A 144,179-nucleotide genomic window follows, 5' to 3' on the forward strand; every position below is an offset into this window, starting at 1 on the left:
TATTTTCAGAGCAAGGCACACCTATATAAACTGATGTTTACAAAGCAAGTACAGTAAAATTTTAAGTTTTAGGTTCTATGTGAGCTATCTAATCAGTTTATCTCATTAAAGAAAAATCTATTCTACCTTCTTTTTCTTGCTGTAAAGAAACTTGAAACATTCATTTTTATAATACTGTATTGGTGAGTTTCCACAGTTTTTTATTTTATCTTCTCGTATTTATTTACCGAAAGAGAGCGAGCACGCAAGTGAACGAGTGGGGTGAGGGGCACAGGGAATGGAAGAGAGAATCTCAAGCTGACTCCACGCTGAACACAGAGCCTGACTCGGGCTCCATCCCACGACCCTGAGATCATGACCTGAGCCGAAATCAAGAGTCAGACGCTTATCCGACTGAGCCACCCAGGCGCCCCGCCACAGCTCTTAATAGTTGAAACAGAATTCTACAGTCGTGTAAGGTTCTTTTCTCATCGTTCTGCATTTTTCTTTTACCCTACCCCTTCTATCCCCTCCCATATCATCCCACTGCTAGAGAAAGAGGGAGAGAATCATGGTAATAAGGACTGGGTTTATGTGTTCATTCAGTGTATTTTTGGTGAGATTTGTGCTAAACTCTGGAAGGTGCCAAGGATAAAAGAACACATTGAGGATGGGAGTTCAGACAAAACAAGGAACAAGTACACATTGCAGAGTAAGAAGTGCAGCAATGGAAGCACAGAGAAGGCAGAGAGCAGGAGAGGAGGGACAAAGAGCTCCCTGGTGACCTGCTGTGTCTGTCCCAGCCCCGCTAGGTGGCCAGTACAGCACCCCAGGAACACAAGGGCCTGATTTCTGATGGGTGTGAATAGGTACAAGAGTGTAAGTAGTGTGTTCTTGGGAAGCTAACCCATACCCTGTGGCAGAACAAATTTCTCTTTTAAATACAAATTTGACAAGTTGTTTGAATTGGGATAAAACCCAAAAACATGAAACCTAAGTGTGTACAAGTTCCCAGGCTCAATGCTCTCCCCACTCTCATTCCCCAGGTCACCAGCCACCACTAACTTGGTGGGCGTTATTCCAGACACAGATATATCTGTGGTAGGGCAGCTTCTAGAGTGAATGATTAGGGGAAGGTCAAATACTATTCTTACTGCTGAGAATCTTTTGTCCCAGGTTTTGTCTTAAAAAATGTACGGAATTTACATGTTACTTTCTATTTGTAGGGCCTTCATTTTTTCCTTTTTCCAATTCTGGCATAGAAGGGACTTCACAACATTTCAGAATTAGCACTTTAAAAAGTGCAAAGGGTATTTCTGGGACCGAGGGTGGAAGAGCCCAGGAAGGGGGAATGGAGAACCTGGAAGTGAATGAAGATGAGGACATGGATGGGAAGGAGTTTTGGGGGGTGAGGGTGATGGGCTGGAGAGAAGCCAGGCTCTGGAAGGCGGGCAGAAGGCCTTGTCTTTCTCCTTCCTTACCTGGGCTGGCCCGCTTACAGAGCTGAGGGGCAGAAAATGGCAGGAGAGGCTTCGGCGTGGGAAGGGCAGTGGCAGGAGCAGGGAGGGAGGCAGCTGCGATCTCACAGGGGCCGTGTCCCGGGCCGTGGAAGCCGTGCACCGAGCACAGCCTCTACTCATGCCCTTGGTAGGTGGCTTTGGGAACTGCTGTTAGGTTCATGTATTTCCACAGTATCCCATGCCCCTTGTTTACAGCCTATTCTCCACTAGAAGGTGAAATCCTAGAAGATAAACTGTCTTTTGTGTGTGCCTGTCCCTGGGAAAACTAGACTTGAAGTTGAATGACAGAAAACTTCTGAAGAAAATATGTGTCAATCCAAAATGGGTACCTACAAAGAAATGTTTAGAACCCAAACCATGCCTAAGGACCATCTATTCCTTTTATATATATATATTTTTTTAAGATTTTATTTTATTTGAGAGAGAGAGTGAGAGAGCGAGCACGAGGGGGGGGGAGTGGGAGAGGGAGAAGCAGACTCCCTGCTGAGCAGGGAGCCCAATGTGGGACTCAATCCCAGGACCCTGGCATCATGACCTGAGCCGAAGGCAGACGCTTAACAACTGAGCCACCCAGGCGTTCCCCATCTATTCCTTTTTAACAATTGAAAGTATGTAACTAGAGAAAGACAAATTCAGGAAAAATAGGCTTTTGATTAAAGTCTCAATTTTCTTATTAGAGTGTGAACCCAGACATATTATTTACCCTCTCTAGCCTTTCATCTGTAGGATGAATGGACAATATAGCACCTACCTCGCTGGGTTAGTCTGAGGAAGAAATGAAAATCTGCCTTGTACACAGGAAGTATTCACATGGACTAAACATAATGAGGGCTTCTGTTCAAAACTCTGTAGAGCACCTGATTCTTCTCAATCTAAAATGAGGGGTGGGTAACACGCCGCATCGCACAGTGATGGGTCTGTCTCAGCCTCCCTGCTTGGTGCAAACACAAAGATCAGGCTACAAGTCTGAGAGTAGGTCCTGATCACTAGTAACTAACGAGCCTCATGAAGGCTGAGCATCCCACAGGTATACAGACAGACAGTCTGTGGATTTTTACAAAAGAACAGATTAGTTCAGATTTAGGTCTCAATCAGCTGGACCAAAGCAGGCCAATTAAGATGAAAAGAGCGTAAACGTGCTTTGGGTAACCCTCTCGTAACAGCAACTGAGGTACGCTAAATGTGAGCCCTCGGGCATACCTACGGTCTTGCAGGTATTAGGTACAGGAAGGAGGAGAACAGGCCTCTGTTCCCTCTGGAGCCTTGGTTTCCATGACCTGCTCTCAGGGTCCTCCTCCAGAATGGACTCTTAGCCACTTCCGGCCCCCTTCCCAGGCCCTTCTTCTGCCCTCAAGCGCTGCCCCCAACCCCTATTCCTTCTTCCTTGGTCTGCGGCTCCTCACTTTACCACATATCATCCCAGACCAGGCGTTGGGTTCCCTCAAAAGCACCATGTCTGAAACAGAATTCGTCTTTCTCACTAAACTAGCACTTCCGCTCCCACCTTCACCGAGGCAGTGGGTCACCATGGCACATCCTTGCCCCCCACTTTCACATCCACCCTAAGCTCCCTGAGGACCGGGGCTGTGTTTTGTTCACTCCTGCAGCCCCAGCACTAGAACAGCACTTGGTATAAGGCAGGTGCTCAATGAATATTTGTGGGGTGCCCGGGTTGGGGACAATGAGTGCTCTTAAATGTCCGTCAGTAAACACCCACAGCAGCATCTTGCCAATTACCCTCTTTGTGTTCGTTTCTCTCTTTCGGCAACTGCTTCCCCAGCAATACTTCTAATAAAAGAATAGGACACATTACTTTTCACATTTAAATCTTCAGAAATAGTAAGAAGCATAAGTTTGACACAGTTTTTCACATTCTCAAATCTCCTATGAGTCAATAAGCAGAAAAAGGGAACGGAAAGTCAGAACTGGATATAGAATTCAGATTTTTTTTCTTTCAAAGACACATTTTATACAACTTTCAACATTTATACTTTCAAACAAAATGAGCAAAAAATACACCGAGTGCTAAAAAAATCAAAACAGAAGTAATACAATTTTAATTTCAATATTTTAAAATACAGAAATTGGAAAGTAAGAACACTAAATACAACTTTAAACAAGTCACTGTCCTCCTCTATAATAACCAATGTAAGCTACTTAAAGACTTACAAATTTAAAACAGAAACAAAATAAATACTGTACACTTTCCCTGCCTGCAGGCAAAAGATGGGAAATACTGTTATGAATCAAAAAAAAAAAAAACTGCTCTTAAAGCTTCAGCATCCCATTTCCCAGCCACACCCCACTCTGCTGTCACACCGTGTGCTTCCGTATTCAAAGGACACACATGTGCACACATACTGACTGCCTATACAAACAGACAAGACACTACTCCGCAGACACCCCAAACAAGAAAGGGTAACAGTCACCTTGGACCATGGGCATAAAAATCAGTTAAGGAAAGTCAGTCAGGCTAGCAAAACATTACTACAAAACTAGTAAATACCATAGCCAACAACTGTCCCCTTTTCAAATTTCACAGATTTAGAACCCCTAAAACCAATACTACCCCCACATCGCCACCCTCTACACCCCCACCCCCCCAAAAAAAACCTGCTGAAGCACTGGCAAAGTTAGACATTTCACAGTAAATGTGAAAATTCATATTATATAATCTCTTAAAATGAACCTTTTCACCCTCTTTCCACAGCATGAAACTGTTATGGCTTAATTTATATTAAAAGTAGAAAAGTCTTTTCGGAAGGAAATACAGTCTGCAAAGATGCATATGTGTTTCCTGATCAGTGCTATTTCATACCTAACAACTGCATGACTTGCTTTTGCAGTCAGAAGCTGTTTTTTGAAAAAACTGAGGTTATAGCTTTTGATTCAGTCTAACCATAAATGTAAGGCCCTTAGTTTGGTTTAGGTTTCTTTTGCAAGATAAAATAACCTTGGGGTTCACTTAGCAAGTTACACCTCAGGTCCCTGACTATAATGTGGAAGTTATATGTATGCTTTGTAAAAATAAAAGGTTACTTATGAATCTTAGAAGGAAGAAATGATTCTAGGCAAGGAATCAACTCATTATATATCATACTTAATGCTGGTAACTGTTACCAACCAAAATCCACCAAAGAAATGTAAAAGTATGTCTGGGTTACTTTATTCCTGCAAAATATTATATTTTCCAGCACTTATGATCATTGTTTTGGTGAAAAATCTTGGGGAAAAAGAGCTGACATTTAGAAAAGGAAATGGCCAAAATAAAACTGGGTGGAGGCAAGGTTTATCTTTATGATTAAGTTCCCTTTAGGACTGCTTTCTGAAATAAAGAAAAGTGAATTCAGAATGTCACAGGTCTTGCATAGGTAAACTACTTGGAGGTCAAGGGCTACGTGGTAGCCAGGGTTTATTAGTGAAATAGTGCAGAGCAGATAAACTTGGAAGAATCACTGAATACAGTTTCAAAAAGGTTTTAACAAAAAATTTAATTTTGCACTTATTAAGACAAAGCTTTAGGACACCAGAAAGGGCACCAAGGGTGAGTGGGAGAGTCTAAGGGGTAGAATGCAGGCAAGTGAGTATTATTTTCCCTACCCATTATAAAGGGAAGAAATACTATAAAAGAATAAAACCACAGTCATGATAAGCTAATTGCTTTGGAAATAGGCATTTGCTTAACGACCTTACTTTAAAATTTTTGTTTATGTAAGGGTATCAAATATTTGACTTACGGCATGACGTTCAGTGAAAAACAAAACAAAAGGGTTTTTAGTAAGGCTACAGTATTAAAATTACATTACGTTCATCAGCAATGTAGTAAGTATATTATTTGTCCCCCCTTCTTTCCACCTGACTTGTAGTAAGCGTGTGATCATCATCCACCACTGGATGAGCAGAGGATGCACAGTGTCACACAACAGAGGCTGAGGAAGCAAGGTACCTGAGGTCTAAGGGTTCACTGTGACCCCAGGTGAGTCACTGCCCTCCTGGCTTTCATTTGTCTCCTTTATTTACTGGCAACACTCTTTTCCTAGGCTCACAATTTGAAGCTCAACCTTCTCAAGATTGCTTTACATAAAGGCCTAGGATATCTGAAAATGACTGATGATTTTTAGCTTCTCTTTTCGGAGGGAGCAATTAGCTTAATAGTTAATGGGGAAAAATGAGCTTTTGAAAAATTTTCAGATTTACATTATTCATTTCTTAATATGAAATTGCAAAATGCTTACATGCTGCAATAGTTACTTCTGGCAGTAGTCAAGTGGGCCGTACAATTACTCATGCCCTCTTTGGGGAGTAGCCCTATGACTATAGAGAGCATCTCTTGAAAAGGGCAGAATCTTCTCCTTTGAAGATGTCCAGTCAGGTCTCCTGCCCAGCACTACAGTGCTTTCTCCCTCTACCCAACAAGCTGCTGTTAGCCAACCCTGAGCTGTCTTTGTTGGTTCCCATCTTCTGAATACCTTCTATTTTTTCCCTAGCTCCTTGGATAGTTGCTACATCATTTTAATTCCATGACTTATTTGAGCAGAGACCCCAACTTTTATCTAGTGCCTGAAGAGTAGGCAGACTCTGTGGAGCAGTACTGTGCTAATTCCTCTTTGAGCAAAACCTAAAACCATCTTTGAATTCCTTAAAATCATCTTAATGATCACTTGGGGATAAACGTTCTCACTCTTATCCATAAACTATCTCACTTCTTTTTCTTTCACTTCAAAGCATGGATTCTGATTTTAATTCAACACCTTGTTAGCAATTCTTCAGAGGTTTTAGGTAGCATGCTCTGGGCATATATATATTTGATATGAAACAAATTTTATGAGTAATAGTTTTCACTTAAAAAAGCATATAAATGTGCATTGTCAGTTGTAACTTAAATAATGATAAATTATCTGCAAGTATAAAATGTGTTAATAATTAAGGAATGCTTTCCTATGTTTTTCTTAACCACATTTTTATCCAAACTTACAAATGAGAAAACCAAGACTCAGAAAGAGTAAGTGACTTATTTACGGTCACACAGTTGATACATAAATGACAGAACTTGCACAAAAACCCAGGTTCGTGCTCCCTTCCATGCTATATACCACACCTCTCTATTACGAACATTAAACTATTAACTTTTGAAATGTTTCTTAAATTTTAAAAACTAAAAAAATTTACTTCCACTTCTACAGTTGTACATTTCAGTTGAAACTAATAAAGTTATGCTATTTTTCTTAATACGTGGGCCCTCTTTTGCTTAAAGTTTGCTGAGAAATGAAAATAATACTGCTTATTTCTTGGAGAAGATACCTTCAAGAGCAGAGACCCCAACTTCAGCTTTATATTCCCCCACAGTGCTAAGTCGTACTGGGCACACAGACGTTGGATAAATACCTGCTGCCATCATACAGGTCAATACAGTAGAGTTCATTTAAAAGGCAATCATTAGGATTGTTAAAAAATAGATCAGTATTCAAGCTAAGTATTTAAGTCGTGATAACGATGGTCTTGTTTTCTCTTGAGTTTCTATGATGTCAGTCAGATTTTTAATTCTGTATGCTTATGAAATTCAGTGTATTTCTAGGATGCTGCACTACTATAAACTGCCAGTTTTGTACTGTTGACTCCCTTAATCAGTCCTGGAAAGCATATTATGTGACATTATGAGTTACAGTACCGAGGATCCCAGGTTAACAGAAGTCACTTACTTGAATCAATACAGAGAAATCATTATCTACTACTGCCATTAAAATCGCATACGTTAAGTCCAACTGTTTTACCTATTTATTTGCACCTAACTAGCTAAATGCCACCACTGTTGTCTCCTTGTCTAAGCTGCAGTGTCTGTGTGGTAGAAGGGTTTATAAACGAGACTGAGGAAAACATGAAAGGTTGTCTATCACAGCCAAATCCAGACCCTGGCTGCAGTCACCTCAAAGTCCAGCCACTTCCATGACATAAAGAGATGCATCAGAGCCAGTAAGTTTAGAACAAGTTTGACCAGGCAACTCACTGGGCCAGTAGGCTGAATCTTCACCAATTTGGAAAAAGACACATGAATTCTGTTATAGTGCTTAGATTATCTTCCTGCAAGTTTTTTTTAACTTAGCCAGTTCATGGGCTAAACCCGCCAAAAATGAATCCACAGTACCTTCACTTAATACTTACACGTACTGGCTACTTAAAATTAGATTTATTGGCCTAAGTACACAGGGCAGATATTGGTCACCATCTTAATTTATAAAAATAAATTGATTTTAATTTTTATAGCTAAAGAAAAGAAGTCAGGTAATTAGAAATACTTAGAGCTATGAAAAATGTAAAGAAAACAAAAGAACCCAAGATCACGATGTAGCTGGAAGAACAAATTATAATTCTGATTTCTTAAACCAAAACAAAATCATGTGAACTCTAACACTAAAACGGTGTCTACAGAAAACCAAAACATCACAATAATATATTGGAAGGTAGGAAAATCAGTCAAACCCCAACTTTTGACATCTTGAGATCCAATGACCAAATGACTGATTATATCCATCTCTTAACCAGTTTTGGCATAGTGTAGACAGAGTCTAAGTAGGCCCTTTACAGACACTTAGTGTTTCCATAAAAATTCTTTTTCCTGACACCCAGATAAGTCCCAGAATTTGGTCCAGTCACTTGGACCAAAAAGGTTAATCCATAAGCTATTTTGTACTTATTCCATGAGATATTGAAATGGAGACAGAATAAGAAATATTTCTCTTTGAAAATACACATCTGAATGCAACCATGAAAGATGATGGTATAGATTTTTTTTCTTAGAGCTTCAAGTGATACTTAATACAGAAGGGAAAGTCCTGCTACCTTGCTGAGTAAAAAAGAGACAAATCCATAATATGGCCATATTACTTCTCCATAAAAATAAATTTTATCCTATTTGCCTCTATTTTCTTTGTAGAAATTTGTAAAATGTTCTTTTGTCAGAATTGGGGATATCTTCACCCCAGCCCCAGAAATCACTTCTTTTTATGCCATGGGAAGGAAAAGGGAAAATATAAGCTATTGCGAGCAACCGAAAACTGGCATTTAGTAAGAACTGTGCATAAAAGAGAGAAATGATTCCTTAAAGCTCAACCAGATACTTAATCTCAATATGCACTGGTTAAGTTAGGACAGATGGAAGAAACTGCAAGAAGCACCCATTTTACTCCAAATCTGTATCTTAAATAATTCTTTAGAAGGTTAAGAAATAAGAAACTAAACACACATACACCCAAAAGATCTACTCCAACATGCTTGCTTCTATACAACTTAATATAGTATAGTCCTATTATATTACGGATTATGCAGATTTGAATATACTAAGTCAAACCATATCTCATTATTTTCCAACAAGTTAGGTACACAGAATAAAAGCGTCATAAAATATAACCTCTGGGGCAGGTGCTCATCCTGCCCTCCAACACCAGCAGTATGAAGAAGGCCCTCTGTAGTTACAAATGTTTTTGAAAAACTATAAACATGACAATTTAACCAAACTTATAACCCTTTTCCCACAAGTAGGAAAAAGATATTAAAGCTGTTCTCTTTGGGACCCAGATATCATCAGCAAAAATGAAAATGCAAGAAGCCTATTTTTATAGAATTAGAAGAAAACTGCAATGTCAAACGAAAGAGAAATGTGGGATCTTTTATGTAATTCTTACACGTTGGCTATGAAAGTGTTTCCCTGCAAAGAGAAGAGTCTTGTTGCGTCGTCACAAAAGGATGGGGAGTGCAGAGGGAAGGTGGGGATATAAGGTAATCGACCTGGATAACAGTATGCACCTTGGATGTTAGCAAAAGCGAAGCTAATAGCTTATAAAAAACACATGAAATATATAAAATAAAATGATTTTCATATACATCTTAATTTAAAATAATTAATGCATCAAATCCCTGTTTAAGACTTTAACCTGAATATCAAATTTAAGAGTCCAGACTAGTTACTGTTACCGTGGCTCTTCCCCACATGTAACATACACACTATCAAAAATAATTTAAAAACTTTCACATTCTTAAATCTAAATTAGTGAGATAGTTCTCCAGAAATCTTCCAAATAAATAGCTTTAAAAAAGAAAGAATTTAAAAGCTGTTAACTTTAAAAAAAAATCTGTTAAATAAATTATTGATAATTCTTTACCCTACCACTGAAAATAAATCAAGACACTACCAACAACAAAATGAAATTCAAGCCCTGACAAGAGACCTTTTCCAGTTCAAGGTCTCTTTTAAAGGTTCTACCCTCCTTCCTCCTCTCCCCCACCAGGTCCAGACGGTTATTGCTGAGTGGGTGTGGCACAGTGAAAATGCAGCATCGGTTCATTTTGTTCTTCAGGCAGTGCTCTCTACTGTACATGCAAACTGCTCGGGCGGGGGCGCGGCGGGAGCGCCAGGCTCGCGCGCCTCCGAGACCGGTCTGTCTCCAAAGGGAAGAGTGGCCACAACAGCAGCTCGTCACACAAAGAAACGGGCATGGCCATTTCTGTTCAACTTAAGGATCTTCCCAAGACGTTGTTTGGCTGTTGCCATTCCTTTTTTTGGACGTTTACCTGTGAGACAGCAACAACAGCGTAGATAATAGTGAAAATCATTCTTGACAGACAGCACCCGGGAGACTTCAAGGGAGAGCTATGCGGCGAGCAATGCTTTTCGGTGTTCTGAAGGGGCAAAGTCACACTCCTGGAGTTCTACGGTTTCGAACCTCCCATCTCATCACTTGAGAGATAAAGGCCAACCTCCTTCACGTGACTTACCAGGCCGACCCACAGTCTGATCCCTGCCTCTCTCTCTCTTGAGCAGGAGCCCTGACCGTATCTTGCCTCAAATTGTGCTTCGGCCACAAAACTGACTGCACTTTCATAAACAGCCCACGTACTGTTTCTCACGTTGGTACCGTGAGCCATACTACCTCCTTGACCTTCACTGCGGTCTACTCTGGCACTTCCCCAACCCAGCAGAGCTAACCCCTTACCATCCTTATCGGGATTTACCTCCTCCGCCAGGAAGCCACTCCTAATCCTCAGGACAGACCTAGGGAGCCTTCTTCTCTGTTCCCACAGTAACCTGTGCATACCGCCCTCACTGCGCCGTCCAGAGTGCATCAGGCTGGAAGCGGCTTGAGGGGAGGGACCATTACACGTCTATCTGAACTGCCGCTGTCACCGTCATACATGGTCCAAAATACACTCAGCCCACAGACCTGTCAAAGTTACCTTTTGTTGCCTGGTTGCTGATAGGTGGTGGATTTGATGCAGGTCTCTTGGTGGGGTGAAGGGGCACTGAAAAGGAAGTTTCACCAACTGGCCTTTCTGGGCTTATGCTGCCATTATTTATCTGGCACGCCCCCGAAATCAAGCTTGAATTCTGCGTATACTTCCCATTTTGAGGGCTTGAGCCACTGCTGTCCACAGAATTCCTACTTTGTACCTTCTGACTGATTTCTGACGAACCTTCCTTTTTGATGCATTTCTGGCCTCTACTTAGATCCTAAAAAAGGAAGGAAATAAGGCTGGATTTTTAGAGTTCCTTTACGATAAGCAAGATATTTAACCTCTCTATGCAACAGCAAGTCAAGGGAGAGAAGAAATCAACTACTGAACTTTGGTTTTCTTAACATGTAGCAGCCACAGACGACCACCCCTTCAGGATGGTCATGTCATTCCAAAACCTCACAGCACGAAAAGACTCAAGTATGGAAGTTTTACATCATAACTCAAGTCCAGAAGAAAACATTTTTATTTATATATTATATATATATAAACTTTATACATATATATTTAAATGTGTATATTTATATATAACATATATAATATGTAATGTCTATTATTTATTATAATATGGCATTCTGCATGTGCCATGACATGCCATGGAAGGAACACGTGGCTGGGACATGTGGGCCTACCAATTCCTTAGCACGTCACAAATCCCGTCTCTCTCACGATGTAGTGCGCTATCTTTTTTAGAATCTAACTTCTGTTAAGGTTCATCTCCACTGTATTTAAATTGTTTGCTAAAAAAAGCACCTAGGTGCTGAGCCCCAAGCCTGGTTTTCCTCTAACAATTCTTCCTTCAGTCTCTTTACGAGATCACCGAGTGAGCCATCAGGAAAAAACCAACAATGCTACTGACGGGTAGGTCTTAAAACCAATGGAAAGGGTCATGACCAGAATATAAAAAAGGAAAATATAAACGTGAAAAGAGCATACTGCAGATGTGATGTTTCATGAAACTAGCTGTTTATGTGTGTGTGATGTAAAATAAATTCCTAATTCTGTAATGGTCAAATAAGTTTTAAAAACAGCACTACAGGCAAAAGAAATCTGATTTTCTCTAAGGTGATCTTGCTAATCATCTGTCCTCTCCTTCTTTATTTTCAAAGACAATTATAAAAACAACAGCTAGCTTTAAATAATACCTTACTTTTTTAAAAAACGATTTTATTTTTAAGTAATCTCTACACCCAACGTGGGGCTCAAACTTACACCCCTGCAATCAAGAGTTGCATGCTCTACCGACTGAGCCAGCCAGGCACCCCAATAACAGCTTATTTTCAATACTGAATCCTATAATGCTAATAAGTTATAAACGTAATGACCGGTGAGACACTATACAATCATACACTGAATTAAGTGAATTACTGATAGTTAAGGGATTCCTTCCTTGACCTTTGATTCTGGAGCATATTCTTCTATTAAAAGAACTTGTACTTACAAAACGTTACCTTAAAAAATAACTTGGCTCTTTTTCTCATTGTAAAATGTGTGAGTATTTAGAAAATGTAGGTAAGCTACATGAAGAAAATAAAAACCACCCTTGAGGGGTGCCTGAGTGGCTCAGTTGGTTAAGCGTCCGTCTCTTGATCTTGGCTCGATCTCAGGGTCCTGAGTTCAAGCCCCGCATTGGAGCCTACATCCCAGCATGGAGCCTACTTAAACAAACACCTAAGATTCCACTACTCAGTGTATGCTTGGGGTTGGAGAAGTTAGAGGACTCTACTCTGCAGCATGAGAATTTTGATTCTTTGGCTGTCATTTTCCAAAGTTTGTAGCAAAAGGTCATATTGCCTTTCTTGTTTGGTGCTACTGGTAAAGCTGTGGCTTTTCAAAAAGCTATCTGAGGTTCATTTTGTTTGTATAAGCATTAATACGCTAGCATCCCAAGACATCAAGTGTCTTCTCTTAGAGCAAGGGCTCTTAATCTGGAGTTAATGGATGGTCTGGGTTGGTAAGGGTGGGGCACAAAACCATGAGAAAATGCTATGCAAAAATCAGTATTTATGATGAACACTTTCCTGGTAAGAGAGTCAATAACAGTCATCAAATTCTCAAAGAAATTTACTGTCTAAAAATGTTCAAGAAACAATGTCATAGATTAAAAAGAGATCCTCAGGGTACTTTTTTTCCCCCCTTTCCTTCTAGCCAGACATAACCTAGAAGTGTTGGCTGCCAGGAGTTTTTAACTTTCCTTCAATCAACTATTCTTTTCCAAATCGCAGTCTATCCGTGAGCCTTGCATTAGTTGTTACATCAGAATTCCTAAAAACGGACAGCTGTTCAAATGAGCATTTAACTGTAAATTATTTTTTAGCTTTCCATATCTAATGGTTAATTACTGGTTGCAGTAAAAAAAATAGAAAGCAAAAACAGAGTTAATGACAATCCTAAATCTCCTTTTGATGTTTCAAGCCTTGCATATACCTGAAGATGAAATCTGGAAGTTGTATCGAATTGTTTAATCCAGGAAGAGCTCCTCAAATCTTGTTCTTCGGTCTTGACATGGTACCCTAAACAGAAGTTTTAATTAAATTATCTCCACACAAATTTGATCATAACAAGCAAAATTAACCTAATGTTATAACTGAAAGTACATTTAGGTTGACGTTTTATTAAAAAACGAATATGTTAACTCTATTTACTCATACACTTTCCACCACACTGCTTTCCCTCTCAAAAACAAGAGAGTCACCAGCTCACAATCCAGCATGTTAATTCTTTAAATTCTCTCAAAGACTGCCTCTATATGACAGGTTTTGTGCCAGATGCTGAAAGCTCCAGAGTCAAATTCTATGGCCATCTGTTGTAGATGGAAAAGCCAAATGCAATATACTCTCTAAAACCGGTATATTTTTCCATACAGAATGAAGGCATATGCTTGCCTGAACTCTGCAGTACTTTCATAGAAGCCTTCTTTTCAAGTGAGGACCAAAGAAATGACAGGGAGACAGAATGGTGTGGACAGACAAGCCCAGACCTGAATTTGGGTTTTTCCATTACCGATGCATCTTTAGGCAAGTTACTTAACCTCTCTAAACCTCAGTTTCCTCTTACACAATAAGCCAAGATTTTGAGATCAAATAGTCCTGGGTTCCAATTCCAACACCACTGGATAATAATAGCTATGTAAAGATGGGCAAGTTCAATTAACTTCACTAAGTCTTCTTGCCTCTACCTGTAAAAGTCTTACTACATACACCAAAATGTGGTTTCAAGAATTAAGTGAAATGGATGTCAGGTTGCTGGTATACAATTCACACAACTAGGCGGGAATGAACACAATTTCTGCAACAGGCATTTGGTTTTCTTGTGGTACCATCTTCTCCCCCTTCCTCCTCAGACTTTCGGGCAACAAAATTTCCCCCAAAGGCACAGAGAACAAAACACTACATGGCCATCACGGGTACTGTCACTGAGTCTTCTCTTTCCCAATACTTCTTTTTCAAGTAGGAGAATGTCCTCAACCAGAAACGGATCAAAACTTGTTTTCCCTCCTGCGTAAGGAAAGAGGATTGATGGTTCAAGCCTAGCGGACCATGTAAGACGTCTCAACACTCTTTCCACTCGGAACAGCTTATGAAAGGAAACAAGTACTAAGTGTCTCACAATAGCAGTGGTAGGATTATGCTGGTGAACATAATTCTCCAGCCATTAATTTACATTTTGAGTTCTTATAACTTGCATCTTATATTTGTCAATATTATGTATTTTTTGGCCAACACGCTTAACATCATTTCCAACTACAGATGTGCAATTCTTATCCATAATGTCTAACCTCAACTAGGATTACAGAGTTATGAAGTTGGGGGTCCTATGTTACTTTTCAGAGACCGATCATTTACGTTTCTTACCATATTCCACTGGTTTATCACAGCGATACACCTGTCTAGCCTCATGGTTACTGCTGTGGCAGCCGCCGGGATCCTGGAGAGAGTCTCTTTCGCCACTGCAGCCTGTGCTTTGTATCTGCCTCTGTAAACATGTGGAGTAGTGCAACCCTGCCATAGACAACATGCCCTGAATAGCTTCTTCCTCTGTGCTCGTCGAGGTAGGACATTCCCTAAAGAGAAGTTAAGCAAAAGGACAAGAGCTTATTTCTTCATTCGGCATCTTCAGTAACATTTAAAATTAAAAAATGTTTTCATATACGCACAGAGTTTCATATAGTTTAAATCACAATGTAATAAGACTACTAACCATCAGAAAGCTTACCTTTTAATTGGAATTTCACTTCTAGATGGCTTCTGGCCCTTCTGAAGGAAGTTCCTCATCACAGTAGAGTCCTCCTTGAAGTTTGATGTTATTTCTTGTTTCTTTTCATCACCTGAACTTTCAGACTCTTCAGTGGTAAAATTATTTTTCTGAGATAATAAAAATAGTTAAATGGAAGCAAATCTATATAAGAAATCTGATTAAGTCTCTACTAACTAAAAACATTGTATCAGTCTAGGCAAAGTTAGAATCTTAATTATCACGGAATTATTTCTGTATTTCCTATGACAGAGTTAAAATCTCTAGTAATTACAGTATATTATTCCTTAGTAAAAAACATACAGTACAGGTTTTCTTTAAAGTGAAATGAAATATAACCTATGAGAAATATGAGAAATGTAAGAACAGTATCTCCATCCACCCTTTCTAAAACCAGACAAAAGCTATGTTTATCAAATGTAAACAGTCACATGACAGGATGCGTGTGTGTGTGTGTGTGTGTGTGTGTGTGTGTGTGTGTGTGTGTGTGATTACCATTACAGGGAAGACCTTGTGCCACAAAGGTCATAGAGACGGTCTTAGGGAAAAGCGGTCATTCATTTTCCCCCACAGGTAAAGGAAAGGAGGTGTCATCTTTCCATCAAACAATGCACAAGTCACAGGGGTTTGGGCATACCAGTGCATTGCAATCAGGTCCAGAGTCTTCTGAATCAGAAATATCAGAATATTCTGATGATCGATTCCTGAGTTCTGATTTCACACTTGTAAAAAACCCTGCAAAGAGAAAGGAAGAGAGAAAAAGAGAAAGTCAGTGGAAGCTTATGAACAGGGTGGTACCTGAAGTCAGACCAGCTTCCGCGCAGGTCCCGACTGCCCTGGCTCCATCCATTTCCACTGCTTTCATCTTCTTCATTCCTTTCTTCCCCCAAAGACTTTTCTCCCGAATTGACCAAGATACAGATTGCACTGTACTCTTAAAACGTTTGTGGCATTTACTGAACATGATGGTACATTCCTCATTTGCGTGGAAATTTTCTATCTCTTTCCAGAAAAAAACCTCCGATGCTAAAATTGCCTACAAGATGCTTTTCACTTTCCCTCTTGCATTTTTTCTCTCAACAGAAAACAAAAAGATAACTCTTCTAAACCTCAAAAGCACTCAAATAGACAGTGAATTCAACAAGCTTAAAAAGCAGGCTTTCCCACTGCTCTTCTCCCCCACACGGCGCTGCCAACTAACAACTGTTTGATAACTCCATTGATCAGCTGCCTTTCCCCTGGCGTGTGACACATGCAGAGTCACCAACTACAGCCATACCAAATTTACTTAGAATTAGCTGGAACTGAGGTATTCAACACAGATGAAATGTTAATTTTTCTTGTCAAGTTATCAAAGTATTTAACCACTTTTTAAAATAGAAGGAGGGTATAAGGAGGCCCCAAAAAATGCTAAGAAATTAAGACTTCACTCAAAGAAGAACGATCTCAAGAAGGAGGAGGCGTTACTATTTGTCACACTGATGATAACCAATTAGTAAGCAAGCAGAGGTCTTCCTGTCAACAGGCCATCAAACAGAACAATACATGGATTACTAGTAGCTTCAGAGAGCTAATTATATATGACTCCTAATTCTGAAAACCATATACATGTTAGCTAAAATTATATATGACACTGTATTAAAAAAATAAAAAATAAATAAAAAGAAACTGTATTAAACTTCTATCTTATTATTTCGAGTAGAGGCCCATAAGATGCAAAAGCTTTCATGTCACTCTTGTAAAAACTGTCACCCAACAAGGGTGTCACTGACCAGCACATACCCTCGTCACTAAAAACACCTTCCCTGGGCACGATACCTTGATTGGCAGTCACATTCACGTTTCCCTCATGGACACACTACTCAGAAATACTTCAGGTTTCTCCGAAGAGTATTAGGGACACGACAATTTTCAGTCCCACTACAAACTTAAGACCTTTAAGATTAGCACATGACTTTACATATTATCATGTAGGTAATAAGCAGACCTTCAAACGGCCATGAAAACAAACATACTGTTACGTGGCTTTTGAGACTCGTCATTCTCCACCCCTTCTATTCCTGAATTCTCTTCCATCTTCATTTTTGCCTTTTTTGTCCTTCTCTTGTCCTCCTCACTTTCACTATCTGCTGTATAAAGACTTGGATCTGCGAAGGGTTGTCTCTCATCCCTGCACATAGAGGGGAAAATAATCAAGTCACAAAACAGTGCGACATTGCAGCCAAACAGTATGCCCTCCCCCTTAATCTCCAGCTGGAGAGGAGAACTGAGACACTTTCCCTGTATGGGAGTCGGATGTGCACTGGTGGGGACTAGGGGTTAAACAGAGGGAATCCAAGGCAAACTCATCTGTATGACACTTTGCTCTACTTTACGTACTTAATTATCCTTCCATTTGTCAGCAGTAACCGTAGATCATTATCTTTTGCCCTCCATTCAGGTACCGTGGAAGATGGCTGGAGATGCTTGTTAAATTTTCCATTCAGTTTAGAGCTCAAGATGTCCTTAAAGTATAAAAACAGAACTTAACTTACCATCTGCCCTCAGATGTGCCTGCCTGCCTAAAGGAACCCAGGACGGCGCCACCTCCCGCCTCAGCCCTGCAGCCCGAACTGCGCACGGTGCGCCGCCCTGACACTCAGTGGCTCCTGAAACCAAAGCAGGACTATGGTTCCCCTTTCTGTCCAGCCACTAACAATAAAACACATTTTATAAAGCAGAATGTAAAATTTACATCAAGTAAATTCAAAGACACTTCACTCTTGCAGAAAGCTGAAGAGCTAGAGAAGCAGCGCCTTAATGTGTTTGAATTCTCTTTCCCTCACTCCTTCCTGCTGAAGCACCAGCTGCTGGCTCCTTTCCGGTCCTCCTACCCTTGACCTAATAATCCCTCCTTCCCACGAGGCACTGTCAGCAACTCCTGGATCACCACCCTGCTACCACTGGGGACAAAGGCCACCGTGTGACATAAAAGCACAACAGTAGCTGGTTTTTAAAAAAGAGTATTTCCTTCTTGTGGAAATTTCTTTCTTTAATAACAAATAGAACCTTTCATAATAAGCTAAGTCTTCTCCCAGAGGGCTAAGGGTTAAAGAGGTTCAGAACAACAAAGTTTAAAACAATATCAATACAATTATTTAAATGCAAAATCTTTAAGTTATAATTTCTATAGAATTTCTGCAAATATTTTAATTCAGAAATACTTCTATCTTACTCATTTTAAATTATTCCTGTCCTTTACTTAAGATGTGCAATGATGGATGATATGTCTCATCACAAACTCACTACCATGTTTTACAAAGGCCCCGGCCCCTCTTCCCTTTGTCCATTAAGCCAGCATTTCCCAAATTTAAATGGGTTTATTCTAATAGTCTCCCAGTCCGACAGTTGCCCGTGCTGGTACTGCTGGGGGAGGAATAGGCTTTCTGCACTTGCTCTTCCCTCTGTTTCCTCAAAGCTTTGTACCCACTTGACTTCTTCCAGTATTCGTCAGCTCAAATGCCACCACCTGAGAGGCTCTCTGACGGCCCCAGCTAACGTAGCGAGCCACAGCCTAGCCCCTTTACTCTCTCTCCCTCTACTGTTTCAGCTTCCTTCAGAGTACTTATTATCTGAAATTATATTATTTTAGTATATCTCTCATCTCCTATTCTTCCAACTTGAGCTGGAATGGAAGCTACACAATGGCAGAGACTTAAGTTTCACTCTGGTAACTTCCCCAGAGCCTAGAAGAGCATAGGTTATTTCGTAAACACTCAGTAAACATGTCCGGAAAGAAAATGAGATCTACTCAGCCTACTACACTGATGCCTAGAAAGCTGAAGCACATTCCCGGTCATGGACATCAGTACTATTGGCCCCTACAATGCTAAGCAAAGATTAGAAAACAAACATGGCCAGACTATTCTTTTCATTATCCCTTTAAAGAACTTTCAGGAACAACCAAGTCTCTTTCTATAACCATAAAACATAATACTTGCCTCTTCCCATGGACACATCTCTAACCTTCTGAGGACCTCCCTTGTATGGAGCTCTAGGATGTCTAGGTTAGAAGGAGTTCGGACATTATGATCTCGAAGTTTCCTCATCTTTCGTCGGGAATGGTATGGGGAAGTTGCTTCATTTGAGGATCGTGAAACTGGACACACAGTAGGAATTCCCTGAGATTTAACTGGTTTGCCATTTTCCTCCTTTAAGAATTAAATTCAGAGTGTTTTTATGACAAGGACACATATATACCTGACTCAATAATCAGCCATAAAAATATTTTAAAAAACAAAAACCATTCATATAAATAGCAAAGACCAAATCGTAACACTCATAAAATTCAACATCAGCTTTGCTGAGATCTTTATTCCCTTCTCTCCTCCACATAATATACTGTGAACATATTTCTTTGATTTTAAATATCATTTTAAAAGCTGGGTAGTATTCCACCATATAATTTATTGACCTAATACTTACTGGTAGTTATTATAGGCTGCTTCCAGTTCTTTCCTATGATGAACACTCTTTCATATATATACTTGAATAAATCAGTAATTGCTTTTTAAACCAAGGTCACCAATCTCTGTAGTTTTAAAAATTAACTCTATAAATATATCATGAAAAGCAGTGGTATACTCTTCCCCAACCCTGATTCCCATTCTCCAGAGGCAACCACTTGCAAGTTTCCTTTTATTGTAGTGACATATACATAATTTTGTAGCACATATGAGGTAATATATACATAACTTACCATTTTACCATTTTTAAGTGGACAGCTCAGTAGCCTTAAGGACATTTCACACTGTCATGCAACCACACATCACCATCCACCTCCAGAACTTAATATTCCCAAACTTAAACTCAGTGCCCCTTACACAGTAACTCCCATTCCTCCTTACCACCAGCCTCTGGCAACCTTCTACTTTATGAATTTGATGCTTCTAGGAACTTCATATAAGTGGAATCATACAATAGTTGTACCTTTGTGACTGGCTTATTTTGCTTAATGTATCTTTTTTTTTTTAAAGATTTTATTTATTTGACAGAGAGAGATAGCGAGAGCAGGAACACAAGCAGACTCCCCCCACAGCAGGGAACCCAATGCAGGGCTCAATCCCAGGACCCTGGGATCATGACCTGAGCCGAAGGCAGACGCTTAACAACTGAGCCACCCAGGCGCCCCTCACCTAATGTAATATCTTAAAGGTCCATCCATGCTGTAGCATGGGTCAGAATTTCCTTCTTTTTGCAGGCTGAATAATATTCCATGGTGTGTATATTATGTATATGCCACTTCTTGTCCACTCATTCCTCCATCATGGACAATTAGGCTGCTTCCACCTTTGGGCTGCTGTAAGTGCTGCCCCTAGGAACACGTATGAAAGTCCTGCTTTCAAGCCTTTTGGGTATATACCCAGCACCTGCAACTCTTACAGCTGTTTTTGTTGGTGGTAGTGTTACTTGTTCAGTTATTTGCCTCCAAATTTCTAATATGTTTAAACTGTTATTTCTTGGTTTTTCGGCTTTATTTTTTTTTAAGATTTTATTTTTAAGTAATCTCTATACCCAACGTGGGGCTCAAAACCACAACCCTGAGGTCAGGAGTCACATGCTCTACTGACTGAGCCAGCCAGGTGCCCCTTTTAGCTGTAGATGTTACTGAATTCCTACTACTCAAGATGAAGTCTCAATCCTTGCACACTTCTAAATGTACACATACTTCCTGTTCCTTCAGTAAACTGGACTTGGTAAAAAGTATTTACAACCCAGTGCCACACAGTATATTATTACATTTCCTTTTTTTTTTTTTTTTTTTTACATCTTTGACTTTCCCTTGAGTTTATAATTGTCTCACTCTATAGCTGCTTTGTTTTCTATGTATCTATCACTAGTTGATCCCAAAATTCTTTACTGGAAGAATGCAAACATTTAAACACATTAGGTAATCTATAAATTTTGTATTTTTCTTCGGAGACATCCCTCCTGGACAGGAATGCCAGCTAAAGTACAAGATGCCCAGTTCAATTTGAATTTCAGATAAACAACAAATATGGAGCCCTTCATCCTCCTGAATCCAACCCGGACTGGCTGCTCTCCCGGCCTACACAGGTCATCAAAAATCCCTCCTGCCCTGCTTGCACTCCACCACTTAAAACTGCAACCCCCACCACCATCTCTGGCTGTCACTCCCTATCTTTTCCCCCTTCTATATCTTTCTTCATAGCATTTGTCAATTCCTGATACATTAAAATATTTATGGCTAGTCTCTTCCTACTCAGCTCCATGAAGGCAGAGCCTCTGTTTTCTTCCCTGCTCTCTGCCCATCTGGGTATTCCATATTTGTTGGAAGAATTCCAGAGCTCCTTTTTTGGCTTATTTCCTCTCTTTTGGAACAGCACCCCCTCTAAGAGTTTCCTGAGAAGGGGTCCATGGGAGGTAAATTTTTTGAGATCTTGCCTCTTTGACATCTTTTTTTAAGATTTCATTTATTTATTTGAGAGAGAGCAAGAGAGCACAAGCAGGGAGGGAGGCAGGCAGAGGGAGAAGCAGGTTCCCTGCTGAGCAAGGAGTCCTATGTGCGGCTTGATCCCTGATCCCAGGATATACTCTGTTACATGCATTCTAAAATGTAACCACTATGTGCCTTGGCATAGGTCTTTTCTCACTCACTGTACTTGGGCATTCTGTAGGGAAGATGTGTCCTTGAATTCTAAAACATCATCTTTGACTATTCCTCTAATTATCTTCTCCTTGTTTTCTATGTTCTATCTGGACCTCCTATTATTTTGATGGTGACTATGTAAAATGACCTTCTAATTTTTCTGTCCTATTTTAGTCCTTTTTTTTTTTTTAACTTTATGAGAGATTTTCCCAACTTTATCTTCCAATGATTTTACTAAATTTTTTTTAAGACAGAAAGGAGTTTCTTGGGTGTTTTTTTTTAAATTAAGATTTTATTTATTTATTTGTCAGAGAGAGAGAGCACAAGCTGGGGGGGGGGGGATAGGAGCAGAGGTAGAGGGAGAAGCAGGCTCCCCACTGAACAAGGAGCCTGATGTGGACTCGATCCCAGGACCCTGGGATCATGACCTGAGCCGAAGGCAGATGCTTAACCAACTGAGCCACCCAGGCTTCCCTATATTTTGTTTCTATTATATTTCTAATTTCCAAGAACCCCTTTTCTTTCTTCTTTTAATGTTCCTTTGTTATAGCCATCTGTTCTTTTTTCATGGAAGCAATATTTATGTACTCTTTTCTCTCAAGGATATAAATTATTAATATTTGGGTTTTGGGCTAAAGAACTTATTTATTTCCTTCAAATACATTTTTTTTCTTTTTCTCCTTTATTTTTGGTCGTCGTCTTCAAAACTCTTCCTGGCACTCCATGCATATTAAAAGAGAAAGCAATAAAAGCTAATTGATTTCAAGAAATGGTATGTTTATCTAGAGAACTAGATAAACATATGGGAGGAAAATAATGCCTTAAATTTACCTTATGCTACACACAAAAATTCACGATTAGCTATTTACCCAATTGTAAAACAGGCTTCCAGAAAAAAAAAAAGTATCTTCAACCCTTGGGGTGGGCAAAGATTTCTTAGAGAGGACACTAAAAAAAACTAACTATAAATAAGAAACTATAAATAAGAAAACTAATTTACAAATTGATCTTCTATAAATAAGAAAACTAATTTACAAATTGATCTTCTTCAAAATTAAAAATTTCTGTTCGGAAAAAGACACCATTAAGATAATGAAAAGATAAGCCACAGGCTGTGGTTTGTAAATATTCACTATATTCATCATACATGAATGCATGCATGCCAAATGACAAAGAACTTGTGTCTAAGATATATAATGAACTCCTACAAATCAATAAAAACAACATAATTTCTTAAATGGTCAAAAACTTCAAAGAGGTACCTCATAAAAAAAGATATCAAAAACTAATGATGTAATGTATGGTGATTAACATAACATAATAAAAAAAAAGAAAAGATACACAAATAACCAATGCACAAGAAAAGGTGCTCAACATCATTAGTCTTTAGGAAAATGCAAATTAACACCACAATGAAAGACTATTTCATACTCTCTAGAAAAGCAAAAATTAAAAGACGGAAAACACCAAACACTAGCAAGAATATAGAATGACAACTCCTACACGTTGGTGGTGACAGCAACACAACCATTTTGGAAAACTGTTTGGCAGATTCTTATAAAGTGGAAATTCACTTATGACTTGATAACTCTACTCTCAGGTACTTACCCCCCGAAACATGAAAACATGTATTTGCCACAAAAGACATACAAGGTTGTTTATAAGTTTTATTCATACTAGCCCTATCTGTATATGACCCAAATATCCATCGAAAGAAGAAGGGAAAACAAATCACGGTTTATTCATTCAATGGAATACCACTCAGCAACAAAAAAAGAACTCCTGGCAGATGCAACAACATGGATGAGTCTCAAAAGCATTATGCTGAAAGAAGCCAGACACAAAAATAGGATATACTGTATGATTGCCTTTATTTGAAATTAAAAAACAGGCAAACTAATCTGCGATGAGAGCCACACAGGTCTGAATGGTGGTAGCTTATGGTAGTCAGACTGACTAGAAGGGGGAGAAAAGACTTTCTGGGATGACAAAAATGATTTATAGGTCTCAATGGCAGTATTCATTACACAAGTGTCTACTGAGTTTTCATCAAAACTCAAACTGTACTTTTATGATCTGTGCATTTCACTGCATGCAAAAAGAAAAAAGCTAACTGGGAGCTCTGTGTGAGTAGGGCTTGGGTTCATTGTAGGAAGCTGCCTGGGTTGTTCCATCGGAAGGTTTCAAATGGTCACTATCAGTGGATCTTCTTGGCCTGGGAGGTATAGGCCAGGCTGCTAGTGTTTGGAGAGTCAAGTGGAAAAAGAACCATTCACTATGTAGACTGTCACTTAATCCTCTTGTTTTCAGTATGGTACCCATGTCCCTCAGCTGGGTTCAGTGTCCCGAAGTCCAGTCTCAAGTTCAATCTCTCAAACAACTAAACCTCTAGAGTTTTCAGCATGTGTTAAGATAGGGATTTGGAAATCAATTCATTTCTTAAATGGACCTATAATCAATCCTGTTCTCAATCCCACCTCCACTCATATTCAGAGAGTCCTAGTATCCCTAATTCCTGGCTTTTTGTAGGTTCTCCTGTACAAGTAAGACTTGCCTCTGGGCTTTTCCCTCTGCCCACACAATTCTGGCTCTCTAGCCAGCTAAACCAGTGATCACTTGTATATTTGCTTTCCAGCTTCCAAAACTGGCTGGAGTTCATCTCGATTATTCTCTATGTCTTCAGGAATATCTTTTTTATTCTTTTTTTTTTAAGATTTTATTTATTTATTTGATACAGAGGGAGTGAGCAAGCACAAGCAGGGGGAATGGCGGGCAGAGGGAGAGAGGGAAGCAGACGCCCCACTAAGCAGGGAGCCCGATGTGGGGCTCGATCCCAGGACCCTGGGATCATGACCTGAGCCAAAGGGAGACGCTTAATGTCTGAGCCACCCAGGTGCCCCAAGGAATATCTTCTTTATTCTTTTACTATCCTTTTAGTTCAGGTATGGTCAATCTACCAAGTTTAATTAGAATCCTCTTATTTTATTAAAGGGAAAATGCTCAATTAAGGGATATGCCATTTAGAAAGCACAAACTAATTTATACTTCCTAACCAGCAGGACAAGAATATAGAATTTTATCTCTGCCCATTAGACAAATGATCATATGAAATCACAAATTTGGCATAATGTGGCTGAATACATTTTCACATACTGAGGACATTTTTCATATTTTTATTGGATTGTCATTTCTATTTCTTCTTCAGTGAAATACCTGTTTATTTTCTTTGCATATTTTTCTACAGCCATTTTGCTGCCTTCTGTACTCTCAACCCTCCAATTTTTAAGAAAAATAAACACGTTGGCTACTTTTGCCCAATTATTCTTGCAGGTATAACTCAGCATTTTAAATACGTAATATTAACTTAGTACTGACATATTTTAGAAATGACATTTATTCAATTATTGTTTCACTTCTCTTAGTAAAGATTTATAGTTTTCAAATAGACCCACACCTTTCTTACTGAATTTATTCTTATTTTGGTTATCATATATGAGATTTATATATTTATACATCTACATATATATTTAAGATTATATATGTGACTTTTGATTAAAAAATCTATTTATGTGCAATTACTACCACTCTTTAAAAATAGAAAATATTTTTCTGCCATATCTGAACACCCTGAGAATTATATGAAATATTCTATCCAAGGATATTAAACGCAGCACTTCATTATTTCTTAGATGTATACCTCTTCCATTCCCCAAACACAGCCCTAATCTAAGCTGTTAAATTACCAGGTAGCCTCCATTCCTCCACTTAATTTCCTTTCAGTTCAAGCTAGACACTAACAACCAGCTTCCTGAAGAATTACTTTAATTAAAATCTCCTTTAATACCCAGAATAGCTCCTAATTAATAAGTTAAAACACTTAATCTCAGATTTTATGGACTTTTATCAAGGGGCATTTACATAACCAAGTTGTTCTAATACTTCAGAGTCAAGGGGGTCTCCTTGCCTCACGCCACTTATAGCATCCCAGTTTCCAAACCAGCTTCACCTGGCTCTACTCACCCCACCTTACATTTTCTCTCTTCCTCTAATTACTTAACACATACTCATCTCTGCATAGCAGAAATGAATGGGATCTGAAATTTTGTGTATGCTGTATTTCTTATTCTTGGAGTATGCTGAAGAAACTGAAGTAACTGGTAACTGCTTCCTTCTTACCTCATTAGGATACAATAATCTAAATTTCTCTGTAGGACTTTGGAAGCCTGAAAACCTGAGAGTCCTTCCAAGACACAGCTCATTCTATTTCATCTAAGAGTATAAGGGCTTTTGAAGTTTGTAATGTGATGGTAGATCCATTTGCTTCTCAAAGGAGACAGTAACCAAGCATTTAGATGACAGTTTCTACTCTTACCTCTATTGCTCGAATTACTTTTGAAAGTTCTTTAATAAGATGTCCAGGTCTGACATTGTCTGGGATCTCAAAGGCATGTTCAGATACAAGCTGTATTTGGATTAACAAAGATAAGACAACCAAAGTTATTTACACTGTAATAGACAAAAACTAGTTACTAAACAAATTTTGGATTCTCTAGATTTTATAGACACAGCAAAATACTAGTAAGCCAGGTCTCAGAGTTCATGTAGTTGGTACAATACTCTTTAAGGAGATCCTTATTAACTTACAAAATCCTCTTAGCTTGAGTTAAAGATGGACTGTCTCACAGTGAATTTTGCTTTATACTGAGAAGTAACCCTGTACTCTATCCCTTAAAGCCTACTGTGATTCTAACTACTACTATAATTAGTAAAGTAACTAATTAAGTCCAGCATTTAATTCATAATACATTAGGATTTATAAGTGGGAACACAGGCACTAAAAAAATGATCCTCTTTCCTATGGGAGGTCTGATTTTGAATAAATTTTTGTAAGCTTTTTTTCTTTTACTAGGAAAAAGATCCCATCAATAGGACAGAGGAATCGCTGAGTTACCACATCTATCTAAATGCAAACTACTGTCATTATTTCTTATGTCTATTTCTAAATAATAACCTTTGTATCTAAGAACATTTTAATTTTTTAGACGCATTCAATATGCTAGTTTTTACTTTTGCTTTACATCTTCTCCTTGGTTTTAGCATAATTTGTTAAAACAGACTAGTAACAACAGATTAACAATAAGTGCTAACTGTGTCAGTCAAGATTCTATACTGTTAAGCACTTTACGAGCATTAACTCATTAATCCTTTCAACAACACTATGACAGAGATACTACTATTATTCTCATTTTACAATTGAGGGAACGAAAGCACAGAGGTTCGCTAGTTTATTAGCAGCACAGCTGAGATATGAACCCAAACATCTGACTCCAGAGTCCATGCTCTTGAGCACTGTGCTGAGCTGCCCTCTCCTGGTGGCGCAAGGTGAAGAGAGAGTTAAATGCAAACATCATGCTTTTAAAAGAGCACTTCAAATGTCATGAATTAACAGTATTTATTACTGATGTATCTTACTGTGCATCAAAATCACCTACAATGTTTGTTAAAAACAGAGGTTCAGATCCCACCACCAATCTATTAAATCAGTATCTCTCAGGGAGGATCCAGGGAGTTTATTTTTTAAAAGATTCTGACAAACACACAAGTTTGAGAACAACTTATCTAAAGCCTTCAGCAGGTAACAAATTATACAGTTTTTGCAACATATACTTTATTTTGTTATTACCTTGTTACACAGTTCTGTAATGGACTTACTCCTTTCATCTACATGATGACCTCTCTGACCCTCAAAGACCTGATTTCTACTTTCCTGATTGCTTCCACAGTGCCGTGCTCTAGTGGGTACACAACAGCAATGGTAATCAAGTGAAAGGAGTAGAAAGTTACTGGGAGGGTAACCTATTAATAACTGTCTCCAGTATCTAAGAGCAGGATTTTTATTTCAAGTGGACATTCAAAAAATTAGTATGGAAATATATTTTCATCAGCTCACGTATCTATCACTTGTTAAAGAGTGGCATGTAAAGTTCCAGGAGGGAAATAAAGAGGAGCAAGTCCCTGGTTTTCAAGAGCTCATAAACCTAGTGAAGGGGATAGGAATATATTACTTTACAGACATTACTTTTAAGTCCACTGGCACAAGAAATGTGCTACATAAGCAGAAGGGAAGGACACGGACATGCTGATTCCAAATGGGGATCTGGGATGACCTCTTGGAGGCAGAAGGATTCAAATGCAAACATCACATTTTAGTGAAAAATGAGAGCTCCTGCTTGAAACTTGACCTCCCTTTTCCTTCATTCTTATGAAAGTCTAGCAGATGGAAAGGAATATGGGCTTTGCAGTCACAGAGACCGAGCTTTAGTCCGAGGTCCACCACAAAATCTTGGGCAAGTTACATAAAATTCTTTGAACCTCAGCTTCTCCATATGTAAAATGGGGATAACGAGAGCAGATGCGAGCTCAAAGTTATTTATTATTATCCTGTAACTACATGTTCATTTCTTAGTCAATATCCTAAATACATCTGAATTACTTTCTTTTTCAGATTAAAGAAATACTTACTTTATTCTCATAAATATAAACATAAACCAGCACATTTGTATACACTATACAATAAAATGGAGGTTGTACCAAAAGCGTGATTTCCATTCCCTCGACTGCCACCACTCACGTGCTGCCAAAGCAGCATAAGGACTCTTGTTTTCGATCTTGCCATAGAAACAGTAACAATTACTTCTCCAAAGAAAACGACTTACTTCTTTCTTCATCCATAACTTTAAAGCAGCATGCAGCGCCTTCACTCCCTGTACTAGGTAAGTCTGAGGCTGGAAACCATCTTCTCTCAGTTCTGTGGGGATGGAAGTGGGTGGGGAAAGGAGTTAAAGTGCTCCGAAGGTAACAGGGTCAGCTTCAGATGCTGAGCAATCACCAACTATCAAACTGTGTAACTTCTGAATTCCCAGAGAGGGAAAAAGGTGAAATAAAAAGCAAGAAAGAAAAAGAAACGGAATGACATTAAATGTGGTCGTACCGAATGCTCCAAGTAAATGGAAGCTCACAAACTGTGCTGAGTAAGAGACAAGTCACGGAACAATGTCGGCATGGATCTATTCACATGAACTCTAAAAATGGAAGCCATTAAACTACTGTATCATTTGTGACACAGGTGATAAAACTGAAGAAAAGGATTACCACAGAAGTCAGGATAGGGGTTCTCTTCAGAAGGCAGGGAGGAGGGTGCAGTGGGAAAAAATGACGGGATGTTTCAAAGGTACCGGCAAGGCTGAGCCAGGGGTACAGGTGGCCCAGGTGAGCCCTATAATTAATATTTAAACTGTCAGAACCGTGTGTATGTATGCAGTGTGCGGTCCCTACAGTCAGCCACGGGCATGACATAGCTCACGAACGTGAAGGTAAACACACCACACACACACACACCTTTTCCAGGTCTTTAAAATTATCTGAAACTCACACAAAATATATTAGATATGATCTAAAATTCAGGTAAGTTGAAGCAAAAGCAAAAGGTTTCACTTCTGCCAATGGCTAATTTACTTACATAAGTCCAAAATTAGTTCACTGTTCTATTATTACACTAAACACAGTTAAGTTTCATACACCTCATTTAACCCATCATATAAGCCTTGTAACAGTCTGACAGCTGGTAAATAACAGGCCACAGTGGCAAGTTAAAAGATCAGGGATGGAAGAACATAATGTGGCATGACAAGGCCACCATCCCTGCTTCCAGGATGAATGCCTAGGATGATGGCAATTGGTACAATGGTCATTTCACCCCAGCCTTAGTGGGACTGGATTGACTCACTAGTACTGCCAGGTATCCTAACCTGTACTGATCCAGCTGATGAAATAAAAATATGCTAAAACCTGACCTACCAATATCCTTTTACAGTAATCTCTTTTAAGTCGTTAATGTATAGGGTCATCTATTCAATCAGACCTCAACGTGTCTGAACTCTCAATGGCCTAAAACAAAGGCTAAATCATTCTAAGACTAAGCACTTTGCTGTTTGTGGCTGCAAGAGGAACAGCAAGATTTTACCTTTCAGATAAATTCTTTTTTTTTTTTTTTTTTTTTTAAGATTTTATTTATTTATTTGACAGAGAGAGACACAGCAAGAGGGAGAACACAAGCAGGAGGAGTGGGAGAGGGAGAAGCAGGCTTCCTGCAGAGCAGGGAGCCCGATGCGGGGCTCGATCCCAGGACCTGGAATCATGACCTGAGCCGAAGGCAGACGCTTAACGACTGAGCCACCCAGGCGCCCCATCCTTTCAGATAAATTCTTAATTTTGTTCTAAAAAGTTGACTGAAGAATCCCCTCTTGGACATTAGGAAAAAACATCACTTGAAGTGTGGGTGTATGTTAGTGAGGACAGAAAAGATGGAAAAAGACTCTGAACCTTCTGCGTACTGAATTGCCAATCTCTTATCTGGAGGGTTCGGTAACCGGGTTTTATTTCCAAAACACAAGGACATTTACAAATTTTTTGTAAGTATTTGTAAGTGTTCCTATTTTTCTAGGCTTCTACTTGGATAGGAGACTGAAAACTTTACTGCCCATCACTCTACTAGAAGCTACATACGGCAACTCTATGTGTGGTCCCCTGTGAGATTCCTGCAGCCAAGACACCAAGACACACTCACTGAAGATGAGCTGCCTCAGCCTCACCAATACCTGAAAACACTGAGTAAGTCAGGGACTCAGGATAAGGATGCATCTTTGGAGAGAGACTGGTCTTGTGGAGAAAGAAGCCAATCCTCTTCATCCATGGGCTCCTTCTTCCATCATACATATATACCTGCACCACATCAAGACATTGATCTCTATACTGCTGCACGGTGTGGGATGGGGCCCTACTGTTCCTTCCAAAGAGAATGAGGTTGTTTTTTGGTTTTGTTGTTTGTGGAGAAAATCATAAGTGATTTTATCATTTAATTCTGTGCATGCTACCCTGGGAAGTAAGTTATTGTTTCTTTTCATTTTACCTTTTCTTCTTGTGCAACTTTTAAATGGAAATTAAAAAAACCCATATGTTTAGAACAGACTTTACTGTTTAATCTGTTATAATAGTAGCACTATTTGCAAACTGATTAGAAAAGTCAAACAACACAAAAAGCAGACAAACTGTATTCTCATGGGCACAAGCAAAAGAACAAATAGAAGTAGACGCGACAATCAGTCTCCAATTTGACTGCTCAAAGATTATTAAACCAAAGATAAAACACCAAAATCTGAAATTCCACATAAAAAAGGTAGCTAAGTTTAAATAAATGTCCCCTCCCAAAACCATTTTCTTCAACAGACTCGTAGCCTGACCTTCCGCTGGTTTGTGCTAACAGGTGCCCTGGACCAGCCAGCATCATAGTCATAATGGTAATGGCACAGGCACTCCCTGGTTCTCTCAGGACATGAAAAATTCCCTCGATTTTTTTTTTTTTAAGATTTTATTTATTTAGGGGCGCCTGGGTGGCTCAGTCGTTAAGCATCTGCCTTCGGCTCGGGTCATGATCCCAGGGTCCTGGGATCGAGCCCCGTGTCGGGCTCCCTGCTCAGCGGGAAGCCTGCTTCTCCCTCTCCCACTCCCCCTGCTTGTGTTCCCTCTCTCGCTGTCTCTGTCTCTGTCAAATAAATAAATAAAATCTTAAAAAAAAAAAAAAAGATTTTATTTATTTGACAGAGAGAGACACAGCAAGAGCAGGAACACAAGCAGGGGGAGTGCGAGAGGGAGAAGCAGGCTTCCCACTGAGCAGGGAGCCCGACGCGGGGCTCGATCCCAGGACCCTGGGACCATGACCCGAGCCGAAGGCAGAAGCTTAACGACTGAGCCACCCAAGCGCCCCTTCCCTCGATTTTTTAAAGCAAATGTTTGGGAACACACATGACAGAAACAGTCCTGTAGCTTGAACTGCACTTTTGTGAGGGAGGCACGTTTACATGTCTGACAGTGTGTGCAGGCTGCTAGAGTCCAGGGTGAAATGAACATTTTTCAGTATTACCTGTGCTGTTCTGATGCAGCTCTTCATAGATCTGATTTTTAAGGCTACGGACTAGAGAGTCTGATGTGCTAAAAAGGCTCCTGACAGGGGAAATCATGCATATTTTAAAAAACAAAACAGGAGCAATAGCTACACCATAATAATAATAAAGGAGCCCCTCTTTCTATCAGTGGCTTTTCACGAATTTACAAACATCATGCATCATAATGTATAGATTATTAATTACCTTTCAAGGTTTCCAGCAAATTTTTGGCTACAAACCAACATATGGCTTCAAAGAAAGGGAATTTGAAAAGATCTGGTGTTTTTAGCCTTTTTTCCATCTCATAACACCTAGAGAAAATTTGAAGAAATTTAGTATTAATATTAGCATTTCCAAGTTAAATGGAGGCAACCAACTTAAGGAAAATAAAACGAGCACACATTTGAATAAGAATGAACTGTGATCTTACCCAGGTCTGACCTTAACAAATCTGACAGCATACTAAAGATTTACACTGGTCTTCCCAAAGATCAGAACCTTGGGATATGCACCGTAGTCTTAGCAGAAGGAATTTCACAAGGGTTCCACCATAACAAATAAAACAGTATGTGTAGAAAACAGCTCCCTGTGTTAGCACCACAACACCCACTCCAGGAGTCTTCTTTAGGCTCTACTAAGCATTCAAGCTCAAGGACACACTTGGCGCTGGTGGAGGTGAGAAGACAGGATCCACAGCCTGCCACAGTGTTATTCTTCTGTGGGAGTCCTGGCAGCAATCCCTACAGCCAGTAGTCCTCTTTCCCCCAGGGACACTCCAGGTAAAGAAGCAAGATTCACATTTGACGGTGTGGGAGGTGCCCTGGCTTCGAGCTTCATGACACTATTTCTCGAAATATCTCTACAGACACATAGCTTCCAGGGTTCCCTCTGGGCTTGCCAAGTTACAAGAGTCACCACACTCAGGAAAGCCCAAACATATGGATTCTCTAGTTCTCCCAGTCCTGATGCAGTTAATCAGTCAGAAGTCATTTTACCTTAAACAGTGTAGCCTGGTAACATTCTACTCTCTTTAGGCTACCGGGGGAACAGAGTTACCCAAAGGTCAATCTCAGACATAAGGGAAAATAGCTGTTAATCCTTTACCCACAGCAAAACTAAAGCAGCAATCTTAAGTTCGGATTACTTTCCACCAGCACCGAGTCTGACTGGATTTGGTTCCTTTCCCTAACTGTAAAAACAGCCAAAGGATAGAGCCCACACATTTTTATAAAATTTTGAAATTCAGGGATATATTTAGTGTCAAACTGAATAAATGACTCTTTTTGTTTTTAGACTTGAAATGCATCAAGGAGTCTTCCTAACAAAATCTTATGATAATACATTTGGTTTAAAGGTCCTATTCCTAATAATTCCTCAGGGCCTACCTCCATGAGATTGCAATTAAAATATATTGCTGAATTTATTTGTTTGAAACTTTAAAAATAATATCTTATTTAAGAAAAAACAAAAGATCTTTTAGATCCTGATGACACAAACCTGAGCTGCATGCCAATGTTAAGGTTATGCAGGAAGTTCCCCCCAAAAGCCATACAGTCCTGAGATGTGAGCACAGCATGAATCCACCCTGGAACAGTTAAAATATACATCAGTGAGTTTCCAATAGTTAAACCAAACAAATGTGATCTCTACCTGTGAAATGAGAAACTCAAAATACCAACACCAGTTTACTTCATACTCCACCAGAGCTGGAGAAGTTAATGCCTATTATAATCTAGAGACACATTCGTTCAAGTATTTATTAAATACCGATTATATGCCAGACTCTGTGCTGAGTTTCAGAAAACAAATGCATTGGTCCAATCAGACAAAATCATGGTACAAGATAGGTGATGGTTTTTGTGGTTGCTGCTGTTTTAGTTTTTTAGTTTAAAAACACAATCCAATTTCACATTCAAAATGTTACTCTAAGAGGAGTCAAATGTGGTTAAGAATGAAGTGAGCACATTTCCATTAAATGAACATGGGACTGGCTGTGCCTTCACTTCTTTAGTGTCATCCAGAAATGAGCAGTGCTCTGAGGGACTAAGCAAGGAGGAGTGGAATTTAACTGGAGACCTGGCGCTAAGAAGAAAAAGGGAGATCACCCACATTTCGCTGTGGAGGGCTATGGGTCCTAAGATACAAATGTTGGCAATTAAAATGATGTCTTATTTTCCCACAAATATGTTTTCAAAGTAAGAATCATTTCTAAAAGATGATGCCTAACTTTTGAAAACAAAATCCATAGACTGAACATAAAGCCTTCGTATAAAAATAAATATGTACAAATATGTTTGCGAGTAAAAATTAGCTATTAAAATAGATCCCATTTTCTTTATATTTTTCATTTTTTGATCCCTCATTATGCTGTGACACGGAAAAAATTCCGTTAAAGACTGACTTTCAAGTGGTGCCATTTGTGTGCTCAAAGGCACAAAGCCTTGAGCTTCACCCTGAAATCACAAATGAAAAATTTTTGTCAGCTACAAATCCTACCGATCAATGGTTCTCAACAGAGGCAGCACTGCCTGTAAAGGATGTTAAGGAACGTTTGGAGGATTTTTTTTGATTGTCTCAATGATCAAGAGGCATCAGTGATATTACATGAGCGAGAGCCAGGGATGCAACAAGCAGGCCACTCCATATAGTAAGCAACAGTCGTGCATTACTCAGGACTCTCTGCTGGGCATTCACATAGGTACAAAATCTGCCATTAATGGTCTAAGTCTAGAAACTATAAGTCCATTATATAAGTAAACAAAGTATTTTTTGCACAGTTTTGGCACAATTTTCCAGGAATACAACTACTCTGTAAATTGAAGGAAACTATAGTTTGTCTGGAAATTTATCAGTTGCCAGCTACCCTGGGAAAAAGCAACAGTCCCTAGGGCAGTGGTTGTCTAAGTGCGGTCCCAGACTGGCAGCAACAGCCAACAATTGGGAACCTTTAGAAATGCAATTCTCAACAACCCCCTCCCGCCCCCCCGCCCCCCAGATCTACTGAATCAGAACCGCTGGGGATGAGGCCCAGCAATTCATGTTTTAATAAGCCCTCCAGGTGATTCTAATGCTCAGTGACATTTGAGAACCACTAATCTACACCAATGCTATAGAATTTGAGTTGCCAATCATACACCTGTATGAGCAGGCACATTTTGAAATAGTATTTTATTATAAATTGCTTTTTGGTTTCTTCTTTCTATTCTAGTTAGATCATTACATCAATTTGGGGGGACATAATTGGTATAGGAGGTTATAGCATGAATGAATTTGAATTCAAGGTTTTGAAGAGAGCATAACAAAATATTTGTTGCAAAAGGGAGCCCTGGGAAGAGGAATTAAGGGAGGAGCTGAGCCCACGCACAATAAAAATATTGATACTTATCTAGATTTTATAAAGTCTGGCATGTATTCATTCATTTATTCAATACCTATTTATTATTACATACACCAGAGGCAAGGCAAGAAAGCAAGGCCTGTGGCAACAGATCCCTGTGAACTCCGGCAAGTAAGGTCACCCACATCGGAAAACCATAATTCTCAAAACCAGTGGCTGGGAGAGTCCACACCCTGCATTCAGTCACATCTCAAAGTGACACTCCTGATACCTATACTTGAGACTATAGCTAAGGCTGGTATTCAGTCCCTTCCCAGGGTCCCTCAAAATATACCCGCTGCCTCCAGTGTCCCAGGACAGCAGCCCAGATTCTTACAGCAGGGTTGGCCTTTGATAGCAATGTAGAGCTGACCCGTTAAAATTGAAAGCATGTCATCAAAATTTTAAAATTTTGTGCAAAGGACATTACAAAGAACATATAAAGAAAATGAAATGATAAGCCCCAGAACAGGAGAGTTACTTGCAAATCATATATCTGGACATATCTAGATCATATATCTAGTATACAGAATATATCAAGAACACTTACAACTCAACAATAAAAAGACAAATAACCCAATTAAAAATGGGCAAAGAATTTGAATAGACAGTTCTCCAAAGATAGATATACAAATAGCCAATAAGCACAAGAAAAAAGTTCAGCATCATTACTCATTAAGAAAATGCAAATCAAAACCACAATAAGATACCATTACTTCACATCTACTGGAACGGTCAAAATAAAAAAGATAATTACAGTGTTGGTAAAGACGTGGAGAAATTGGAACATGTGTACAGTGGAGAGAACATGTGTACAGACGTGGAGAAATTGGAGCTGGTGGGAATGTAAAGTGGTGCAACCACATGGAAAAGAGTTTAGCAGTTCCTCAAAAAGTTAAACATCATAAACTCTATGGCCCCACAGTTTCATTACTAGGTATATATATAACCAAGAGAAATGAAAACCATACCTCCACACAAAAACTTCTACACAAATGTTCAAAGCATCACTATTCATAATAGCCAAAAAGTGGAAACAACCCAATGTTCATCAACTGATGAATGGATAAACAAAATGTGGTTTATCCATATAGTGGAATATCATTTGGCCATAAAAAGTAAGGAAGCGCTGACATGTGATACCACATGGATGAGCCTAGTAAACATTAAGCTAACGAAAAGAAGCTAGATACAAAAGACCACGTATTCCACATATTATACATGAAATATCCAGAATAGGCAAATCCACAGAGACAGAAAAGTACAGTAAGTGGTTGCCAGGGGCACGGGGAGGGGGAATGGGGAACACCTACTAACTGGTAGGGGTTTCTTTTTGAGGTGATGAAACGTTCTGCAAGTGGTATGGGTGCACAACTTTGTTAATCCACCAAAAAACACTAACTTGTACACTTTGAAAGGATAAATATTATGGCATATGAATTTTATCTGAATAAAAATTAAAATGAAGGCAAATGACATAAAACACAATTCCAAAACAGATCCTAACTACAAGAGAAGCCCTCTAAGGGTCAAAGCAATGAAAAGTCCAAGATCAGAATTCTCTCTCAGGCTATGCAAAGCTCTTTTCCAACCATGTTAAAGCCAGAGGTTCTAATAAAAAGCCGACTCCATGTGACTGAGCATCAACTATGGGGAGAGGGGATGGGAGGAAAGCCTTACCTGTAGGAACAAATAAAGTATGTCCCTGCTTTACCACACATTTGTAGCATTTATCCACCTTATCTCCAAAGAACACCTCACTCTGGGTCACAGATGAACTCCAAGACTCATAAAGTGCCAAGTTTTCATCTGTTGGCTTTATCAAATAGAAAATCTTCTCACCCTAGAAGGAAGTAATCACACTATTTTTGAAAAAAAAAAAATGCCACTCTTAGGATGGCCTACACGGATCAATATTCCAATATAATGATCTAAATTAAATTAGATAATTATCAGATTTTTTAGGCTCAAGAAGACATCTTTCACAAACTGATCAATAACTATTGCCCTTAATAAGCATCTTCACAAAAGCTAAAGCTCCCCCTCCAAAATATGACCAGGAGTCAATAAAGTAGCATTGGAGAAACAGTCACAAGAGAGGAGGGTAAGCATCACAGACATCTTACTGATCTCATTTTCACGGTAGGGAAGTAAATACATGTACGTTAACAGGCCCAGGTCACAGAGTCATCTCTGCAAACTTTGCCCTTGCCCCTAAGATCTATAATATGATTATTTTTTTTAAAGACCTGTAAATAAACTTCCTTTAATCAACTAACCCTTTGCCTTCTCATAGAGAAGAAGAACAGGAGCTCAAGGACACAGCATCGAATACAGTCCAGAGCACTGCTGAAGCATAGGCATTGTATACAGACCAAGGTCTGGTTCTAGACCAGCACTGCCCAATAGAACTTTGTGTGATGATGGAAATGCTTTATATCTGTGCTATACAATACACTAGTCAGAAGCCACGTGTGGCTACTGAGCACTTGAAATGGGACTAGTGCAAATAAGGAACTGAGTTTTAAATTATATTTCATTATAATTATTTAAATTTAGCCACATGTGGCCAGTGGCTACTGTACTGAATAGCGCAGTTCTAGATAAAGCAAGGTCAATATAAGCTGCCAAGAAGAATTAGTATTTTCATGGGCATTTCTGACTTATTCAACTAGCTGTCCTGGCCTACCCTTAAAATCAGAAGCAAATATTACTGTAATTTTGCTGTAATCCGCTTTTTGATTCAGGGATTAACGGAAAATTGACTAGGGCGAAGAGGAAACAAAGAGACAAAAGGCTACAAGAGACCAATTTATAAGATGGGGACAAAAAAAGGAAACTAAATATAAATTAAAAACTCATGGTGGCCCCTCCATTACTTGAGATTTAAAAAAACAAAAACAAAAACATAATGCTTAAAGGTAAAATGCTGGATCCTACTTAAAAAGTACAAAAACTTCCCTCTTTATAAATGTCATTTACAGCAAATGAATGCATTCCTGGAAAAATAGGACTAAATGTTTCTGTCAATGAGAGAACAAAGAAATACCCCAATCTTACCCAGAGGACATGGTACCAAACTGAAGTTCCACCAAAGTCAATGTGGAAATCTGTGTAGCTGTCTTGAACTCCCATTAAGCAATATTTCTGAACAAATGGCTTGGGAAAAACTGAATCATCTGGCCAATAATTTTCCACCCAGGAAAGTTTTCTGGCTATATCAGGGACCTCCACCAATTCAGACATCCTTTAAAAAAACAAACACACATATACACACATACCCACATCATGCAAATTAAAAGTTCTTAAAGTTTCATCTCCCATCTCAACCCAAACCAAGAAATTAAATGGAACTCTAGGTTAACAACAATACTTAAAAGTTTAAAATTCATCATATTTCTAAATATTCTCGGTGCGTGCCAAAGCAAAGTGTACAACAGTGCTATTACTGGACCACTTTAGAAGTCATAATTAGGTTTCTTACTAAAATAAATTTATCATTTAACTACATTTAGCTAACACTGAGAAAACTAAACCAAAATGTCCAGGACTACTCACTTTGTATCTGAAAATTCAAGGCTGATCACATTTAACACTTTTGGTCTGTTTGGATTCGTGAAGTATTTAACATAATTGTGAAGGGTCATTTTGCTGTCTGCCTGCCTTGCCACATCAATGACATCTATCACTTTGTCACCACCTGCAGAGAAAAATTATAGTCTTATTATCGGGCTTAAGAGTTACATCAATAGATGCCTTAAACAAAAATATTTTAAAAACTGTATTTACTTAAAGCCAACCATAAAACTACGTAGCCTAGACAAAGATTCTGCCTGTATCCTTACTTTTTAAGTCCAACTGGAACTTTTGGAAAAGGGGGCCGCTTTTCAGGGAAATAATAAAGCAATTAAGACAGAGTTACTAATTAACACGAGAAAACTTAAATGTTTATGAAGTTTTCTACACACTAATGATTTCTTGTGTGCAGCTCACACTGACAAAAATGCATTATATTGGTATGTGGGAACTGTGCCACGTGCTCTGAGTTTCCACGTCCTCATGCATAAAATGAGGAGACTGACTTCGTCCTTTCACTTCTATAACACCTAAGATTCTATCATTTAGAAAAACCAGTCAGTCACTGTGGAATTAGTGAACAATGTAACCATGACAATTTCTGCTTGCCAGGTAGTGTCTTCTAATACTCTGCTTCAAGAAAAAAAATCAGTGGTTAGGAAGCAAAAATCAGTTCATATTAATGCATGTGAAACGAGTTCTCAATTGGGATTTAGAGTTTTCCTAGAAAACCATCAGGCATCTCTCGCACATCACTGTACTGTCACCCTAGAAAGCATACCCAGTTTTGCAATGTCCTACAAGACAAATGGAATTCAAATTATGGCAATATTTAATCAATCTGAGAGAGAAATCAAATAAATGCCATTTTCTTACTATAGTGTAACGTTATATTAATGCACTGCCTAGTAGACTTTATTTTATACGTAAAAGGCAAAACAGTTCTGTTAACCGAAGCATTTTGCAGTGCTAAAAAGTAAACTATCTAGGCGTTGGACTATTTTTTCCTAAACTTATATTACACTAGCCACTTATTTTACAGTGCTACTTATGCAAACAGGCTCAGGTTAAACCTCAGCCTCATCCCCTAGTTTATCAAATAATTCAGAATTAGCTGAATGTGAAGTTATGACATTAAACTGGGTTTCCTCAGTGAAGCAGTTATCAATGAAAACTGTCACCCAATGGCTCAATAAAGGGACAAGTTCTCAGACATTTTATACTCAGGAGATAATGCACTGCAGTAAATGTACAGTTCGGAGTCAAGGTCGATTTGAGATCTAATCCTCAAAAAAAATCTCTATCTATAGCTGACATGGAATGAGATCTACATATAGTCAGTTTTATCTATAGATACCATGATGAGAACGAACAAAATGACTGAAAATGTCAAGAAGACTGCAACAGAGAAATGGTTTTCCCCCTTGTTTCTTATACCTTTCTGGGCCTCAAAATCACACACTGAGTCCAGACACCATGAAGTGGCAATATCATCAAGTCATGAATATAGAAACGGCTGAACATGGTCTCCTCTTTTTTCCAGCCTTTCTCTAGGTACCAGAGGTCAATGATCCTGCTCCTGAATGCTACAGAGTCCTAGAACCAGTCCAATTTCCCAGTGTCTTCCTCCTGGTATCTGTAGTTACGCCTCAGCAACTATTTCTCCTAAGCAAGTACCAGAAAATTTGATGATAACAAAAAAAGTGGCAGGATGAGGTTGAATAAATAAGAACAGATCAGGTGTTTCATTCTCTTTTTCTGACAATTGTAGGTCTGCTCAGAAGAAACAGTTTTCGACCTAGGTGATACTGAATTTCACTATCCCTGACCCATAAAACTAAACTAACATCTCCTCACTCAACTTCTAATGTAATTAGAACAATACTACTACTACTTTTACCACCATTTTCCCAAGTATTTAAAGGAATCAAGTGCGTACCTACATAGCGTTCCACATCCATGACAGAAAAAGTAGGTGGAGGGAGCCTGAGTCCTAGATCATCTAATTTGGGGACCATAATAGGAACTTCAAATCCATGTTTCTCCAGGTATCTTTGTGTCAGCTGGCTGCCATGCATCTTTACAATGATTTCATCGGCACTAAGGAAAACATAAGAGTAAAACGTCATCTTTGTTGGAAAGTTCACTTTAAGAAAAATAGTCTGGTAATGGGTTAACTCATATACTATATTATTGTCTATATCAGCAGTTCTCAACCTATCATACCTGATTCTCCTTTCTAGAACAAATGGTTTATCAAGTCCCTTTTACTATCCTAAAGTAAAAGTCATAGATAATTACTTCAATACATACAATTGGAAAAATATATATGTATTATATTAAATGCCTTCACCAAAACAAGAGAAAAAATTAGTTTAGAGCAAAATATATATTTCAATATGTAAATGTTTAGATAACTACACTAGAAGAGATAATATAATAATAGAATGATTACAACTTGTTGTAATGAGTGACTGAATTTAAGAGAAGTAACTAGATCAGAAGGCACTAAATACAAGTTGTGCAGGAAATCAGAAGAGCAAAAGGTAAGGGGGCACATTAGAATAAAACCTGGTGTCAGGATAAGTAAAACAGAGAAGATTCTATCTGGCTATAAAATTTTACACAAATATTTGTTAGACATTTCAAAGTCTCATGGACACAGAACAATTCACTGTTGTCTTGCACAACAGAGGATGGCTAGCTCCCATGGTCCCCGTCCACTGAGACAAATGTCGAAAATGAACTCCCAATTTATCTGTTACAACCAGTATTTCGTAAGTTTCAGCAAGTGGTCACCTTAAGCCACTTTTTAAAAAGGGATTCTCAACCCCAGCTGCCCACTCTCATGAGTAACACGTCATAAGCATCATACTTAAGTGTGGTTTGTCCCTTTCCATTGTCCTCTAACCATAAACCAAAGATCCCTTTAAATGGGGATGTTCTAGATTTTATCTCCCAATTGCTCAGAATGCAGCTATTATACCTTCAAAAAAGAACAACACTTGCTTTACAGGTTAAAACACAACAGTTGCCATTTACACAATCAGACCTTAACTGTCTTGCTGTCACCTGCAGCCTTGGCATCAAGAAGACAAGAGATACTGGTTCTCTGAATTATTGGGTTCTGATCTGTCCACCCTCTCAATAAGAAAAGGTCAGTTTGAAGCTCCCCAAAATGAGACAGACTTTTTCTGGATAGTCTTATATTTGAAGGGTTTAGATCTCCTTCATCTGACTCATTGAGTTCTGTACTGCCTTTTAGTTTCCCCACAAGCATCTCCCAGTTGTCCTCTTTACCCAAACTCTGAGAATCAAACAATTCCCTCAACTCCAATCTGAGGGAGAATTTCAAATCACTTGTACTTCTTGATCTTTAATGTTTGTGGTGTTTTACTTAACCTGTTGATCAAAAATATATAAATACAAGTGCTTAAAAATATAGGTACATCATTATTTGCAAGAGAAAAGAATTGGAGACAAACTAAACATACACCATAGAGGGATGGTTAAGTAAATTATGGTGAATATACACAACTGCATACTACACAGCAGTTAAGGAGGGAGGTAAATTTTTGTATACACAGGGCAAGATACCGATGAAATAGAATAAAAAAAGCAAGTTGCACATCATATGCAGAACATAACCCCATTTTATTTTTTTTAAAATTAGATGCATATATATATACACACACACATCTACACATTTATATACATAAATACTTTAAATGTAATCATTTATGTAGAAAAATGTCTCAAAGGCTCACCCTAAGTTTAAAATGAGAGGGGGGAGGTGAGATAACCCGTTCACTTTATTTTATACACTTCTGTGTTAATCACATCAAGTATGTGTAATTTAATTAATTACTGTCACTCTATATATGGTTTTAAATGATGTGAAGGTTTATGGAGTTAAACAAAATAAAACCAAAAACCTTAGATTAGCGGTAATTAGAGTTTAGACATTTGTGACCACCCCTATAACCTGCTCTCCGCGGTTATTACTTTGGTACAGAGGCCACAGGCAGCCCCAGGCCAGCGTTTTTAACACTGTTCTTTCAGGTCACAAGCCTATTTGAAAAAAATAAAAGCCACGGCTCCTCTTCCTGAAAAATGCACATTCACATATTGACACTAAACACTTTATACAGGTTTAAGAAACTCACAAGCCTCTCTGAAGCCAGTTCATAGACCCAGGCTGAAAACTCTGGCCCTAGGCTCCAAACCAATCCAGGAAAACAAACATTCTTCCAACCACTTTGAAACTGATAAAAGAGAGTATTTGAGACAAAGACCTTTAATATCACAGAAGTCATGTGGAAACCACTGCGGAAAGCTCAGCAGACCTGAGGGAGACAACACTATGTGCGTATCAATTATATGTTTCTGTTTAAGGATTAAGGGGGAGAGGGATAGACAGGAATGTTAGACTGTGAAGAAATAGCAAGGGTTTAATAGTTACAGGATCTGAAATAATTCCTTAATAGGCTGCATGTGATGTTGAGATTTAAATTTAAATTGTGCTTCCCCTCTTTAACAAGCCTGGATATGATCTTGTGTAAAAGGCTATTAAGCATTATCACTTTAAATAGATGTCAGGCAGCGAGCAGGAAATGATCTAAATTAGCATGATTAAATGCTGTGTAATACTTTTGACTCTCTCTGAGCCACAGAGAAGTCAAACACTTCCCATTATCTTTTAAAAATCAAAAAGCCCAGTCCTGCTGCCACCAGAGAGGCTGAGCAATGGGTATGGGTACCTCTGACAGACCCAGAGTGGAGAGAGAGATACGAAAACAACACAAGAAAAAAACAGGGTTTGAAAATCCGAACAGGTGAGGTCAAAGGGGAAGACAAGCAGCTGTTGCACATGACGGGGAGCCCAATCCTGGAGACAACTGCCTTAGGTGAGCATATTTCAAATTTTCTGGACAGAGATCCACAGTTAATGTATTTTTACAAGGCGCCCCCGTACACATATGTATAACACAACAGGTCCATGAAACTGTGCTTATTTACTCCTATTACTTACGATGCGCCACTAGTTTCTATTTCATGAAAAAAACAAGAGTAAAAAGCTGAGAATGGGTGGCAACCTGGAGTTTGAAAACATTGCTTTAGATGATGCCACTTTATTAGGTAACATTCTCAAATTTTCTTTGGTGAGAACAAGTTTCCATACCTTGGGAAGACTCGAGAACGTAATTGCTTCACAAAAGTCCTGGTCCCAGCCTGCACTGGTTTGGAGCCGTCATCAACTTCCGTGTAGTCATGTCTGTGCCAGTTCCTCCTCTTTTTCACTGAGTTTTTAGGAGATTAAAAAAAGAAAACAGTTGTGATAACTGGTGATACCACGTACTTCCTAAAAAGTATATTCTATATGATCAGAAATAATAACAACTGTAAGTGCAAAAAAACACTCCCTTTTTAATTCATTTCCAGGCTAAAGCAGTAAATTTTACTTTGTGTAATGCCACAATTATAGGCGATTAACTGTGAATTTTTAAAAATCTACTCTTGTATGTTAACTAAGTAGAATTTAAATAAAATTTTGAAAAGAGAGCATTAAAAACTGTTTTTAAATCTACTTTTTATTTCAAAAAAATTTTAAATCAGCAAATTCAAATTAGCAGATGGAGCCCATTACAATATCCACACTTACACATATTATAAAATATCACAATTATTTTAAATCATGATTTTCACTAGACCATGAAGTCATAGTATGATTTTTATGAATCATCCAAGTCATTGATCCCACAGCAGAAATCTATTTTAACAGCACAGTTCCCTTCTCTTTTATGTCAAGATCTATCCCCAAAATAAGTAGGCTTACACTGCCACAAAAGAAGAGCAGGTGGCTTCCTCATAATTAAAGGAAGGAGGAATGACGGAACAAATAACTTTATGATTAGTTCTAATGCTCAGATCCTGTGATTCTACAGCTCTGGGCGGCTACAATCTTGAAGAGTTATGGCAATCAACATCAGGAGACTTGGACTGGACTCCTAGTTCAGCCATAACTTACTCTGCAACCTTGGGCAAGTCATGTGACACGTCTGGGTCGTTTCCTCAAATGGTAATGAAGGTAGGAGTGCTGTCTTCCTTCCTTCCTTCCTCCCTCCCTCCTCCCTTTCTTTTTTTTTTTAGGAGTGCTATATTTCAAACCATGCTGAGGAACCCTTAATAAAGGGGAAGATGGGGAAGAGGCCACAAAAGAAACTCTGGATCTCATTCTGCTTTCCACCAGGGCAGCACCACCTACAGCCCTTTCGTGTGTTAGCAATGTAAGATGTCAGTTTTATATCTTTTCTTAAGTTTGAAAATCACTCTTAAGGGACTCCTGGGTGGCTCAGATGGTTAAGCGTCTGCCTTCGGCTCAGGTCATGATCCCAGGGTCCTGGGACTGAGTTCCACATCAGGCTCCTTGCTCATTGGGGAGCCTGCTTCTCCCTCTCCCTCTGCCCCTCCACCTGTTTGTGCTCTCTCTACTCTCTAACAAATAAATAAAATCTTAAAAAAAAAAAAAATCACTCTTAAGGCTAAAACCTTCATGACTCTGGGAAATGTACTAAAGTCTACAACTAGCTTAGAATGCATCAAAAAATAAGATGGATAGATACACAAATAGATAGTGGGACAGTTACACAGACTGTGTGGTAAAGCAAATAATGTAAAATATTAATAGTAGAGTCTACATGGTGAGTTTGGAGGTACTCCCTACAAAAGTCTTTCAACTCTTCCCATATGTTTGAACATTTTTCTAGTAAAACATGGGGCAGGGGCAATTCTATGAGTCTAAGTTATTCCAAACCTTCACCCTAAAAGATCATAATAATAAAATTACACTGGATCCTCATATGGATAAGGAGAAGTCACACTAAATCAATAACGGAGGAAACTGGGCTTATTCATATCTGAGGGTTTAAAACAAGATTCTCAAAATAATTCATGGCAGTCAAACCCTCAATATGGAAAAGAGTAAATCCCATTTTTTAGAAGTCTCATGAGAAAAACTGAGAATCACAAAGCAACCTTCCTAGAAAATGCCATTAAGGCACCCTTCGTGTGTTATTTTTTCTCATTTAAAATCACTTGTAAAATTCAAGGGTGTTTCATTCCAGGCTTCCGTTCTACATATATATAGATACATAATCCCATTTTATTTTCAACTGGGATCATGATGTTCATCCTGCTTACCTTTCTTATTCTATCATGAGCATTTTTCTCCTTATTAAATATTCAAAAGCAATTTAAAAGCAGCCTAGAATTTTAAGACATAGATATAGATGCATCACTTTATAATCCTTTTTCTGAGTCTTAAGCACTTAGCTCATCCTGAATCTTTCTTCAAACAAAGTTGAGATTAATATTCATATACATAAATCTGTTTCCTTCATTAATTCCTCAGGATAAATTCCTAAAAATGCTAGAAGAAAGACTCAATATTTTTAAGATACTTGCTACATATTGCAAAACCGCCTCCAAAGAAGTGGTAGGTAACTCACATTCTTACCAGTATATATAAGCAGCCTATTTTATAGCCCTGAGTCAACAGTGAGCATCATCATTAAAAAAAAAAAAAAAAAAAAAAAAAGATGGGTGCCTGGGTGGCTTAGTCGGTTGAGCATCTGACTCTTGATTTCAGCTCAGGTAATGATCTGGGGGCCTTAGGATCGAGCCCTGCATCAGGCTCCCTGCTCAGCAGGGAGGTCTGCTTGTCTCCCTCTCCCTCAGCCCCTCCCCCTGCTTGCACATGTTCTCTCTCTCTCAAATAAATTCATAAATCTTTAAAAAATTCAGTTTAATTTAAATTTAAATTAAAAAAAGAGAAAGAAAAGTTACCCATTTGATAAGTAAACTACGATATTACATTGTTTTAATTTTCATTTTGGCAGAATAGATTAGAATTAGAATAGATTTGGGATTGGACAGCTATGGGCTCAAACTCCAGCTCTGCCAAATAACTGCATGAAAGAGCTAGTTAGATCATTTTTCTCACCTCAACGTGTTACAAATATCAAAGGAAATAACATAGGTCAAGTACTTCTTGGCATAGTTTCTGGGGCATCCAATAAGCTTCCAATTACTTCTCTTTCCTTTTCAATGAGCAGATTTGCATAATGTTAACAGAAGGCTACAAGTGTCCTGTTAGGCCAACATGCTCAACACATAAAATCAGCCACTGCAAGAAGCTGACTGAATTTCTTAAAGGAAGGAATATTCTAGTAGTGGTCATAGGGAGAGAAAATTTTGAGTTTGGATTCCATTTGCCTGAGGAACATTGAGGTATGTGTGTAAGTATGGGGCTTTTTTGATACTTGCCCTTGAATAGAGTTCTTAACTCCCATTAAAAAGGTGAAATCTAAATTTACCAACCAAGTGAATATTATACTGCCTAAATAGTATCTACAATAAGGGTTCCTGGGAACTCTGAGAGAACAGGAAGCCCTAGGTGGCAAGCAAGGGAGGCTTAATAGCAGAGGGAAAGGGGCCAAAAGGAATGACCCAAGTTGAGGGTGGAGGGTGAGAGGTAGGGAGGTGAGCCTTAAATCAAGATAAAATAAATTACTGGATCTTGGACATTTTCCTGTGGGTATTTAGTGTTGGACTTTTGCCCAGAAAATAACCAATTCCTGATCTTATGTTATTCAAGCAAGAGAAGCATATGAAGGGCCACACAATAGTCAAGCTTCTCTCTGAAGCACCATTATTCAAAGTGCAGGTTGTGATCCATTATGGATTATGAAATCAATTTAGTGAGCATGACAAGCTTTTTAAAAAATTAAATCATATAGGAAAAACAGAAAACAGAATGCATCACGTATCAGACTGTTTTAAACACGACACTGTTCCATCTCACAGTAACCCACATAATATTTCATAGAAATTAAATTCAAATTATTTCATTTGGGGATTACATAAATTCTAAACTAAAACTGCTATAAATTTTAGTTCTGTTTCCTTTCTTGCGGTAACAACCCAGTATTATTTATTTCCTCCAAGAATTACACTTGGTCAATAATTATTCCAAGTTATATACCACATATTTCACTGCTACACAAAAGAAGAACCTTTAAAAACATTTATGACAATAAACTGGGCAATTACACTAACAATTCTACCAATTTGCTAACCTCAAATTTTATACTGTGTAACTAATAAAATGGATAACCTGTATTGTAACATATTATGAAATTTAATGTAATATTTTGATGTATTCTTATAGCTTGAATTTCTAAATCTCTTACAAAGAAATTAGGTAAATTATTAATATTTCTAACAGATCAACAGTCAGTTGCTAGTAAGTCTCTTTTACAGAATTACTTCCCCACAACCTCAGATAAAAATTTCTATCTAAAAAAAAAAGTACTAGGGGGACTCCTAGGTGGCTCAGTCAGTTAGGAGTCTGATTCTATCTCAGCTCAGGTCTTGATCTCAGGGTTATGAGATTGAGCCCCGCGTCAGGTTCTCTGCTGGGCATGGAGCCTGCTTAAGACTCTCTCTCTTCCTCTCAAAAAAAAAAATTTTTTTTAATGATAATAAAATAAAAGAGGTTGTATAGGTCACCTACATCTCACCCAAATGTGTATCAAAGTATGTTCAGGAAAAGGTTCCTATGACTAAATCTATAGTTTTTCCCTTTAGTTTTAATGAACACAAAAATGCTAGCTTGCAGTCTAAATTTTTTTTAAAAAGAAAGTTACAACATCCTTCAAAGCTTTTTTAAACGTTATCCCTACTTTCTATCTGCACAATTAACACTCCAATCTATTCTTCTGAAGCATCTGTAAAAGGCTAGGGATAAATATCATTTTATGTGTGATATTGGTACACCCCAGAGGGCACATGAATTTCCCGGCCTGCACCCTGCCCCTCAGACAGAAGAGTGTAGGCAGACACTTGCTCTGGCCTCTGCCTTCCTCAGAATGGGACTGGGACAGGGGTGTGGTTTCAAACTGGGCAGGACTCTAGGCCATACTCAAATCGATGACCAAATTCAGAAAATAGAATAACATTTCAGCATATTGATACCCGAATTTCCCCCTAAAAATATAATGCATGTGTGTGCATTAAAGTCTTATCCTGTACACTGTCCCAAATATTACTGAAAGGTTTTTTTAATTTATAAAAAGATAAAAACATTTGAAATCAGTTTCCAGAATCAGAATATTTTACTTTTCCACACTTCTCAAATTGAAACTTTGAATATATGTCCTTAAGTTTGGGGGCTTTGCACTGGCAATTAAAAGTTATAGTATTTTGGGGGCACCTGGGTTAAGCGGTTAAACATCTAACTTTTGATTTCGGCTCAGGTCGTGATCTAGGGTCATGGGATCAAGCCCCATGTCGGGGTCCATGCTCAGTGGGGAGTCTGCTTGAGATTCTCTTCCTCTCCCTCTCCTCTGTCCCCCACCACTCACACACACTCGCTTTTTCTCCCACTCGCTCTCTAAAATAGATAGATAAATCTTTAAAGGGAAAAAAAACCCAGTATTTTTTTCATTTTATCTTCTTGACTTATTAAATGTTATTCAATAATTCAGACAGAAACTGTATTCTCAGTATCTTCAGAAAAATATTCCCTATAGTTCCTGGTGGGTGTAACATAACTAGTCAAAGTTATTATTAAAATATTGTCATGTACACATTGAATTCTAAACTTCGGTTTTTAAGTTTCTAATACTTACTCAAGGAGGAACCATGTAGAACTGCACAGTTGGGACAGTGATAAAGGTCAATGTCAACAGCATGATGTTCTTCTACACCAACACAGCTACGATAAAGAAAAACAAAGTCAATATGTAAATAAGTTGAAAATCTTTACTAAACTACAATAGATGGTTAGAATTTAGCTGGGAAGTGTACAACAACCTCACCAACAAATTCTGTAGATTACAGAAACATATGCAAAGATAAATTTTATTCTCTTCCCTATACACTTGCTAAATAATTATGGGGGAGAATATGCCCAAATACATGGAAAGTGATTCACTATTATCAACAGTAGAGACATCAGAAGTAATATAATTATAAGCCATAAGACCCTCAACCATTATGTAAATGCCACCTAGTATGTGGACTCATTGTTTGCACCCCCCCCCCCAAATTCACATGTTGAAGCTGTAACCCCATCAGTGTGGCTATATTTGGAGATAGGGCCTCTAAGGAAGTAATTAACACTGAACGAGGTCATAAAGGTGGGGCCTTGATACAACAGGATTAGTGTCCTTAGAATTCTGAGACACCAGGGGCACCTGGGTGGTGCAGTCAGTTAAGCATCCAACTCTTAGTTCTGGCTCAGATCAAGATCTCAGGGTCATGATCTTGGGGTCATGAGATCAAGCCCTGAGAAGAGTCCCACATCAAGCCTCCAGGCAAGCCCCACATTAGGCTCCACGCTCAGCATGGAGTCTGCTTGAGATTCTCTCTGCCCCGCTCACTCATGCTCTCTCTCTCTCTCCTCTCTCTCTCCCCTCCTTCCCACTCCTATCCCCTATCTTAGCATTCTATTAACCTAGCATTCACTATTCAGTTAAAGTATGTTTCAAGAAGGCAAGGGGAGAAGTATTTGTAGTCAACCAAAAACTGAGAGCTCACGTCCAGCTAACCCACAATAAAGGAAATGCAAGGGACATACTGCTGGCAAAAAGATTATCACAGAGAGGTGTAATGCAAGAAAAAAGTGAAAAGCTTAAAAAAAAAATAAATAAATATATGGGTAAATTTACATGGATATTCCCTACATGAAATAATGTCATGTGAGATTTAAAGATACATAAAGCACTAAACTGAAGAGAACAAATGGAGTTACAGGGTCCTAATGCACTGATCCTGGAAGGAGAGGAAAGGTAATGATTAACACTGGGCTTCTGTAGTAAGAATGCCTACTAGAATCTCTCAGGAGACAACTGAAAAAAGGGAAATAGAAAGTGTAACTTCCATACTATTACCAGGGTAAGGACAAAGAATTTATTTTAAAAATCAATTCAAAAAAAGGAGGGGAAAAAAAGAGAAAAAGAAATGGAAAGACTAAAATAAAATGGAGGTATAAATTCAAATATGTAAGTATGTAATTATATCATATGCAAATTGATTAACCTGCTCCAGTTAAAAGATACAGATCACCTGGTTGGACTTAATAAACACTACAATTCACTGGTTATAAGAGACACACATAAAACAAGGACACAGAAAGACTGAAAGTAATAGGATGGGCAAATAGTAAAAAAAAAAAAAAAAAGTACAGCTATATTAAGCAACAGAAAATCTATTTTTTTTTTAAGATTTATTTATTTATTTATTTGACAGAGAGAGACAGAGAGAGAGGGAACACAAGCAGGGGGAGTGGGAGAGGAGAAGCAGGCTCCCCGCCGAGCAGGGAGCCCGATGCGGGGCTCGATCCCAGGACCCTGGGATCATGACCTGAGCTGAAGGCAGACGCTTAACGACTGAGCCACCCAGGCGCCCCGCAACAGAAAATCTAAAGTAAAAAATATGAGATATACATATTCAGTTTAAAAATTTCAATTTCCCAGGAGGATACAACAGGAACAACTGTAGCAAGAGATTTTAACAACTCTCTCAGTATCTGACAGAATAAGCAGGTAAAACAAAAATCTATGAAATACACACGTTTTGAACTTCAGGATTAAAAAACATGGCCTAGAGACACGTGGGTGGCTCAGTCGGTTGAGCGTCCGACTGTTGGTTTCAGAGCTTAGGTCATGATCACATGGTTTGTGGGATTGAGCCCACCACTGAGCTCCACACTCAGGGGAGAGTCGGCTTGAAGATTTGTTCCCTCTGCCCCTCCCCCAACTCACATGCACTCTCTCTCCCTCTCTCTCTCAAATAAATAAATAAATCTTAAAAAAATAAAAATAATAAAAAATAAAAAACATGGCCTAATGGACATTTATGGAATAATATACCCAATATCTACAGAACACATATTCTTTCCAGCATATATGGACCATTCATAACAAGCAACCATACACTGGGCCACAGTCAAATTTTGAAGGTCTGAAATCCAGAACTCTCTGGCCACAGTTCAATTAAGACAGAAATTAATGACAAAAAGTTAAATGGAAAATCTTCACGTATTTAGAAATTAAGAAATAAACTGCTAAATAACCCATGAGTCAACAGATACATCATAATGAAACACTGAAAATTATCTAGAAATGAGCACTAGTAAAAATGCTGCATACCAAAACTGTGGGATGCAGAACTTACAAACAGAAATGTACAGCTTTAAATGCATGTATTAGAAAAAAAGGCTGAAATCAGTAAGCTAATAAACATTTACCTGAAGAAGTTACAAAAAGAACAGCAAAATAAACCTTAAAAACACAGAACGAATAAAAAAGCTGAACTGATGACACAGAAAACAAACCATGCAACAGAGCACCAAAGCCAAAAATTCTTTGAAAACACAGAATTGGCAAACCTCTCTAGCGAACTGAAGAGATAAGACATGAATAACCAATACTGGGAATGAAAAAAAGTACAGAACTACAGATTCTATAGACATTAAAGGTAAAAAGAGTATTATGAACAATTTTATGCTAAGAGACTAGAAAATATAGATAAGATAGGCAACCCTGAATCACAAAGAAACAGAGTATCTGAATACTCTTGTAACTGTTACTTCGTAATTTTTAAAATTGTCCCCCCAACACACACAAATATCCCAGTCCCAGATATACTCAAGAAGTAATTCTAATACTATATAAAACTTGCACCAGAGAATAGAACAAAAAGACTTACTCCCTAACTCATTTTAGGATAGCATAGCCTGATACTAAAACTCGGAAAGGATGATACAAGAAAGGAAAATTACAAGCCACTCTCATTTATGAGCAAAGATGCAAATAGCAAGTTTGATCTATCTCAGGAATGCAAGGTGGTTTTTAACTCTAAAAAGTTTAATCAGTGAAATATGCTACATTAACAGATTAAAAGAAAAGGTCTTATGACCATTTAAAAAGATACAGGACAAGTACTTGACAAAATTCAACATTTACTTATGATTAAAAAGCAAACAAAACCTCTTAGAAAATTAAGACTGGAAGGACACTTTTATAATCTGTTAAAGGGTGCTTCTAAAAAATCCTATGCAAATGACATGAAATTGGTCTCTCTGAGATGAAGAACAAAAGAATGTCTGATGTTACCAGTTCTACTGAACACTAGCTGGTATAGTAAAATAAGAAAAAGAGGGGCGCCTGGGTGGCTCAGTCGTTAAGCGTCTGCCTTCAGCTCAGGTCGTGATCCCAGAGTCCTGGGATAGAGCCCCGCATCAGGCTCCCTGCTTGGCGGGAAGCCTGCTTCTCCCTCTCCCACTCCCCCTCTCTCGCTGTCTCTCTGTCAAATGAATAAATAAAATCTTTAAAAAAAAAAAAATTAAAAGGTATAGGAATTAGAAAAGAAAAAAAAGCTGTCATTTGCAAATACTATGCCTACATGTGCAGAAAACTCAAAAGAATCTACAGATAAATGATAATCAATAAAAAGGTTGCTACATATAGCATCAGCACATAAAAGGTAATCACATTTCCATATACAAACAACATAAAGCTAAACAACGAAAAAGAACACCATGTACAGTTGAATAAAAAATGTCAAGGGGCACCAAAGACACCATCGGACTCTTGATTTCAGCTCAGGTCATGATCTCAGAGTCGTGAGAACAAGCCCTGCGTCAGGCTCCGCGGTCAGTGTGGAGTCTGCTTGAGATTCTCCCTCTCCACCACACCCCCTACCCCGCCAAATCTTCCCCAGACTAGCACTCAATAAATAAATAAAATTTTTTTAAATGTCGAGTACACTGGAACTGAACAAAAACTATGCAAGACCTCTTTAAATTACAAAACGTTATTAAGTGACTTTAAAGAGATGCAAATGAATGAAGATATACATCATGATCATGGATTTGAAGTTCAATAATGTAAAGATATTAATTCTCTGCAAAGTGATTCACAGATTCAATTTAATCCCAATCAAAATCTATGGAACCTGATAAGCTGATTCTAAAATTGATATGGAAATATAAAGGGCCAAGAATATGTAAGGCATTCTTACATATACTCTACCAGTATCAAGATTTATTGTAAAGTTATAGGAATTAAGGCACTATGGAAAAGATACAAGAGCTCAAAAGCAGACTCATGCACATGTGGACATTTATGTATTACATAGGCACTGCAGAGCACACAGCAAGGACAGATTTTTCAATTCATAAGGTTCTGAGACTTTTATATATCTGTATGAAGAAAAAAAATGAAATTAGGCACCTAATTCACAACATTAACATTTATTGCAAAGTAGATTAGAAACCTAAACACATGGAAGTAAAACTATAAAGGTTGTAAAAAGATAATATGAAAATAGGGGCGCCTGGTTGGCTCAGTCAGCTCAGTGTCTGACTCTGTCTCAGCTCAGGTCTGGATCTCACAGTTATGAGTTCGAACCCAGAGTTGGACTCTGAGCTGGGCGTGGAGCCTATTTAAAAAAAGAAAAAAAGAAAAAAAACGATAATATGAAAATATCTTTATGACTTTGTGCTGGGAAGGGTTATCTTTTTTTTTTTTTAAGATTTTATTTATTTATTTGACAGAGAGACACAGCGAGAGAGGGAACACAAGTAGGGGGAGTGAGAGACGGAAAGCAAGCTTCCCACAGAGCAGGGAGCCCCATGCTGGCTCGATCCCAGGACCCTGGGATCATGACCTGAGCCGAAGGCAGATGCTTAATGACTGAGCCACCCAGGCGCCCCTGGGAAGGGTTACCTTAATCAAAATATAAAATGTCCTGTCCATAAGGGGGAAAAAAAACCCCGGTAATTTCAATCATACCAAAATAACTTTTGTTCATTAAACTATAAAGAATGAAAGGATAAACCAGAATGGAAGAAGACATGACAGTACAGATCACCACCAAAGGAACTGTATCTAGAATATAATAAATTCTTACAAATAATAAGAAAAAAAAAACCCAATAGAAAAAATGGCCAAAAGATTTGAAGAAGCACATCATAAAAGGAAATCCAAGTGGCTAATATACACATGGTGAGGTATGCAACCTCATTAACAATTGAGGGAAATACAAATTAAAACTGCAATATAATAACACAATACACCCACCAGATTGGCTAATACTAAAAAGTCTGATGACAAATGTTGAAGTGATGTGGAGCAGTGGAAACTTTCATATACTGCTGGCTGAAGTAAATCTAATACAGCCATTTTAGAAAACAAATTTGCAACAAACCGAAAGAACTGTATTCTATGACCAAGCAATTTCTCTTTAGGTAAAAATGTCTTAGAGAAACTCATGCACATGTGCACCAGGATACCTACCTACACAGGAATGGCTACAGAATCATTATTTGTAAGAGTCAACAGTAAAGTGAATGAATTATAGTAAATTCTCACAGTTATAGTACATACAAATACAAAAATCAAAGAACTATAGCCCCATGCAATATATGAACAAATTCTATAAATGAGTGTTCAGTGTGTTAAAAAAAAAAGAGAGAGAGAGAATATATACAGTGTACTCTATTCATAAAATTCAAAATCAGGCAAAGCTGTACTACGGTGCTTAGGGATTAAATTAAAAAGAAAGCAGGGAAGAGAGAAATCATAATTGTAGGATCATGGTTTCCTCTAGGGAGCTGCAATCTGGAAAGGTCTGTCTTGGGGTCCTGGGTGGTTGTTATATGTTTTGTAATTATTCATTAAGCTGACGATTTATGTTTTAGACTAGTTTTTGTGTTATTTCATAATTAAAATGCTTTTAAGCATAAAATTCTATTCTATTTTTACAATCATGTAAAAAAATTAAACAAACAAAAACTTTAAAATGTAGCAATCTAACAACTATAACAAAATATCAAAAAAAAAATCTTAGCGATATCTGGATATCCCAAAACAAGCCTTTCATGTGTGAACTACATCCAGTACATTTGCTACCATGCAGTCTTTGAGAATCTGAGTAGAGCTCACTGCAATCAAAACAAAAAAGCCAAAACCAGCTGTCAAAAATAACATGACACTGCCATTCAAATATTCAATCCCTGTAACTGAATCAAGTAAATGCAATTCACTTTTGAGTAGAACTGAAACTTGCTTTATTTTTATTTGTCCAATTTAAATTTATTTCATTTATTTCCATAGAAAGCAAAAGGTGAATATACTGTTTAAAAAGCTTTTTTAAATAAATTTTATAAAATATTTTATTTATTTGAGGCAGAGTGAACGAGAGAGAAAGAGCAGGGGGAGAGGCAGAGGAAGAGGGAGAGGCAGACTCCCCGCTGAGCAGGGAGATCATGACCTGAGCTGAAGGCAGACGCTTAACCAACTGAGCCACCCAGGCGCCCCAAAAAGCTTTTTTTTTTAACTGAAAGACTATCAATTTCCAATCCAATAAAATAAGCCCTAGGCAAAATTTTCTACACATTTATGTACCATGTCCTGGGTCCACAGTTTCTTATACCCAAAAGGGTTTCTACAACCCAAAGAAAAGGTTAAAAATCACTGGATAGGTGGGGCACCTGGGTGGCTCAGTCGTTAAGCATCTGCCTTCGGCTCAGGTCATGATCCCAGGGTCCTGGGATTGAGCCCCGCATCGGGCTCCCTGCTCGGCGGGAAGCCTGCTTCTCCCTCTCCCACTCCCCCTGCTTGTGTTCCCTCTCTTGCTGTGTCTCTGTCAAATAAATAAATTAAAATCTTAAAAAAAAAAAATCATTGGATAGGGGATCCAAACTTCCAAATTTCAAAGCTTACATACAAAACTATAGTAATCAAGACTGTATGGTACTAGCAAAAGAAGAGACATACAGAATGCAACAGAGTTGAGAACTCAGAAATAAACCCTCACATTTAGATCAATTGATTTTCGACGACAATGCCAAGACCCTTCAATGGAGAAAGAATAGTCTTTTCAACAAATAGTCCTGAGACAAACACACATGTAAAAGACTGCACTTGGACCCGCACCTTACACATATACAAAAATTAACTCAAATGGATCATACACCTAAGAACTAAGTAAGAACAAAAACTATAAAACTCTTAAGGCAGAAGAGTAAATCTTTGTGGCCTTGAATTAGTATCAACCCCAACAGGAACAAAGGAAAAAATTGATAAATTGGACATCACACTATAGCCTGAAGGTTTCTGTTTTCTCAGCTTAGTCTGGTGTGAGAAAATCACCTGAGTATGGAAAGTGTGGGGAAAGAAAGATGTGAGGTGTAAGGAGCTAGGAAAGAAAGTATAAAATCATTGGTCTGAAGAATGAAAGACTAACACGGTAACATTGCCAGGCAGGGTTGAGAGTCCACCTGAGGTCTGTGATCATAAATTCCAAGTGAAACTACTTCTGCACAGATGTGTGATATTTTTTCAGCAATGTTCAACACAGGCCCAAAGGAGGAGGCTGGGTCTGTCCAGAGTTGGAGTTTTGTGGACAAAGACCAGAAAGAGAGCTGAGGATATTCACAGGGAAGTTAAGATAATGATGGACCCTGTGATCCGAGCTGCTGGACGAAAAGGACATGAAGACTGAAGAGGTAGTGAGAAAACAGTGAGATGCTGAGGGATCTCTATGCATTCCTAACACTAACTCAGTGGAGGCCTTGAACAGGTGATCTGTAAGGGGCAGAGATTATGCTCAAATAGTGGAATGTTCAGAATCTGAAATATCCAAGGTAGTATATTCCTTAACAGTGATAAATAAGGTTTAAGTGTAATAACAGCAGGCTAAGATGGAGCAAAGAAAGGGTCATGAGAAGAAAGTGAGATGTATGAGAGCTATCTCTGTATTCAGTGAGAGTTCCAAACCAAGCCTCTCTTTGAAAGTGAGGTTCATTAGGTGTCAGTAGTAAGGGCTGCACTTCAACCAGAAGAGAAACTCAAAGTCACAGAAGCCAACTTGACACTTCCAGAAACTCAGATTTGTCTCGTCATACCTTGACTATGGCCACATTCCTCATTCTTAAAAAGTGATGGCTACACCAAATTAAGTAAGAAAGCAATGTTAGATGTGTCCTGGAAAATCTAAACCAGCATAGAACATAAACTCATCTATCAATATCTAAGATATATTATTAAGGACGACTTCCACAAGGCTTAGGGAAGAAGAGAGAGGATAGAAACATTCAAATTAATTCAGGACACTTTGGGCAAAATTTAGCTAATAATCCTCAAAGGTCCCTGGTTCCTCTCTCTAGCTTCTACTCTTCAGCCCCCATCCTCACGACAATATAATCTCTTATACTAAAATGTTAGTGATGTCTTCAGGTTTTGACAATTATAAACATTCTAACAACAATTATTTTAAAGTTTCAGAATTTAATAGTAAATTTGGTACATTAACTAATTTTTTATGACAACTTAGTAAATTGATAAATAAGTAAATGTTAAAAACTCCTTAATCATATAAAATTTTTAAAAATCAAATTAAACATGAAAATTAAATGTTCCTAAACCAAGAAGTTTATTTCAGGTCTTTGAAGGACACCAAACGGAACTACCACATACATTTCAGTTTCTCTCCCAGAGGGAGGGATAACTTCTCCCACCCCTCACCGTACATTAAAAGAATTCTACAATCACCATAGCTTTAACAGGCACGTTAAAAGCAAATATAATAGGACACACAACATGTAGAATTCTGAAAGCAAAATTTGTAAGAATCACTTTCAACCCTTTAGTCTCTCTCACTCCCTTTATTTCTCTTATAAAACTTTCCTTCATATACAAATTGCCCTACTTTTTCCTAACAGCAAAATGTTCAATGTTTATTAGACCAGTGTGTGTAAATGTGTGTGTGTTGGGGGTGGTTTTCTATAGGGGTGACAATCTGACCTTTGCTGAATAGCTTCCATCTATAGAAGAACAGCCCAATTACCAAGTGGTGAGTGGGACAGTGACAACTTTAGCACTTTCTATTGTCTTAATCTTCTGAAATTGTTGCTTAGCTGGCTTTTTTTTTTTTTTTTTTTTGGACACTTGACAAGAACAGAATTGAATTAATGACTAACCAGAATTCCGTAGGATCTGCCAAACATTCTCTTTTTTCCTTTTGGATAATGCTCCCATTTATATTCTCTACTCTTGTTGTTGAAAGGGTGGGTGGCCAAATTCTTTAAGATCTTACTGTCCTGTGGACTTGATTAGATATTCCTCTGGCTTCAAATTCTCTCCCCATTCTTCACCAAGCAATCCACACTATCTAGTCTTCAAAGCCCAACTCAAATTCCAAATTCTTCACTGGATCACCCATAGAAAGTCCTATGACATTTTATCGATACACATTTCCACATATTGATATTAAGCTATTTTATATACTCTATCCTGAATTGAGCTCAAGAATTCTCTCAGTACCAAGTACAGCCTGCCCACAACACCATGATCTCAGTAAATTTTTACTGATTATTAACTGTGCAGAAAACCTATTCGAAAACCAATACATTGTGGTAAAGCTACAAGCAACGTTTATTTTAAAAGTCCATTCAGCTTCAATTTTTTTAAGAATTTGGTATAGGAACTAAAGGCAACAAATAGTTGGTAAAAAGGGAAAGATCTTTCAACCTAAGAATTAGTAGATTTCTCATCTATCCTTGGATGATAGAAGGCTATAGTAATGAAATTCATTCATTTAAAGTTTTCCTTCCTTACAAAAGTTTTTACCTAGGTATCCAAAGTCCACCTTCTTACCCAAAGCACCAAACTACTGACTGCAACCTCCAAAGTCCCACCCTAACACCATCAAAGAGGCTGGGGAGTGGCTTTTGAGGTGAGCTACCTCCAGAACATAGAGGATAGTTTAAAACCTGCTCTTCAGTGCTCACTTCGGCAGCACATATACTAAAATCGGAACAATACAGAGAAGATTAGCATGGCCCCTGCGCAAGGATGACACGTAAAACCTGCTCTTCATATTTCCTTTTATATCCTAACTCTGGGGTCAGTTGGGCTCTTGGGACAGCTATAAGCCAGGCAAGACCTACCCAGCCTAGTTCCTTGCCACGAGATTAAACAAGTGCCAACTAGCTTCAGTGAAATGCACAGATTCTGGAATTAGAAAGACTTGGTTTGATTTTTAGCTCTGGTAGTTTTGACTCTGAGCAAGTTTCTTCATCTCTCTAAGCAGGAGTCCCCCTAGGATTAAACAGAACAATGTGTGAAAATATGTAAGGCACAGGGCTCGGCAAATAGTAAGCAATGGCACAGTAAATATTTTAAGTAATAAATGGTAGCCACTAGCGTTATTACATTTCCATTAGATAGCAGTCAGAGCTTATAGAGCTCTGGGCTTATTTATGAGGTTTGAACCTAAGCAGGAAACTTGGCTTAATATTTTTTCTTCAGGATGGCTGTTCAGAGCACACTTCAGATACTCAAATGGCCATTCTTAAAGGGGTAGGGGAGAGAAAAAGATAATTTGTTTTCAATTTTTTATTAATTTTGATGGTTGAGTTCTCTGAAGTCGGCCTACGTTGGAATCCCGGCTACTCTACTTGTTAGTTGTGTGACTTTGGGCAACTTTGCCTGTTTTTGTCTTATTTGTAAAGATGGAGATAATGGTATTTGTCTCCCTCAAAGAGTTAATAATAAAATTAAGTTAATATACATAAAATGTTTAGAATGAAATTGTAGAACAAGTTTTGCTGGTCCAGAAACCTTATTTTGCTAACCAGTATTGACTTAATAGACTGACGCTCCTACTAAAAGTACAAGGAAGCCAATAGGCATTTCCACTTTTAAATTACGTTCTGTGCAGTGTGTTAACCCTGTGATACTTTATTACCAGATATCAGCTAAAGTGAAATTTTACTTTACTATAAATTTTTATAATTTGCACATATGAAAATCAAACTTGTAATTTATGATTAACTCTGTGGTTCTGAAAAAGCCCAACTTCTGTTATTTTCTTGCTAACATATAAAACTATTTTCATAAAATTAAGTGTTTTTCTTTTAAGGTGAGCATGGCGTATTTCAACTTTTGTGAAGATATTATTTTTGACACATTAAAGCCATTTACTGGCGTATTATGTGCTTAACCATGTTTAATGAGGGTTTTGAATGAAATGCATACTCTGAACCAAATTCCTTCAGTTCATAATAATCTCAGAAAATTCGACACTTTTTCTGCCTCAGACAGCTGGCTGACACTTCCAAATGCTCCAGGGCTTCCAAACTTCTTTCTGACCCGCTGACTAAGAACATCTATGTTACCAGAGAATTGAACAAAGAACATGAGAGAAAAATAAGGAGGTTGAAGAACCAACAGGTGTGCTCACTGGTACAAAACGCACCCCACCACTTAAAACCCAAACTTTCTGTAACAAGCTTCTAGCAAAACTTGTTCCAAGGTAAACTTGTAAAATATACACACCAAATACATTTTAAATGCTGATACATTACACTGCTTGCTTCCTGAGTGCAGAAAACAAGTTCCTTCTGCTTGTCACTGGGTGACATCTAAGTACAGAGTAGGCAATGCAAATGGTAAACGGATTAAATGGATCTTTACAAATAAGTACAAATAAACTATTCTCCCAAGAGGGCAATAATTTCTTTTTTTTTAAGATTTTATTTATTTGGGGCACCTGGGTGGCTCAGTCGTTAAGAGTCTGCCTTCGGCTCAGGTCATGATCCCAGGGTCCTGGGATCGAGCCCCGCATCGGGCTCCCTGCTCAGCGGGAAGCCTGCTTCTCCCTCTCCCACTCCCCCTGCTGTGTTCCCTCTTTCGCTGTGTCTCTCTCTGTCAAATAAATAAATCTTTAAAAAAAAAAAGGCTTTATTTATTTATTTGTCAGAGAGAGAGCCCAAGCAGGGGGAGTAGAGGCAGAGGGAGAAGCAGGCTCCCCACCGAGCAGGGAGCCCAATGCAAGGCTCCATCCCAGCACCCCGGGATCATGACCTGAGCCAAAAGCAGGTGCTTAACTGACTGAGCCACCCAGGCATCCCAAAGGTAATAATTTCTATTAGAATGTTCTAAAGAAAGGAAAGATGCTTTAAATTTCTGAAATACCGAAAGAGCTAAACATATTTACCTTTCACCATCCTGTGGTCATTCCACTAGCCATTCAACCTCTTAAGCTAATACTCGTATTTCTCTTTGGCAACCTACTTTCTGCCTGTCTGGCTATGTATGAGGTACATCTGTAGAAATAAGGGAGGCTATGATGTAAACGATGCCCAGTGGATATGCCATTTCATGGACACAGACTATATTTCTATCTTTACCAGTGAAACAGCAAACAAATGCCATCCCCAAATGAGTATTATATGAAAATTTAAGGGGCACCTGGGTGGCTCAGTTGGTTAAGCGTCTGCCTTCAGCTCAGGTCATGATCCTGGAGTCCCTGGATCGAGTCCCGCATCGGGCTCCCTGCTCAGCGGGGAGTCTGCTTCTCCCTCTGACCCTCCCCCCTCTCATGCTCTCTGTCTCTCATTCTCTCTCTCAAATAAATAAATAAAATCTTAAAAAAAAAAAAGAAAATTTAAGAACCCTGTAAATTATCCTGGGGGAGAAAAACTTGCCATGTCGATAAAGGATAAAGAGTAGCAATTTCATAAAGGTTTTCTTGGCAATGTTCTTTTTTTTTTTTTTTTTTAATTTTATTTATTTGAGAGTAAGCGAGAGAGAGCAGAAGAGGGGGTAGGGTCACAGGGAGAAGCAGACTCCCCACTGAGCAGGGAGCCCGACGCCGGGCTCAATCCCGGAACTCCGGGATCATGACCTGAGCCGAAGGCAGTCGCTTAACCAACTGAGCCACCCAGGCGCCCCTGGCAATGTTCTTCAGTTAATGAAGGAATTTAAAAGTAGGTTATCAGGGGCGCCTGGGTGGCTCAGTTGGTTAAGCGTCTGCCTTCCGCTCAGGTCATGATCCCAGGGTCCCGGGATGGAGCCCCGCATCAGGCTCCCTGCTCCGCGGGAAGCCTGCTTCTCCCTCTCCCACTCCCCCTGCTTGTGTTCCCTCTTTCGCTATGTCTCTCTCTGTCAAATAAATAAATAAAATCTTTAAAAAAAAAAAAAAAAAAAAAGGTTATCAGTATGCATATCAATATATACACTACTGCCTTCATGTATTTCTGACTGATAAATTTTACCTAATAACCGTAATAAGTAAGAAACATTATGTAAAAATTTATTCTAAAGCAACCTAAATCTAGAAGTACATGAAATGTTTGCTGAATCTAGTTCCCTGCTGTGGAATGCAAGACTTTAAAGTATTAATATTTCAAGAAAACTTTTTCTAAACTCCTTTAACACGCAGACTATTTGCGGCTCCCAAACCTGGCTGTGCAACAGAATCCCCTGCAGAGCTTTTATAAGCTGCTAGGAGGCAGCCTTTCAAAAGAATGACTAAGCTCTGTAGGAAGAAATAGAGAAAGATCTTTAAGATACGCTGGAAAACAACAAAAGCCAGGTGCAGAACAGTCTGTATAACACCCCACCCCCAACCAACCACACAGGCATGTCTGTAAACGCACGCTGACTCTAGTCTGCAACAACATAAAAAGAATTGGTGAAAGTGGCTGCCTCTGGGAAAGAAACTGGGAATGGATGCACAATGGAGAGGGACAATTGCTTTTTACCATATAACCTTCTACATTTTTGTGCTGTGCATTGCTTATTTTTAAAAAGAAAAACACATCCTTGAGCCCACCTTAGATCTACAGGGAAAAGTTAATGGGTGGGGCCCAATAATCTTTATTTTTAACAAGTTCCCCAGGTAATTCTTTTGCAGCCAGCTCAGCAAAGAAATGGTATTTGGGCACAGAGGCTAGCACAATACCTTATTCACAGCTGCTTCCTATGGAAACTTGGTTACTCCAACTAGACTTTCAGTTCCTTAAAGACATAAGTAATATTTAATAATTCAGAATTTCCTATTCCCCACAGATCTACCTGAAGTTGATTACATAGGGGATGCTCACAAAATATTTACTGATTGACACAAAGCAGGAATTCCAAGCACATCTGGGAGGCATTAGTTTGGGCTACTATCCCGAAGCCTGTTTAAATACGAATTCTGCAAATATATAGGGGTAGAAAATGGATGTGGGGGGGGGGAATAAGTAACTGATGAATTCTTCTTTTGAGATCTCATTTTGAAATGTCCGATGAATTTTTCTTTTGAGATCTCATTTTGAAATGTCCATTAGTTTATGTCAATGAAAAAGGATGCAGTATTCTTGACTATTTAGTTTCAGTCACAGGTATAATCCTGTTGTACAGAAAGGGTCCCTGTTTATTACAGATTTATATATTATGAGCACTTATTTTGTTTTCCTTTCATGTAGCTCCTAAGTGTCCCTATCTTGATTTTCCAAGTAGGGTATCTATTGAAAGAACAGATAGATTAAATAGATTATAAACAGAAATGGATTTTTAAAAGATGAACCAACAGCCATCAGAAACATTTCAACCCAGTTGACAGTCCTATTTCCCATTATGAGTATGGGAAGGAAAGCTATATATTCCTAGGGTCTAATGACACCTACAGAAGATTTAATATATTCAGGGCTAAGAGATCACACCCTGGGATAAAAGATAACAGCAAGTCATAAACTTTTACACTGAAGACACTTAGTGATGAGTCAGCTACAAAAGACAGACGTCAACTCAAACAGATCTAGTTCCTTCGTAACCTTTCTCCTCCTGTAAAATCTTCAGTGCCCGCATCTACAGGCAGAGACCACACATTCTATGCTAAGCCATGAGAAAGGATTCTATTAGAGAACTTCTTGTTAGGATCTAAAGTAGCATTGTGAGGAGGACCACTAACATCCTTAGCAAGCTTCTTCATTTTCAATGACGGATGAGCTAGAATAGGGCTCTGAACCACGGAAAGCTTGACATAATCCAGAACAAATGACCCTACATGGAATTTCATGTTTTATCCAGAAGATCTGAGAGAATTTCAATTCAATTAAAAATCAGAAGTATCCATCAAAAGTGAAATGGGGGCACCTGGGTGGCTCAGTCAGCTGATCATCTGACTCTTGATTTCGGTTCAGATCATGATCTCAAGTCCTGGGATCAAGCCCCATGTGGGGCTCCACACTCAGCAGGGAGTCTGCTTGAGGATGCTCTCTCTCCCTCTTCCTCTGCTCCTCCCCCCCCCAACAGGCTCTCTCTCAAATAAAATAAATCTTAAAAAAAAAAAGAAGTGAAATGGGTAGCCCTGAGTCGTCCAGAAAAGCTTAACAGCAAAGACTGGACCATCCTATTTCAAATCCTGTAAGTAAGGGTAATTTAAAACATTATGCCATAAAATTTGCCTTGACTAAGTTTCTCTGGCTGTGTATTTAGAGTCTCTCAAATGGCGTCAGTGTTAACATTCCTTCCATCAGTTATTTATTATTCCATTTATGCACAATTTAAATTGCACTTCCAGAAACATCACTTTTTGTTTCTGCTGGGCACTTTCATCTTTATTAGCACTTCCTCTTTTGATAACCCAGTTTTGCCATGTGTCATGTGGGTTTATCATTGGGAGACAAGGAAGCAGCAAAACAACATGCTTTCCTGTCTGTGTATGAACTGAAGAACAGATGTGCACCTGCTATTTACACACAGATTCGCTGACCACATATGGAAGAGCTAGCAGCAAAGACTGTACTTTATGCACAGTTAATATATCACGGTAGCTAAAATTTGAATTATGTTACTGGGAAACTAGTGTTATTTAACTGAACCACAGAAGAAATATGTATTTGGTCTTGATCCCTGGTTCCTGGCCCAGGAGTGCAGAAAACCCTTGTTAATTTCCTGATAAGAGTAATGCCTTTTGTTATTCCTAACAAGCTCCCTTCAATCAAATGGTGCCTGAGTTTATGCTAATGAGATGACTTTTGGTGGCCTCCTAGAGAGCTTCAAGATGGGGACTGGTTGCCAGAGGAACCAACCATGTGATCAGAGGGTTGTAACTTTTAGTCCCACTCCCAACCTCCGAGGCCGGGATAAGGACTGGGGATTGAATTAATGACCAATTGCCAATGGCTTAATCAGTCATGCCTATGTAATGGAACCTCCATAAACCCTAAATGAAGGGGTTTGGAGCCCTTTGGGGTTGGTGAATACATCCACATACCAGAAGATTGGCACATCCCAAACCCCAACAGGACAGAATCTCCTGCATATGGGACTCTTCTGGACCTCGCCCTAAGTACCTCTTCATCTGGCTATTCATTTGCAACCTTTTTAATATCCTTTATAATCAACTGGTAATACTAAATGTTTCCCTGGATTCTGTGAGCCATTATAGCAAATTATCAAACCTGAAAAGGGGGTCATGAGAACCCCCATTTGTAGCCACATCGAACAGAAGTGTAGGTTACCGAGGAACCCACTATTTGTGACTGGTGTCTGAAGTAGGGGGACAGTCTTGTGGGACCAAGCCCTTAAGGACTAAACCTTAAGTGGGTTCTGCACTAACTCCAGGTAGTTAGTGTCAGAATTGAATTAAATTATAAGACACCCACTTGGCATCTGCAGAGAACCGGGGAATTGCTTAGTGTGGAAAATCCATACATTTGGTGTTAGAAGTGTTGTAAGCAGAGAAACAATTTTCCTTTACATGGTAACTGAAATCTGTACATATCAGAACCGTGCTAAGTGAGGACTGCCTATACAGCATTCTCCAAAAGAGCATTTCTTAAACTGTCCCACAGGAGTTAAGGTTACTCACAGAAGGATTCCATAGTCAAATAAGACTCCATAAGAAGCAAGACACACCATATCACTAGCCCAGCCATCTGAGTGTCTTCTGGGTAAAATTACCTATGAGCCAGGACTACTCTTATTCACCAGGCAGAGCTTCTGTCCCAGGGTAATAAGAATTCAAAGCTACTCTCCAGCTTCACAAGCACTCTGACTTTAAAAATTCTAACCTTGCCTGCCAAACCTATTTAAATGGTATCTGCCAAATCCCTTTTGCATAGCTTGACTCCATTCCTGGTAGTTCTCATCCTATCACAAATGTAACAGAATGACAGAGTGGGCAATTTAAGAAGACCTGTTGTCTGATTCCCCACTGAAATCTTAAGTTTCTCTCCAATTACAAAAACACAGAAAATTAGAAGCAGTATGTAAGAGAGAGCAGGAAAGCATAGCAAGGAAGGAGATGAAACATTACCAGTAAGTACCTCTGGTCTGGGGCAATTTAGTACACACACACGGTCCCACACATACCCGCAGTCCATACAGCACAGCAAACCAAGGTCCATGACGCTTAGTCATCATAATTAAATAGTGCAATATTCTCTACGAGAGCAGAATGTATCCACCCAAATCCTTCTACAAGTAATTGACATATGAGGAATATCTATCTCCTGAGCAACTTTTCTGAGGACATTCAACCACATTTCACAAGGAGAATCTTCAGTTAGAGGAAAATTTTATTCCAGCAGACCACATCATTCCTCAAAGATGGCAAAGTGGTGGCTAGTTTTTATATGCTGATTAATCTGTGAAAGGTTAATACTTCATGCTAAAGGTTACGTATCACTACACAGAATGTTTCTAGCATTTGAAAAAGAAGGAATCTGAAAAGAATAAAGAAAGGGAGAAATAAATTAAAACAGGAGCAAACAGCTTCAAAGTAAAAACATATCACACATAAACTTAAGGGCAAGACATTTTTTCCACATAGCAGAACCAGAAAACTATTCAATGAGGTAAGTAAGCAGCTTCCAGATTCTACTTTGTAGGTCACATTCCCAGTACATCTGCACATAGATACAAGTAAATGAATGCACACTTATTACACAGTCATTAATACACAAATATGACCATCACGTAAAAAATCTGTTATCTGCTATTTAATAAAGGGAATCCAAACTCTACTTTCAAACCCAGTCTCTCTCATTTATGACCCTTCTTCTCATTAATAATTTTCTACTCCTTTAGGCTGGAGTCTCCAAGAAGCAGATCCTGATACATAAATCTGAGTGCAGATGCTCACATGGCAGGTGATCCCCAGAAACACGAGGAGAGGCATGTCAAAGTGAGACTGGAAGAAGCCATAATGCGTATGTACCCTAATGAGCATTTACCCCTTTGGGGACATCTGGAAGACTATGTAGAAGGGGCCTGGTCCGACCCAAGGGAAGAGGAAGCAAGGTTATTTATCCAGTTTCCCAAAAGACAATGGTAGATGGGCTATCCTAGGGGCATTAACCTCCCAGCATTTCCTGCCTGCTTCAAATGCAAGGTGCTGAGCTCCCGCAGCTGGAGAAAGTCCTCAGGTCAAGTCTTAAGTGCTTTCACCAAGAAGTCTTCAAGAGATAAAGACAGAGATAGAAATAGAGAGGGAAACACAGAGAGCCAATGGAAATAGGGTGGTCCTCCTACAGAACCTGCTACATATGTAAAATTCCAGTCTAGCCAAACTACTATGCATACCCACTTAACTTGTTCATTCTTTGTATACATACATATGCTCATCTTAATACTCATTGTGAAAAAAAAATACTCATTGTGTTCTTCACCCTTCTCCATATTATTCCTCTACTGTCTCTGGGATAAACACTGAACACGTATATACAGAAAATGCATATAATAAGGTTATCAGAGGTAAATAGGTATAGATTAAATAAATAATGCTAACAAGTAATATTAATTAATAAGTAATACTTAACACTTATTTCCTGAACAAAAATTAAAGAAAACTTGTCCAACTTGATGAAGAAACCTGCAATTGATTTGTGTAGGAGGGGAAGAACCATCACTGGACCTCAGCCATTCTCCGGAGGGAAAAATAATCATTCCTAGCAACATATCATATATCAGTTCCAGAGACATACCTAAAATTGATGAATCTTCAAGACAAATTCTGTTCCGCCACTGAGGGCAGTCTCAGCACTGGGCTGAGGACCATGAATCTCTTATGAGTCTGGGCCATCATGCAGAAGAACGGAACGTGGAGCAGATGGAAAGAGGGCAATCTTTTAGACAAAAGGGATTAAAATATCGTAGCTATCTTAAGCAAAGTTCCACAGAGAAAAGTAGCACTTCAGGAACTATTTTTAAATGAAGAAGAAATCATGGTGATGACTAGGGAATTTCCAGAGACTTATGCTTAAGAGGAAAGTGCTACACTAAATTACATTTATGTATCTCTGTGTGTGTGTGTGTGTGTGTGTGTGTGTGTGTGTGTGTGTGTAGCGAGGGGGACGAAGAGGGAACATATAGATGGGGGTGTGGACAGGGGGATAGCTCTGAGAATGAGAAAAGAAAACAAAAGAAGCTAGGATTGGGTAGAAAAGATTAGGTCACAGAGACCCCTAGAGGGCAATGTCCAACCCAGGAGGTGAGAGCAGGAAAAATATGAGCAGGTGGAGATGCAGACCGTTATACTGGTTTATCAGTTTAGGAGCCATAACATTGTATGTGGGTAAAAGACACACTTCACACCATCTTCTTCCCTTCATCAAGGGATAAACTGTGCTGTAAAACGAACCCAAAATGTCTTCTACAACTCAGCCATTCACTCGTTCAAAGCACTATCAGGACACCTGAAATATAATCATCACAAAACCAAAAAAATCAAACGTCCACATTCTCGAAGCTTACATGCTATTGGGGAGAGACAGAAAAACGAACGAGTAGCCATACAATATACGTCTGATAATCACAAGTGCTATGGAGGAAAAAGTGTGTCGGGGGTAAGGGATTCTCTATTTTCTACTAGAGCAGTTGGGGAAGGCCTCGCTGAGAAGAGGACGATGAGAAAACGCCCTAGCGGAAGCGCGGGAACAGGCCCTGGGGTAGCTGAGGACAGATGCTCCAAGTGGAAGGAGAAGCGAGGGCAAGCGTGAGGGCCACGCAGGAGACGGAGAGCAGGCTGGTGCGGCTGCGGCAGGCGAGCCCGGGAGCGCTGCGGGACACAGGCCGCAGGCTCTGCAGGGCCCAGGGGCTTTTACGCGGGGTGACATGGCTTCTTGGGAGGGTTTCCAACAGGAGAGTCACCAGACCTAACTTATATTTTAGAAGTGTCACTCTGGTTCCTGTGCTAGTGGAAGAAGGGGGACCAGTTAGAAAGCTACTGCAATAATCTCAATTTATATGAGGGGAGCCATGTGAAGGGGTGAGATTACGAAGGTAAGCCAACAAGATTTTGCTGAAGAATTTAATGCACATTAAAAGAGAAGAGATCAGGATGACGCCAAAGATTCTGGCCTGAACATCCTGAAGGAGCTGCCATTAACAGAGGCAGGGAAGCCAGCAGGAGGAGGAGCACGGCTGCCTGGGAAGGGAGTTGTGGCTTCGAGTGCGGACACAGCAGAGGACGGGACGTGCTAGTGCTCGTCCGAGGAGAGACGTGAAGTTGGCAGTTACATATTCAAGACTACAGCTCAGGGGAGAGGTCTGTGAAGGAGACAAAAATTTAGGAATCATCCACATACAGATGACAGCTGAAGTCAGGGGATCAGATGAATGCTAGAAAAAGAGAACTACTGAGGGCTAACCCCTGGGGTCCTCCAGTGTTAAAAGCTCAGGGAGATAGGAAGGGATTGCAATGAGGACTGAGAAGGAGAAGAAGTGAAGCTGGAGAAAAACCAGCATAGGGAGTCCCCAGAAGCCACATAATGGGAAGCTCACTGGTCATTCTGACAAGACTGCTACCACCGAGTAGTAAAGATCAAAGTCCGATCGAGTTCAGGTAGAATGGGGCCTTAATTAGAAAAAAAGAGATTAAAAAAAGAACTAAAACAAAACTGGAGACAGTAAACACGGACAATTCTTTCTGATGAATTTTGCTATAAAGGGAGTAAAGAAATGGGGCTGCAGATGAAGGGGGAATGTCAGGACAAGGATGTTCTCTTTTTTTTTTTAATGAAAGTTATATACTATTTGAGAAAAAAATGATATGGGGGGCAGGGGTGCAATTATTGAAGCCATGTCCTTGAACGGACAAAAGGGGATGGGTTCTAATATACCTAAAGATAATTCCCAATGACTTGGCGGTTTCCTTTTCTTTCTGAAGCTACATTTCCAGAAATTTCATACATCTGAAAATAAATCTCTCCATACGACAGCAAACTTTGGCAAACTGTCTCACATATAAATGGCTGAATGCAAGATGTATAGTACTGACACTTCAAAAACAATAAGAATGAAAAGTACTAAAAAAAAAAATGTCATTTATTTCAAGAATCCATGCATTCTAACAAACTAGATATACTACCTTTCCTCATTTAAGGATCCCTTCTTTCCACTGCGTGTGTACACACCTTCTAGTTACTTTCCATTGATCTAGCTCCAGGGCTCCCAAGGTGTAGAGTTATGCATACCTGGAGGAAGAAGAGGCAAGCAGGCTTAAAGCCTGCTAGGAAGATGGTACATCTGAGAAGCTGATCTTCAAGTCACCCCATCTTGCTAGAAGTACTGAGGAACATGCTAAGGTTAAGAGGAGTTCCTCACACTTGCTGGGCAGGCAAGGTCACCGCTGAAACCGGGAGGCACCCCAAGAACCCCGGCACCAACACCCCCGTAAGGACAGCTGGACGTGATGGGCTCCAGCTCCCAGACGGCACTGTACTGGCACGGGACACGTTTATGAGAAATGAAGGCCAGGACAGTGTGTCCTGCTGCTGGACCTCTCGCTGCATAAAGCCGTTCTCATTTGGTTAAGTTCTATCCCTTACTTCCCTTAAAGAAATGTGTATTCTTTCCCTGTGCTTGTTACTATCCTTTCACCAATCACCACCAACCTTCGGACAATCTCACCTGTACACATTTTATATGATAAAGACTCTTTATCTCAATAAATGTGTCTTTTCTCACAAATATTAAAATACGTGGTGAGCATCGCAAACATGTGATTTAACAGATAACCTCTGTTTAGGACAAAATTAAATTGAAAAAGCCAAATCCCTTTGAAGTTGTTTTAAAGAAAAATGTTAAATAAACATTGCATTACAGAGATAGGTTAGAAACCATGATGGTGGTCAGGAAACAAAAAATCATTGATGTGGTGGAGAGGAAGAGCTAGAGAGAGTCAGCCATATCCTAACATCACTTGATCTTAAAGTCCTCAGAAGTCTGTGTCACAGTCTTCCTCTGCTCTGTCCAAAGAAACGGAAGAATTTCTCCGAGCACTGGAGCTGGTGAAGGATCCATGCAGCAGGCCTGGGGCCAGGAGTAAGGCTGAAAACCAGCACTCTGCAACTGGCAGGAAGTGAGTGAATAAGTTCCTGGGGGAGGGTAACACTCCCGAAGAGATGGGCAGCCCCAACAAGGTGTTTCCGAGAGAAAGGGGTAAACAAAAGACTCTGGGTAATCAATTCTTTATTTTATTTATTTATTTGAGAGAGTGAGAGAGAGCAGAGCAGGAGGGAGGGGCAGAGAGAGAAGCAGACTCCCCACTGAGCAGGAAGCCTGATGCGGGGCTGATCCCAGAACCCTGGGATCATGACCTGAGCCAAAGGCAGATGCTTAACCGACTGAGCCACCTGGGCACCCCTGGATAATCAATTCTAACAAGGGGTTCAGGAATGAGGACACTGAGAAAAAAATTTCACATCAGGGGATCTGATCTATCCTACCACAGGCTGGATGCCCACAGAGAGTCAAGAAGAAGAAAATTAGGGAGCAGAGTACAGCACTGAGTACTTGACATTTGGATGGTTGGAAAAGCAGGTTTGAGGAAAGAATTTCCTGAATCAAACAGAAAGGACTCTGCTCTTCAGTAACCATGGGATCTGATCCTTTGATATACAGAAAATAACGAAGGAAGGAAGGAAGGAAGGAAGAAAGAAGAGAAGAGAAAAGAAAAGAAAGGAAGGAAGGAAGAGAAAGGAAGGAAGGAAGGAAGGGAAAGACAGAAAGAGAACAAAGAATGAAAAAAATGATTCAAGGGACCAGGCACACAGAAAATTAGCTTTAAAAAAGTACTGAAATAGGAAGAATGTAAGAGAGAAATATGACTCAGACCCGTGACAAGTTAAATTAAGTAAGAAGACTCAAATTCCTCTAATCTGCAGATAAAACTATTTATACCCCAAGCTTACTTCAAAAAGCAATAAAGTAAAAAGGACTGACCGCATATCTACAGTGTCGTGTGTGTGATAGGTGAGGCACTGTGGGAGTTCACAGAGAACAGGAAAACCCCATGACCCCACAAAGCAGGCTCTGGGGGAGAAAGCTCTCATGTGGTCACCACAGAAAGTTTCTGACGTCACTGATGGGAACTGGCCAGAAAGCCTCTGCTTCCAGGGTGCCTTGTGTCCCATATTTTGTCACTCAGTAAATCGGTGAGGATGGTAGCCAAACTGATTCATTGTTCTGACTTTAGTTCATGTGTTGTTTCTTTTTAAGTGTATGGAGCTCCTGAGCAGTGAGAATACCTCCAGGACCTCCAGGCAGATCCCCAGGACCATTCAATTTTCTTTTTTATATGTATTAATACTAAAGTATCCATAAGACACTATATAAATCAAAAGGACCACAGTGGACATCATTCCAATTTCTTTGTCAAACAGTGACTGCTTATCTAAAAACAGCCTTTGCACATAAAAAACCACTGAATTACCGAATTATCTACGATGGTATCTCCCAGCTTGAACAATGTCGTAATTTACTGCACATGATGTCAGACTGTTATGATTACTAACTGATAAACAGGATTCAATATTAGATGTTTGAAATTCCTATGTTTTGTGCTCAACGAAAACTATACCTCTAAATTACAGAAGAAAAGTTCTGCACTTCTTCACAAAACATTCTGAAAGTGTTTTATTCCCCCCTCCCCATAATAAAATACAAGTCATATATGTCATGGTATGTTCCTTAATATTGATTTTTGATGTATTAGAATTAGCTGATGAATGTAACTTACTGCCCTGATAAATTAGCATCTTAAATTTGCATAGTTAGTATGGTTAAGCTCAAAAACTTATATTTTAGTATCAGTGTTCCTTATGTCCCTTTAGAACATAAATTTTAAAATATGACTACAGGGCGCCTGGGTAGCTCCATGTTAAGCATCTGCCTTCGGCTCAGGTCATGATCCTGGAGTACCGGGATCGAGTCCCACATCGGGCTCCCTGCTCAGCGGGGAGTCTGCTTCTCCCTCTGCCCTTCACCCCGCTTGTGCTCTCTTTCTCTCTCTCTAATAAATAAAATCTTTTTAAAAATAAAATAAGACTACAGATAAAAAAATTTTCAAAATGTGTAACATTAGGAACGTACCTTAAGGATACCCAAATGCTTGTCAAGAAGAAAGATAAACACACAAAAATATATACTATTAAGTACTAAGGAAAAAAGAAAGAGGGAGAAACCAGATGAGGAATCCATCGACAGAGAACCAGGCTAATTATGGTAAATCCACAGAATGGAATTCTATGCAACCACTGAAAAGAATGAGATATCTGTATATACTGATACAAAAAGCTCTCCTCCAACTCCAGGATATTTTAATGAATGAAAAAGAGTACAGTATAGAATCATGTGTGCAGTGTATGATCCCTGCCTTCTGGGATGGAAACTCAAAACTGTTCATGGTGTTTGCCATCGGAGAAAAGGACTGTAGGAAGGAGACAAAAGATTTTCACTTCTCCTTTTTTAATCTTTCTTTATTGATTGAATTTCTCACTAGCTCCTTTTTTTGGTTTTGTTGTTTTAAATTAGCAGGTATGTGGTCAGAGACATGAACCCTTTTTTTATTCATCTTTTTACTTGTCTATGTTGCTTAAAGGTAATAAATATTATTCATTAAAGCTTTTCTTTAATGAATAACCAACAAAGAATGTGAATGAGCCAATTAATTCCAAAACTAGTGATAAAGGGAAGCCTTTAATTCTGCCTCTCCTATACAAACTGTACCACTAGGTAACCAAATAAGTAAAGAAAAATCTCTTTAGAGAAGTATTCTAGCTAGTAATTGAAAAAGAATTATGTAATTAAATTATCATCATTTTGGAACCACTCATGAATAAATGAATGGATACTGGCATTTGTCAATGGCAGTAAACATGACAAAAAGAGAAAACAACCAAACATTTTATGCCTCCTGATTGAAGACTATACCACCCACTTATAAAATATTCTTGAGGAAAAAACCTAAATCTGATCAAGTTTCTCTAGATCCAACTACCAATTTACAGGAAAAAGAGGAATATGTTAAAAGATGCAGCAGAGATGTAATAAGCAAAATCCAGAAAGTAGAAAACTTTGAAGGACAAACAACCACTTCCTACCAAAAATAAATTGCAAAGGAAAAATGAGAAATATGAGGAAAACCTACAGCTCAGGGTCTTCCAACACTACTGACACTGTCCTTCCTCGTAGGGGCTGTGCTGGGCAGGATGTTTAGCAGCACCCCTGCCCTCTACCTATTAGATTCCAGTAGCAACACCCCCACCCCAAAAATGTTTCTAGACATTGCCAAGCATCTTGTGGGGGAAGACAAAACCCATCCAGTTGAGAACTACTGCTACAGATTAAAAGATTTACAAGGCATATGAACTAATCACAATGTGTGGACTGTATTTGGATCTTGATTCAAACAGATAATATAAAAGTTATGCCATTTCTGAGACAACTGGAATTTTGAACAATGAATATTTCATGATATTAAGGAATTGGCAATTATTTTTAGTTGTGATAATGGTATTTCTTCTAAAAGAGGCCTTTAAGGGGGCGCCTGGGTGGCTCAGCCGTTAAGCAGCTGCCTTCAGCTCAGGTCACGATCCCAGGGTCCTGGGATTGAGCCCCGCATCAGGCGCCCTGCTCCAGGAAGCCTGCTTCTCTCTCTCCCACTCCCCCTGCTTGTGTTCCCTCTCTCGCTGTGTCTATGTCAAATAAATAAATAAAATCTTAAAAAAAAAATCATTAAAAAAAATAAATAAATAAAAGAGGCCTTTAGATATACGTGCTAAAATATGCACAAATATAATTACATTGTCACAAATTTGCTTCAAAATAACTAAAGGCGGGAGTGCCTGGCTGGCTCAGTGCAACTCTTGATCTCAGGGTTGTAAGTTAAAGCCCCATGTTGAGTGTAGCGATTTCTTAAAAAATTAAAAATCTTAAAAAAAAACTAAATGCAAGGGAAGGAGGAGGGTTAACTGAAACAAGACTGCTCATGAACTGATATTCACTGAAGCAGAGTGATGGTTAACATGGGAGTACATTATACTATTCTGTCTACTTTTGTGTGTTTGAAATTTTCTCTTAAAAAAAAAATTAAAATTAAAGTCAAAACCATCATGGTAGCTAGCAGCACTCAGCTGAATGACAAACCAACCCAGTAACTCAATCTTGATAACATTCAACTGATTTCCACTAACCATCCCATGAATGCTTGTTCATATATACACTCAGAGGCACTCAAGCTAATCCATTAAAAAAAAAAAAAAATCCTTGTCTTTTTATAAGACAAATTAAAAGAAATGAACTCCCAGGATACCCTAAACCCCTGGGGTTCACAAAACACAGATTAGAAAATACTGCTTTAGAGAAATTCCTGGATCATTAATGCTTTAGAGATTCCTATTATATATATTTATATATATACATATATACGTAACTTGCTCAATGTTTATTTGTTCCTCTATGTCAGTTCTATTTGTCAATTTTTTATACTAAAAATAACCAAAAGCAGTGGTATTTTATTTATTTATTTATTTAAGATTTTACTTATTTGAGAGAGAGAGAGCATGAGTCAGGGGGTACAAGGGAGGGAAGGGGCAGATGGAGAGAGAGAAGCAGACTCCCCCCTGAGCCCAACACAGGGCTTGATCCTGGGATCACGACCTGAACTGATGGCAGACACTTAACGCTTAACGGACTGAATCACCCAGGCTCTCCAAGCAGTGGCATTTTAAAATCTAGATACAGAAGGGGCACCTGGGTGGCTCAGTCATTAAGCGTCTGCCTTCGGCTCAGGTCATGATCCCAGGGTCCTGGGATCGAGCCCCGCATCAGGCTCCCTGCTCCGTGGGAAGCCTGCTTCTCCCTCTCCCACCCCCCCCCCCCGCTTGTGTTCCCTCTCTGTTTCTGTCAAATAAATAAATAAAATCTTAAAAAAAAAAATCTAGGGGCACCTGGGTGGCTCAGTCAGTTAGGTGTCTGCCTTCTGCTCGGGTCATGATCTCGGGGTCCTGGGATCGAGCCCTGCATCAGGCTTCCCTGCTTGGCGGGGATCCTGCTCCTCCCTCTCCCTCTGCCTGCCGCTCCCCCTACTTGTGCTCTCTCTCTCTGTCAAATAAATAAATAAAATCTTTAAAAAAAAAAAAGAAAAATTAAAAAAAAATCTAGATACAGAATAACATTTTTAAACTTAGGTACAAAGCATCACCAGAATACAACTTAAGTATCCAATAGTGAAGCATGTAGCGAAAAATATTTTTACATGAGGCTGTCTTCACAGCAGCCAATGATAAAGTACATTTAAAAATATGTTATATGCATATTAACAAATGTAAGGGGGAGAAGCATATGGTTCTCTTCATAGGTGCTGAAGAAGTCTTTTGACAAATTCAACATCCATTCATGATAAAAACACTAAAAAATTTAAAAGAGACTTTCTTAATATGATTAATTATGCCTAAAGCTAGTACCCAATTTAAGAAGAAAATAGAGGCATTTCTACGAAAATGAAGAACAAAGAAAGATATCCACAATCTCCACCACTACTTAACACCGTAAGGGATATAAGCCTGTGCAATTAGGTAAGAAAATTCATTTAGAGGAAGAATAGGTAAAGAAGCAGAAAAACTCTCTATTTGCATATGATAGGAACCTCTAGTGAACTGATGATACAACGAACTCTAACAGTTCTTTTGGTAAACTAGGAGGAAATAAAAGTAACATTCAAAAGTCAAATCTTGGGGCACCTGGGTGGCTCAGAGTTGGTTAAGCATCTGCCTTCAACTCAGGTCATGATCCCAGGGTCCTGGGATCCAGGCCCAGGACGGGCTCCCTGCTCAGCCGAGAGTCTGCTTCTCCCTCTCCCTCTGCCCCTCCCCCTGCTCACGTTCTCTCTTGCTCTCTTTCTCTCTCTCTCAAATAAATAAAATCTCTTAAAAAAAGTCAAATCTTCATATATGCAACCAATAACCAATGAGCAAGCAAATGGTAGAGAAAAGCTCATTTGTAATAGTAACAAAGAAAACAATATATAGAAATAATTTAACACATGTGCAAAATCTATAGGAAAAAATTTAAACATATCTGAAAGTCACATAAGTAGACTTAAATAAAGAGACATCCCTGTTCTTGGACAGAAGACTCAACATCACAAAAAAGTCAATTCCCTAAGTTAACTTAGAAATTCAATGTAATACCAATAAAATACCAAGAAGCTTTTTTTAAAAGTTTTTAATTCCAGTGAGTTAACATACAGTGTTATATTTGTTTCGGGTGTACAATGTAGTAATTCAACACTTCCACACATCACCATGTGCTCACCGGGACAAGTGCCCTTCTTAATCCCAATCACCTATTTCATCCATCCCCCCACCCCCTCCCCTCTGGTAACCATCAGATTGTTCTCTATAATTAAGAATCTGTTTCTTGCTTTGAAATATCAACAAGCTTTTTAAAAAAAAGATTTAATTTATTTACTTATTTGAGAGAGTGTGTGCAAGCATGAGAGTGGGGGGAGGGGCAGAGGGTAACGGAGAGGGAGAGAATCTCAAGCCGACTCCATGCTGAGCTCGGAGCTGCTCCCAGGGCTCAATCCCACAACCCTGAGATCATGACCTGAGCCAAAACCAAGAGTCCAATGCTCAATCAATTGAGCCACCCAGGCACCCCAAAATATCAACAAGCTTTTAATGAAATTAGACAAGTTGCTACTAAAGTTCATATGGAAAAATAAACCTGCAAGAATAGCCAGAAAACACTGTAAATAACTAACTACAAGGTTGGGACTAGTCTTACCAGACTTAAAAACATACAATAAAAGTCTCCATAATTAAAAGTGTGGTAGTGGTACAAGAGTAGATAAACAGATCAGTGGAAAAGAACAGAAAGTGCAAAACTGATGCAAGTATATAGAGAATTTCAGCATATGACAAAAGTGGCATGTCAAATTACTGGAGCAAAGATGAGCTTTTTTTTTTTTAAGATTTATTTATTTAGGGGCGCCTGGGTGGCTCAGTCGGTTAGGCGGCTGCCTTCGGCTCAGGTCATGATCCCAGGGTCCTGGGATCAAGCCCTGCATCGAGCTCCCGGCTCGGCGGGAAGCCTGCGTCTCCCTCTCCCACTCCCCCTGCTTGTGTTCCCTCTCTCACTGTCTCTCTCTCTCTGTCAAAATAAATAAATAAGATCTTTAAAAAAAAAAAAAAGAAAGAAAAAGCTATAAACACATAATTTTCAAAAAAAAAAGAAGAAAAAGAAAATGGCTTTCAAATATACGAACTGTTGTTCAAACTCATTTGTAATTAGAGAAATGCAGATTAAAACATAGATACCATTTTTCACCTACTGGATTGACAAAGATTTAAAAATATGAAAACATAGTTTGATAACAAGAATGTGGGGAATGATGCACATTCATACCCTGTTGGTCAGAATGCAAACTGGTCCGACCATTCTGGAGGGAAATCTGGTAATCTTAACAAAACATATGCACTTATCTTTTGACCAAGTAATCCCACTTCTAGTAATCTAACCTGAATATACCTCCAACAATATGAAAATACATACACACAAAGTTATACATTTTTTGTAACTATCTATAATTGCAAAATATTATAAACAACCTAAATGCCTATACACAAGAGAATGAATAAAACAGGGAACATCCACATGAAGGAGTACTATACAGCTATTAAAAAGAATAAGAAAGAGCTCCATGAGCTGACACAGAATGATTCCCAGTATATATTATTAGGTGGGGAAAAAAAGCAGAGTATTTATCATAAGCCACCCCTTTGTGTAAAGGAAGTAGATATAAGAAAATACACATTCATCTGCCCATTTGTGGGAAAAGAAACAAAAACTCCACACCAGATAAACCAGAAAATAAAGAGAGGTGGGTGGAAAAGGGATGGAAAGACATTGGAGAGATGGAAGAGGGTGTGACACTTCTGAGTATACCTTTTCCTATAACTCAAACTTCTTAGAACCCTGGTGTTATTTTACAAAATACAAACCAATAATTAAAACCAACCAGAATGTGGGAGAAATCAAAAACGCAACACAAACAGTAACAAACCCAACTGTATTATAAATAAATGGCATAACACGCTAAACTGGGGGAGAAAAGAACAGAACCTAAGCTAAGTGTGGAAAACAGGGGCTGACTAAATGTTATAGATAACTGGAAATTATAGGCTAGATATTATAGATATATATTAGATATTGTAAGGCTAAAGATATTATAGATATAAAGCTAAGAACAAAAAAACTGATAAAAAATACTGTAATTTAGTCAGTAAATTTATTACAAGGGTATGGGTTAGCAATTCTAGAACTACTTTATGTAAACACGAAGAAGGAACAAAACATAACTATATTGTGGATAATGAGAGCTGGATTTCTCAGTGCTGGACAAAAAAGTTTCAAGTAAAGAAAGGGGGAAGGCTAAAATGAACCCGTTAGTATTGGATTATAATCAAAGTTATCATTTATTGAATGGAGCACTGGGTGTTATACACAAACAATGAACCATGGAACACTACCTCAAAAACTAATGATGTAATGTATGGTGAATAACACAAAATAAAATTTAAAAAAAAGAATCAAAGTTATCATTATGAAAACTCATAGGTTTTGTTTTTTTTTTTAAGATTTTATTTGACAGAGAGAGACACAGCAAGAGAGGGAACACAAGCAGGGGGAGTGGGAGAGGGAGAAGCAGGCTTCCCGCTGAGCAGGGAGCCCAATGCAGGGCTCGATCCCAGGACCCTGGGATCATGACCTGAGCTGAAGGCAGACGCTTAACGACTGAGCCACCCAGGCACCCTGAAAACTCATAGGCTTTAAAACATACAGATAGATAGAACAGAAACAAAGATGTGTGTGCATAGTGAATTTCCTAGCTCTGTCCCCTGCGAAGGCCTATGGCAATGAACACCCTAATGCCAGGCCTTGGTTTCTAAAAACCATTCTTCAATAAAAGAACCAGAGCTCTCAGAAACACATACTAAAATCATCCAGGTTACCAGTAAATCACACTATAATTCATGGGAAAAATCAGTGTTAATATTAATGGAAAAGTAAGTAAATGAGCACTATATTATTACAATGTCACTTCCAAAAAGAATCAGAAACTTGGTAGCAGCTGCAAGATCAATACTGTCCAACTGTTCAAAAGCTGTGCACATTATCGTGGAGTTTGAATTGCTCAAACCAACCAAAGTTTGCTTTATAATCAAATTCCTCTACACCTGTTCCATTATTCTTGAGCCCCCACTTCAGATCATCAAATATAAAGGCATTCTTCCCCTTGGATATTCAGTAAATTCAATTTCATACCTAAGAACACAGGATATGAGAGCATACCAAGCAGAAACCTGCCCCAAACTTAGAGTTTAAAAAAAAAAAGGCGTGATGAGAGAACTCTATGTCACTCAAGCCTCCAAGCAGCTTGAGGTGAGACTCCCACATCAAAACAGATTTTGTTCAAATAGCAAGATCGAGTATATATACTCACTTTTATAAGTGAAACACATGAAAAGAATGCTCATATATTTTCTTATGATTAACTGTCATTAAAAAAAGATATTGAGAAGTTCTCTGTTTGTTCTCTTATAGGAAGATATATGTTCACCTAGTAAGTTTATGTCATAACACTAAAAGCAATTTCATCATTACAGGAAAATGTACATAAAATCAATTTTAAAAATAATTTTTAGCCCTAATTTAAAAAATAAAAATACACCCCAATAAGAAATCCATTATAACAAAGACGAAAACAGAGTTAAATTATAAAACTTCTCAAATATTTTATAAACTGTTACCAAAGCAGTTATGATCATTTTTAACATATTCACATTTAAGACAATAATTTAAAAAGAACAGAAACAAAGGCACAATGGCTCTAGACGTATCTCTCTGGAACCCTGTGGTATCTGTTCCACCTATGCCCCCTCACACCCCAGGATAAAGACAGACAACGAGGGAGAAACCCAGTACCATCTACTTACTGGTCAAGAGAGTGAGCTCAGGAGTCAACCCACCTGAATTCGGATCAGCTAGCTTTATGCCCTTCTAGCTTTGTGACCTTGGGCGAGTTGCTGACCTCTCTAACCCTCAGATCCCACCGTAAAATAAGAATAATAATAGCACTTATCCAGCAAGGTTAAGAAACAGAAGTTGAGAAATAGATGAGCTAATTAATACATCTAACACAATCAAAACAGAGCCTCACACGTGGTAGAAAGCATTCAATAAGTGTCTGCGTGAATTCCCGGACTCAGAGTGAGGACCTGAGAAACTGCTATCCAGAAGCACTACTCTAGATAAAAATTTTCTATTCTCATAAACAAAGCTCTTCACTCATTCAAGCTTCAGGAATAAAAATTAATATGACATTTGAAAAATTATCAAAACTGACTCCAACTTTTAAAATCATCTCTCACCTGGATGACTGCAAGAGCCTTCTTCCTGGTCAGCCTGTCATCTTTGCCTCCCTCCAGTCTATTCTCCAAGTAGCAGCCAGAGTGAACCTTGTGAAGGTTAAGTCAAATTCTTTACTCCTCTACTCAAAACAGACCATTTGCTCTGAGTAAAATCCAGAATATCTTCTGTTCAAATGTCTCCTTCTCAAGGCCTTCCATAATCTCGCCATATAAAAGTGGCCTTATACTATCCCCAGGCCTTTCTTTTCTCCTAACTCAATTTCCTTTTCTTTTGTCATATATATTTATCTATCTTCCCCCGCTAGAATAGAAGTTACAAGAGAGCAAGGACTGTTTTGTTCACTGCTATATTCCTAGCACCAAGAACAGCGCCACACACATTGCAAACTCTGGGCCGAAGCCAAGATCATACTTAACAATAAAACAAAAGAGACAATCCCATTAAAGACAGGGACAAGAAACAAAATCACAAAATACCACATGTCAGCTACCAAACTGGTGAATTATTAATTTTTTAAACTTTGAAGTACACTTCAGCCATTACAATAGTTTTTAAAAATCTCCAGTGCACATCCATCTCAGTGAAATTTTACATCTGTGTACATAATGTAACCACCAGCCAAGATGAAGATATAAAACATTTCCTTAACTTCAGAAGCTCCCTTGACTGGGCCTCCTCTCGGTAAATACCCGCCGCAGAGGTAAGCACCAGTCTGACTTCTGTCACCCAATTAGGCCTGTACTTGAACTTCATATAAGTAGACTCAAACAGTATTCACTGTCCTGCCTGGCTTCTTTTATTCAACCTTGTATCTGTGACATCTGCCCATGTTGCTGCATGTATCTATCAGTCACGCATTCTTTTTTTAATGAATATACCACAATTTATCCAATCTACTGCTGATGACATTTAGGTTGTTCCAGTTTGGGGATGATATGAATAGAACTGCTGTGAAGAATGCTGGGTATGTCTTCTGGTGGAAATATTCGTTATCTGCAGACTGGCAAAGTGTTTGATTGGTTTTTGGGGGTAGAGTTTAATAATAACTTAGATTGGGGATGATGCAGGGAACTAGAAGTGGGCACTGCTGGTGAGAGTACCAAGTGGAATAACCTTTCTGGAGGACAATCTGGCAATAGGCACCAGAAGCTTGAAAATATCTGTGCCCTGAGACCAATAATTCTACTTCAAGGAAATTTCTTATTGAGTACCTACAAGTGCCAGATCTTCTAAGTGTTTTACATGTATTAATTCATGTGACTTATTCTAAGGAAATATTAGAGATGCTCACAATGGTTTAGAAGGATGTCAACCATCCATCATTAGGAATTATAAGAAGTAATAGTAAAGAAGGTAAAAAACTAACAAAAGGTGAATGATTTTTATACTGTATTGTACTTCTGTGAAATTAAGCATTATAGAGCCAATGAAAATGTTTTCAAAGAACATTAAAGACACAGGAAAAACTATAGGTTAATGAAAGAAGTTAGGTTAACAGTGGAATGCACAAAATGAATTGCAGATTTTTTTAAATATATGCATATACCTTCAATGTTAAAATAGTGGTAATTCCTGGAAGACATGGGTACTTTCATATTCTTAATACTTTTCTGTACTTAGCATTTTTTCTATATTAATTTTGTCAATCAAAGAGAATATGCGACTAAAAAGACTAGTAAACAAAGGTTTTTACATTCAAATGAGGAGACAGAAGACATTATGACACAATTTAATTAGGGCAGTGATACAGTTTTGTAGAGGATGATATTAAGAGTACTAAGAAGGGGCGCCTGGGTGGCTCAGTTGGTTAAGCGTCTGCCTTCAGCTCAGGTCATGATCTCAGGGTCCTGGGATGGAGCCCCATATCAGGCTCCCTGCTCAGAGGGAAGCCTGCTTCTCCCTCTCCCACTCCCCCTGCTTGTGTTCCCTCTCTTGCTGTGTCTCTCTCTGTCAAATAAATAAATAAATAAAATCTTAAAAAAAAAAAAAAGTACTAAGGAAAGACCTCTAGCCTAGAGATTAGGGGGTGGGATATTATCAGGAAAGATCTCCATTGTCTTACTTCCACCAAGGGCCCAGAGAGGAAGAACTCCATGTCTAGGTTGGAAGGAACCTTCCCAGGAAAATCCTGTTAATTCCTCAGCTCACTGTCCTTAGGATATCAATTACACATTGTACTTTGGTAAGTGTTCTCCCCTCCCACTTAGAAAAAAGCCTGAGGCAGACTGAGGAATGGAATTCCTGAACACCAAAGTTGCAGTACTTCAACAGCCTCAAACCTGGAGGAAGCTGGTCCCATTCACTCTGCTGGCTGGCTAAAAAGCATCAAGGAAGAGCCCCTCCTTCCCTGTCAGGCTAAATGAGGGCAAAAACTTCTCAGATTTCCAGATGTCAGAAATTCCAGACAGAGTAAACTCAAATTTATACCAAAATTCACTGACTCGAGTTTAAAAAATTCTTCTACTTGAAGTGATAAAATCATCAAGAAATTATCCTGGTAATGGTAATTCTCTGTAACAGCCTCCTATTCCCCCCCTCCCTCCTCTGCAGATGGACCACCCTGAAAACCAAAGGAAAGCAGAGCATGGAGATTAGAACTATACCTTAGTACTTTAGGGGCCAATTCTCACTTAAGCAAATGATATTTGTTTAATAATTAATACATGATGAACATTTTGATGTGTTCAATTTGTTAAGCAATCACTCACTTCATGGTACAATAAACACTATTTTCTCTAACGTTACCCAAATTACTCATACTTCATTAAGAAAATTGCTAAGAAGATAACTGCTAAAAAGATAACTGCTTTTGCATGACAGGGCATTATTACTAAATTTTCTAACTTTTGACATCTGAACCACATTAAATTCTCAAGGACTGCTGGTCAAAAAAACACATATTTCAGAGTCACCTGCACAGATATGAAGTCACACAAATTTACGTGATAAAGTAGAGCAGACTTGCTTTGGCCTCACTCTGTCTCCTTCATACACGCCCTCTTTATTTGCCCTTCAAACTTCTGTTTTCAAATTTATACTTAAATGTATTACAAAATTTTCCATAAAACTACCTGCAGTTTTTCATGGTTATAGTGTTAAATTAACTAAATTAAGGTAAATGAAATTCTAGTCTAAAATTTATGAACATATCTACAATGCACAATAGAAAAAGTTTCTTATGCAGCTAAAACAGTTCCTTGAAAAAAAGTAAGTATTTACATAATCACCAGGGATTCTGGTTTTATTCTACATGTAACCTAGATTTTTGGATAATCTACTCTGGTTGCCTAGGGTATATTATGGGAACAGAGGATATAGAAATAGAACTGGCAAGATTTGGTATGTTCAAATTTCAGTTTTACATGTAATCAAAATACAGAAAAAAATCTATTTCGAGTAATAAAAAAGAACTTTAGATAATTTATTCTTAATTACGTGTGGCAAAGTTCTAATAATATTCCTCAAGCATAGACCAGACTGTGAACCATTACCCGATATACAAAATTAGGACGCTGTCTCTCTTTGACAGTGGCAATTTTAGGGTTTTCTTTTTCGCTGTTGTCGCTGTCAGAATTATGCAAGATGATTAAATAAAACTACTTGAAGATTAAGTAAAACTAAATGTACCTAGCACTGAACACTGAAAAGAACGCTGTAACGTAAGTGGCCAGTAGAGGGAGACTAAGACATCTGGCCTGGTCGTGTAGTGTTTCTGTAAAATTGGGGAGGGGGGAGCGGAGGCTGTATTTAAATGTCCTGCTGTCAATCAAAGGACACTTCCTACAATCACAGTCACCATATCTGCTATTAGCCGTGAGCGTACTCTCGTCAAGATATAACACCAAACGGTGCTCGCGTAACCTGCTTCACCTAAAGGTGACCGCAGGCTTTGCCACAACACCCAAATAAGGACTTTGGGAGCCCAACCCCAACTAGTTTCTTTGTTTAAATGCCTGCGAATCCCTCCCACGCCGGAGTCAAGAGGCTGTGGCGCCGCCCTTTATTAGCCTCACACTTTGATTACAAAACACACGAGTCGACGGCTTGGCGGCGGAGGCGGCCCGAGCTCTCACAAACGTCAAACCCGAAACGCAAGCGGCTGCGGAGGCGGAGGGCGACGCTCGCCGCCCCCGCCTCCCGACCCAAAGTGCCCACCGGCCGGCGAAAGTTCGCCCGCACCAGGGCCCCGGCTGCGAGCCCCCCGGCCGTCCGGGTGTCGCCGGCCCCTCGGGCGACGGGAAATTTCACTCTTTGTAAAGTTTGAGCTGCGGCGCGGGGGCGACGCGGGGGGTTGGAGTCCGGAGGCTGTCCCCCGGGCCCCGCTGCCCACGCCACCCACTCCACCCCCGCCAGGACAGGGTGTGCTGGGGTGGTTGGCTGGGGGGCACGGTCCGAGCCGACCTGCCGGCCTGCCCGGGACCCCCGGCCCCAAACTTCCGACTGGCATCTTTTAAGTCCCCGAGAGTGCCTCATCTGTTGCTCTGTTTACTCCTCGGAGCCCCGCCGGGCTGGCGCTGCCGACGCCCCCGTCCCAGTGCCCCGCGGCCGAGGAAGTTTGATAAAGACCGGGGAAGGGGGCGCGACGGGGACCGCGGGGGGGAGGGGAGGAGGGCAATTTCTGGAGACCCGGAGCTGGGGCGAGCCGGTCGCCGCCCGGAAGGAAGGCGCTGCGGCCGGCCGGGTAGCGCGGCCGACCGGGCGGCGACTCCGGGCCGGAGCCCCAGGCGGGCGGGGCGGCGGCCGGGCTGCGGGTGCGGCGAGGGGCGGCGGGCCGGGCCGGCGCTCCGCCCGCCGCCTCCGCCGGCGCCTGCCCCGGCCGCGTCCCCTCGCCCCGGTCTCCCCCTGCCAACTTCTCGCCCGGCCCCCTTTGTTCCCGTTTGTTGTGGCGACTCTTCTCCCGGCCGGGCGAGCCCACCAGCTCCCCTCTGCCCGCCCGGCGCCCGGCGAGCCCGGGGCCCCGCGCGCCCCGCTGCCCGGGCCGGGGGCTCGGCGCCGGGGCCCCTCAGTGCCTGGCGCGGCGCGGTGGCCGGGCGGAGGGGGGCGCGGGCGGCCGGCGCGGCGGCGGCGGCGGTTGGCCCGTGGCCGGCGGCGGCGGCGGCGGCGGGGCTGGAGGGGGTTTATTTACCTGCCGTGGAACCAGTCCTTGCAGATATCGCACTCGATCATGAAGCGGTTCACGTCGTACGGCTGCCGGCACACACAGTACACCGGCGGGGGCGGCGGGGGCGCCGAGGCCCGGCCCGGAGCCGCCACCGACACGGCTGCCGCGGCGGCTCCAGCTGCTGCTCCCGCGGCCACCGCCGCCGCCGCTCCGGCCATCTTTAAAAAACACACACACGCTCGCTCGCTGCTCCGCTCGCCGACTGGAGCGAGCGCAGCCGCCAGCCAGCGCCGCCTCCTGCAGCAGCCGGAGCAGCAGCCGCGGCGGCGGCGGCGGCGGCGCCTCAGTGCGCGCGCGCGAGGTCGCGGCCGGGGCCGGGGGGCGGGCGGCGGCGCGCACACGACGCGCGAGGCTCCGGCCCGGCTCCTTCCGGCGCTCCGCGCGGGGCCGTGCGTCTCGCGCACGTCGTCCCGCCGCCGGCGCGCGCGCCTCGCTCCCCTCGCGTCGGCCGGGCGGAGGGACCGGCTGAAGGGCACGCGGGGCGGGGGAGGCGGAGGGAGGCAGAGGCTCCCTGAGGACACGCGCGGCGGCGCAGGGAACGCGGCCCCAGGAGGAGGACGGCGGGAGCGTGCGAAGAGCCGGCTTCTGCGTTTCTGAGGGAAAGCTGAGGCCGGGGAAGTTCCTGCGCGGTGAAGAGCGGCACACGCTGCGTCTGTGCCCTGAGAGGGGAAACGGAGAAGTTAGATCCCTGCGAGGGCCACCTCCCGACGAGGGGAGAATCCTTAGGCAATTAGCAGCCGCCCCGCGACCTCCGTGGGCCCGGGCCGAGGTTAACAGCACGCCGAGCCGGCTGCGCCCTGCCGAGGTGCAGGAGTGTTCTGGGGAGTCACTGAGACTTCGGAAAACGTCCCACCTCAATTGCCACCGACTGGCTAGGAGAATTAGTGTCGATGGAGCCGCCGATCGGTGAAGGAGGTGGTTCCCAAGAGGAATTCATTAACGTCTGCGAGCGGAGAGGGACCAGAGTGAAGTATGGCTGGTGGAGAAAGGACTGGAGAGGTCCCTGGCGTGTCATTAATAACACGACTTAGATGCGAATGCTTTCGAGTCCCAAGTTTGGAAGATAGGGACAAAATTCTAAATGGCAGTGACACCTCGGAAAAGGAATACTACAGAAGCCGGATAATACAGTAGTTGGCGCATAATAGGCCATTAATAAATATTTTTGAAAGAAGGGTAAGACTGATAAGAATAGAAACAGCTAACAAATACTGAGTAGAGAAAGAATGCCTCGGAATCATAACTACGCGAGTTGGAAGGCATGTTAAAGATTATTGAATGAGATGTTTGTAGCTGAATTGCGCAGGCATTTCTAACATCGGGGAAAGCCCTACAGCTCCCAGGCAGAGAATCGCTGATCCAGCCTCTTTTTTTTAATTGAGGAAAGCGAGTAACTTGCCTGAAGACTCACAGATCTAAGCTGGAGCTAAACTTTCAGTTTGATTATGCACCCAATCCTTTTTCTACCTGGCACATATTTTGCAGGAAGAAACACCTGGAAATCAGAGTAGACCACGAAGTGAATACGTTTGAAACATATTTCTACTGGAGAAAAAGGAAAAGTTACTGTAATTTTGGCATGTTTAGAGGCATCATAGATTGGTGGAGTGGAAAGAGCCCTCCGTTCAGACCCTCCTTTATATAAGCTGTACAACTTGGGCAAGTCACTCCATTTCTCTTGAACTAGATCCTTGAAGAACTGTTCAATGATAATACCTTCCTTAACTACCTCACAGAGGTCTTATAACAAGCAAAAGAGATAACGTATTTTTAAAAGTACACTGTAGAGATGGGGCGCCTGGGTGGCTCAGTCGTTAAGCGTCTGCCTTCGGCTCAGGTCATGATCTCAGGGTCCTGGGATCGAGCCCCGCATCGGGCTCCCTGCTCAGTGGGAAGCCTGCTTCTCCCTCTCCCACTCCCCCTGCTTGTGTTCCCTCTCTCGCTGTCTCTGTCTGTCAAATAAATAAAATCTTAAAAAAAAAAAAAAGTACATTGTAGAGGATGTGTGTAGGGGAACAGCATAGCAGTGTGTAAGGGAAGGGGAGGCAGCCAAAGCTGTCATGTTGGACTTGGGGTGAGAAGGGCATCCACACAGGTAAGTGGCCTGGTATAGAGTGCTCTCCTCACCTTGCTGGAGGGGCCATCTGGCCTTGGGAAGTCAGCATGGGGAGATGAAGAGGGCATCCAAGCAGAGGAGGGGGCAGTATCAGTGGTGGGAGATTGGTTATGTACAAGAGTATTGATCCAATAAGTAAGGGAAATGGGAATCAAATTTCTCACTGTTGAGAGAGTTACAATGGAAAAAAAACTAGAATGAACCTTCAGGTAGTAGACTGATAATGGAGGCATCAATATTTATATAGGTGTGTAAATACATATATACTCTGTATACTGAGAGAGTCTGGGAGTAGTGACAAAACAAAACAATGAGTACGTCTAGCCCAGATCTTGGCTTCTCAATACCATTCTCATTTTTTCTTTTTGGCAAAATGGCTGATTTCAGAGAAGAGAAGTACAGGATGAGCCTGGAGCCTCTAGTTGTGCCAGGAAATAAGGACATGCTCAAAGAATGATGGGGCATGTCAAAAGGACACAGGCCAACTTGTGTCCCACTAGCCAAATCTTTGACAAATTGAGCTTCAAAATAAAAAATGATAATGTATTGTAACCCACTGAATAGCACAGGAAACCATACAGATGTAAATAAACGTAAGTTGAAAATTTGAAAAAGACTGGAATATTTACATACTTTCAAATTAACTCCCCATAAACTTCTTATTCATCACAAAGGGAATTAGAGTAATTTTACAGCAGAGAGATGGCATTCACCATTTTAATCAAGTGGTCAAGTGCCATCAGTAATGGGACAAATCAAAATCATGCACCAGCTGATAGGATCCAATGAGAAGCATACTAGCATCACTTCTGTGTATTTCTTCCCGGTCTACTTAGATGAGTCTCTAGTTTGGAAATGCAACAGTTTGTTTTTGTTTTTGTTTTTAGATTTTATTTATTTATTTGACAGAGAAAGAGAGACACAAGCAGGGGGAGTGGGAGAGGGAGAAGCAGGCTTCCCGCTGAGCAGGGAGCCCGATATGAGGAAGATCCCAGGACCCTGGGATCATGACCTGAGCCAAATGTCGAATGTCGACGCATAACGACTGAGCCACCCAGGCGCCCCTGGAAATGCAACATTTTAAGGGTACATCAAGAAATCAGCAAGAACGAAAACACGATAAGGCATACAAATCTGTAAGGAAAGGTTAAAGAAATTGTAAACACAAAGATTTGACCTTGAGAAGAAAAGGATGAAGGCTTGAAGTCTGAATAATGCCAAAGCTCCATGCATAGTAATTAAGAGCATATGCTTGGATTCCACAATCTACTATCTCTGTGACAACTTACTATTGGGCTTTAGTTTTCTCATTTTAATGGGGATGATAAGAATAACACACAGGGGTGGGTTCATTAAGGAAGATAACAAAATGCTGGCCACAATACATAATAACCCATATAGCTGCTTGCTATAATTATGAATAATTATTTTACTTGTTTTTATTAACAATAATAGGACTGAAGAGCATCTAGAGAATTAGAAAGAGAAGGCTAGGAGAGTATTATCCCAAAAACAAGGGGGAGAGAATTTCAAAAGAAAATATCTTGAAGAAAGACACCTAGCTCCATGCCAGCACTGGTTGGCAATGACTGTGGGGCTCCCTCTGCCCTTCTCCTTTGCAATTACTCTAGTACCTGCAGTAGATCTTTAATTTTCATATGAAATCTAAGCTGCTCTGTTGGTTGTTATTAACACTACACTTGTCCTTAAGCCCTCATTTCTCTGAAAAGAAATGTATTCTCCAACCTAACAACTCTGCTTCCTACTGCTACCAATACTCGCCTATCTCCATGACCATGTCTGCTATTCTATTCCTTTTTCTTCAAAACGCTGTTCAAAGCCCACCCCCAGGCCTCTGACTATACTGTGTACCTTTATATATATACATATATATAATTTGCATATTACTTGTGTGTTACTCAGATTTTCAGTCAGTGCCTATACTTTTTTTTCCCTAGGGGATAATTAATTTCCTTCTAACAAATTCAGGAACTGAAAGAGCCTGTTTCCAAAAAGCTTTACATACTTACAGGAAAAACATGAATAATTAGAAAAAATTCTTAACAAAAGAAGGGATATTAGTAGAACATTTAGCGGTAGCTCTGGATGCTTCTGTGGTGATGAGGGTTAGAAACCATTTGCATTTGTCCTATGCAATTTATTTGGGGATCCTGAAAGAAATTACCTATCCCAAGTGGTTTTCTTCATTAGCTTGCCAGGGTGCATGAAAGTCCCACGTACAGAGTCATCCCTTAAAGGTAGATGTAGGTAGGGTCTTCTATCCTCAAGGCTCCTGAGCAAACACAGATATAAGGTATGAGAGGTATCCCATTGATGGTGATTCCTGTGGAAGAGTAACACTAAGAAAGATTCTAGGGACTGCGGATTTCCATAGTCAAATAAGTTTGGACAAGGCTATATACTGTGCCTTCTGCAGTTAAACAAATAAACCCAAAACCTGTGTAACTTTGGCTCAGCATCTCCCAAAGTCATTTGACCTCTTAAGTCGTTGGGGTTCTTTGTTTTGTTTTGCCTAATAGCTATTAATATCCCATAGAAGAAACCCATTTTGGGAACGCTACATTGAACTACTGACATGTGTTAAATGATAACGATTTGCTCTTGTATAGCACTTTGTACTACCTGATTTTCACAATTTCCTGTTCATCAGATTAACTAGAGTAAGAAAGGAACAACCTGCCTAAGGTTATAGTGAGAAAACAGAAATTTTAATTTTACAGGGCAGAAGGGGAAAGGAGGTATCTACATAGAAAACATCACTCAGGGAAAGCTGATCTTGAAGACATAGTGCATCGCTGGTGCTGGGAGGGAGAGCATAGTTCCAGGAGAGAAGACAAGGCCCAACAGATGAAACTCAGCAGCTTTATCATAGTCAGCCTGATTTTTCTTTGCTTCTGACCCAGGAGCTGGGGAAAATTCTAAACTGACAGCCCAAGATGAGGATATTATTAAAGGAGGACTCGTCGTGTTGAACATATTTGATCAAAATGCATATCTGAGAATAAAACGGTGATGAGAAAGTAGGATAAATAAAGACAAACCAGGTAAGTGACATTAGTAAGGAAAGTGAATAAAAAATGTAGCCTGAGGGATATGGTATAAAGTGCACAGCATCACTTACAAAGTATTCTTGCTAGAAGGATTTAACTTGAATGGGATTTAGCCTTCAGACTTAACTTCCAGCTTACAGGACATTCGGGAGATAGGGCAACAAGTTGCATGATGCCATAGGGAATTCAGACCTATCCAAAATGTGAAACACTCTACAAGACAACTGGCTCAGTTTCTTTAAAAAGTTGTGAAAGAAAGAAAAGAAAAGACAGGAGAGAGTGAAGGAGCACTGTTACAGATAGAAGTCTTAAGAAAATAACCAAGGGGCACCTGGGTGGCTTAGTTGGTTGAGCGTCCGACTCCTGGTTTCGGCTCAGGTCATGATCTCAGGGTCCTGGGATCAAGCCCCAAGCTGGGCTCCGCATTCAGTGGGGAGTCTGCTTGAGATTCTCTCTCCCACCCCCTCTGCCCCTCCTTTCTCTCTCTCAAACAAACAAATAAATAAAATCTTTTAAAAAAGAAAAGAACCAAATACAATTCATAAAACTTGATCAGAGTCAAAAAAAATAGCTATGAAAGACAGTTTGGGGGATAACTGGGGACATTTTAACATAACCTGGGTATTAGATGATGATAAGGAAACACTCATTTTCTTTCGTGTGATATTATAGTGTGGTTTTATAGAAGAATGTCCTCATTTTTAGGAGATGCATGCTTAGGTTTTAAAAGTGAAGCATTTTGGGGGCGCCTGGGTGGCTCAGTCGTTAAGCGTCTGCCTTCGGCTCAGGTCATGATCCCAGGGTCCTGGGATCAAGCCCCATATGGGGCTCCCCGCTCAGCGGGAAGCCTGCTTCTCCCTCTCCCACTCCCCCTGCTTGTGTTCCCTCTCTCGCTGTCTCTCTCTGTCTAATAAATAAATAAAATATTTAAAAATAAATAAATAAATAAATAAATAAATAAAAGTGAAGCATTTTTTGCAATGAACATTGGTATGCAAGTACCTGTTCGAACTCAGGAAACAACAGATGTTGGCGAGGATGTGGAGAAAGGGGAATCCTCTTACACTGTTGGTGGGAATGCAAACTGGTGCAGCCTCTCTGGAAAACAGTAAAGAGGTTCCTCAAAAAGTTAAAAATAGAACTACGTTATGACCCAGCAGTGCACTACTAGGTGCTTATCCAAAGGATACAAACAGTGATTCGAAGGGGTACATGCACCCCAATGTTTATAGCAGCAATGTCCACAATTGCCAAAATACACACACACACACACACACACACACACACGAGTATTACTCAGCCATCAAAAAGAATGAAATCTTACCATTTGCAATGACGTGGATGGAACTAGAGGGTATTATGCGAAACAAAATAAATCAGTCACAGAAAGACAAATACCATATGATTTCACTCATATGTGGAATTTAAGAAACAAAACATATGAACATGGGGGAAGGGAAGGAAAAATAAAGATGACAACAGAGAGGGATGGGGCGCATGGGTGGCTCAGTCGTTGGGCGTCTGCCTTCGGCTTGGGTCATGATCCCAGGGTCCTGGGATCAAGCCCCGCGTCAGGCTCCCTGCTCGGCGGGGGCCTGCTTCTCCCTCTCCCACTCCCCCTGCTTGTGTTCCCTCTCTCACTGTCTCTCTCTCTGTCAAAAAATAAATAAAAATCTTAAAAAAAAAAAAAAAAACAGAGAGGGAGGCAAACCATAAGAGACTCTTAACTACAGGGAACAAACTGAGCATTGCTGGAGTGGAGGTGGCTGGGGGAATGGGGTAACTGGGCGATGGGCATTAAGGAGGGCAATTGATGTAACGAGCACTGGGTATTATATACAACTGATGAATCACTGAATTCTACCTCTGAAACTAATACTACAGTGTATGTTAATTAAATTGAATTTAAATACAAAATTTAAAAATAAAAAAATGAAAAAAAAGAGAAGCATTTTTTTAAAAGATTTTATTTATTTATTTGAGAGAGCGAGAGAGAGCTTGAGCAGGGAGAAAAGGGAGAAGCAGGCTCCCTGCGAGCAGGGAGCCCGACATGGGGCTCGATCCTCGGACCTTGAGATCATGACCTGAGCCGAAAGTAGACACCTAACTGACTGTGCCACCCAGGCGCCCCAAAAGTGAAGCCGTATTTTAAAAAATAAATAAATAAGGGCACCTGGGTGGCTCATTTGGTTGAGTGTACAATTCTAGGTTTCACCTGAGGTCATGATCTGGGCTTTGTGGAATCGAGCCCCAGGTCAGGCTCCTCACTCAGCCAGGAGTCTACTTCTCTCTCACCTTCTGCCCCTCCCCTCTGTTTGCACACTTGCTAGCTCTCTCCAAATAAATAAATAAATAAATAAATAAATAAATTTTTAAAAAGTGAAGTGTTATAATGTCAGTACTTGCTTTGAAAGATTTAGGAAAGGGCACCTGGGTGGCTCAGTCAGTTAAGGTCTGACTCTTGATTTCAGCTCAGGTCATGATCTCAGAGTCCTGGGATCGAGCCCCACGTCAGGCTCAACAGTAGGCATGGAGCCTGCTTGAGATTCTTTCTCTCCCTCTCTCTCTCTGCCCCTCCTCCCCCCACCCAAGCTCACACTCTCTCTCTCTAAAAAAAAAAAAAAAAAAAGGAGAAAGATGGAGGTGAATGAAGACAATACAATTACATTAACAATTCGTCAAATCCAGATAATGGTGTGTACACAAGTATTCACCGTACTCATCTTTCAACTTTTCTGTATTTTTGTAGTTTTTCATAAGTTTAAAAATACAGCCTGTTTCGGGGCGCCTGGGTGGCTCAGTCATTAAGCGTCTGCCTTTGGCTCAGGTCATGATCCCAGGGTCCTGGGATCGAGCCCCACATCGGGCTCCCTGCTCCGCGGGAAGCCTGCTTCTCCGTCTCCCACTCCCCCTGCTTGTGTTCCCTCTCTTACTGTGTCTCTTTCTGTCAAATAAATAAATAAAATCTTTAAAAAAAAAATACAGCCTCTTTCTTGAGTCTGTTCAGAAGTTAAATGTTATTTACATAATCAGTGGTTTCCTATTCTGAATATCTCTACAATTTATTATAATTTCTAGAGTTACACCTGTCTTCCAGAGATCAAAGTACTACGGGATCATTATTTTGTTAAGCTCTAAAAGTCAAATATGGTCCTTCTAAACAGGAACAGGGAGGGACACATTTTTAGACTATCTATATACACATCCAGAAAGTTTCCTAAGTGCTCCTAACACTGTGCCTCCACCCCTCCAACTGTCATCTAATGGGAGAGGTTACTCATGGGCGTGTGCTACACATATGTCCAACGCAGAAGCAGAAAAGAGTTGATAACCACCATGTTAGATTGTGTCTCCTTACAAAAAACTCCGCCTGTGCCCCAGTCTAATCATGAGAAAAACATCAAACAAATTCCTATGGAGGGACATTCTACAAAGTTCCTGACCGGTATACCCAAAATGGCCAAGATCATGAAAACAAGGACAGCCTGAGAAACTGACAGCCAAGAGGATCCCAAGGAGACATGACAATTAAATATAATGTGGTACCCTAGATTGGATCCTGGGTGGGGGAACAAACACATTAGGTTAAAACTAAAGAAATCTGGGGGCGCTTGGGTGGTCAGTCAGTTGGGCTTCCGACTCTTGGTTTCAGCTCAGGTCATGATCTCAGCTCAGGTCATGATCTCAGGATCGTGGGATCAAGCCCCGCATGGGGCTCTGCACTCAGCTAGGAGTCTGCTTGGGATTCTCTCTCTCCCTCTCCCTCTGCTCCTCCCCCCACTGATAGTGCTCTCGCTCTCTCTCTGTCTCTCTAATAAATAAATACATAAAAATCTTTTTAAAAAAACCTAAAGAAATTTGTATATGCCATGGGCTTTAGTTAAAGATAATGTATCAGTATCAGTTCATTAAATATAACAAATGTAACAGATAAATGTAGGATGTTAATAATAGGTAAACTTGGTACTGGCATATGGGAACTCTGTACTACTCAATTTTTCTGTAAACTTAAAACTGTTCTAAAAAATAAAGTTTATTCAAAATTAAACAAAAAATTTTTATCTTTCAGGGGCCTAGAGCTTACAGCTAACCTATAATTACAAATGCTTTGAATCTGTATATTACCTTGGTCTCCCAAAACACTGTTGTGTACATTACCTACAAAGTCTCCATGTTTCTAATACCAACCCAGCTGCTTAAAAATAGTTGTGCAAGGGGCAGAAGATCTGAACAGACATTTCTGCAAAGAAGACATACAAATGGCCAACAGACACATGAAAAAGTGCTCAACATCACTCGGCATCAGGGAAATACAAATCAAAACCTCAATGAGATACCGCCTCATACCAGTCAGAATGGCTAAAATTAACAAGTCAGGAAATGACAGATGTTGGCGGGGATGCGGAGAAAGGGAACCCTCCTACACTGTTGGTGGGAATGCAAGCTGGTGCAGCCACTCTGGAAAACAGTATGGAAGTTCCTCAAAAAGTTGAAAATAGAGCTACCCTACAACCCAGCAATTGCACTACTGGGTATTTACCCCAAAGATACAAATGCAGTGAAAAGAAGGGGTACGTGCACCCTGATGTTTTGTTTTTGTTTTTTTTTTAAGATTTTATTTATTTGCGAGAGAGAGAATGAGAGACAGAGAGCATGAGAGGGAGGAGGGTCAGAGGGAGAAGCAGACTCCCTGCTGAGCAGGGAGCCCGATGTGGGACTCGATCCCGGGACTCCAGGATCATGACCTGGGCCGAAGGCAGTCGCTTAACCAACTGAGCCACCCAGGCGCCCTCACCCTGATGTTTATAGCAGAAATGTCCACAATAGCCAAACTATGGAAAGAGCCTAGATGTCCATCAACAGATGAATGGATAAAGAAGATGTGGTATATATATACAATGGAATATTATGCCGCCATCAAAAAAATGAAACCTTGCCATTCGCAACAACGTGGATAGAACTAGAGGGCATTATGCTGAGCGAAATAAGTCAATCAGAGAAAGACAAGTATCATATGATCTCACTGATATGAGGAATTTGAGAAACAAGACAGAGGATCATAGGGGAAGGGAGGAAAAAATGAAACAAGATGAAACCAGAGAGGGAGACAAACCATAAGAGACTCTTAATCTCAGGAAACAAACAGGGTTGCTGGAGTAGTGGGGGATGGGAGGGATGGGGTGACTGGGTGATGGACATTGGGGAGGGTATGTGCTATGGTGAGCGCTGTGAATTGTGTAAGACCGTTGAATCACAGATCTGTACCTCTGAAGCAAATAATACATTATATGTTTAAAATAAATAAATAAATAAAGACAGTAGGAAGGGAAAAATGAAGGGGGGGAATAGGAGGGGGAGACGAACCATGAGAGACTGTGGACTCTGAGAAACAAACTGAGGGTTCTAGAGGGGAGGGGGGGTGGGGGGGATGGGTTAGCCTGGTGATGGGTATTAAAGAGGGCACGTTCTGCATGGAGCACTGGGTGTTACGCGCCAACAATGAATCATGGGACACTACATCAAAAACTAATGATGTAATATATGGTGACTAACAAATAAAATTTAAAAAAATAGTTGTGCAGGGCACTAGATAATGGTTTCCCATTCTGAATTCTGGGGTACTTTGATGCAGTTTAAGAAGGTATACCTGGTGGGATGAGCAACATATTATTAATGATTAAATCTGGAAAATTATGGAGGCCTGTGTCTGTATGTGTAGCATTACTCACCTGAGGGACTGACTAAATTTAAAAGTAAAGTAACTTATCTATCCGTCCATTTATTTGTCATCATTGAGTGGCTATTACATACATCTGGTAGTTGCTAAGAATACAGGATAAAAGACACATCTTCTATCCTCAATGGGATCTCACTGTAAAAGAGAGAAACAAGCAAATATAAAACCATAACACAGTATGATAAGTGTTGTGGTGGAGAAAAACAGAGTTGTAGCTGCACGTAGGAGAGACAGCTAATCCAGCCTGGAGTAGATCAGGGCATGTGTAGTTCTAAAGGGCAGACAAACATTGAAAGTTCTATGTCCTTCACCATCCCTATTTCCAAAATATTAAAAATCTTACTTTCCGAGGGTATAAGGAAGTTTTACTCTCCCCTCAAGTAGATATATATATATCAAGTAGATATATACATATGTATAGATACATATACATATATATAGACACATATACATATATATATCAAGTATTTAAATATACTTTATATATAGATACATATATATCAAGTATATACATATTTACATAGATATTATACATATGTATCGAGTATACATATACTTATGTATATACTTTACTAGTATATATATATACATGTATGGTGTGTGTGTGTCTATATATATTATATATATATATCTCAACTATATATCTCAGCTATGTATATATATATACACTCACACACATATATATATAGGTTTTTGAGTTTTCAAGTTATAAGAAGCAAACCAAATAATCAACGTAGTCCTTACTAGAAAACGAGCTGGGGTATGTATCTTTAAAGGAGACTGAATGAGGGGCGCCTGGGTGGCTCAGTGGATTAAGCGTCTGCCTTCGGCTTAGGTCATGATCCTGGGGTCCTGGGATTGAGCCCAGCAATGTCATCCTCGGGCTCTCTGCTCAGCGGGGAGTCTTGCTTTTCCCTCTGCCTCTGCCTCTCCCCACTGCTCCTGCTCTCTCTCACTCTCTATCTCAAATAAATAAATAAAACATTTTTAAAATTGAAAATAAAAAATAAAGAGGACTGAATGAGAGACAGTGGCAAAATCACTAGTGTATCAAGAGCCACAAACACTTAAGCACTCAAGGCAGTATGTTTAGCAAAACTGCAGATATAAAGAAAAATTGAATAAATATTGTAATAGAAAATTATGGGGGCACCTGGGTGGCTCAGTCAGTTAAGCGGCTGCCTTCGGCTCGGGTCATGATCCCAGGGTCCTGGGCAGGGAGCCTACTTCTCCCTCTCCCACTGCCTGCCTCTCTGCCTGCTTGTTCTCTCTCTCTCTCTGTCAAATAAATAAATAAAATCTTTAAAAAAAAGAAAAAAGAAAATTATGGACAAAGTCTTAATAAATTTTGTTTCCATTCTTAGTTTAGGAGTGATTAATCCTCATTTCTGATTGATAACAATCAGTAGTCACTCCTTGTAACCTATAAATATTTCCAAAATGTGAAGCATCTCTTTCAAATTGAACCCAAATGACAAGTAATTCGTTTGTGACCTGCAAACCAAAGCATTAAATATATATGTGATAAGGTCAGATATTGTTCATTGTCTTTAAATTCCTCATATATTACCTATGGCCTATGCATAACTAACTTACAACCTATTAAGTCTGTAAATGTAGTTAAATTGTGACTCCGGCCTCTCAAGTTTATTATCTAACAGATTTATTCCTCTCTAGGTCCTAATTGAGAAATTATCATTAAAACCAAAATTGAAGTTTTAGTTTTGTTTTCTAATTGCTCAAAAGTTGTAAAATACCACTGAATATCTTTCTTCACAATAAAGGAGACAGAGTTCAGAATTCCCAGCTCTCTTTTGCCTAAGTGCAGAAAAATAGTAATTAATGTATAGTCAGCCTTAATATTTAGGGCCAGTTATGGGGAAAAAGTTTGCATTTCCATATGTTTGAGAAAGAATGGCTTTAAAGATTTTTTTTTTTTAAGATTTTATTTATTTATGGGGCGCCTGGGTGGCTCAGCCGGTTAAGCGGCTGCCTTCGGCTCAGGTCATGATCCCAGGGTCCTGGGATCGAGCCCCACATCGGGCTCCCTGCTCAGCGGGGAGCCTGCTTCTCCCTCTCCCTCTGCCTGTCTCTCTGCCTACTTGTTCTCTCTCTCTCTGTGTCAGATAAATAAATAAAATCTTTAAAAAAAAAAAAAGATTTTATTTATTTATTTGACAGAGAGGAGACAGCGAGAGAAGGAACACAAGCAGGGGGAGTGGGAGAGGGAGAAGCAGGCTTCCCGCCGAGCAGGGAGCCCGATGCGGGGCTCAATCCCGGGACCCCAGGATCATGACCCGAGCCGAAGTCAGACACCCAACGACTGAGCCACCCAGGCGCCCCTTTAAAGATGTTTTTAACAAAGGCACTAAGAATTACCTTAGTGTATAATAACAAAAATAAGTTGGATTAATAAGATTATACTGAGGTCTGCTTCATGGAGAGGTACCATGCTGGATGTCATGGGGAAAAATGAAAGAAATATACAAATGGCTCCTGCTTTTAAGTAACTTATAATTTACAAGAGTAAAAATAGTGGGCAAAGGGCTAATCGTGTGGTACACAAGGAGCCCTGTAAAGCCAAGATTTTCAGAGAACTTGGACCAAGGGCCATTCCGTCAAGAACTAATGCAGAATGGCAGCACAGACTTGTATAAAAGGCGTGAGGAAGATTAAAGCATAGGATGAGCTGGGCCTTGCCAAAATAAGTTAAGGACAACGAAAAGGACTCTTTAATCTATATTTAGAGTGAGAAAAAGAATGAGGTAGGTGGGGCGCCTGGGTGGCTCAGTCGTGAAGCATCTGCCTTCAGCTCAGGTCATGATCCCAGGGTGCTGGGATCGAGCCCCGCACTGGGCTCCCTGCTCCACGGGAAGCCTGCTTCTCCCTCTCCCACTCCCCCTGCTTGTGTTCCCCTCTCTTGCTGTGTCTCTCTCTGTCAAATAAATAAATAAGATCTTTAAAAAAAAAAAAAAAGAACAAGGTAGGTGTAGGCATGATGCCTGGGGCTGGCGGTGTAATACTGACAGATGATAAAGCAAAATTGTTCAATATCTATTTTGTTTTCATCCCTCTTATCAGAAGACATCTTTGAGCTAGAAAATACTCTTCGCCAAGGAAGATGGCACGTGGGATTAAGTACTGATTTGACCCACTTACTTGTACCAGGATTGGGAAGACGAGACAGGTTCTCTATTTAAAACTCGACTTAGCTTCTTGAGTGGGCCAAAGGGAAGCAAAGAGGCAGCGGCAGGTGTGCCAGAGATGGACCCAGGGACAGATGCACGGAGGGTCAGTTTGTCCGAAGGAAGCAATAAGGCCAGGTGAAAATGCAAAGAAAGCTGTTTACGGTGGGATCAGAGGCAAGGTCATAAGGAATGGAGAACAGAGCTAGTATTTCTGTGCGGGAACTAGTCTAGATGCCTACTATATATCCTCTCATTTAATCTCTTCGACACTCTTAATGAGAGTAGTATGATCCCTGGACTTTTCTACTGTGGAAAATAAGACTTAACTGGCAAGTTAAGGTGAGGCAGCAAGCGAGAGGAGCAGGTGAGGTTTTACCCCAGGTCCTTATGACTTTGTAGTCTCTTCCTCTATATGCTCAAGATGGCCGAAGAATGTAGCATCTAAGGGATAACAAACTCCAGAATCAGAGGTGCCCAATGGCATCAAGGAAGTCCGTGACAGCTATGAGAGCCCCCTTCTTGGGCCTGGAGTTTGCGGGGAGGGTGGCCTTCCCTGGGCAAGGAGACTGATAAGAACAAAGTGAGGTACTAGGCCTACGTTGTCTTCGATATATCAAAAGAGTGACCTAATCACAGGGACGAGGCCAGAAGGCCAGGAATTTCACGTACAATTCAAGGAAGGATGACTTGATGCTGACCTGCTTAAGTACTTCCTGCTAAGAGTCCTACCATGTGGGAGAATAGTTGAGGGAAACCCCAGGACCGCAGCTGAGCAGAAGCCGGAGGAGCAACCCGTCAGACAGGGAGTCCGACAGAGAGCTTCAAGAGGAAGGTCTCCAGGGATTAAAAACAATAAAACTGACAGATTGCTGGAAGTAGCCTTTTAACCAAACAAACAAAATACAACTGATGAGAGTGTGGCAAACATATTGGAGCATTTGGGGAGGGGGGATTAATAAATAAGCCCTTAGAAAAATAAGCAAATTCAAAAATAAGTTGATTTTAACTTTAGGATAAATTCAAATTGTAGGAGAAAAACAGAGTACATTATGGGGTTCTGTAGTGAATCCTATTTAAACTCTGGCTATTGATTTTTTTTCTTTTTTTAACTATTGATTTTTTAAAAAATAGTAATATAAGTGTACTTAGAAGATAGGCTGAGGAGAAGAAAGGGTGGACAGGATGAAAGAGTTAAAATGCTCAATTACAGTAACAGGAAATCAATACATAATGTCCAAAGTTGATAACTTGAGAAATCGCCATATAAGTATGTTATTTAGAAATACAGAGTGAAATAACAGCAAAGTGGCTGAAAGAGTTGGAAGCGGCCGCCAGCAGAGAATGGGTCTGGGGGGGGGGGGGGAGGGTGGGCGTAGCGATGTCAGCAGAAGACCGCTTTTTTCATCGCAAGTCATTTTGTACTATTTGATTTATGACTTACATTATTATGACGAAATGGCTAATTTTTTAAAAAGCAGATGGGATCTGATTGAAAAAGAGAAAAGAAACCACACCAAAAGTAATTGTGTGTCACCAGTCAATGCATTTAAAAGGGAAGGAGTGAGCCAGGGCACAATCAGCAGAGTAACTCATTGAAGAAGTCGGGAATCCGCCGGGGCAGGTGTACAACCCTCTCCCCTCCTCCTCCAAAACAGAGCTGCTCGCAGCAGCGGCATCGCCCTAGGCCAATAGGTGGCAAACTATGGGGCTTGTTTTGGGGCTTGTTAAAACCTAGATGGCTGAGCCCCACCCCACCCCCACCCCCACCCCTGAGTTTCAGTATGTCTAGGGTGGGGCTCAGCAAAGCATGCGCATTTTGAACAAGTTTCCAGGTGATGCTGCTGCTGGTCTGGGACCCCACTGAGAACCAGGGATCCAGGCTGAAGCTACAAGGGCTCTCTAGCGAAAACAGGCAGCGTGCCTAAGGAGGGCTCTTAATAAGGGGACCGGGGCTGGGACAGGAATGCAGCAGAGCTTAAGCTAACTCCAGGCCTCCACAACAGCTGCTAGGAAAAAGAAGAGAAGGAGGAGGAGTAAAAGACAAGGATAGAAACACACTGACGTGCTATTTTCGCAGAATAAGGCCTTTCTTACTTTGATAATTGGAGAGGTACCCAGCCTGCTGGCCTGCTACCCACATCCCTGACCAGAAGGCCTGTAAACACTCCTCACCCACTAACCTAAAAGTCACAGTCTGGGCTCCCATGCGGGCAAGAACCATGTCAATAAACCACAGAAAAAGCCCAAAGAAGCCACACACTAACAAACAGGAACATATATTATAAATGTGAAGGGATAAAAAGGCATGTGAGGAAAATCAACAACATACAAGAAAAGGATTAGCATGAAAGACACACGCAAAAACAACTCACCCTAAAAGAAGCATAATTCAGGAACATTAGGGAAATATTTCGTTTTTCTTAATTCTAGCCTCAGAGATAAACTTGAAAGAAAATTTCAAGCAACAAGAGCAAACTGCTATGAAAAAGGAGCCTAGCTCCTCATAGAGTTTGAGGAACCTAAAAAATGTAACTACTGGGGCACCTGGGTGGCTCAGTCAGTTAAGCGGCTGCCTTCAGCTCAGGTCATGGTCCCGGGGTCCTGGGATCGAGCCCCGCATCAGGCTCCCTGCTCGGCAGGAACCCTGCTTCTCCCTCTCCCACCCCCCTGCTTGTGTTCCCTCTCTTGCTGTGTCTCTCTCTGTCAGATAAATAAATAAAAAAAAAAATATTTAAAAAAAAATGTAACTACTGAAGTTAAAAAAAAAAAAAAAAGTGAATGAGCAGAATAACGAATGAACGAAGCTAAAGGCCAAATTAGTGATCTGGAAGATAAACCTAAGGACATCCCCCAGAACATGATACAAAAGGTAAAGAAATACAAGATACGTGAGAAAAAATGAGACAGAAGATGAAGGAAGTCCTAGTCATCAAACGGAAGCTCCTCAAGGAAAGAAAACAGAGAACGGGGGTAAAAAATCAGAGAAACAACAAGGAAAAAGTTCCCTAAGTTGAAGAATGAATGATTTCAGAGTGAAGGGTCCCACAGAATGCCAAACCAGAGCAGTGTAATAAGATCCAGAACTAGGTGCATGTCGGTGAAAACCCTGAATAAAAGTCAGATTAAATTATACATGTGTATGTATGTGGGCAGCTTCCAAAAAGAGAAAGCACTTTACCTACCAAGGAGGAAGAATCAGTCTGACTTCAGACTTAGCAACACTGCTAGATGCTTGAATGTCTTCTAAACAAGGCCATCTTCATAACTTGCAGGGCTCAGTGACAACAAAAACGTGGGACTTCACGATAAAAAATTATTAAGAATTTCAAGATGGCAACCATAGAGTCTTAAACCAAATGGGGGCTAGGGGAAGGGGGTGCTTCTAGGCACAGGGCCCTTCTAAGCACTTCCTTTACTTCCTGATCCTTCCCAGCGACCAAGGCCTGTAGTACTTCATGCTGTTTTCTTTCTTGGAGAGCACAGGTCCCACGCCAATGGAGGCAGCCTTGTTTCCAAGTTTGGAAAAGCAAAGATTTTGAACCTAACATTCTCTATTCAGCCAAACTGTCAACTAAGTAGAAGGGCAAACAGAGATGTTTTTGGACTTGTGAGAATTTAGAAAATTTACTTGACGCCTACCCTACATGAAAAAGGTATTTGAGTCGCTTTCAAAAACACTTAGAGCTTCCAGACAAAGACTCCAAGAAATAAAGTGACTTAAAATACCAGACACAGTAGTAGCTAGGGATGACCTAGAAGTAAAGGGAGATGAAAAGAAAGCAGGGGAATACATTAGGTATTAAGGCTTAAGTGATTTTTCTTTAAGCTTCAAAGGTTTAGGGACGTTGGATTATGTTCCTTCTCTGTAGAGCCAATCATTGTTGGTTCAGTGGTAACTAATATTTAAATAATTATAATATTGTCATGGCTTTTTTGATGATTTTTATTCTTAGAATCAATCTATCGTCAAAACGCATAAAAAAACCATCATTATGATTACAGAACAGAATGTAAATATTATAAACCTTGGCAATGCAACATAAGAAGTCATAAAAAGAAATAAGAGGCAGATAAGAAAAGCAGAGAGTCAAGAGGATCTGCTTGAATTTGATAGATCCAGAATTAAAGGTTTTAGTATTTTATTTGAAGTTGTAAAATACCCCATAGAAAAACTAAAGAACTAAAAATAATATATCTAATAAAAACTGGTCAGGGAAAGTAGGTGGCATTATAAGATGTATTAGATTCTTCATTTTCATTTTCATAGCAAGGAATCAGTAGACCCTTTCTACATTGATAAATCAAGAAACAAAGGTATAAGCAAATTATTTCAGGTTCTATAATAACCACTATAAATATTTTAAACAGGAAATCTTGACAATGGGCGCTTCTGAGGAGTGAGACTGAGGGAGCAGTTTGGGGAAGAAATATAATGTCTATTTTTCATTTTATACTTTCATTCTATAATTTTCTGTATCATTCTAATTTTGCCCTGTGCATGCATTATTTCTATAATTAAAAATCAGTTCAGGCGCCTGGGTGGCTCAGTCGTTAAGCATCTGCCTTTGGCTCAGGTCATGATCCCGGGGTCCTGGGATCGAGCCCCACACTGGGCCCCCTGCTCAGCAGGGAGCCTGCTTCTCCCTCTCCCACTCCCCCTGCTTGTGTTCCCTCTCTCGCTGTGTTTCTGTCAAATAAATAAATAAAATCTTAAAAAAAAAAAAATCAGTTCAGCAGGAAAGGAAATGGGAGCAATACTAATCAGTAGGAGCCAGTGTGGCTCAATGAACTTGACTTTCTTCCTGGTTACTAGCCTGCTAGATCAAGAAAACCCATTATTACCATGTTTCAGACCCTCCTCTAGGAGTTGGGGATACATTAAGTGAACCTTAAAGAGAAAAATGAAACAAAAAATTGTCCTCATGGAACTTACATCCAAGTGTAGGAGGTTGACATCCTAGGTGATAAGGTCTAAAGAAACTCCAATTAGGGAAAGGCCAAGGGATGCCTGGGTGTGTGGCAGTTTTGGATTGGGTGACCAGGGAAGGCCTCACTGCAAAAGTGATTAAATGACTAAAGATATGTAAGTGATAAGGGAGTGGTCAAGTGGATACCTAAGGGGAAGTAGTCCAGCTAGAATAGCCAGTGCAAAGGCCCTGGGGCAGGAATATACCCAGTAAGCTCCAGGAACCCAAGTGGCTGAGGTGGCAAAAGCAAAAGGGAGTGTTGTAGGAGATGATATGAGAGAGGTAAGGGAGTAGGGGCAGGTCACACAGGCCTCATCTGCTCTTTGAAGGACTTTGGTTTTTCTTGTGAACGAGATGGCAAGAGCCCTGTGATAATGCAGGCCAGAGCATTCTAAATGCCCCATATATTTAACAAGCACTTGTATCACCTGAGGGGCATGTGAGAATGCAGATTCTGATTCAGTAGGCTTGAGGTGGGCATTGAGATTCTCCAGTTCTTACAAAAGCTCTCCAGTTGGGGCGTCTGGGTGGCTCAGTCGTTAAGTGTCTGCCTTCGGCCCAGGTCATCATCCCAGGGTCCTGGGATCGAGCCCCGCATCGGGCTCCCTGCTCCGCGGGAAGCCTGCTTCTCCCTCTCCCACTCCCCCTGCTTGTGTTCCCTCTCTTGCGTTCGCTCTCTCTCTCTCTGTCAAATAAATAAAATAAATCTTAAAAAAAAAAAAAGCTCTATGGTTATACAGCACTGTTGGTCTGAGAACTAGCAAGAGTAGCTCACCCAAGCAGAAACAAGCCTCATTAGACAGCTTTCAACAGAGGGGGACATGCTACTTTAACATCTCTGAGCACTAGAGACTTTATTCATATGGCCGGATAGAGTTATTTGCCCCAGGTAAATAATACCTAAAGAATGAACAGGTTCTTTTATTTGACTCCAGTCAAAAGCCAGCAAGGGACTAAGGTCTTCAGTTCAACAACCTATGATGAACTGTATCCTGCCAACTACACTTGAGTCAGCTTGAAACAGAATCGAGCCCCCATCAAGCCAGCTAGAGCCCTATCGAATACCTGAATCGCAGCCTGTGACAGACGCTGAGCCAGAAGACCCGGCTAAGCCACATCTAGATTCTGTACCCACAGACACTGTGAAATAATAAAAGTGTGTGTTTTAAACCACCAAAGTTCAGAGTAATTTGTTACACAGCCACAGAGAACTAATACACCATCAAAATTTTCTTTTAAATATATGGGGCATTTAGAATGCTCTAGCCCGCATTATCAAGCATGTTCTCGATAGATTTTAATGAGGCTTTGAAGAGAACCCAATCATTTGTGTAAAACGTACATACCTGAAGATTGAAAGAATTTTCCACTGACTGGCCTCTGGCTCCATACATTTAAAAAAACTAGTTTCTTCTCCCTTATTCACATATTTAATATCAAATTACTAACTCTAGCCCTGAACCTCATGTCATAAACCAGGGTGAATCAACACAGTGGGTGGTAGGAGAGCTCCTGGTTCTCAGAGGTGTGATGGAGCTGGCTCCTTCTGGCTCACAAGAACTGTTAGCTTTTCAGGAATTTGGGGAGACAGTTGTTAATCACAGCCATTATTAAAAATTAAATAATATAAACTTAAAATTAAATCAGTAATCCTAAAAACAAAGATCATACATTCTCAAAACTCGTTTCCCACTTATACATTTTACAATGACTATGTTCTTGAAGTTATCTACATCTATGGTATTCCAGTGGTGCCAATACAATATAATGGTGTCTACTCTTTCCAACCCTGCACACAGGGATGACACACCAACAGCTTGAAATAGGTGGGAGTATTTATACCACAGAAATTAGCAAATATTACCAATCTGGTTCTCAACATTTACTGGTGTACCCCAACCTGCTCACCACTCCTCCTCCAGGATGGCTAGCCAGAGCATAACCAGACACAGAGCTGACTACAACCCATATAAGTATATCCCACAAACCCAAACAAAAGGAAACCCCAACTCAAATTTCCTCTAGCTGGGCGCCACTCCTACCCAACTCAACAGGAGGATACATGCGATGGAGAGGAAACTGGAGTGGAAGGAGATGTCAGTTTTCACCAATTACAATTAAAGTATCTTTTTGCAAATCTGTTCAAAACAAGAATACCTTGCTAGGGCCCCACCTAAGGCACTGGAAGAAGCTCTGGCAAGTTGGAGGCCCTGAAGCTAAAGCTTCATTATTGGCCTCATGGTAAATCTGCCTCTGCTCCAGAACTTTATGGATGCTTCCATCGCCCCTCAGTGGCTTCCACCACGCTTGACTCTGGGTTGGGGAGCATGGGGTGGGGGGCATTGAGAGCACTAGCACCTGACACATTTCTGCATGCTCTGCTCTGGTGCTCACTCGGGTGGGCTCTCAACACACACACACACACACTGGAAACGCTTCCCCTCCAATCTTCCCATCTGAAAGCAACTGCTGTGGGGGCATGTCTTTCTCATTCTTTGTTGCCAAAGAGCCATTAGCTTTCTGAGGCTGCCACAACAAAATACCATACACTGGAAGCCTTAAACAATAGAAATGAATTTTCTTACACTTCTGGAGGCTCGAAGTCTAAGAGCAAGATGTTGGTAGGTTTGTTTTCTTCTGAGGCCTCTTGTTGGCTTGAAGACAGCCATCCTCTTGCTGTGCCTTCACATGGTTGTCCCTCTGGGCTGTCATGCCCCTGGTGCCTCTCTGTGTCCAAATTCCCTCTTCTTCGAAGGACACCAGTTGGATTGGATTAGAACCTACTCTAAAGACCTCATTTCAACTTAATCATCTCTTTAAAGACCTTGTCTCCAAAGACAGTCACATTCTGAGGCACTGGGGTTGGGACTTCAACATAGGAATTGGGGATGGGGGGGGAACAAGACACAATTCATTCCATAACACTAGCCTTCCCAGAGATGCTAAGCTCAGCCTCTTGGCCTAGCATTAATAGTAACAAGACAGGGGCGCCTGGGTGGCTCAGTCGTTGAGCGTCAGCCTTCGGCTCAGGTCATGATCCAAGGCTCCTGGGATCGAGCCCCACATCGGGCTCCCTGCTCCGCGGGAAGCCTGCTTCTCCCTCTCCCACTCCCCCTGCTTTGTGTTCCCTCTCTCGCTGTGTCTCTCTCTGTCAAATAAATAAAATCTTAAAAAAAAAAAAAATAGTAACAAGACTGCTGGAAAAAGACCTCATTTATCAAAAAGGAAAATATAGCAGGAGCGCCTGGGTGGCTCAGTCGGTGAAGTGTCCGCCTTCCGCTCAGGTCATGATCTCAGGGTCCTGGGATACAGCCCCACGTCAGGCTCCTTGCTCAGCAGGGAGTCTGCTTCTCCCTCTCCCGCTGCCCCTCGCCCTCTCCCCTGCTCGTGCTTGCTCTCTCTCTCTCTAAAATAAACAAATAAAATCTTTTCATAAAAAAATAAAAGGAAAATGTAGCAGTATTTCAAAAACTATCATTCTGTTACAGAATTATTCAAGAGATTCATAGAGAATAGGGATGAGAAGGAGGACCCCATGTTTGGCAGCTACAGGGAGACAGGGTATGATGGTGTGAAAGTGCCCTGCCGAAGTGGTAGTGGCTGGTACCCAAAGAGCCCTCTGTCACCCGATGCATCAGAGCGAGAGGTGCCCAAGCAGACGCTAGAAAACCAGTCGGAGGGTATTCATGCACTAGGTAAGGTTTTAAATTAGATGACCTTCCAGACTCGACTACCCCCACGTTCTCCAGTTTTTTCACGATCAACATGGCCACCACGCCACTAGATTTAGCAAATCTTTTATGTTTAAAAAACGTGGAATATTATAATTCAAAGTATACTTCATAACCTAGAGTGATTGCTACAGAGCTTTCCTTTAAATTTCTATCTGGAAAAGATCTGAAATGACTGAAAGGCAAAATAAAAACAAAAATTCCCCAAGCTCCAAGATTTGAAATTCAAGAAAAATGTTCCAGATCTCAGCATGAAATGATCCAAAATAGGCAATATAATTTTCACATCTCTTGGAAAAATACTGAGTCATATTGCCCACCCACATCTTATAAAAATAACAGAAATCCAGTGATTCAAGCAAGATACACTCTGCCATTGTCTGAAGGAAACATTTGAGTCATTCAGGAAAACGAGGAGCAAAGTCCCCTCGGTGAAAAACATTTAAATTCCATGTCCCCAGGGAAGTTTTGTAATGAGGCATTCTTTCCATCACCCAACATTCCTTTTTCTCACGTCCTGGGATACCTTCGGGCCAGAAATCGGGGGCTTTGTGAGAACCACAAACAGCCTTGAACAGGCAGAGTATAGTCACGTGCTCAGTGAGCCGTGATTAGGACTCGACCCACAGTCGCCTGGGACAAAGGTGGGAAAGGCTCCCGGGAGACCCTCACAACCCACAGGGCAGAAGGAGGCCACACCCCTCGTCCACCCTCTGGGTTCCCGTCACCTCCCAGGCCATGTGTCTTTCTCTAGACTCAGCAGCAAGCAGCAGGCTAGCCCTCCACCCGTCACCCATCCCCCCTGCTCTCCCTCTTCTTGCCAACCCTGCCCTGTCTGTGCCTTCTCCCCTTCCTTGTGCATCCTTCCTTCCCTGCTCCCCATTAGCAACCCCCCCCTTCCTGCCAGTCCAGCGTTCCCTGTCACTGCCTAGAGGAGTGTCTGATGGCAGTAACTGCTCAAGAAAGGTCTGACCAGGGACAATGACAACGCGAACAGAAGGAATTCCAAATAAGCGGCTCCTGAGCTTGTCACTCCTAAAGGAACCGGCCCGGCCGTCCCCCTCCTGACCCATCCCCCTCCAATCCCTGATATTGTGGTTGGCACCGCCAGGGAATTACCGAAAGGGCTCCCGGAATGGCACCAAGGACCCACTGATGCCAAACGGGGGCCCTTTGCCCGTCCTCAATCTGCTCGGTCTCTGCAACACTGGGCAGCGAGGATGACTCACTCTCTAAAAGAGGCGTCCTTCCTGTCTGCTGCAGCAGCCCTGGTTTTCCTCCCAATTCAACCAAGCAACGTGTGCTCAGCCCTTCGGCTGCATCACCTTCTCTTTGGCCTAGTTTTCTTTGCCGACTCCTCTTTCTTTCCATTCTCTGCACACCTCACACCTCCTCTCCCTTCAGAGAGCTCCCCCCTTGGAGCCTTGGAGGCAGCCTCCGTGCCCAACTCTGCGCAAACATGGCCGCCTCACTTCCTTGTTCCTGCGCATCCCCGTCCCAACTCTGCGCAAACATGGCCGCCTCACTTCCTTGTTCCTGCGCGTCCCCTGTCCCAACTCTGCGCAAACATGGCCGCCTCACTTCCTTGTTCCTGCGCATCCCCTGTCTTCCGGTCGTGCCGCTTCGACCCGTGCCTTCTGCGATTTTCATCAAGCCTCGCCACCCCACCTTCGACACCCTCAGCCCAGTCATGTGAATAAGAAACAGTCTTCACCAGGCCCTATGAGTTCTTTCTTTACAATTGTCTTTCTCACGGACCCCTGCCTCCCTCCCATCCTTTTCCTTCCTTCCTACCGCATGCCTGGATTCTCCCGAGTTTCAGCCTCTCGTTCCTCCAGCTCAGCTTGAGACATCTTCCTGAGGCACCTCACTGATCCACACTGCCCTGCTGTAAAACTTCAGCGGGTCCCCATCATCCCTTCAATATGTAAATATATTTAAAATATATATATATACACACACATACAGAGAGAGAGAGAGATGGGGAGGGAGATTTATTCTAAGAAATTGGCTCATATGATTGTAGATCATGGAGGCTGACAAATAAAAAATCTGGGTAGGCTGACAGGCTGGAGACTCAGGGAAGAGTTAATGTGGCAACTCAAGTTTGAAGCCTTCTGTTGGCAGAACTCCCTCTTCCTCTGGAGAGGTTAGTCTTTTTCTTAAGATCTTCACCTGATTGGGTCAGGCCCACCCACATTATGGAGGTGATCTGCTTTCTCAAAGACTGATTTATATGTTAATCCCATCCCAAAAATACTGAGTTAACCAACTTGTGCTGCTATGACAAACACCATGGCTGGGGGGCTTCAGTGACAAACACTCACTTCTCACAGTTCTGGAGGCTAGGAGGTCCAAGATCAAGGTTCCAGCCAATTCTGTTCCTGGTGAGAGCCCACTTTCTAGTTTACAGATGGATGTCTTATTGCTATGTCCTCACAAGGCAGAGAGAGGGCAATTATCTCCCTCATGCTGTTCTTATAAGGGCACTAACCTCATCACGAGAGCTCCGCCCTCATGACTTAATTATCTTCCAAAGGCCCCACCTCCAAATATCATCACACTGGGATTAGGGTTGCAACGTATGATTTTTAGGAGAACACAAAATTTTGCTCATACCAAATGCCTTCACAGAAATAACTAGAATGGTGTTTGACCAAATATTTGGGTACTGTGGCCTACCCAAGTTGACACATAATATTTACTATCATAGTCTTTCCAAACTCTGACATTGGCTTCCTCAACTCAAGACACCACTAGGCTCCGTTTGGATTCCATTCCTTACACAGCAGGTAAGAACTCTCTCCAGATCGTCATCTGGGAGAATTCAATGGTGCCCCTCATTGGTTTAATTCTTTCAGGTATCACTATTTTGCATTGCCTGTTGTACAATGTCTGAAAACTGTTCTCTCGTATATTTTGTCTGCTTTTTAAATCGTTTCAGGTGGGAGGGTAAATCCAGTCCCCATGGCAGAAGTTCATTTCTACATCATGCTATGAAGAGTGCTTTGTTAAGGGGTGCCTGGGTGGCTCAGCAGGTTGAGCATCTGACTCCTGGTTTCGGCTCAGGTCGTGATCTCGAAGTCGTGAGATCAAGCCTCACATAGGGCTCCGTGATCAGCACAGAATCTGCTTCAGAGTCTTTCTCCTTCCCTCTCTGCTTCTCCCCCTGCTCGTGCTCTCTCTCTTTCAAATAAATAAATAAATAAATAAATAAATAAAACCTTTAAAAAAAGAGTGCTTTGTTCATCTAGGCTCATGCTCATAAAATAGCATTTTTAATTTGAAAATTAATTTGTTTGGGTGCCTGGGTGGCCCAGTCGGTTAAGCATCTGCCTTCGGCTCAGGTCATGATCCCAGGGTCCTGGGATCGAGCCCCATATCAGGCTTCCTGCTCAGTGGAGAGTCTTCTTCTCCCTCTCTCCCTTCCCCAAGCTCGTGCACTCACTCATTCTCTCTCTCTTTCTCAAAAGTAAATAAATAAAATCTTAAAAAAAAAAAAAAGACTCCCTCTCCCTCTGCCCCACCACCTTACATGCTCTCTCTCTCTCTTTCCTTAAAAAAAAAAAATAATCTGTTTATCATAGAAAATATTTTAACTACAGAAAAATACAAAAGAAAAAATAGTTTACACATAACCTCCCACCTTTGGCTGCATAATCTTCCTCTCTTTATGAATATATTATTCTCTTCGTGAATATATTTATGACTATTTTATTATTATCTCAATAAACACTTCTGAATGAATATGTGGGAATTGGTGCTAAGATAGTCAGGGATCACACAGGCACGAGTTCTCAGAGAACCCCCTGTCCTCCTAAGTGGGAAGCAAATCACTACTAGGCAGGCAGATGCAGCTGCTTGACAAGGAATCTCCTTCTGTGGGAGGTTACTTAAGGAGTTTGGACAACCAGAGTCGGAACAGAGAGCCCAAACCTGACCAGCTTCCGAGGTGTGAGTTGTTCTCAGTTGGCAGGCCCCAAAACATGTCTTTCCAGAACAAAAACTACTCCCCCTCCAGAAAAGGAAAACAAGGCGTCTGGTTGCGTGCTAAGGGAGTCTAGCCTGAAATGGTTCACTGGAAGGAGGGGAGAATAGATCTGAGAGGTCAAAGGTGCTCAGTCCTGCCGAGGCGATGCCCCACCACACCCCAGGGAGAAAGGGACATCCCGAGTTTCCTGACTTCATGGATATAATGCCCTTCACTCCTTCCTCTTTGTGTCTTGCTCATCGAAGGCCAACCACGATTATTGGTTGGAATAGTGAACGGAATATATAAATAAAGTAACAGAATGTCTCTGAGAAGCCAGATCTTTTTCTGGAAAGCTTTGTCTCTCCCTGAGGGTCTCACTTTAGCGAAGTGTTTGGGAGCTCTGCCAACACGGGAGCTGAGGTGTCTCACGCTCATTGAGCAGGGACAGAGGTCTGGTACTTAATAGGTTCACAGATGCACAAGTTTTCATAACACTTCCAGTTTGCAATTGTCTGACCCTCAACTATCGTTTAGGGGACCAGACCAGTGTCCTTTGACTCCTGACATTGACCTATGACCTCTCAATTGTTTTTGGTGACTCTCTGGGAGTAACAGGGGAAGATAAGGGGTGGAAGTTAGTTCAAGTGTCTACCAAGCAGAAGTAGATGAAATTCTCCTTTGATAAAAATCCAGTAAAAAGCCTTAAAATATATAGCAAGAGAATACAGTGGGGGTGAAAGAGAGAGAGAAAGAAAGAGAAAGAGAGAATGAATCAGATTCTTTTTTTCTGCATTGAACACCAGTGACCCTGAGGCTGGAGACAGCCAAGCAGCCTCAGATCAAATAAGCTCAGCTGAACACAGGAGAACACCTTACATGGCAATAATACCTCAGTTCTCAGGGCGCCTGGGCGGCTCAGTCGGTTAAGCATCTGCCTTCAGCTCAGGTCATGATCTCAGGTCCTGGGATCCAGCCCCACATCGATCGGGCTCCCTTCTCCGCAAGGAGCCTGCTTGTCCCTCTCCTTCTGTCCCCCCACCCCCTTCTGTGGTCCCTCTCTCTCTCAAATATATAAATAAATAAAATCTTTTTTTTTTTTAATCTCAGTTCTCATTGACAGGGCTTGAGAGAGTCCCCACTTTCCCTCTTTCTCATCTCAGTCACAGAAGGTAGGCAGGATATTAGGGTATCGGAGGGCATAGGCTCATAAAGTTACACACCAGAGTTCGCAAGCTGGCCCCACCACCTAACACCATTGTGACCTTGGGCAAGACCCTCATGAGCAAGGGGGAGCTGTATTTAGTAGCACCTACCTCATGAGGTTGCTATGAACCCAGTGAGGTAAGGCATTTAGAATGGCCCTGCTACTTGGTAAATCTCAGGAAATCCGAGCTGCTATTCTTTTATTTTCCAGATCTTTCTCCTTGTATGTTCCTTTAATTACCTGGTTTCATTTAAAGAAATTATGAGGGTAGCGTTGTAGTTTGTTATGAAAGATTGAAGATGTGGTGACACAAATATTTCTGGGGGAAAAAAGGGAACAGGGAAACTGGGGGGAAAGAGAAATATATGAAATGGGAAAGATACAAAAATGCCCTTTAAAAAATTAAAATCACTTTGATGTTTGGGAACATAACATGTCCTATGCATAGCTTGCTCTTAGAATGCTTTATACAAACAACTGTAAAAGCATAGCTGATCTCAGCATTAACTATAAATCTATCAGTTGACTTAATTATTACATGTCTTGAATTCTTGTTGTGAATGGGGCTACAAGACATTGAAGGAATCTGAGCTGTCAGTTTGTGCCTATTTGTGAGAATCAGACAGAATCTAAGAACCGGGGGAGAAAGTCAGCCTTACAGTAAAACAAAGAAAGCCATTATGTTCTCTGCACTCAGTGTCCTCTGCTGTTTCAAAAAAGATACAGAAAGCCCTGGCTTCCAGAAAAGGAGCTGAGAATAAAATGAACCCAGATCCACAGAGAACATCTTTTTTTTCCCCCCACAGCTCTAATTAGTCTTGTTTTGTGTGCTGTCACTAACATAAATGTCTGCCTTTTCGTTTCTTTTTTATCACCTTCAAGGATTTTGGAAGAATGAAGTTTTGTCCCAACCAAAATTAATCGCCCTATCTTTCCCATGCTAGATTACTTCTAGAACAAATACATGTAATTTGTTCGTTCGCTCAATAAATACTGATTAAGTCCCTCCCGCGTGGCAGGCGCGAGGTGGGGGGCATAAGGACACACATAGCCCCTGACCCTGAGCTGTTCACGGGCTGTGAGGGAGGGAGGCTTGCGGAGAAGTCAGTGTACTGGAAAGTTATGGGAGCAGTGCCTGGTGCTTCCAGGGGGGACCCTCGGGGACAGTGCCCATCCAGAGGGACAAGAGGCTAAGTCTGCCCATCAGTGTGAGGGTTAGGAATGTTTTCAGGGGACACACTTGATGACTCCTTTTCAGATATGCTTTCCAAATAGACCTCCTTCTGTCCTATTCTGTAGGACTTGGGGGCTTCTGAAGTCATCAGGGACCACTACTTTGCAAAGGCCTCTTAGAAATGTGGGAATATTGGGCGCGCCTGGGTGGCTCAGTCGTTTGGGCGTCTGCCTTGGGCTCAGGTCATGATCCCAGGGTCCTGGGATGGAGTCCCACATCAGGCTCCCTGCTCAGTGGGGAGTCTGCTTCTCCCTCTACCCTTCCCCCCTGCTCGTGATCTCTCTCTCTCACTCAAATAAATAAATAAAATCTTTTTTAAAAATGTGGGAATATTTTTACAGTCTCAAAATTAGCTGATATCATCAGCGTTACTGGTTAAGAAATGGCGGACAGAGATGCTCAGCCCAGCCCCTCCTTCCTCACCTAGTCAGTATTTGATTCCCTGCCGAGCACCCCTGCAACTAGTTATCCTCATTTCCTTCAGGGAGCTCCCCAGGGGGAACCCAGAAGTCGTTCTTCTCAAGGACAATGATCTTCCTTACATGTAAAGTCTTTTGGATACCTCGCATTTAACATTAAAGCATGCCTTGCTTTTTACAAACACTCGCAGCAACTTATAGGGGACCCTCACCAAGATTCCCTACAGAGTTCCGGTGTTGGGGTCTTTCCCAGACATTCTTTTGTTTGTATTTCTTCTTGAAGATGGTAGCCACCTGAGTGGCTTTTATGGGGATGACCCAAGGTCATGGCCGAGGAAGGGGGTGAAGGGAACAGGAGTCCAGGTGGAAGGGGGTGAGCAAACAGGCTAGGTCATGGCTAGACAAGCTATGGAACCTCAGTGGCCTCCAAGGTTCCAGGAGCAAGGAACCGGTACAGAGCGGGTGGGGAAAGGCGGTCAGACTCGGCCACAACCGTCCCCTCGTCCTCCATGTGAACACCAGGTGCTGAGCACAGTGCCCTGCTCTAACTTCCAGAAGCATTTATCATCTGTACTAGCTCCCCGGATTTAGGGACAAACAGGTTTAGAAATCAGGTTCCCAGGCAATGAGACTCGGAGATGGACAGGAAGGTGACTGGGAACACCCTCGGGTTCCATCGCTGACGGGGAGTGAGGCAAACAGGACCGGGCTGGGGAGGCGCTGAGCTGTGATATGGTCACAACAAAGGCCTCCACTCCCCCGTGGGGAGCTCTGGAGCTGGGATGGCCCCTCAGTGTCTAGAATTGGGGCAAGGGGGCCATACCCCAGCACTGACCAGTCCGTGGATGTGGGCTGCCCCGGGAGAAGGAGGTGACCTTGAGCAAGGATGGCAATTTCTGGAAAGGGACTCAACTCAGAGCCATGAGCCAGCTAATCCCAGCAGCTGGGGGAATGAGCACGCGAACACCCCACTGCAGAGGGGGATAAACAGTCCATGGTTACCTGAACTTCTCATTTTGTTCCTATGTTGGGTGATAAACACGCTGCTCTAAGTGTCCCCCACCACGCCCTGCCTCTTGAAGGCTCCCTGGACAGGATTACCAACTGGGCCTCTAACTACCAAAGTCCTTTATGCTCCAGGGATGCCAACCGTGATAAACGGGCATGAGGAGGACTGTCCTCCTGGCTGGCGATGCCTCATCTTCCTAGAATCCTGCAAATCCGAACCTCAAACCCTGCTGAGCTAGAAACTCCTACAGCGGGTCTCGGAGTAGGCTCCCGGGCCAGCAGCCTCAGCATCACCTGGGAACTTGATAGAAATGCAAATTCTCGGGCCCCTGCCCAGACCTACTGAATCAGAAACTCCAGGGGTGGGGTCCCGTGATGTGTGTTCTGACAAGCCCTCCCTGTGATTCAGGCTCACTAGTTTGAGAAGCACGGTGTTAATAACGTGGCGCACTACGTGTGGGAGGCAAGAGATCCTATGAATCAAGGGAGCCTATGAATCATGCCTCTGCAAGGGCTCACACCTGGCCAGGGAAGAAGAGAAAGACAAGAGCAGGAACGACAGAGAGTGTCAAGGGTCACTGGGTCCATCCAAGAACCCAGTGTGTCTTCTCTGGCCCAAGGGACAGGGGAAGAAGCCAGGCAGGCCCCGCCACGCAGCCCACACCTGATGCCACCTGAGCTGAGGCATGACAAATGTGGAAGGGTGTCTTTGTTGGCACCCTGACTGTCGCTGCGTTCTAAAGGTCTCGGGGCTCGTTGTGGTTTTCCTTATTGCAGTTGAAGGGAGGCGCGCTGGGTGCTACTTCCTTGGCAGAGAAAAAACAACCTTCGGCCCAAGCCTCTCCCCTCTGTGGGAAGGAGAAGTGAAACGGGCTGTGGGCTGGGGAGGAAGGGGGGCTGACTGGGGTTTCTAGAGAGGCCGAGACTTTCTGGTTTAGTCTGACAGCACCACCTCAGCCATGCTAGGAAAACAGAAGTGGCTCCCTGCAAAATCTGCTTGGTTCCTGCAGCTGCTCACGTAGCCAGGATTTACGGAAACCTGTACGCGCTCCCAGAAGACAGAGCCCTCTCTGATGGGTGCATGAGCCTAGCTAGAGAGAGCGGGGTCACCCACCTGCCAGAGCGACACACGGCCCCAGCCTTGTATAACTCATGCAGAGGAGTCACTGACGCTGCCACAGGAAACGAGGAGCCACGGGCAGTGATAGAGGCTGTGATGGGGATCTAAGCGGGATCTGTCGGGAAGGAGCGTGCCCCGAAGGCTGCAGAAGACCCCAAGGAGGAAGCTTGAAGGAAGGACAGGCCCAGGAAGCCAGGAGAAAAGGAGAGGAAAAGGCGTGGGGGCCCCCCTGTAAGTGCAGGAGCAGAAGCAGGGAGGCAGGGAGGCCAGGGAGGAAGCAAGTCCCACGGGACCAGAGGGTCCCGCCAAACAAGCCAGCTGATGGGTCAAGGCCAGCCTAGGAGCCTCCTCAACAGCGTAGCCAGCTAAAACACAGGGTGCCTCGTTCAACTTGAATTTCAGATAAACAATCATTTTTAGTATAAGCATGTCCCCAATATTGCAAGACTTTTTGTTCTAAAATACCATCCACTGTTTATCTGAAATTCAAATTGGATTGAGCAGCCTGTATTTTTATGGGCTACCTCGGGCAACCCTACTCCTCAAGTACTTATAGTTTATAGCTCTTCCCTTGCTCCCCAGTAGGACCTGACGAGGTGGTTCTATTGCCGCCATCATCCCCGTTTTACAAATGCGACAACGAAGTCGTGGCCGCACGACTAGGAAGTCCGTTGCCCCAGCTTGTGCTCCTAACCTCTAAGCTACCATACAGAGTTTGAAATCCATCAGACCTTAATTCAAAATCCGGCTCTGCCACTTACTACTAATGACCCAGTGACAGTGACCTCTGGCAAGTCCTTTAGCCTCTTTGAGCCTCCGTTCCTGCCCCGCTGTGTTTTGAGATAAGTGCTCAGGAAGTGGTACTTGGATACCGATGATCACAGCGGTGATGGTGCTGGTGCCGACAGCCTGGGGACCCAAGCAGAGGAGTCACTGACGCTGCTACAGAAAATGAGGAGCCATGGGCAGGCTCTGGGATGGCAGCAGACGGGGACGTGTCTTCTCCCTTCTCATGCCTGCCTCCTCCTTAGTACCTGGTCTGCTCGTCCTCTAACTTGTCTCCCTGCCCCCCACCCTTAAGCCCCGAACCAGCCCCTCCCATGTGTGTCAGAGGCATCCTGCCCCGAGCTCGCCTCCGAGTCCAGAGTCCCTTGTTGCTGGTGGTCGGGGTTCACTTCCAGCTCACGTTCCTGACTGTAAGCAGTCCAGGCCTTGCCACTCGTCTGTCAGCTCCTCAGATCACTGCCCAGATGTGCCCACATCCCAGGTCTTGCTGCCATCAGGGAAAAAAATCCAACAGATGGAGCATTTTGCACCCATCTCAACAAACGGGTTCTCCTCCCTCTTACGTAACTCAGCCAAATTCAGCCTGCCGGCACGCATGCTCTGAATGCCTTTAATCGACAGATCTACTGAGTAAAATCAAGACAGAAAATATCTGGTGATTAGGTTCAGTGTTAGTCATTTCCTGCCTTCTCGGGTCAAGTCAGGTAGAAGCTTGCTCCTGGCCCCTCAGCTTCCCACTGAAGCCCCTCACTGCCCTGGGTCCGCTTACCAGACAAGCCGCCTCACCGCCTGCACCTGGGTTAGGTGTCCAAGGTGCAGGCGAGCCAGCCCGTGGCAAAGATGTCTAGTACCGTCACTGTTTACCTGTTTCTTCCTTATGATTTTTTACCACTAGCACTCCCTGGAGGCATTAATCCTAGTAAATAAACTAAACAATGTATGGCCAGTTCTCTCCTTAGAATTCTCTCTCCTCCAGGGCTGAAAGAATCACCATCACCTTGACCTTCAAGTTGCCCTCCCGATTCCGGCTCTCAGTCTGACCTGTGTGACTCTCCTGTTCCAGGTCATGACCAGATTCCTGCTCTTATGAGGCAAATAATATTTTTTTAAAGATTTTTTATTTTTATTTATTTGACAGAGAGCACAAGCAGGGGGAGCGATAGGCCGAGGGAGAGGGAGAAGCGGGCTCCCCGTGGAGCAAGGACCCCAATGCGGGGCTCGATCCCAGGACACTGGGATCATGACCTGAGCCGAAGGCAGATGCCCAACCAACTGAGCCACCCAGGCGTCTCAAGGCAAATATTTTTGACCCAGATTCCAACCATGTGGTCACTCCTGGTCTCTATTTAGCTCCCTCTCTTGACTTTTAGAACCAATGGCCCCTGGCTCCAACTTGCTCACCGGGCTCTGGGGCCATGCTTCCCTAACTGCCAATGCTGACGTACATCTCTTGTCTCATCTGTTCCCCAGCCCCCCTCCCCTGTGTGCTTCATGTGAGTTTCCAGCCCTCTTCAGACTGTCCCAGCCCTCGTGCTGAGCCCCACCCCCAGGACCCTCAGCCACCCACCCTGCAACACTGACGACGCCCGGAGTCCAGCCATCTGTCCCTCATCGAGTGTCCCTGGCTCCATGCCGAGCGGCACCGCATCGGCCCTTGGTTCCCTAGGAAACTGTAGGCTGAACTGGCTGCCAAGTCAATGGAGGGTTTCAGCCACGTGGTTGACCACCTGGGCAGAGCCCTTGCTGATTGCTTCCTTACCTACCACTTCCCCTTCATGATAGGCCCTCTGAAGCCCAACCCTATCTGAGTCACCCAGGCCTTGGAAACCTGTTCCTCTGGAGTCATTTGCAACTTGGAAACCCAGTCCTTCTGGGTCACGGGCACCTTGGACCTCGGATGAATGTCCTGCGTTAATTAAGTCTTTTTGTACTCTGAAATATTTCATCTTGTTCCTGGTGTTCCTCCAGGATGTCCTAGGCCTGTGAGAGCTGGACTCCAAGAGCTGGCCACCCTGCCCCTAGAACCCAAGTCTCTGAGTCACCAGAATCTTGGTGACTTTCCCTGGATCAACAAAACCCTGTAGCTGGGTCAGAGTCCTGCCTTCATTCACCCTGCCCCCCGCCCCAGTCACCCACTTATCCATTCACAAGTGTTCAGAAAGCATGTGTTTAGAGCCAGATAATGTGTTAGCTCAGGTTCCAAATAAGGAATGGGCAAGACATGGTTTCTAGACATAATTCTCCTTTACCCCTAGATATTCTATTGGTTTTTCTTTAAAAGGGCATTTTCGTACACCATAACAATGGTCAGACTCAGAAAAACACTGATACAGTGCTATTGCTTAACCTATAAACTTTATTTTATATGGTTTCTGGAGCTCGTCATAGCACAGTAAGAAGCATCAAAGTAGATCTAATTCATTTCAACCATGTAAACAGTGTCACAGTAGGGTTGGGGCAAGTTCAAGGTAACAGGGAGCACCTGGGAAGGGCATAACTCCTGCCCCGGGGTGCAGGGAATGTCTCCCAAAGTGAGTCTAAGCTGAATGGCCAGTGAGTCCAAGTGGGAGGTGGCGCTCCAGATCTCAGGTGTGAAACCTCAAGGAGAGAGAGCCACTCAACTGGGAAATGAAAAATCGTCAACGTGACTGGGGCAGTTGGAGAGGTAGGCAGGACCTGACCATCCAGAAGGAGTTGGCTGGTATCCTGAGGGCGATGAGGAGGCACTGAGAGATTCTAAGTAGCACCCACCTCACCCACTCTATTCTTCATGCTCAGATCCGCACTTTGGGAAGCTCGCTCCACCATCATCATGGAGAATAAATTAGAGGGAAGGCGAGGTTCTGGGCAGGAAGAGGTGACTGTGGCAGGATTCCAAGCCTGTGATGATAATGGCCTGAACCAAAGAAGTAGTAAAATGTACTGGGAGCCTAAGATCAATGGGACTTACGATTGTACACCAAGTGTGAGGGCAAGGGAGGAGTCTAGAATGATGCCCAGGAGCCTGGGAGCACGGTGATGTCACGGACTGTCATCAGGGGACAGAGGAGGAAGGGGCCAGGGGAACGGGCAGCAGGAAGAGCAGAGCTGAGGCACATCCTGTGAGGGAGCTGTGTCTTCAGGAGCTGTCTTGGCCAGAGACAGACGTCTGCGACATAGCAGCAAGAGAGGAGGAACAGAAGCCAGGAGCACGACTGAATGGGAAGAGCAGAGACTGATGATGGAGCCAAAGAAAGATCAGCATTTAGAGACAGACAGAAATCCACATAGTCCAAAGTATCTCCCATACGGGATACTTAGCAATTGTGATGGAAAAAAAGTAACTTTACAACAGAGAAACCTGGCAGACACCACTTTAACCAAATGATCAACATTACCATTGCCAGGAATGGGACAAACAGCCATCACATGCCTCCGAATATGATGCATGGAGAAGGACACAACATCACTTCTGTAATATTCCTGCCCCAAGTGCAGAATCTGAGTCTAATCATCTGGGAACATCAGACAAACCCTTACTGAAGGACATTCTACAAAATAACTACCCCGTGCTCTTCAAAGATGCCAAGATTATGAAAGACAAAGAAAGAGGGGCGCCTGGCTGACTTAGTTGAAAGAGCGTGTGACTCTTGATCTTGGGGTCGTGAGTGTTCAAGCCCCACGTTGGGTGCAGAGATTACTTAAAAATTTTTTTCTTAAAGAAAAGAAAGAAAGGTTGAGAAACTGTTCTGGATTAAAGGATACTAAGGAACGAACAAAAACTAAAGAATTCAATGTATAATCCTGGATTAAATCCCAGACCAGAAGAAAAAAGTCTTTTAAAAAATTTACTACTAATGTTACTTTGGGACAATTAGCAACATTTGAAATAAAGTTCACAGATTAGACAATAGCACTGTGTCAGTGTTTTCCTGAGTCTGACCATTGTTATGGTGTGAGAAAATGCCCTTTTAAAGAAAAACCAATAGAAGTATCTAGGGGTAAAGGAGAATCAGGTCGGCAATTCACTCTCTATGGTTCAGGAAAAAAGGTAATACGGATGGATAGATGGATAATGATAAAGCAAATGTGATAAAATGTTAACCTTTGCGGAAGCTGCATACAAGTGGACTGGAATTCATTGTGGCATTCTTTTCAACTTTTCTGTAAATCTGAAACTAATTTGAGGTTGTATTAAGCGCTAAATACTTTTTTTTTAAGATTTTATTTATTTATTTGACAGAGAGAGACACAGTGAGAGCAGGAACACAAGCAGGGGGAGTGGGAGAGGAAGAAGCAGGCTTCCTGCGGAGCAGGGAGCCCGATGTGGGACTCGATCCCAGGACCCTGGGATCACGACCTGAGCCGAAGGCAGATGCCTAACGACTGAGCCACCCAGGCGCCCCAAGCGCTAAATACTTTTTAAACGGAGTTGAACACTGACTTGTTTCTCTAAGAACTTCAACTTCCATCTCTACCCCTTGTCTCCCCTTTGCAATGTAACTATCCCTTCAAACAGCATTCTTTTTTAAAATTGTGCTTCTAGGGGCGCCTGGGTGGCTCAGTCTTTAAGCGTCTGCCTTCGGCTCAGGTTATGATCTCAGGGTCCTGGGATTGAGCCCCGCATCGGGCTCCCTGCTCAGCAGGAAGCCTGCTTCTCTCTCTCTCCCTCTGCCTGCCTCTCTGCCTACTTGTGCTCTCTATCTCTCTGTGAAATAAATAAAATCTTTTTAAAAAAAAATTGTGCTTCTCACGTATATAACATTAAACTTGCCATCTTAACCATTTTTAAGGGTACAGTTCAGTAGCGTTAAGTATATTTACACTGCTGTGCAACAGATCTCTGTAAGTCTGAAATTATATTTTTTTAAAGATTTTATTTGTAAGTAATCTCTACACCCAATGTGGGGGCTCAAACTCACAACCTTGAGATCAAAAGTCACATACTCTACTGACTGAGCCAGACAGGCTCCCCGGTCTGAAATTATTTTAAAAGAAAAGTTAAGAAAAGAAGGCAGAGGGCGCCTGGGTGGCTCAGTTGGTTAAGCGACTGCCTTCGGCTCAGGTCATGATCCTGGAGTCCCTGGATCGAGTCCTGCATCGGACTCCCTGCTCAGCGGGGTGTCTGCTTCTCCCTCTGACCCTCCCCCCTCTCACGTGCTCTCTCTCTCTCATTCTCTCTGTCTCAAATAAATAAATAAAATCTAAAAAAAGAAAAGAAAAGAAAAGAAGGCAGAAACGGCGCCCAAGGAGGAGACAGAAAGAAGGTACGGATGGATGCAAAGGAGAAAGAGTGGACCATGAGGTGCTAACAGCCCAGGGAGGAGAGTGTCAAGGGGATGTTTGTGGTCCGAGGGGTCAATGCTGCGGAAAGGCCACATAAATGTAAGGGGGAGACAAGGCAAACAAACCTCAACCCTGCAAGTTTTGCTTTAGAAAAGCTCTCCATTCTCCATCCGCGGGTGCTACTGGTAGGGAGGGAAGCCTAGAATATTCTTTGACACCACTGGCTCCATGAAAGAGAAGATGGCTTCAGAGTTTCTGCCAGTGTTCCCTGTGGCTGAAGGTGGAGACCAAGGGGTAGCCTGCATTTTGGTTTGGAAGGTGTCTCGTGGGCCCACGGCTCACCCCCCAGTAACCCCTCTCACCACCCTCACCTGAGAAGGAGAGCTGAATCCAAAGGGAACTGAAGTTACCCTGTGTAGAGCTGGGTAAGTGTTATTTCATGGGCTCCCGGTGCCCCGGTGACCCCAAAGGTGCAACCTTGGGATGGACCTTGGCATTATGGGAAACAATGAATGTGGGAGGAAATTCTCTGTAGGGAGCAAGAAGGCCCCAGCAACAGAGCAGGAGACCGGCCAAGAAGAGAGGCTGCTGGAAAGAGGTTCCACTGGGCCACTGGCCAGCAGACATCAGGAACGTGGGTTCACACCTGGTGTTCTCCACGCTCTCCATGCCATCATTCCCAGGATTTAATAATAGCCTCTTCCACCCAGTGCTGCTGGCCGAGTGGTGTCCTTGGACATGAAGACAAGGGGTGTGTTCATATCTGGGAATGACTCGAATCAGAGAGTGAGGCTTGAGACAGCCACAGGAACAGGACGGGAATACTTCAGAGAGAAAACTGCAAGAGTTTAAAAACATATGCAAACCATATGCCTTCAGGAATATTGGGGATCATGCCCCACTTATACATGTTACACCCACATGCTGAATCTTCGTTAATTAAAGAGTGACCTCGGGCAGTCAAAGGAACTAGGGACATTCAGGCCACAGAACTGAAACCGGTTATTGGGGATGTCCATGACCTTGGCAAGAGCAGATTCAGCATAGAGCTTTGGCAAAAACCCACTCACAGAGAGCCAGCAGAGCACAGGTGGGGAGAAAGGAAAGGCAGCCTATGTACAACTCATTCAAGGTTTATGGCTGTGAAAAGGAGGAGGACATTGCTAGCGAGAGTCGTCTGCCTAGAAACAGAATTTTGTCTCAAGATGAGAAAGACTTCCAGTGAGGGGGAAAGCCAGTAAGGAGGGAAAGACTGAAGATTTAGGGGAGAAAGTAAACAACAGCAGTGAGATTTGGTTGGTTCTAGGGCATTGCTCATTGGAAAGAATGTCAAACCCCTACAGGATAGGGGCTCAGTCCAAAAACCATCAGGGTGATGCTCCAGAGTTCAGCATCATCATTTTTATCTTGAGCCTTGAGAACCAACTGGCTGAGTCACTAAGACCAAGCCATTCTACTCTACCTTTTCTGTTTGGTGGTGTGGGACCCTCTGCTCAACAGGTGACACTAGACTAAGGCTTCCTCATGGCCAACCTTCATATACTTGGTTACATTTAATTCTCACAGCAGCCCCCAAGTAGGCATTATTACCCCCCATTTTATAGATGAGCACGTTGAGGCTCAGAGAGATTGAAGAACAAGCAGCAAATAGCAGAGGAGGAAGACAAGCCTGGACCTTATCCCAAAGTTCATTGTTTCCTCACTCCAGCCCTTGGGAAATATATTCTAATGCCCCCGAGTTAAGAAAATTATGTCCGATTACCTACAAAATCAATAGTATTACCAAGCTTTTTGGCTGACACCTCCCTGGGTTTTCCGAATTACAGAAATGGGTGCTTCTATCTCTAGAACCACAGAAACCTGAGCCCACATAACCTGTTCGAGTTGCTTCTCTCAAAACCCAGAAACTTTTCACCATTGCTCCTGAAATTTCTCCCCTAGGCCATGGAGCTTTAGAACTGCTGAGAAAGCGGGACGCCTGGGTGGCTCAGTCGTTAAGTGTCTGCCTTCGGCTCAGGTCATGATCCTGGGGTTCTGGGATCGAGCCCCGCATTGGACTCCCTGCTCTGCAGGAAGCCTGCTTCTCCCTCTCCCACTCTCCCTGCTTGTATTCCCTCTCTCGCTGTGTCTCTGTCAAATAAATAAATAAAATCTTAAAAAAAAAAAAGAAAGAACTGCTGAGAAAGTGGATAAAAGAAGAGCAGGTCTTGGCGTGGGCCCCCAGGGGCTCCAGCAACAGAGCGGGAGACTAGCCAAGCGGTCGCAGTTCTAGGTGCTCCTGTTCACCTCTGAGGCACCTCCAAGAAACCCCAGGACTTCGTGGAACACCGTTTAACAGCCACGGCTTTTGGTCAGAAAGTCTAGCTTTTTTCCTTTTTTAGTGAAGACACTGAAGCCCAGAGAAGTAAAGTGATCTGCCTAGGGCCGGTCACCAGAGTTAAGTGCATTACAAATCCCAATAACCCGTTTATTTCACAGCTGTGAAATCCAGCTTTCTCTGATAGAGACTGCTAGATGCCCGCCCAGCCCAACAGCAACGCTGTTTCTCCCCCTTGGTAACAGAACCCCAAGTTTATTCAGAGTAGCATTACACCCTGTTGATGGACTAATTTTCCCACCTCCCTTCAGCTGGATCCAGCCATTAAGTTCTAGCCAGTGAATTGCAAGCAAAAAGTATAGTATGGTTCTTCCAGGAAAGTCTCTTTAAAAGAAGGTATAGGCCCTTCTCCCTTTCCTCTCTGCTGCTGCTTGGAAGTCAGGTGTGACGTGTTACTGTGATATGTTGAAACAAAGTGGCCACCCTGCAGGTCCCACCTCTTACCATGGGCACCTTCCTATGATACCTCGATTCCCATGCTTGCCTTCCTCTGCTCCCGTCCGACTCAGCAAGGGCCCATCTCTCTTTGTCCTTCTCCGAACACACACCACGAAACGGCACTCTTGTTCCCCCAACAGCGATCCAGTCACGGCATTGTCCCATCGTGTCATCTGTCCTGATTCCTCTCACCGATCCCTGCTCGGCCAGTCGACCCTGAGCCATTGCCCCTTCCCTTTGATTCAGCGAACTACTTTTCAAAGGTTTCTCCTCAGATGGATTCAGACCGGGAAGTCCCGAACATCCCCCAGGACAAGAACTTGTAAACTGAATCTCAGCAAAAAAGAGCAAAACACTTCCATCCCCACGTGTCTGAGTGACACGGCCATGAGCACGAGCCCTGGCTGGGCCACTTAGCAACTGGGTGACGCTGGGCCACTTAACCTTCCTTTGGCTGCTTCCTTGGCTGGAAACTGGGAATAACAACATGTAACCTACCTTGTAGGGCGAAATGATGAGAAGCAGGTGAAGCCCCCAGAACAGTGCCTGCAGCATGATAGGTATTCAAGAAATACCATTTGTTATTATTTTTCAACCATGTGTTACTCTTTTATACCTTCCTCCATCTTTTCGTGTTAAAAGCAAAAGCCTGGCTGGGCTCCGCCTCCCACCAGCCTCTGATTAAGGAGAGGCCTCATCGGGGCTTCCCAGTGCCTCGGTTATCAGTGTTTCTCTGGCTCCTGCCTCCTCCCCGTCCTGTCCTCCAAAAAGCCAAGAAACGGGGCAGCTCGCCTGTCCTGCCGGGTCTCCCAGGGCACATCCGTCCAGGTCAGCATCCACCGCACCGCCTCACTCAGATGATTCCTAGCCATTCTCTCAACTTAGAGGGGCCTTCAGGAGGATCTCTCCACTTCCAAAGCATTTTTAAAACACTTTTTTGTAAAAAAACAAAAAAGACTTTAAAAAAGTAAACAATTTGGTGAATAATGTTGATTTGCTTTGTGAAATTTTAGGACAAAGCCAAGTTACCTTATCCATGTCATTAAAATACACACACACACACACACATTCCACTCCATTCTAAACTCATAGGCATCAAAGCACCCAGCTGAGGTCTGAACAGCATGTTTTTGCTAACGGTCTCCAGTTGGGAAGGAAGGACGGATCAGGTCTGGGAGCAAATCTCTGTGGGAAAACTACAGTACAGTTTGTCTTGGAGCAACTTGCTCCAGAGTCGAACTCCCAGTACCATTTAGAGATAGCTCTAACCAAGGAAAAACAAAACCCTGAACATTTCTGAAAGAATGCATCAAGGTCTAGTGCCTACAATCACTGCCGAACTTGCTATCATGATAGACAGAACTTTTATACTTATTATTTGTAATGATAACAGCGATCCAAAAAAATCAGTAACTTTTCACTGTGCGGTTACTGTGTGCCCCGCACTGTTGTGCTTCGTGGGATTTGATTCATTTTACTCACGCAATTAACTTTTGGTGGAGGAGGTGCTCAAGAAGAAAGGCTCCCGGGTCACCTGGGTGGCTCAGTTGGTTGAGCGACTGACTCTTGGTTTTGGCTCAGGTCGTGAACTCGTGGGTCAGGGGATCGAGCCCCATGTCGGGCTCCATGCTCAGTGCTGTCTGCTTGTCCCTCTCCCTCTGCTCTTTCCCCTGCTCACTCTCTCTTGCTCTCTCAAATAAATAAAATCTTTAAAAAAAAAAAAGGAAGGAAGGCTCTCAGTGGGAGAGCTGTATGACCCCAGGCCTTCAATTCCCCATCTATAAAGTGGGGGATAATACCAGCCAGGGACAGTGGTTGTGAGGATTAGATGAAATCATGTAGATAGAGCAGGTGACCCCAAGGTTTTCCACTGTCATTTCAGAGGCATTGAGATTTGAATGATACATTTGAAAAATAGGTACTATATTAATTTTTTAAAACACAGCAGGAAATGGGAAAATTTAAGATTCTAGAGTATTTCAGTCTGCCCTTCAAGATGTCCGTCCTGCTGGAGGTGAACTTGGGAGTGGCGTTTGATCTCTTGGTCCCGGGAGCCAGTCTCTGCTAGCGTCATTCCACATCAAAGGAGACAAGGAGTAGTCGGAGGAACCGAAATGCTGCCCACACTTCAAAGGGAGTCCTCTTCCGGAAGTTGCTAGGGCCTCCCAAGGAGGGTAAACAAGAGTACCGCTCCGGGGCCTCCCCGCGAGGTACAGCGACCTCCAAGACATCCCATCGGCTTCCACGCTGGGACTCGGCACTTCCCGCCCGGGGTCCAAACAGCACAGCGGGGAACGAAGGGGCCGCTCTGTATAGAGAATGTTGGCCCGATGCCTTCCTCCTGCAGCAGCACATTAACGGGCCGCCGGCAGGCTCCGTCTCAGAGTGGACCGTCCGCGAAGTCTCGGCCCCTGCGGGCGGTGGCCCCTCTCTTGCCTTCTGCACACCGTCAAGTCCACTCGGACGCTCTGATGCCTGTGCTTCCACCGGCTGCCTGACGCATGGGATGGCTAGGTTTCAAAATCACAACCAGAAATAAAACACTATTTTTGGGCGGAGATGGCAGGGATGGGGGGGGGGGGAGGAAGGAGGTGTGAAGAAGGTGCCTAAAATGATCTGCTTTCTCCTGCACAGGTGCTCTGAGCCCAGCATGTGAAATCCCCCTCCCCGGACCCGCGCCCTCCTGCCGTGGGCCCTCGGCTAAGCTGGCAGCGGACAGACCGGTCCCCACCCGTGTGTGGCCCACTTTTTAGTGACAGAGAGGAACAGAGACAGGATGAGACGGCTTGGGGAATTTCGTGGCGCTCCCCTAATCGGTTAGGGAAATGGCCAAGCGTCGGCTGACCCTCTCGTGGGCCCCGGGGTACTCCCTCGGCGCGCTCGGACTCCTCCTCCCCACTGCGCGCCCGCGCCCCCACAAGACCCTCAAGCATCCCCCTTACCCCCCCCCCCCCGCGCGTTCACAGCCTCTCAACACCCTACTCACCCCCGGCCCACTCGCCCCTCCCAGACCCCTGAGCACATTCCCGACCCCCCCCCGCGGTCCCATCTCTAACCCCCCCCGCTCGGCGGGCGCACCCCCGGTTGTCTCCGGACCCACCCCCCCGCACCCCCAGCCGAGCCGGCTCGGGGCGGGGGCCCGGATGCGGGGACGTGCCGCACGTGCGCCGCGCGGGGATTGGCAGCGCCGGCCCCGCCCGCGCCCCCGCGCCCCCGCCGAGCTCCCGGGCCCGGCTCGCCCAGGGACGCCCCGCGCCGCCGCGCCTGCGGCTGGTCCGGAGGGCGGGGGCTGCGGGGTTCGCCGCCCCCAGCGGCGCGGGAACAATGACAGCCCGATGGGAAGTGGGAGGGGGGGTGGAGCGGCCTCCAGAAAGCGCCCCTGACTGCACCCGTGTTCTCTTGCTCGGCGGTGCTAAAACAAGCTTGCTCCGAGGAGCTGTAGATGCTGTTTCTAACGGGTGAAAATAGTTTCTGTAAGTGATGAAAAAATTTTCCACTTTATTCGGTTGTTTGGCTGGGGCCCAGCGCATTTAAGTCCCAGCGTTCTTCGGGAAGGAGCCAGGAGGTTTACTGCATCCTCCGACCTGTAAATTTCGGGGGGAGAACAGTTAAGAAGGAGCCTGAGCATTTTACCGCAGCTGGCGGGGCTTGAGAAAGTGACAAAGGCACTGCTCCTGTCCGTGGCTCGGGGACTGATGCCCCCTCTCTGTTCAGGGAACCAGAAATGTGTCCATTAAGGGACTGGTGACGGCTGGGCTTAGCCCCGGAAGGTTCCCCAAAGGAGGCGATTTGAGCGGAGGTTGTAGGTGCCCGGCCCAGGACTGGGCAGGACTGGAAGAGCAGCCTGGGATGGACTGGTGGAGGGGGAGGAGGAGGGAGGGGGAGGGGGGAGGAGGAGGAGGAGGGAGCTCCCACGGGCTACTTGGGGACAGGAGGCAGCACAGGCGTCCGCAGCCCTCAGTGATTCTCGGCTGTGAACCGCACAGGGCCTGTCGCTCCTCGTCCCAGCTGCAGCCAGCCAATGAAAGATAGACGCAGGGGACCCCCGAGCCAATGGAAACCTCCCGGCCTGCGGAGGACTTGCCGCTGGAAACATTTATGGACACCTGGCCAAGAGGCTTCCCTTGGGGGTTGCCTTTCCAGAAGCCCAGGACAGGTGTGTATCAGGGGCCAAAATCCCAGGAACGTGTTCAAGTACTCATTCTTTAGGATCAGAGCCCCTGCTGCTTGTAAAGACATACAAACGCCATTATAAAGGGCGAGGGATTGAAGAAGAAAGGGAGGAGGTCAGAGGGGAAGAAACGTGCTCGCTGACCTGACCATGGTAGAAGCTGGTGAAGGGTTCCTCCCACTGTCCTATGCCCTCAGTCATTTTCCCCGCGATAAAGTTTAGCACCTTGCATTTGTGTCGTGCTTTACAGTTTCCAGACGGCTTTCACATGAGTGATTTATCGGTAATCACTCTAACCTATATTACTCATACGTAACCAGTGGAGGAAGTGACACTCAGACGTGTTCAGCCATATACCCAAAGAGATGCAGCTGCCAGCGATAACGGTGGGACTAGAGCTCAGGGGTCCTGACTGCAAACCCAGGGCTCTTTAAATGCATCCAAGGAAGGAAACCAGGCCTGCTTTATGATTTCTGGTGCCCAGGGCACACCCAGCAATTAAAATGAAATCCAGAAGGATGAGGTTAATTTTTTTTCTTAGTCATCGCTCTTTCAAACTGTCCCCTTCAAACACCGGTTGGCTCTGCTGTTATATACCCGTGTGTGAAGAAGAGATGTGACGGGCTCACTGCTAGGAAAGCCAGTGCTGGAGGTAAGAACAGATTGGGGGGGAAAAGGGGTGAAGATGCGTCACCACCTGTGGCTTTCTTCCTTAGCCATACCTATCGTTAGGTCAACTCAAGATCTGTGGCCCTCTGTCTTCTCTCGTATTGGTTGCCCACTGGAGAGGTATTTTCTTGTCCCGGGCTCTGCCTGCACAAAATGGTCTACACCCAAGGGGCCCTCTGAAGCCTCCACCTCGGCCACGGCCACGGTCCCACCCCTGAGGAAACAAAGACACGCCCCCCTCCCATGGCCATGACAACAGTGTTAAAATGAGTTTTGCTCCTAGAGGACGGTCACTTCAGCACTCACTGCGTCTCTGCCACGGTCCCAGATGAAGACTCTGGCGTGTTCAGCAAAGTGGGTAATCCTCAGTGGTCCCCAAGGCTGAATGGCCTTCATAGTCAAGCTTTTTAAAAATGCACATCACTGAACACGTCTCTGGGTTGGGATTCAGGAGGTCCTGGATGTGTGCTATTTGTTTTGTTTTATTTTATTTATTTATTTGCTAGAGAGGGAGAGCGTGGGCGAGAGAGAGTGAGCCAGAGCACAAGCAGGGGGAGCTGCAGGCAGAGGGAGAAGCAGGCTCCCCGCTGAGCAAGGAGCCTGATATGGGGCTCCATCCCAGGACCCTGGGATCATGACCTGAGCCGAAGGCAGACTCTTAACCCACTGAGCCACCCGGGCGCCCCTATTTGTTTTGTTTTAAACACCCTGAAGTGATTTAGGTGATCGGCCAGGTTTGGAACGACTTTCATCTGAATTGGTGGATTATTGGTCAAGCGAGGAGCCTGTCATTGAGATGTTCGAATTGCATACGAATGGGCAGAATGACAACTCCATTCATAGGAGAGTCCAAAAGGGAACTAAAACTGCTCACGGTAGGAAAATTCTGTGTTGAGTGTACGACCTTAGAGGAATATAGGGCTAGGGAACTGAGAATGGTTGGGGACTTATTTTCACTAAAATGAAATTAAAGAGTCAGTACTCTAAATAGAGATAAGGTCAGTGGCTTATATTTGCGTGACTTCTGATCAATGGGCCGTGTTTGCTTCATTTCCTTACTCTCTAGATGCACACTGTTCCTCTAGTAACCGCTAGCCACGTGTGGATGCTGAGCACGGAAATGGGGCTAGTCCAAACTGAAATTGCCGTCCATGTAAACTGCACACTGGATTTCAAAGACTTTGGAAAAGTAACAGCTAATGGACACCTTTAGCATTGATTATGTGTTAAAAGAATATTTTGGATCCCCTGAGTTAAATACATAATTAAAATTCATTTCACCTGTTTCTTTTTACGTGTTTTTACTGTGGCTCCTAGAAAACTTTAAATTGCATATATGGCCTGTGGGGGCTAAAAGCATTCTTGATCTGGGTGATGGAGATACACATGTATGTGTGTACGTGCTGAAATTCATCTAACTGTGCCCTTAAGCCTTGGGTACTGCACTGCTGTATATAAATAAAAATCAGTTTTAAAAAATTTAAAAAACAGGAACGCCTGGGTGGCTCAGTTGGTTAAGCATCTGCCTTCAGCTCAGGTCATGATCCCAAGGTCCTGGGATCGAGTCCCACATCAGGCTCCCTGCTCAGCAAGGAGCCTGCTTCTCCCTCTCCCGCTCCCCCTGCTTGTGCTCTCTCTCTCTCTATGACAAATAAATAAATAAAATCTTAAAAAAAATAAAATAAAAAATTTAAAAAACAAACTAACAATGGCTTCCTGTTGCATTTAGAACAAAAGCTAAGCTCCTCTCCGTGGCCACCCAAGACCTGGCCTACTCCTCTCCCTCACCGGACACCATTCTCCCCATGGCTCATTGACCTTGCCGCTTTTCAGATGTGCTCGCCCATACCCATCTTGGGGTATTTGCATTTTCCTCTGCTTGGAAGGTTTTTCTTCCAGATCTTCTTTGCTCCCATTCATGTCTCAGCTCAAACATCACCTCCTTCTTCCCTGACCATCTATATCGGTTAGGATGTTTCTGGTCAAAAGAAACAAGAAACCCATGGGCGCCTGGGTGGCTCAGTTGGTTAATCGACTGCCTTCGGCTCAGGTCATGATCCTGGAGTCCCTGGATCGAGTCCCGCATCGGGCTCCCTGCTCGGCAGGGAGCCTGCTTCTCCCTCTGACCCTCCCCCCTCTCATGTGCTCGCTCTCTCTCATTCTCTCTCTCTCAAATAAATAAAAATCTTTAAAAAAAAAAAAAACAACAACAACAAGAAACCCAAATTGGCTTAAACATTGAAGGGAATTTATTGGCTGTGAAACTATGAAGTCCAGAAGCAAATCAGACTCCAGCCAGGGTATAGTCAGGGCCCTGGATCCTTTTTACTATGATTCTCTTGGGGCTCCCCTCAATAGGTCACCTTAATCCTCATGCTGACCTCCTATATGTTAGCAAAATGGCTTCAACGAATCCTAGCTTCACATCCATATCCCACCTCATCCAGAAGGAGAGAGTTTCATGTCCTCCAACACTCAAAGGAAAGTCCTGAACTTCACCTAACCAATCCCTTAGCCCAGGAGAATCCCACACACTCACTGGTGTAACCCTGAACCAGTCACTGCTCATAAGACCCTAATTAGGCTTAGGCCATGAAAGCCCCATGCCACCCAAATCTCAAGGCTACCATGTATTTGAGCGATTCGAATGGGTGCTGGGGAGGCAGCTGATGACCACCCTACCACCTTGAGTCACTATCTAGACCAGTGCTTGGCAAACTTTTTCTGTCAAGAAAAATAGTAGATAATTAGTGTTTGTGAGCCTCCTAAGGGTTTGTTTGTTTTATAATCCTTTAAAATACATAAATCATTCTTAGCTCATGGGCCTTACTAAAATAGGCCAAGGGCCAGATTTGACCCAAGGGCCACGGTTTGCCAACCCTGATCTAGACCACTGTGATGCTTGGGATGTCCAAATTGACCTTATTAATTTGTTTCCCCTGACTACAGTGTAAGCTCCGTGAGAGCAGGAACCGTGTGTCTTATTCACCACTGTCTTCTCAACACTTAAAATGGTGCTGCGCCCAGAGATCTCAATAAATACTCACTGGATGAATGACGATAAAAACTTTATGGCAGGGGCGCTTGGGTGGCTCAGTTGGTTAAGCGTCTGCCTTCGGCTTGGGTCATGACCCCAGGGTCCTGAGATCGAGCCCCGTGTCGGGCTCCCTGCTCAGTGGGGAATCTGCTTCTTTCTCTGCCCCTCCCTCCTGCTCCTCTCTCTCTCTCTCTCTCAAATAAAGAAATAAAATCTTTAAAAAAAAAAAAGAACTCCCTCTAATTCTAAAACAACAACAACAAAACAAAACAAAGCAGAAAAAAAACAAACCTTTATGGCAGAGTAGCAGGACCCAGTGCCTCACTCTGGCCTGGCTTTTTCTGCCCTCCCCGTCTAGAGGACCCAGCTGTCCCCTACTGGGCAGGACTGCTGCTGGTCCATGAGATGTCTTTATGCAAACCAGGAAAAGGTGACCCCTCTGGCTGGTGCAGCCCAGCCCCCAGGACCGTGGTGGGGGGGTGAGCACTGGATCGTGTACAGCGGCTCTGGGGTGGAGTTCTGAGTCAAGAGTTCTAAGATCTCATCTTCTGATATTATTCCCACCCCTCTATGGCAAAATCCTATGCGTGTGCTCTGCTTGCTGCTTTGATTCTCTGTTCTTTCACCAACTCCCAACACCCTCTTGTTCCAGTTTTCCACAAAATGACTGCCATTTGCATGTATTGAAGTGAAATTCTCATTCGGTACTTGGAACTGCAACCAAGTGTAACAGCATGTGGTACAGGGTCAGTGTGTGGTTGGGGAGGGATTTCTGTCTTGTGTGCTTACTACACCTCAAGAAAGACCGTGGGAAACTGGAAAAGGGGCCAGCCAAAGTTGTCAAGGACATAGGGAAACTACCATAAAAACACAGAGTGATATGTTGAGGGTTCTTCCATCTGGGAAGACAAAGGCTACGAAGGAGTAGCATCTGTTGGATCATGAATGTTATGGTTAGGGTGGTCATGAACTCATTCACCAAATCCTGACCAGACCAGGGTGCTCTACTTAAAGCTTGAGAGAATTGCGTGTAGGAAGAATAGAAGAAAATCTGACTTCACTCGGTGGGTGGTAACCTCATGGAACTCATTACCCCAAGTAGGAGTCAGGCAGGAAATAAAAATGCCCAGTAACGCTGTGGAAGGCAGCTGTTGACAGATTTTAAGGACTTCCAAGAGGAAGGAGGAAATGCCTTGGGATATCAGGATGGGCTCTTAGAAGCGGCCAACAGGGGGCGTAACTTGCTGTTCACATGGCTTCCCTTCATCTCCCCGGCAGGGACAGAGTTCTAAGCAGGACAAGACCAGGAGGCAAGGCTGCCCTCTACCCCACGGCCTGGGCAGTCTGGAAGATCGCCTTGCTCAGGGGTAGGGGGCCTCACGGATCAAAGAGTGACTTTCCCGGGGCGCCTGGGTGGCTCAGTCGTTAAGCGTCTGCCTTCGGCTCAGGTCATGATCCCAGGGTCCTGGGATCGAGCCCCGCATTGGGCTCCCTGCTCGGCGGGAGGCCTGCTTCTCCCTCTCCCATCCTCCTGCTTGTGTCCCCTCTCTCGCTGTGTCTCTCTCTGTCAAATAAATAAATAAAATCTTAAAAAAAAAAAAAAAAAAGAGTGACTTTCCCAACTTGGGTTTCTGTAGGCCAGCTACAATCTATTGCTGGGAATCTGGAGGTCACTGAGACAGTGGAATGATGTTTGTGGAAACTTCACATAAATGTCTACTCAGTGGAAACTCACCTGTTGTCATTACAACAGCTAACATATATCATGTACTGTGTGCGGTTATAAGTACTTATTCATTTAATCCTCATAACGACCCTGTAATATGGGTACTATTATTTCCTCATCCTATTTGACAGATGGGAAAACTGAGGCACAAAGAAATAACTTTTTCAAGGTCCCACAGCTAGTAAGGGATCCAGGATTCAAACTCAGGCTGACTGACTCTGGAGTATATCATTTCCCCATGAAACTGGGGTTAAGGCCACTCCTACAGTTCTGCTGAGGGAGACACTGCTCAGCTCCAGTCGGGTGTTGTCATGAAGGAAGGCAAGCCCATTGGGACCATGTGCATGTTTTCAAGAAAAGTCCTGAGAGTCAGCACTCGGTTCTGGATTGAACAAACCGGGCTAAATCCAGCCTAAAGTCATCTGGCTCCTGACTTCGGCTCTACCCACACCAGCCCTCCATGTCTTACAGACAGGATGCTGTTGTCCATGTCCGGGGGCAACCAAGTTACTAGGCATGCGCTCTGAGCAGAGCAGGGGAGACTGGTAGGACAGACTCGTGGGGCTGGGATGCTTCTGTGACTGGGGCTCTGTCCCTAATGGAACAGACTTGGTGCCCCTGTCACTAAGCAATGACTGGTAATCTCTCTGCTCCCTTGGCAGTTCCAGGACCCAGTGAATCCATGAGTGCCATCACAGAAAGCAGCATCTAAGGCTCTAACGCAGAGAGAGAGGTTGGATGTGTGGGAAGATTGGCTCTGTGGCATATAGCTTGATAGTCTCTAATACACACATAAAGCACACAGAATGTGCAAAACCCTGGGCTACACCTTAGATCTGGCATGTACTGAGAAAATGGGCGAGGCAGAGACAGGCCGAGGAGCCTGTGGCATCAAGTGGAGCCTTCATTCAAGGTTGCCCCATAGGGTTGGGCAGGTTGTGCACTGCACCTCAAGTGCACAGGGAAGACTGGGTGCCTTTTTCTAGTTTGCACAAAGGCACTATCTGTTTGCTCACTGAGCACTCCTGAGGCTGTGTCTGCCCAGAGGAAGGACCTTTTCTAATTCACATCAAGTCTCCATAGGTACCATGGGGACCCTGAAGAAATTTGGGGTGCTGTTCTACAGCACAGAGCCTGATGCACCACCTCAGGACAGGGCTCTGAGCTCAATGACGGGACCAAGCTCAGGACACCAGGATCCAGAGCCCTCACTCCCCTGTGCCCTGCACAGTCCCAACCAGCCAGTGCTCCTGGGGGGAAGAAGAGGGAGGGCAAGGAGGCCAGCCTGCAAGAGGACCTGGTTCAGCTTCTTCATCCCATCCCCCGTGAGGAGAGCAAGGTCTACCCAGCCCCTGGGAGCAGGAAGTGGGAGAAAAGGCCACACCTGGGCACACGACCCTTTATTGCACAAGAGCCCCACCCCTCATAAACGTGGCGGAAACAGTGTCCTGGATCCTGACCACACAGATTACAGCAGCCACCTGGAGGGAAGCCAGCAGAGGAGAGGGGCGGAGACTTTCTCTCCCCTACGGAACAGGGAACACGGTCTCATTCAGTCCTCACAATTTCCCTTTTCACCGCTCAGGACCCCGAAACGCATGCTCAAGGATAAGGAAGTAGGTCAAGGTCACATAACTAGTAAGTTGCAGAAGTGGGCTTTGAACCTGAAGCGGATGCTATGGCCCCTGCCCAGGCTCCCCTTCAGGGCTGATGACCCCTCACAGCCAGTCCCTCCCCAGGAGCAGCCCTGCCTGAAGGCAGCCACCCCATCCCACACTGGCCCCCTCCTGGGGCAACCCCAGTCCAACTCAGCCATGCTGGGGAGGGGGAGGGGTGCAAAACTCTAGTCCCTTGCTCCAGTTTGGGACAATTCTGAAGGGCCATCCTGGCGTCTGAGCTTCTGTTGCAACTGTTGCATGTCCACATCTCCCTCTGCCCAGTCCTGCTCCCCTCACTCTTAGAGCTGCTGCTGGGGGGCACGCTCCCCCAATAAACTCTCTGCATGCAAATCTCCCTCTTAGAATTGGCTTTTGGCACATCCCGCCTAAGACCCCTGCACTCCCTACCTCTACGAAATGCTGCCTCCCACCCCAAGCTTGCCAGGATGGAAGCATCCAGAATCCAAGTAGAGAGGGTGAGGCAAACCAGAGATGAGCAACAGCAGGAGGCCACCGACACCCCTAGGCTGGACAGACAGAAGGGCGGGGGCAGTGTTACCTGAGCCCGGGGATCGCCCAGCGGAAGCAAGAACCACAGTGGGTCACGGCGGGTCCGTCTGGGAGAAGAAAACCTCTCCTGGAGACACACAGCCCTGAAGCTGGGAGTGGGTGGGTGAGATCCTGGCTCCTCCTTTCCTTCCTCCTTCAATTTTAGGATTATAGACTACTTACAAGCACACAGAGTATATACCCAGGTTTAAATTTGCACATATTTAGGTAATATTTAAAACTAAAAATTTGGGGGCACCTGAGTGGCTCAGTCATTAAGCATCTGCCTTCAGCTCAGGTCATGATCCCGGGGTCCTGGGATCGAGCCCCGCGTCGGGCTCCCTGCTCAGCGGGGAGTCTGCTTCTCCCTCTCCCTCTGCCTGCCACTCCCCTGCTTGTGCTCTCTCTCTCTCTGTCAAATAAATAAATAAAATCTTAAAAAAACAACAACTAAAAATTTTAAGTCAGTCCAGGTCCCTTTTGAACGGGAAACATCGCTGTAGAATGATGTGCTGCAGGAGCATCCCAAAGAACCACCAGCTGCAGCCCCAGCCCTGCACACCCTTAATGTCCAGACTGTCTATTGCTTTGATCCCCTCTGGATTGGGGGTGGAGAGTCCAAAATTGCCCAGGGAGCCAGAGGATTTTTAGAGCCAGAGGGTCCATCCTATGGAGGGGACCCCATAACTTTAGGGGACCATCACTCCAGGGGATTAAAGTCACCTCCTGGCTTTTTAATCTCAGCCTAGAAGGGGACATGTGGGCGCGCAGTCTCCACCTCTGTGGTTCACAGGAGAATGACTGTCTGTGCACATCTTTTAAAATGGAGAGGAGTCGGGACACCTGGGTGGCTCAGTCGTTAAGCGTCTGCCTTTGGCTCAGGTCATGATCCCAGGGTCCTGGGATCGAGCCCCATGTCGGGCTCCCTGCTCCGTGGGAAGCCTGCTTCTCCTTCTCCCTCTCCCTCTCCCACTCCCCATGCTTGTGTTCCCTCTCTCGTTGTGTCTCTCTCTGTCAAATAAATAAATAAAATCTTAAAAAAAAAAAAAACTTTCTCTCCCTCTGCCCTTCCTCCCCATGCTCACACATGTGCGCTCTCTCTCTAAAATAAATAAATATTAAAAAATAAAATAAAATGGAGAGGAGTCATTGGCATTGATAATAGATAGAATGTGAATATATGTGGTTCGTATCGTGTGGAGGGAAAGAGCTCCTGGCCTGTCTCCAGGGGAGGAAAACAAGGTCGGGTGGAGAGATGAGGACTGAGGAGCCCAACCCAGCTCCTGGCTCCAAGGAGGCCAGGTCCGGCCCCGGAGACCAGCTGCCATCCGTTTGTTTTTCAGTGGGCTGGGGACCCGGGCTGAAGGCACATCTGCTTCTGTTTATTCTTTCTCCTTATCTTAACGGGCCCCCACCTATCACTCCCTGTTACCCCTCACCACCCCCGGAGCACACAGGTGCCTGTTGCTGTCCCACGCAAAGACTCTCGGGGCTGGGGAGGGGCAGGGACAGGCTGGAGACTTGGTGTCCTGGGTGAAGGCTCCCCACTAAGCACCACCCCAGGTCAACGGGACGCTAAGGTCAGAGCGGCAAAGGGCAAGAGGAATAAAAGGCCGAAGACTCTCCTGAGAAGGAAAGCAGGAAATTGGCAGGTTGCTAGGGCCAACCTTAGCTCTTAGCTCTAAGAGAAATGTAATTACATTTAAATTTCAGGTTACACCTAGGCTAATAACAACAACTGGAAATTCCTGTGGGGAGGAGGAAGTGTTCTCTCATGAAGAGATAACAGAGGGTCACTTACCCTTGAACCCAGAACAGTCAGTTTCGTACAGGAAGAACTTCACTCAGATACGGCCCCTGCTGGCCAATAAGGCACCTTTGTGCAGTTTAGAAAAAGGGGCCCCTTCCTCCAGGCAGTTCCCCCTCTCGCTTCCCAGCACCCTGGGACAGGAGAAGCAGGACACATTACATAATCCTAGCAGCTCTCCCTCCCTCCCTCCCCTCGCCCCCCCACCCCACTCCATTAACCTGGCAGGCCTAAGCTCTGAATGGACCACCCCAGAAGCAGAGAAAACCGCTGGTAGGTGTGAGAAAAGCTTGAAAGGCTTTTAACACTAACTTGGTCCAAAGTCCCTGCTCCATTTCATTCCATGATAAGGCTTCTAGTGGAGTTATAAGAAAGCTTTCTCATCACATTCCAGGCCTGACCTGGATTATCCTAAACTGTGATTACTGGCAATTTAGAATACATGAGAAAGGTACCAGATTTCTCCAGGATTTCCTTCTTTAAATTTTGCCTCATGACTGTCATCTTCAAGCATGGTTTTTGTTTTTGTTTTTAATTGTAGATATCATGAAGTTCCGTTCTTTTTAAGTAGGGTTTGGTTTTGGTTTTGGTTTCGGTAGCAAAATTGGCAATATGGTATGGTGGTTCCAAGCTTGATTTTGGGGTCAGAATGATCTAAGTTCCAATTGTAACTCCCCTACTTGCTCGCTGAGTGGCCCTGTGCAGTTTACTTCTCCACACCCCAGTTTGCTCATCTGTAAAATGGGGATAAGTAAAAGTATTTACCATAAAGAATTGGCCCATGGATTAAATGAGGCGAGGCACGGAAAACCCTTGGGGCTGGGCACACAGCACCTAAGAACCATTAGCTACTGCGAAGCTTATTTTAAACGGGTAAGGAAACGACACCTTACTTCAGGGTAATCGAGAAGGATGACAATGTTTTCTGTCCCTTGGAGAAATGTCTGATTCTCTGTCTGGGGCCAAGAAAGTGAAACTGGGGCATCAGATTGTGCCAAAAGACTAGGAAGTGTTCAAAAACATAGGAGATACAGAAGGGATTCTTACTGGCCAAATTTGGGACAGTTTGAGCATCAGGATGAATAATGACTACAATTGGTAACACAACGAATAAAACAAAATCCATGTGTCCATAGTGATATTCCATACAAGAGGGAAAGGAAGGGAAAGAGCTAATAAAAATGGAAGGAATAATAGAATCGGAAATCACTATTTTGCAGCCCCCAATAAAATAAGTGATTTACACAAAGATTATCAACGGAGCCACTGGATAAAAGATGTTCACATCGCCTCAGATGACTTATGTGTTCCCAAAGGGGAAAATTTCCCTTCACAATAGGGAGATCTGGGGGTCACCATCTTAACTGAGCAATCAAACTGAGCATGACCAATGGTGCAACAATTATGCGCCTTCTGATGTAACAGAATGTGAAAAACACAATCTCACCTGTGAATTATTCCTGCCAACGTAACTAACATGAATCTAACCAAGCCTCATGACTATATTCCAGTGTACAGGAAAGATGGACACACGAGAACAAGTTAAGTTATACCAGGAGGAATCAAGAATATATCACCTCACGTGTGTTTCACTGTGACAAAGTCTCTCTCCTCAGCCAAACTTTTGTCCAGCTCCTCTGAACATCTTTTGATTAGGCCTTGACCTTGGTCCCCACTCTGTCCTGGGCCTGCCCAGCTAGTCTTAGCAAAGAATCTTGCTAAATCATCGCCCACCGTGGACATCTGGTCCCCCTTGACTTCTGATCAAGGTCCTCATCGCCCAGCTTTGATGTCTAAGCTCTAAGCTTTTACTTATCCCCATGACATCTGCCCTTAGTACTTGTCCATCCACTGACCCCCTCGTCCTGCCCATTGACTAGAAATCCCCACCTGTCCTTGTTTCAGAGTTGAGCCTGATCTCCCTCCCTTGTTACAATAATCTTGAATAAAGTCTTTCCCATCGTTTGAGAATAATTTTTTCCTTAACACTTCAAAAAGTTAATGTCATTTTTTTTTTAAATGACACTACTTTAGAATAAAAGAAGTTAAAAAGACATAACAATCAAATGAATATAAGAAAGATACCATGATTGGATTCTGGCCAAAAAAAAAAAAAAAGGAAAAGAAAATCTACAAAAGATCTTTGGAAGACAATTGGATCCTTTTGATTATGGATTGGATATTACAAAATTATAAAATTGTTAGTTTTTGTATATGTGATAATGGCAGGGCTGTGCTTTGTCTGAAGGTTCTTGGGGAAGACCCTGCCTTGCTTCTTCCTAGCTTTTGGCGGTTGCTGGCAATCCTAGCTGTTTCTTGGCTTAGGACAGGATTAACCCCTATCTCTGCCTCCACAGTCACATGTCCTCTTCTCTGTGTCTCTCTGTGACTTTAAATCTCTTCTCTTTATAAGGACACCAGCTTTGGAGGGGCCCATCCTACTCCAGGACGCTCTCATCTTAACTTGATTACACCTGCAAAGGCGCTACTTATAAATAGGTCACCTTCACTGGCACCAGGGTTTAGGACTTGAGCCTGTCTTTTGGGGGAACATAATTC

General features: G+C 42.3%; 1 protein-coding gene, 2 long non-coding RNA genes and 1 other non-coding gene across 5 annotated transcripts; 2 read left to right on the top strand and 2 right to left on the bottom strand.

The window, feature by feature from the left end:
• Positions 1–3,533: 3,533 nt before the first annotated feature.
• On the bottom strand, positions 3,534–87,594 carry KDM7A (lysine demethylase 7A). Its single transcript, XM_078059636.1, has 20 exons — positions 87,334–87,594; positions 49,332–49,417; positions 43,823–43,940; positions 40,580–40,740; positions 38,623–38,764; positions 38,125–38,311; positions 36,745–36,907; positions 33,186–33,273; positions 31,893–31,999; positions 28,404–28,495; positions 26,060–26,149; positions 19,019–19,228; positions 17,418–17,542; positions 17,054–17,208; positions 15,676–15,773; positions 15,000–15,148; positions 14,639–14,847; positions 13,212–13,297; positions 10,728–11,001; positions 3,534–10,064 (listed from the first exon to the last, which is right to left on the bottom strand). The coding sequence occupies exons 1-20, from the start codon at positions 87,525–87,527 to the stop codon at positions 9,970–9,972; spliced, it is 2,829 nt and encodes a 942-aa protein (XP_077915762.1). The 5' UTR covers positions 87,528–87,594; the 3' UTR covers positions 3,534–9,969.
• Positions 59,493–59,593, top strand: LOC118547753 (U6 spliceosomal RNA). Its single transcript, XR_004923252.1, has one exon. It is a non-coding gene; the product is annotated as a U6 spliceosomal RNA (small nuclear RNA).
• Positions 87,595–129,905: 42,311 nt separating the features above from the next.
• Positions 129,906–130,932, bottom strand: LOC118547724 (uncharacterized). The gene is made up of 2 exons (XR_004923244.2): positions 130,750–130,932; positions 129,906–130,513 (listed from the first exon to the last, which is right to left on the bottom strand). It is a non-coding gene; the product is annotated as an uncharacterized LOC118547724 (long non-coding RNA).
• Positions 130,933–131,317: 385 nt separating this feature from the next.
• On the top strand, positions 131,318–134,131 carry LOC118547723 (uncharacterized). 2 transcript variants are annotated; one of them, XR_004923243.2, is made up of 4 exons: positions 131,321–131,476; positions 131,990–132,159; positions 132,716–133,718; positions 133,910–134,131. It is a non-coding gene; the product is annotated as an uncharacterized LOC118547723 (long non-coding RNA). The 2 variants fall into 2 exon arrangements; XR_004923242.2 differs by having other exon boundaries at positions 131,318–131,476; positions 131,990–133,718.
• Positions 134,132–144,179: the final 10,048 nt, after the last annotated feature.

The sequence above is a fragment of the Halichoerus grypus genome, chromosome 12 (genome assembly GCF_964656455.1).
Source record: "Halichoerus grypus chromosome 12, mHalGry1.hap1.1, whole genome shotgun sequence".
Classification (NCBI taxonomy): Eukaryota; Metazoa; Chordata; class Mammalia; order Carnivora; family Phocidae; genus Halichoerus; species Halichoerus grypus.

Coding starts and splice junctions, on each gene's coding strand:
- KDM7A (XM_078059636.1), bottom strand. CDS start 87,527: ATGGCCGGAGCGGCGGCGGCGGTGGCCGCGGGAGCAGCAGCTGGAGCC. Junction 36,908..38,124: donor TTTGGTACCATGTCCTCTGG/GTAAGATTGGGG, acceptor ACTTCCTTCTAG/GGTGAGAAGATTTTCTATTT. Junction 17,543..19,018: donor AGATGTGTCCATGGGAAGAG/GCAAGTATTATG, acceptor TTATACTTTAAG/GACATCTTGAGCTCTAAACT.